At 39.3% G+C, this 121,896-nt stretch overlaps 1 protein-coding gene and 1 long non-coding RNA gene across 3 annotated transcripts in view; both read left to right on the forward strand.

The window, feature by feature from the left end:
- Positions 1 to 1,581, forward strand: part of LOC115484998 (uncharacterized) — a 5,162-nt gene extending 3,581 nt beyond the window's left edge. For both annotated transcript variants that reach the window (XR_007777299.1, XR_003945731.2), the window contains exon 3: positions 181 to 1,581. This is a non-coding gene — a long non-coding RNA (uncharacterized LOC115484998). The remainder of the gene's footprint in view (positions 1 to 180) is intronic.
- A 34,817-nt stretch (positions 1,582 to 36,398) lies between these two features.
- On the forward strand, positions 36,399 to 121,691 carry PREP (prolyl endopeptidase). The gene is made up of 15 exons (XM_009093251.4): positions 36,399 to 36,630; positions 37,945 to 38,019; positions 42,029 to 42,162; positions 44,960 to 45,090; positions 48,588 to 48,797; positions 50,020 to 50,141; positions 58,669 to 58,774; positions 74,385 to 74,576; positions 82,972 to 83,169; positions 86,784 to 86,887; positions 104,590 to 104,726; positions 110,418 to 110,512; positions 113,649 to 113,780; positions 118,023 to 118,179; positions 118,965 to 121,691. Exons 1-15 carry the CDS (start codon positions 36,406 to 36,408, stop codon positions 119,257 to 119,259), a joined length of 2,313 nt encoding a protein of 770 aa, XP_009091499.3. The 5' UTR covers positions 36,399 to 36,405; the 3' UTR covers positions 119,260 to 121,691.
- The last annotated feature ends 205 nt before the right edge of the window (positions 121,692 to 121,896 follow it).

Raw genomic sequence — 121,896 nt, forward strand, 5'->3', positions numbered from 1 at the left:
CAAGGACATGCTTTCTCTCAGGGAAACAACCACTGGCCCAGCCCAGGCCTTGTACCTGATAGGTGGCCACAGGCTTGCCCATGAGTAGGTGTGAACACACACTGTCTGGATTCAGCCAGTGAACTTTGTTCAGGGACTACTGTTTAGCACTCCCAGGCATTTTTTTTTTTTGTACCACAGGCTCATCACTGCCAGAAGAGAGCTGCTGGAGGAAGCTGCTGAGCTGCCATCCTGCTCCAAACCTCCATTCATGCCCTGGGCTGTCCCCTGCCTTCTGTTGGCTTGAGCATCTGGGGGAAACCTAGTTCAGGGAGCCAGAACATGCTGTTGTTGATCTGGCCCACTCTGTTGAACTGGCCCACTGGCTTTATTAACTCAGTTTTTCTGGACAACTCAGCTCTCTGCTCTGGTCCCATGAAAGCCTCCAGGGAGCAGAGACTATTGAGTGGGAAGGAATGACTTGGGCATACACAAGACTAAATTTGTTAGCTGTAGAGTGGTCTCAAAGGATGCGGAGGAGAGATAAAAGAAAAAAACTATTTCCAAGAAATCCAGTTCCAAGGAATCAGTGTGTCATCGGTTCGCCCTTCATGAATTAGAGAATTCACGTGGGAGACAGCAATGGTGAACAAGTGCTTCTCTTGTGTGTAAAGCTTCAAGCAAAGCTCACACCTCAACAGACATCAGAACCCGACCACAAGACACAATTCCCCGCAGACCAGGCTGCACTGGCTCTGCTGTTCACAGACCTACTCATTTCTTTTTACTCTTTGATAAGATCTGGTGGTTCACTGCTGTCTAACCTCTGTGCAGTAGATGAGTGAAAAAGAACCAGGTGATCAGAGTATTTTTTGCTCTTGCATAATGAAGCATGGAACTTCTGCAGAAGTGTCAGGACTGGTAAGCCTACTGATCATGCTGCGCCCCTGCAGTTTAGGAAAGTCCTGATAGGCTTTGTTTTCACCTCTTTCTAACCTGTCTGTATCAGATATGCCATGCTAGTTCCCCTGCTTCCTTTTGAAAAGAAAATGAGATCTTTATGAGAGGAAAACCATGAAGGAAGGAAACAATCAATATTATGTAGGGTTGCCTTGGTGGTATTTGGTCAGATCTAATGAAAATGACTATTTTTTCACCAGTTTTTGTGGGAGACAATTCCACAAGGAACTGTGCATCCTGCTGTAAAGAGATTTTCCTGCAAATTTCTTTCCTTTCTTGGATGTATATATCTGCACTACATAAAGGTCTCAATCATTAGAAAGGGTCTTCTTTTCAAAAATACACTTAACATCTCCTATCTTTTCTCATAAATTAATCCCTTCAAGTGACACATCCTTTTTCTTGCAGTTTAATCCAGTAACAGAATGTGGTTTCAGTGAGCAGAGAGGGGAATTATTTCAATGACATGTCTGTGCCCTACGGCAAAAGTTTGATTTGGTCCTTTCTTGTGACTCTGTTCTTGAAAAATCATGTTTAACATTTTGTCCAAAAATGGTAGGATCCATGGTAATTTTTGGGAAGACATGGTGACTAATTTCTGAGTTTTTGTTCATCCAAGATTAAATTTTCAAAAATAATTGATTTAAGGTTTTCTTTCTGTCATCTCTGTTCCTTTCCATCTCATGCCTTTTTACAGAGAACTGAAAGAGAAGAAAAGTTAGAAAGGGCAGAAAACTTGTTGAATTTCTTGCCCTTTTCTACTCAGTTCAGAGACTATTATTTTCACCCATAGATGTAGTTACTAATCCAAATATATGTTAGCTCTACAGTCTCTTTAAAACTAAATTATTATTCTCTGTGCTCATGGAGAAAATTTTTTACAAGCCCAGACTGTTTTCCACCCTAATTACCAGGATTCTCTCCTCTTGGATCTTCTGGACCTTTATCTTTGCCTGTTTCAAATTACCCAAAATGCATAGACAGAACACATCAAAATATAAATGGGTAACTGAGAATCTAATTTGTAAGTATGCAAAGCTTCCTTAACGCTACCTGGAAATAACTGGCTCCTGTTCCAATCGACAAGAGAGGTGACAGATGTGCTGTTAGGTTGCTAGAAAGGAGAAGCAGGCAGAACTTCTGGCCTGCCACATGAAACAGGCTCAAACTGATGCTGCCTTGAGACCTTCCTTAGTCAGTGGGAGATCTGTACCAATTCAATCAAGCCTCCACTGTGCAGATGAAATACAAATAAGCTATTCACTGGGTATGCTGAGATAAATATACAGATTTGGATTATGTGTCTACTAAAACACCTGTGGAGATTGCCTGTTCTCATTATGTTTTCCAGAATTTAGCTCTGCATACAGGGAATGGACTTAGTTTAGCCCTGCCTCGGTTTTGGTATTTGAGTTGTCAGCCCTGGTCATCCCTGACAGCAAAAGGTACCTAAGAATTTTGTGCAAAACAGAAATCAGCCAAGATTCCCAGCCAGAAGCTTAATTGCTTTGTAAGTATTTCTATTCCTCTTTCTGGTTATTCCTCCTGACCTTTTATTTCAATTATTGACAGAAGGGGGGAGAAACCCAAACCACAAAATCAAAACACCTATTGTCCCCAGAAGAAATGCAGCAGACCACATAAGCACTGCCTGACTCACTACATTATCCACCAGTACCTTCCAGCAAAAGCAGGGGATAGGGAAAAGCACAGGCCAGACAAGAGAGCTCTGGGCCAGCCACCTTCTGCTCCCTTTCCGCAGGGCTGTCTGTGCCTCTGCCCAGCCGCCCACCAGGACACAGCAGCCAGGCTCCACCTACACACGACTGGCCTGTCTGGTTGCCCCCACACAGTGAGAAAGTTTCTCCTCTTTCTTGTCCCCAGACTTCAGGGCAGGAGGCTGGGCACAGGCAGTGCACTGGCGTGGGCTCTCTTCTGTCATCTGAGCGCAGTGGCAATGGCCCCCGCTGGTACTGCACACACCTTGGAGTGACAGGAATTGAGACTCATCTTTTCCCACCTCACCAAGCTGGGAGATGAGATGCAGGTCAGTACTGTGATATAGCTTTCCAACCCAAAAGCAAAGCCTGGTAATACTGCCTGGGATAAAACACAAATGTTCTCCCAAGTAGTGCAATGACCTGGCAGCTTTGGAGCCTGTCCCCATGGGTCAGGACTTTTGTAAGTGATGCTTTGCAGTCCTCCAAGATTCACAAAAAAACTCCAAAAGGGAGAAATTGCCTTCAGTTTCCTGGATCCATGGAGGACAGGCATTTGCAAGAGAAACTGTTCTTCCACACTGCAATGTGCCAACTACATCAACAGCATTTAGTCCTGCACTAGCTCAAGCCAGCCTTCAAATCAGGACTGGCTACTCAGCCAACAGACCTGGGAAAAAGGCATTAGGCAATGCATCTTTGAATAGAAAGACCCTTTTCAAAAAATAGCATCCCAAGCCCTCCCTATGGCCCATGCTGTTGAACCTGCTGCCCTGACTAGCTAAAGCTCCTAGCTCATCAAAGAACTGTGTGCAAAGAAATTCACTTTTCAGGCTGCCTGAGGCAGCTCTGGGAACATCTCAGACACACTGAAAAACAAAGCCAGTAATCATTTAAATTATTACCAGGAAACCCTGAGCACCACTTTTTGCAAATAAAAGAAGCAGTGGTAAAAAGGGTGCAACTCCCAGGGCTGAGGCTCTCACTCTCTAAGACAACTTCCCAAGACATCTCTAAGGATGTCTCCTCAGAGGCATTTCCTCAGAAACCAGAAGAGCATAGAAGTGTGACTCCTTCTCACACACAGCAGCCTGAGTAAGTTAGAGGTCCTGGGAAAGGCCAGAACAGATGAAGGTATTAGTTAGAGGCATCTGGGTATTAGTTAGAGGCATTTTGAAGTCCAGATGAAGGTATTAGTTAGAGGCATTTTGGCTGTAATTTGAAGACGTGGAGGAAGTGGGGGAAAAGGTAAGGCTAGGAAGGGAGCACAAAATAGGTCCAGACCAACTGTTGACAAAGGTCAGAGCACTTCTGGAGGGTATTTCTCAGTCTTTTTAGGATCTCTGATCACCAGGTGTGTGCCCCAGCATGCTAGTCCTGGGGGTTTTAGGAGAAACTGAGCCCAGCCCCATCATGCTGGCAGCAGGAGGCCAGCTGGCTTGTGGTTCACCTCTCTGAGATGAGACTCACACCTAATTAAGCCCCAGCAGGGCCTTTTCAGAAACATCAGCATCACTTTTGCCTCTTCAATACCTTCCAGCCTTGGAAAGGCTGAAGCCAACACTATGACTACCCAGGTGCAAGCAGTGCAAGCCAGGAGCCAGGCCAGCACCCTGCCCCGCTCCTTGGAAGATGTTCTGGCCAGCTCTCTGTCCTCCTGGCCAGCTCTCTGTCTCTCTACAGCACAGACAGGTTCAGAGCCTGCTTTTCCCAAAGCAGTGGAATCTGTCTGAACCAAGACAGCTGGGCTTGGCTGGCTGGTGAAGGACACAGGAGGCAAAAAGTGGAACCTGTGCGTAGGAGTATTTGGCAGGACCTGGGGGAAAAGGATGAGTCCAAAGGTCTCATTAAGGATGAGTCCAAAGGTCCTGTGCTGTCTGGCAAGGAGTGACGGTGTCAGGTTAGGGTGCTCTGGCATGTGTTCATGACAAGTGTCCCCAGGAGCTGGACAGTCAGGCTAAAGCACACAAGTGTGGGCAAAAGTTGTCTCACTCTCCTCCATACCATTCTTGCTGCTGCTCTGGGAGTGAGCTGGAGAGAAGGTAACCGGCATGTCAGAACACCATGTCCCAAAATCCTTACCTCATGGGGAGTATTTTGCATCCAATGAAAAAGCAGACCCTTTTATGTATTTTGCTTGCTGCCTGCTTGCACATGGTGACTGCAGGCAGTGATTTTGCATATTCACAACACCAGCCTGATGGGATCAGCTTCTCCTGGGCCTGAGCAGGGGATGGAGGAGTGTGCTTGACCAGCCCATGCCAGTGGGGCTGCACCAATGCACAGGCACCCTGCAAGAGTCATCCTCATCTCCATCCTCTTGTGGCCAGTGGCTCATCAAACATGGAAGGCCTGGGACTGGTGCAGAAGGGTGTCAGGGAGTCTTTGCAAACCAGGATCCAGGAGGGGAGTGGGCTTGTTGGCTGTGTGGGTCCCACTGAATGCTAGAGGGGCTGAGGAGAGCCCTGCTCCCACGCATGGACTGATTTTGCAACGAAACTGGGGTTCAAGAAGTAAAGTAGGCTGTCAGGGTGATGGTGGTTTCTGGGTTTCTGACAGTGACCCTGGTACACAGCAATGGGGACAAAGTCAATATGGATGAAAGTAGCCAATGGTGGACATGAACTCAATAGCATCTTGCCCATAATTCACAAGAAATAAATCTCCTTTCACTCAGGGAAGAAGCTCTTTTGTTTTAGGCCAGAGAATGAAAATCTATCCATGGCTAAGGCCAAGTAAATATGCACTGACTTTCTGTTTTTTAAAAAGATGTTTCAAAAATTATATTTGAAAGTACCTAAGAACTTGTTCCAAGAAATTTCCACGGGGAAAATATTGCTTCATTCATTATTTTAAATTCTAATAAGAAATGTGCCATAAGTTTAATTTATGAATACAACTGATGAACAACAACACAAGATTATGTGAACTTTGGCACACATCTGCTGGAGAGCTTAAATTTAGCTCCTCACACTAGGGATGAGTGAATGGGTAAAATATTTAGGAATATCCCTTCTTCTTACTTCACACCATTAACTTCTGCCTGGATTACCAGTTTATAGAATATTCTGATTGCTCTGATGACTAGCATTTGAGTAAGGATTTGCCTGTTAGGGGAGAGAGCAGAGGCTGATCTGCTGACTCATGAGGTCCCTTTTCCAGGCAAATATTTGTCTCATTCTCCAGTGACTAATTGCCCACTGACATTAAGTTCTGGAAATAGTAAATTCAAGCGTAACAGCGCTGTTTCATTTGCTTGTGGATGTACTGAAGTTAGGAAAACCACTGTCCATCCACCAGAGCTCCCCACTACCCCTCTAGTGACAGCTGAGTCCAGCCTGCCTTTGACCAGAGATCAAGAAAATGGTTTCCAGCATTCTGGATAAAAAAAGCAAGGCTAAAGTCACAAAATAATTGACCAGCAGTGCTTCTTGTTGACCTTACTCTGATTTGAGCCCTTATAAGGCCTTTTGAACAGCAGTCTGAGCATTTTGATGGCAACAGGGGGGTCCCTGTGAGAGCCCTGAGCAAACCCGCTCTGGGAGGCAGAGGAGGCTGGCCCCACATGCCCCCCTCACTGGCACTGCAGTGGCAGCACCAAGAGGCCAGGCTGGTTGTGTGAGTTCTGCGTGCCAGCCCCAGAGTACCTCGGAGCACGGTCAGAGAGCCCTGCAGGGCGAGCCAGCCAGCCGGGCTCCTTGGGGAACAGGCCCACGTGGGTGGTAGGCAGCTCCTCTGGGGAGGGAAGGGCGTCTGCATGCTGAGCTGCCCTGAGAGCTACGTGGGTGCGTGACACCCACACCTTGGCATTCCGGGGCCAGACATACAGCCTTTAATCATCCCCTGACCTGCGTCTCACCTTGCAGCATGCATTTACCTAAAGAAACTTTGGGTTGATCTGGTAGGACATATTATACATGGCTAAACAATGGCTGTCAAAATAAATGCGACTTCTTCTGAAGGATTTGGTGAAATCAGGGGTGAAATTTGTGGCCAAGCTGTCAAACAGAGAGTAAATACTTGCTTATTTGTAAGTAGCTGGATCAAAGATTTGTTAGTTTAGCCCCCAGGGCTATGTTCCTAACTGTTCTTTCAAAGCTGGGCGAACAAATGTCTGAAGGTAAGAGGAAGAGTGTGGAGAGTTACACAATTTTAAATGACATGAAATTGTACTCTTTGACTTATGTAACCCCACCTTAGTGATCCCTATGACATTTACTTGCTATACTGATGGAGATTTGCTCAAAATCTGCAAGACCAAAATTAAAAAGTTGGGCATATCCAGGGTATGTAAAGCGACCTTAGAAGAAAGAATCAATGAAGGGAAAAAATGTCTCCTATACAGAAGAGGAAATAGTTTCTGTTAAGTAGACTTTGGTTAAAGTGTAGAAGTTCCATCTAGTGTTTAGAATCCTTCTTACTATGCATTGTCAGTCTGAAAAGCCTGGGGTGTTTGTAAAAATGCTATCTTGCTTCATCAGGAAAATAATCTGCTGTTGTCACTAAAAGACTGAATTGTGAGAGCTTTGAAAAATCTTTCCACAGATGAATGAAGTAAATCACAGAGGTAGGCAGGCTGCTGATTTGGATTCGATTTCTTTTATGTGTACATACTCTGGTGGTGGTTATTCAGGAAACCAAACAAGAGAGGAGACACTGTTGAATAACACACCTCATTCAAATTTATATGAATAACCTTCTTTGACCGCTATATATTGAAATGAGATAAATTTGTGAAGCAGACTTTAATACTGGCAGATTAAAAGAACCCCAGCTTTGAAACGTGCCAGGTATGAGGATTATCTGGTCACCAGTGAGCATGAGGGATTCCACCCAAATACTCTGTTTTCCATGTAAAGGGAAATAGGAGCTGCATATACAACATGAAGGTATTTCTAAACATCAAATACACATCAGAAGTGTTGCTGGCACCTTCTAATGCCACCCATTTGTTCATTCCCATACAGCTGAGATCCGTTAAAAATATTGCCTCAGAATAAAACAAACCCCTCTTTCCGCAGATTTAGTTCTTAAAGATGCACTAGGTGAATTTGTCTGACCCATTGACAAAAACTGCTGTAGATCAAATGCATTTATTTAACAGGGTGTTTCACTGAAGAGATCAGCTAATTACCAGAAAGGACATAAGGAACGATGCAGTGTGAACAGGCTTTTAAAATGTTTCTCTTTCAAACTCTGTCAGGAGTGTCTGACACACCACATCATTTTTAAGGTTTACATCTCATATTGGATAGCTGCTGAAAACCTACAAATGTTTTTTAATCTAATGTTGTGCTGGCTATTTTCCTGTAAATGACCTGATTAAGTAAACATATTGCCTGCTGACACAGCCATCCTCCATTTCACTGGAACTCCCTGCAGGGAGAAGACCTCAGGATCTGGGATCTCTTCATCACTAGGAGCATAATTTGCTTTTGCCAATTACTCTCACTCTTTTTTCTCATGACCAGTGACAGGACCTAAGGAAACATCATGAAGCTGAGTCAGAGGAGGTTTAGATTGGATATCAGTAAAAAGTTTTTCACCCAGAGAGTGACTGAGCACCGGAACAGGCTCCCCAGGGAAGTAGTCACAGCACAAGCACAATGATTTGATGGGTCTGAATTTTGCTGAAATGTTCTTGAAAATACTTATCTATGCTATCCACAGGCACACATCCTCACTTTCTACCATGGCCATGGCTCCATGTGGCTACAGCAGCTCTCTTTTACTTAAACCAGAGCAGCTTCCATGTTATCAAGCCCACGCTGCAGCCATTTATGAAGGTGGTTGAAGATTGCCCCACCTAAATTTAGATGCATGCACATGTAATTCCTCTGACTTTAGACACTCACCTATGAAAATGAAAAGAACTGAACTCCAGATGTGCCCATTTCTCTTCACTGCCTCTAGAAAGAGCCTTGAGAACCAATTCAGACATAGATGTCTACATGGTGGACTTCTAACTTTGGACCAGAAGTCCCACTCAATATAGCAATGCAGCTGATTCCTACATGGCTCTGTTCTGAGCTAGCCAGACATACACCAGGTCTACTTTGAAAGTCATCAGGCTGTGCTATCATGGCAGCAAGCCCAGCCTAATAAACCACATTGCTGGAAGAGTATGTGGCAATAATAAAGTGGCTACCTGTCTTCTGGAACACAGTGAGCTAGGTAGGGTGCTGTCTGCTCTAATTATAAACAGAGGGAAAAGGCAGCTGTCTGCACTTGTTTGTGTACCTTTTCTGCATTTTTTATTCTTTATAAAAACTTGTGATTGGCACTGGATCTGTTATGAATGTAAGATTTTGATTTAAGCATCTGAACCAGGCACCTTCTCCAGTGTGCTCATTAGGTAAATTCTACTGTATCATCTCAGTGCAGAGCAAGTCAAGAAGCTTACGCCTTGCCAACTAAAATGTTATCCAGCCTACGACTTAATAACCCTTAAAAGTCTTGCCAGCTTTGTTATGATGTGTGAAAAATTCACCTGAAGCACATAGTCATGCCAAAAGCACTCTAATGTAGATATAATTATATCAACAAAAAAATATCCTTCAGCGAGTGTAGTTTATTTACGACAATAAAAATTATAGTTGCTTATAGGTGTACTTAATATGCATCCTTGTGTACACAGTCTTTTATATAGCGTGCATACATCAGCTGCTGTGGTATAGGTAGGCATACAGCAGACTGTCATTAGTGAACACTAAGGTTCTGCTGGAGGAAGATTCCTGGGTATGCTTTTTGCAATGTTTGAAATGTGAGCATTGTGTCTGTGGAAAGACTGTATGCTTTTCCTATTTTTTCTTAACATAATGTAGGTATAGTATTTCCAGGGCAGGTTTTTAACTTCTTGGGGGCTTTTCATAGAAACTAATTCAGTTAAATTTTCCTAAATGAAGGGATCTAAGTTATTAATAGCTTTTCTAGTAAACGTAGAATGAAAACAAAGTATGGTTTGAGACTCAATATAAAACAATTCAAGTATTTGAGTTTATTGGTTTGTCCTAGACTAATTAGGGCCTGATCCAAAGCCCATTTGAGGACAGTGGGAGTCTTTCCACTGGCATTAGTAGATTTTGGATCAGGCTTGGACGGCTGTAGAAAAAAAAAATGTTGTCACAATTCAGTCAAATAAATGAAAGCATCTGTCACTTATCATGATTTGAAACTAATTGCATGGAAAATTAGATTTATGCCCCTTAAAGATCTGTTTAATCTGGATTCAAGCATTTTCTTGTCGTTTATAATATTTTATTTTCACTTTGTTTGCTCATTTTCAAGAAATTCTCTCCACCCCTTCCTGTAAAAAGAACAGCTTCATCCTATAAGAGCCAAAACCAGAACTGATATTAAAGGTTTTCCAGAAAACAAATTCAATTCCAGCTTTGTTACAGCGATAATTGCAAGCCTGGTTTTGTGTGTGAGGAGAGAGAAGGGAGAGAGCTGAGTAAACAATGGGTGGGGGTGGGCTTTTGCTGCTCCAGCACGCAGTGGCACAGCCCTGGCCCTTCTGGCACCTGTGTCTGAGCCCCTGGCCCCTTGCTGTGCCATGGGCAGGGACCCCTCTGGTCTGGGGACCCCCGCTGTCTGGGAGCCCCCACATCCAGGGTCTGTCGCTGCTGCCTGCAGCCCTGACATGCTGGGGGCACAGGGGAAAGTATCTCCTCCTGGTGTCTCAGACTCCAGCACCCTGGCTTTGCTCATACTGACACTGTTTAAATTACTTTCTAAGTAAATAAAATACATTTTGGACTCAGCTTGGATGTGTTTTTTGAAGACAATGAAGGAATGGCACGTGACTTCCTTGGGCAGCCTTAAGAAATTGTTTATAAAAAGCAAAAGAATGAAAACTGGGGAGCCCTTTTAATTTTATTTTCTAACTCAAGAAAACAAAGCTCTATTTGGTTGTTTGGGATAGATTTTCAACTTGGGCCAAGCAGATTTGCCAACTAGTCTATTCATTACCCTAAAAAATTACTCTACTTAAGCAATCAACAAGACTCATCCTGCCATTTCCATGTGCTCACTATCAAAGAAGGTGAGCTGAAAAACCCTGTATATGAGACGTGTGTGGGGAATCCAGGGTGTCCTTCTAACAAACCATGTTGCAACAGGCTTTTTGGTACCCAGCCACATTCCAGTGTTTCCCTTATGAAAGGGAGGCATGCAGCAGCACATCCTTCTGCACACTAACCCAGGAGGCTACAGCAAGCTGTTCATCAGGGTCCTAAACAAGGGATGGGTGAAATTGTTTTGTCTAATTTCCAACCCACTTGAATGTCATGGGTTTTAAAGTTCACCAGTCTTGAATGGTTATTTGGTTTGCATTCCTCTGAGGTGAGGCTGCAAGGGTGGGGTGAAGCAGAGAGAGGTCCTGGATGAAAAATGGGGCAGAGAAGACAAACAAAAACAGAGAGATAATGAAAACAGGAGAAGAAAAGAGGAAGGAAAACAGTTTAAAAAATGAAGCATAGCCTATAGGTATCCTGTGTATGGCATCTTATTGTATGGGGTTGCTATGTGCTTCAAAAGCAATTGTATTTATGTTTATGAGGCTTGGAGCCTTAGGGGCAGTTAGGGGGTGAGAGGGAGAAAGAAGAGAGGTAAAAGAGATTTAGAATAGAAACAGGGAATAATGGGCTTTCCCCACCTCAACAGATTAGGGGTTTTAGTGTATGTAAACAAACCAGAGATGGGGTAAGGGAAAACTAAAACATAAAACCAGGGAGAGCAATGATTAATGGATTTGGTAGTCTGGTTCTTGGGATAGGGTTTAATTAGGAAGAGATTAGTTACACAGAAAGACAAGGAAGGGAGTGAAATCACAGGAGAAACTCCAAAGGCAAGGGAAAGAATAGGAGGGAATAAGAAGGTAAAAATAGTGAGGGCACCGACTGAAAGTGGATTACCTGGACTGGCAATGAATTGACTGCCAGCTAATTACAGTGTCCCCATTTCTGCAAATTCTACTGTCATGGAATAATTGCTACCAGTTTGGGGGCATCATAAGGACGCCTCCGTGGATGCTTTTTTACTCTATATCTTCTTCCTCATCTTCTGCAGGAGGAATGAAAGTCTATGCTTAATCAGATGAACAAACAAGGTCAATCTGTGCTTGCAGAAATGGTTTCAAATTCTGGGAAAGGAAAGCTCTAAATCAGTCTCCTGAGCAAGCCCAAAGAACTAGCTGCCCATGACTCTTGCTTTTCCACTGCCATGACTGTGATTCTCCAGAAAACAAACAAACAAACAAAAAAAAAACCACTTTGGAATGCAGGCAAATGCCTTTCTCCTGTTTCCAGGGGACTCCGGAGGGCAGAGCCAGGGACTCAGCAGAGCTATCCTGTTGTTGTCTTCACCTTTGGCTTTCCTGCCCTGGAAGAGCCCTGCACTGATTGAGGGACAGGGCTGCAGGGTCTGCAGCCCAGGAGTCACAAGAGGATCCTCACTCTGCTGCCTCCTTCCCCTGAGCTGCCCCAGGGCCAGCAGAGCCCTGCACCGCCCTTGCTGCCAGCCTGTGTTTAAAGAGTACAATGAGTTCCTAGGTGTTAGAGAGGGGTCTGTGGGTGCTGAGTGTGCTCTGGGACACGTGCATCACACTGAATCACTCTCCAGTAGGAGTGCCATTCACAGCTGCATGGGTGCTGTGAGGCAATGAAACACTGACAGAGCACACACTTTTCTGGTAGGACCCGAGCAGGGCTCTTGCATCACCGACAGCACTTGGCTGTGCTGAGAAGGGCGTATCAGGCACCTCTCTGCAGCCTCACCTGCTCCCTGCACTTTTCCCTGGCATGTGAGTGCCCTGACTGACATGCAGCCATCAGCACCTTTCCTCACCTGCAGGAGTGGCCGGTATGCAGAGGTGCTGGAGTTACCAGCTAGTCTGTAGCTTTCTGGTAGGATGCTAATGAGAACTGACAGCAAAGTGGGTGCAGTAACAGAACAAATGTTAATGGGATAATGTCCTGCTTTCATTATCTCCACCTGCTTTCTATATTCCCTTACCTTCAGAGATAATCCCTAGCATTTAATTTAATGAGCTTTTCTGTGTGCATGGTAGGTTTCCATTGTATTTTCAAATCAGAAAAGCAAGCTTATCAGGCAGGATTTTTCAGTCTCTTACAGCTGCAATTAAAATGTTTGCAGAAAAAAAAGAATAACCATGTGGTAAATTTCTGAAGATATAGTTGTGGTCTGCATTGTTTTCTGGATTAAAAAAAAACACCCCTCTCACCTCACATCATAAAACCTGACAGACAAGAAATCTACGCATGATGTCTGCCATACATTCTCCAGAGCAGAGGTTTGAATGCACTTCACTGTTTTTTTTTATTTTATTTAGCCTTTTGAATGAAAGTTTTTTTATTACCTTCACCTACTAAAACCATTTTAGGAGGCACAAAAAAAAAAAAAAAAAAAAAATTTGCTCGAGAAACTCTTATCTTTGTTCCACTAATGAATGGATATTTGGGTAATATATGCGTTGGGCTCTCAGCACTTTCCCTTTCTGACATTCCTGTACATTCAACAAAGACCTTTGGTTTTTAATCATTAACTTTCAATTAGACATCAGAGAGCTTGGCAAAAGTCTGCCACTAAAAATGAAACTGATTATTTTACAGATCTAGGGTTTGATAGGTAAGGTCATTAATTAGCAGTAAGGCAGATGGATGTAAGAGTCTCTCTCTGTTATTGTTATGGCAGTGTGAAACCCAGCATTGATGTGCCACGTGGAATATTAACACCCAATGTGAGACAGTGCCCACCACAAACCTCTTGCAGCTGAATGTATCATTTAAAAGACAAGGAGAAAGCAAGAATTCTAGTCACAGGTGGAAAGCTGAGAATTCCAAGGATGCAGTCAGTGTAATTCTGTATCAACACAAAAACCAGGACAAGTTTTCTAAATTCCCAGTCAGTGCATTTGCCTTAAGGTCATGTCTCTTCTGATCCCCACCGATTAATATTGCTTTAATGACTTGGGGTTATGGCAGCAAGGATACTACCAAGCACTTTGACATCCTAAAAGCAGACCTGGGCAACAGTAAATGTTATCTGACCATGTTTTCTGAAATCCATGATACCTCCTGGAGTTATTTTTTGACCAAAGGTGTTGCCTCAGACAACCCAGAGAGAGGAAAGTGCTCGCTGCTTCTCAAAGGAGCAGATGTCACTTACTGCTGCCCTTTTTGCCTGCTTCCTATTTCTCATAGCAATTGCCGAGGACTGCTCCTGACCTATCAGGATGTGTCTGTGGCAGTGTTCCAGGCAACTAAACAACACTGGACAGTTTGGGAATATCAGACCAGGAAGGGTTTAGAAGCACCATCATAGGCTGTCTCCTTCATTGTGTTAGTGACTGAACCACCCAGTGCTTGTTTCCTCCAAACAGCAGCCCTATAATTGTTTCCTCTTGTCTAGTTCATTTTTAGAACTGTTTTAATTTCGCCTATTGTTGACCCTCCTAGTTTAGTCTATTAAGCTTTACATACACATGGAAAAAAATAACAGCACCTAACTTCCTGCCTTCCACTAGCCTCAAGAGTAACTCTCAGGGTAGCAAACATAAGGAACCAGGAAAGATATATTTTAAGCTGTGACACTGTGGCAGTTTAGAAGATTAAGATGGGCAGGATTTAAGGTATGAAAGGGCAGCTCACCCCATGTGTTGTTGATTTCTGTCACACATTTTGTGGGGCAATCCATCTGGTCTTGGTAGCTGCAGTTTGAGATGGTGCCCAAAGACTGGCTTGATGCAGCATTATACTACAGATTTATCAATCTGCTCTGGTTTTATTTCACACTCCCTTTCCCCCCCCCAAAAAAAATCCAGGCACCTGGTGAAATTCTTGGAAGATGCTGCCTATTTTAAAATGCTATAATATTTAATATTTTATCCAAGCTCTCTGAAAATTTCCTTTAAGATGTATTCTTACCTCTAATGCAGTGTAGTCAAAATATTTTCTTTTGATTTCCCAATAATCTTCTTGTTAGTCTGTTCTAAAGTTTTAACTGTGAAGTGGCTTAATGTTGCTTTTGCATAGCAAGCCTGTGCTGAAGAGTTTTTTTCTGCAGCGAATGGAGTGGCTCCTTCACAGTGAAGACAGCAATATCTGTTTTGACTCCTACAGGCTTTGGGTTGGATTCTGGTTACTGCACATCTGAGATTTTTTTCTTGCAAGAGCTCTGTGTCCAGCTGCATCCATACCTGGAATCATCCATACCTTTCTAGGTGACCTTGTGGTGACCTTCAGCACTTGATGGCACACGTTGTCCCTGACAGAATGAGAATGTACTGAAGCAGCTGGCTCACACCAATGCTGAGTGTCTATTACATAAGAGGAACCTTGTTAAGACCAAGGCACCAGAAGGAATTTCAGCCTTTTAATAACCCACACTACAGGCCAGAGCACCTGGCTGTGGAGGGTGATTTCTGGGTGAGGTATCTTGCAGGCTAACTGGAGAGAGGTAAGCACCCAAGAATTCCTGTCTGAGTGCTCTACTCAGTGTGACAGGACTTTCGAAACAAACTACAATGAGCACTGAAAAAAGAGGTGTCAATAATGTTTTTCTCTTGCTTGTGTATGGTGCCCTTTTGAAACAACTTCAGAGCTTCAAATGATTGTGTTCAGGGAAGAAATGTTATACCTTCTATTTCCTTAAGCTTGGATGAAGAAGAAAGTACCTGTGCTTACATTGTGCATGATGCCATAGTCCCTTCATGCAAGAAGCAGGAAATCTGGCTAGTATCTTCAGCCTCAGAGAGTTTGACTCCAAAATTCCCACATCTCAGAAGAACCCTGTAACCACCAGATCAGTTTTTCTGGGACAGATAAACCTCCACCCTTCCGCTGGAGATGAGCAATGACAGGTCAAGTCAAAAGTCCAAAAGGAGAGCAAATAAGCAAGCACCTGATGCTGTGCTCCCCCTGAGGAGTACATGCACAGGTGAGAGGGGGTTTTCCCATCTGCCAAAGAGCCTTGTGTACAGGGTCCCACAGCACAGAGACCTAGAAGCAGTGGTTCACTGAGAACCTTCTCTGTTCAGAGGACTGATTCCAAAGCAGAAGCATTTCACTTGCAAAAATTGTAGTGGGTTTGGTTTTCTTTCCCTGAGTAAAATCTGTTTCCAGTTAACTTCACATAAAAATCCTAGAAGAAGCTGTAAATTTTAGGGGTTTATTATACTCAAACGAGCAAGCATACAATATATAGACAGAAAGAGCAGGAGATGAAATATGATACATTAATATACTTAGCCCTTTTGTTGACAAAGCAATTTTACCATCAAGAAGAACTCTCATGACTTGTAACCTTAATGACTTTCCTTTTGCATATAATAGGGTGACAAGAAATATACACAAACCCCTGACTTTGGTTTTCTATGCATATTTTTACTTTTATAATTTCATGTCTTTTTGCTTTCCCAAAAACAGAAAGTGAAGTCTCCAGGTCTTTTCCATCCCATTTTCCTGATTCCAATTTAATTTCTAATTTTGCTTTTAAAATGCATCGCAAAAAAAGGGCCATGAATGTATAAAAATAATCAAGGTCAAATTGAGGTGCACTCTATGAGCAAAGGCACGGATGGAAAAGAGGGACATGTCTCTTTTCTGTCTGACACACCCAGTGCTGGAAGCCTGGTTCAGGAGCAGTGGAAAGGAGGCTGAGCACTGTTAGCTGGCAAGAGGAGCAGAGAAAATATTGTGTCACTGCTCTGATTAGGAAATGCAGCAAGTTTCATTCCTGGCTATCTTGGCTACCTAGTGCACTTTGGTTTGCTGCAGCTACAAGAACTTCAGTATTTTCAAAACACAGTTCCAAAAATATTCCTGTGGAAGAAAAAAAGGACACTTCTTTCATGTGTTTCACTGGTATTGATGCCAAGTTCTGATTCAACAGCAATGCAAGCACATTTCTGAGAAATGGAGTCTAGTTTATTTCTATTTCAGGGTGCTACATTAGTTTATCATAAACTATGAATCATATGACACCAGCATTAATTTGAAGTACAAGAACAAATCTAATAGCTCCCAAGTGCATTGAGCTATCTTCTCTGTTTTCTGTGTTTATCTCACCAAATATTGCTAACTACTACTGTATACTTTCTCCACAATTTAGATTTGAATGAAACACAGTACTCAATGTAACAATGAATTCTAAGTCAACTCTGACATATATTTTGCTGTTATTAAACAACATGCCATCTAAACAACATCAGACATCTAAACAACAAAATAAATATATGGAAGCTTTCAAGTGTTTTAAAACTGAATTCATGAGGCCTTATATTAAAATAGGGACATATGATTTCTCTGCTCACTAAGACTGCTTTTACCTTCCTTGTAACTACATAGCTCTGAAGAAATCAGGACCTCTTAAGCTCTTCATAAAGATAGTTTATAATAGGTAAATACTTCATCTGTTTGAAAAATTGTAAGCACTAACTGAACTGCAACTTGTTAGCACTCCTGAAACTCCAGTGCCTTATCTATTAACCTGAACAATGTGAGTGATGTATCAGGTAGAACAGAGTGACAGTGTTTGCTGACATTCCCATTTGTAGAAAGCAAGAGGAAACCTAATCCTAAAAAGATCCTGACAACACTGGCTGCCACACTTCTTAATTTTCAAGGAAGGGAGAGCTAGCAGGTGTTAAATTGCACATGCCTGCACGCTGCTCCTTAGAGAGTAATGCATGGGAGAAAATCCATTTTTCAAGACTCCAGTTGCAGGTTAGTGTGCCCTAAGAAAAAAATACATGATACCATGTCTCTAGTCTCTGTGCCAGTTGGTACAATGGCAATACTGTTTATCCATCTGCACGTGGCTCAGCACGTTATACAGCCCATGCCATGGTATCATAGCTGGTGCTGTGTCACTTGAATGCCATTAGTGCATTAAATGACACAATGAAATGAAGCAGAAAGACTGATGTGGCATTTCTCAATAGGAAGTGTTTATCTCTGTTCCATCAGTGGTTAAATTGACTTGCAAACCACTCAGGACTCTACAAACATTTAGTGAAGAGATCTTTAGCAGACAGTAACACTTTACACTAAAGTGTCTTTAAGTACACTTATTCATAGTACAAATGGTCAATAAATAACATAATTTAGATACACATGCTAGGAATATTAGCAATTACATTTACCTTTGAGTCCCTCTATCTATGTAATTGAAGGAAATTTATGCTTAGCATGCTAAAAATACTTACAGTGTTATACAGTGAAATCTGTTTCTGTGTGCTACTTTCCCGTATTTTATTCTAGTCTGTGATTTAGAGTCCTACAGCTCAATCGCCAGAAGTTTGCAAGTAATTGTCATTAATGCATTAAGTAGCACAGGCAATATTCATCATATATGCACAAAATGTTTTCTTGTCCTCTTCTCCTCAAAGAGGAGAGGCACACTGCATTGATTGGATTTTCTGTTTACAGAATCTGGGACTTTTTTCTTTTTCATATACCGCGGGATCTAAGACTATCACACAGACTGGGGTCCAGACAAAAGGCCTAAAAGGATGCTAAGCACTCATATTCTACATGTCTCCATCTACCACAAGCCATATAATTCCCAGCATACCACAGAAAAAGGATTTGTGAGGATTCTTGCAGGATCATGTAGTGCCACAAGAAGGGAACAGGGGAAATCAAGATCACTGGCAATGTCCTCTTTATATTTGCTGTTTGGTTTGCTCGCAGGGCTGCAGGAATTTATTTATGTGTGCCTCTGTAGAGAAGTGCTCACTAACCTTCCAGACACCTATGGTCCTCACCAACTTGGGCATGAGGGAAAATGTGTTCCTGACCCCAAATCTGGTGGTTACTTTATGCACCCAAGAGAGCAGATAGGACCCCCAGCACATCCTATATGCTATTCTTTCTTACTGTAAGTAGTTCATTGCTGCAGAAAGGAGCAGGAAAAAATTATCTTCAAGCACAAAATAAATTAGGAGTCAAGTTTGATATCAAGAGAAAAAAAATCTTTGGTCTCTTCTAGAGGCCAGCAGAAAAGTAAAGCCTTTCCTTAATGTGACACAATTCATTTCATAAACAGAGATCACATTTATTTTAGTGCTGATCAGAAGCTCCAGACATGAAACTAACAAAGCCTGATGGCTTAAATATTTTACTACAATACCTTCCTTCTAAATAGGCCCTACTCTCTTTTTTACTTAATCATAACTGAATTTCCTGGGAGAGTCTGGTCAAGTATTTCAGCAGGCACTGGGGAACAGTTAATTACAAAGTCTGTTAAATTCTGTGCACTGCTCATCATATTTCTATTAGGTTAAGAATTTTCACTTTGTTTTCTTGCTTTTTTCCTAATGTGAAACATTCTTCAGGCAGGAACATGATTCGGATGCCACACATTTTTCCTTGTGTTTATGCTGCATTGCAGCTAAACAGTTTAGCAATGCAAGGAAGAGAAGAGGTTGCTATTACTCCTCAGTGCCGTCAGTGCTGTGGTGTGACAGCGTGCTTTCTCTGCTGTGTGCACCATCAAGAGAAGGGCCTCAGCCACTCACCAATGTATCTCTGCAGACAGCCATTTAATTTGCACAGGACCAGTGTCTGTGAACAGCAAATCCTGTCTCCCCCTTCCCTGCCAGTCACCAGGCTGGTGCCCCACCTGAGCAGGTGTTTAGGACGCCCTGCTAGTGACAAACACTCCCAGCAGCAAAAGACCCACTGCTGGCACATCTGTGAGAAGCCCGTGGGAAAAGGAGACACGGCTGGCTCTGTAGCCCCAAGCACAGCTATTGCAGCAAGGATGGCTTCTTCATTTCAGAAGAAAATTTCATCAAGACTTTATGACCTAAAAATATATAAGAAATTACTTTTCTACCCAAAGTTTCAGTTTCAGGTTAGTGCAGTTTCTTACTACCTGATCTACCACATAACATAGCATGTTACAGAAGCAGTCCCCTTCTTTCAAATACACAGATCCCTCTGAAATAATTTGCACTGCAAACTTAAATAATTACTTTTTTATTGCTTAAAACATCCTTTTCAACTTTCATTGTCACCAAGGCAAAACAGCTTCAATCAAAAAAATCCCCTTAAAACAAACAAATGAATGAAGGGTCACGAATACTCAAAAATAACAATGCAGGTCTATTTTGGTAATCCACTTGGCAGAGTAATATGGAAGCTTCTCTCCAATGAACTGTTTCCAAGTTTTCAAGGGTACAGATAATAAATAGATTTTTCAGGAAATTCACAAAGTTTAGTTATGATAAGGAGAGAGTAGATAATTAAGAGCAATTTTTGATTTTACCTATGTGAGTAAATAACAGAGAGAGTGGATTCGTTCTGAAACAGGGCACCAGCATGTTTCTTTTTCTTAACCCTTTATGGTGTCTTTTTTCCAAATTAAATCTCCATCCTTCTTAGTGGAGACTTTATCTCCAGAGCCAGAGATAGCCTTTGAGGACACAGTACAATAAAGGACATAGAGGTCTTGGTGATGACAACAGGAAAAGCTCAAGGAAGAAAAGAGAGTGGCGCTGAAGGATGTGTGCCAGAGAAGGCCTGGGGAGGGAAAGGATGCCGGGGCCCGAGAGGGAAGAAGGTGAAGGAGTCCTGGAAGTCGCTGTTATTTCAAGAGATGGCACAGATAGGCAGAAAGCAGACTGCAGAGCGCGGCCGCTGACCTTTCCCGAGCTTCATGTTACAGCAGCCGCGGGCTGCGAGCACTGACGGGGCTGCTCCGTGCCCAGCCCCTCGCTGCCCGGCAGGGACCGCGCTCTCCCTGCAGCGCCAAGCCCGCCCTCTCCATCCAGCCTGTCCCAAACCCCTGCGCACCTCCCGGCTTTCTTGCAGGCTGCGCTCGCTCTGCACAGCGTTGGCGAAAAATTTGAGACTACAGGGTAAGAGGAGGAAAGGACGCTTTTATTTCTTTGCCAAAACATACCAGTTTAGCTTTAATCATTGTCAAAGAAATAAAAATGGATGTCTGAAGGATTTCCAACCTTCCTTTTCTTATCAAGGTGAAAACACACGTAGAAATGGTTCACAGAATAATTTTAAATTGACAAGAATTATTTGGGAATATTGCTTTCTTTTCAAGACTTTTTTTTTCTGCTAAAAAAAAAATCTACAGATTTTTTAAAATAAAAACAAGGGAAATAGGCATTGTTCAACTATTTCTCTATTTTAAATTTCATCTGAGCAAGGAAGGCTAGTTTTATTCTGACTATCTCTCCCTATAGAGGCATATTAAAGAGGGAAAAGACACAACATGATTGGCATTGTAAAGATTTTTTCATTAGTAGTAAAAAGAAAATGGCAGATTCAAACTTGTGATTTTATTAATAAAGAGAAACATTTGGATTAACCAGGTCACTTTCTCCTAAAGGATCCTAAAGCCTTGTAGGAAAAACGCTAAAGGATAAAGGATGTGCTATTGCCAGTCAATCATTCTTCTGCTGAAAGTCAGCACCTTGTTGGCAGCAGTACTACCCAGTTATTTAAGACAGGAAGTGAAATACATTTAATTTAATTGCAGGAATAATGTATGTGGCTAGAACAGTACTTTGATATGGCATTTGGTCACGTCACACATTTAATAGCTGTGTTATTGTGACAACTGCTATGCCATTCTCCACAACCCAAGTGGTCAACATCATTACATCCAAATTAAACAGTATGGCACTACCCTAAACATCAGCTGGGACACTGATTCAGTGCTGACTCATATGCTCACATGCTGAATTACAAACATTGTTCTTCACACAGTGGTTACTTGGACATTTTCTCCTCTAAGCAAAATCTTTGTTTCACATTAGTTATGAGAATTGAAAGGTATTGTAGGGTGTGAAAGCCTTCTTCATAGAGCCAGTTACCACTCATTCTTTGTTTGCTCTTCTCATCTAGGTAGGCTACAAACCAAAACCTGAATAGGGAAACAGTGTAAGTTCTGTGATATTTCAGAAAACTTTTTTTTGAAGTCTGAATATAGCCTCAAAACAACTTTCACTCCATTTTCCAGAAATATTTCAGAGTTTGCTTTCCTTAAAAGTGGGATAAGCAGGAAGTTAAATTCTGCAGCTCAGCTTGTTCAAAATGGTATGCAACTGTTCACGTCAGTAGATTCATACACAGGCACCACAAATAGAGAATATCACATCAAACAAGGGCAATACAGCTTCTTTTCTCAATAGAAAGCCTGCTGCGCTTGTTATTTAGGATCTTTTTGTGTCTTTTGGGTGTCTCCTTGTCCTGGAACTGTTTTCCAGGTATGTGAAGAAGTATGGCCCCTTAGTTACTTCCCCCAGCCCATTTTGTGAGAGTAAGACAAGTTAATTGTGCTTGACGATATGGATGACCCTTTCAAGTCATGTAAAATGATACTGCTCTGCTTATCACAGGTAGATAACCATTTATATTATGTGTACTGTCTATGGGAAGAGAAAGGGTCTTGTTTGTTTTGAATGTTTTCAAAGGTAGGAAACAAAGGGTCCTGTGGGGACACCAGCACACAGCAGACAGTGCAGCTATACAAATCAGAGTTAAAAGACAGGAACCTGCAGTAAGAAACAGGTGAAAGACAAGAATCAAGGCTGTTTCTTTATAATAAGCCTAACCCATTTCACTGAGGTGTATAGCGGTGAAGAAGTAAAATATCATATTTAAGTCATGCAGAACCCCAAACAGGAGCTCACTCCTGGCCAGAAATTATTTTTACTGAATGAATTCCCCATTCTCATTCCTTTTAACTGGGTTCATGTGTGTTATACAAAATTCCTTTAAAAAATGGGCATCTCTCAGAGTATGGTTCAGAAAATACTTTGTCATTTTATTCATAAAAGACCCAAAGAAAAGAGGCTCTAGAGCCTGAAATATTTGCATTATTGATAATTTATCATTACAGGTTAGGAGCACAGGTCACTAAATCTAACTTTGAATCAATTGCCCCAGTACAAGGGTTTCTATGCAAGCATGGGCACCGGTCAGCTTGTATTCAATAGAAGGGCAGTCAGCCAGGTAAGTGATGGGTGCATTTATGAGCTGAATTTTGCCTTAGTGAAATATTAATACTCACAGAACAGAATTTTCAGCTTGATTCAGCCTTCTGAGTCCAGTGGACTTTGGAACTAGCCTTTAAATGGATTGTTTAAAAATACTCCACACCACAACACCCTAAAAAGCCTGAAAGTAAAATGCACCTATTTCTTTATAACTCATAATATGTATTGCACTCTGACATTTTTAAGTCAGTGGAAAATGTCTCATTAGCTTGAGCCGGCTTTGGATCAAGCTCCTGAAGGTTTTCAAAAGACATTGCCAGCATCTGTGGACTTCAGACAGCCTCACTTTTGGAAGCAGAATATAATAGTTTCTGGTGCTATTTTAGAATTGTATCCCATGCACTGCATCATTTATGGTAAAACAATATGATAAGAAAGATCAAGTATATATCTCATTTGACAGTTTTTGTGTTATCTGCAAAACAAGAATGTAAAGTATAGAATTGCTGGGGAGGCAAAGAGCTGATTGAGGAAAGGGATCTCTCAACAGAGCTCAGTGGAAACACCGCATTTCGGAGAATAATGAAGATCCCAGATCCCCAGTGCCTCAGTCTTTTGGAATAATTAGGGGTTCACTTACTAAGGGTCAGATCATCTCGTTGACCTCTAAACTTTCTGATCTTTAAGAAGCTCCTCAAAAGAGGCATAAATCAAACAAGAAAGTACTATCTGCCTTTTAACGTGAGTTTTCAGGAAATCAAAAATCTATTATTTCTCTGAAGTTAATTAAAACATTCTAAAAATTTTGGGGTTTGAAGCCTTTCAAAAAGGCAATTATTGCCACAGCTGACTGAAAACTTAATCTATTTCTTGTATGTTACAGAGAAGAAATGCATTTTTAAATTACTGCAAATGAAAATAACCATTGGTAGTCTTAAAATAAAACTTTTTTAAAGACAAGTTTTTCTTTACATTTTGATATGAAATTTTTTATGGTGGAAAAGCTGTTAATTTTAAATTTCTTGGAAAAACAGAAATTTGGGGGAAAGCAATCAAATTATTGGGGTTGATTTGTTTCCAAAATCCTGCTGAAATATCATAGTATTAGTTAGTAAATTTGAAATAGTAGGCACATATTAAATGTATTATTAATAAAATGCGCCATGTAATGAAAATGGATTAGGATGCTGAAATGGGAGCAAATGGGTGAGTCAAAATATTCAGTACAACTTTCATCTTGGCAATATGGACATTGAAATGCTCTGAATCCTTTTGATTTCAACAAAAATACCTATAATTTCTTTTTACCAATAATAGAAAACCTCAACATCATGGTGAAACACTTTTGTAGCACGTCTGTGAAAAAAGAGACATAAAAAATTATGTGGTTGAAAATTCATGTTTTGCTAATGCTATAAATGCATACAGAAAAACATGGACTAGTTAACAAATGGTATGTGTTCATTTCATTTACATAAGGTTGAAAGAAAAAACTATCACAAAGGATCTAGAGGGTGATAAAATTCAATATTGATACCACTGTGCTGTATCTGAGTGTTAACTTACCATAATGGCTGCATAATTTTAGTTCACTTGTAGCATGAGAGAGTAAGGATTTTAATTAGGAAGATAATAACACCATTATGTGCTTATATATTTTCTTGTGTTTAACAGAACAAATTGATCTTCTAACTTTTATCTGACCCCTGATACTGCCGTGAAGCATCTCTTTAAAACATTGCATAGAAAAAATCTTAACATTGTACTAATTGCTGTAACAACGTGCATATGTTTCTCTGCTGTTAAAACAGAATATTAAACCAGCAACTTCAGACATATTAACAATTTCTCTGCTACTCAGAGAAAATCTCTCACGAAAAGAAGTGTCAAAAGCATCGTGAAAACCCCCTGACCTTGCTACTGCCCTTGATTTTATGTAGAAGGCACTAAGGTTTCAAAGATGCTCATGTACCCAGTCTCTTTGAAATCTTTGAAATACTTGTTGGTTATTTAAACACTTTCAAGCATTTAAGCTTTACATTGTAGTGATAGGCTGTAGTGTGCAATTCTTAGACAAACAGCAGTGCTCTTCCAAATTCAACAGTAATAGGAATAATTGATCACTTTCATGTTCTGAAGTAAAACTTCTCCTTGTAATAGTTTTCATGTAAGGTTTCATTTTATCTACAGGAAAATCCTCAGATATTTTGCTGAACCCTTCAGGAAAGGCTCTTTTGACCTGATGGAAAACAATTTGCAAGAAAACAGTGCAAGCATAAGTTTTAGAGCACTCATAAAACATCATGCATGGGACAAGTGAGGCCATGTTACATAGAAGAACGGACTCTGTCCATAGAGTTATCAGTTAGGTTAGTGGTTAATGTGTAAACTTCAATCTACAAACCCTGAAAAACGAACTCTCTGCACTCCATATCACCTCGAAAAATGTGTGGGTATAGTCACTTTCCATGATCTCATAACTTAATTACTGACTTTCTTAACTTCACACTATTAAGTAGAACTAAAGTTTTCTTACATCTATTTTTCTGCCACAGAGAAAAATTTTCATGCTAAAAACCTACTTTCAAATTCTCCTGATACATGCAGTTCTATTCTAGCATTTTTTACCTAGATAGAGCACTAAAACTATTTTAGGTTTTCCTAAGTTATATGATCCATATAACACATATGTAACACATAGCTATATTAAAAATTAGATGTATTTCAATTACCTTATTCAAGGATTTGATACACCATTTCATATAAGAAATGGTATTTGCCATTCTAATGAAATTGATCAAGCAAGGTGCCACTAATTTTAAGATCTGAGTAATTTTTGTTAGCATCTTTTCAAAAGCTAATCTGTATTATGCCAGCGAAGCTTCTATGACAAACCTGATTTATATGCAGATTTTTTTTACTGCATTTTCTTCTCACAAGCCTCGAGATAGACACATAATGCAGAGTTATGCAGATACCTTTGTGACTGTTTTGTTTGTTGCTGCTTCACACTAGAATTAGAAGTCCTACAGAAATACTTCTAGGTGCTAGGTGAGAATGGATTTGGCTTTGTTATTTTCCTTTAGCATCATCCATACTCAGAGGAAATTTACTCAAATAGAAATGAGATTCAGGAGGACATTGTGTTCTCTAGAATCCCTAAATAAAGACCTTTTCCCTAAATTATGACCCTGTTCCCTAAATAAATAGTCAGCCTTCAGAAGTGACTGAACTTTTATTGAACCCCAAAGTTTTGGCTTATCTCTTAGGCAATGGCTGGGCTGGTTCTTATTTATATCCCTATTTAAAACAAGCTGGTTAATTCTTGGGTTTGCTTTCAAATTTAGTCACACATGGAATGTCTTAATTGTTTGTTAAAGGAACAGCAGGTTGTGGTCAGGGTCAAATGCCCTTGTGCTCAACAGATTTTAACTTTGCATAGTACTAACTCTTGAGACTGTGATAAGCAAACCTAGAGGCAGATCATGCTTTATGTGAGGGAAGTGCTGAGTGTGCAGGTCTGCAAGGGCAGGGGAAAGGAGGAGGGGACCTGACTTCATTGGACTGGGCATTTTTTTACCGCATCAGACAGCATAGTATGTACTGGTAAATGAGATTTCAGAGCATGCTTTTTGGACAGCATTGGATTCTGCAAGATTTGTAGCAAAACAATGCAAGATGTCTCCACTTCACAGTTAAGTTGGATGTTAGCAGAAAGGTTTAGGTATATGGGCTGGAAACATGGTTATGTGTTCAATCCTGCTAGTTACTCATCACCTGCTTTTTACGTACAAACTGGACCACAGACCTGCTGATGGTCCTCCAGTGGTGCCATTCCAGAATTACATCTTCCTAGACCAGGTGGGGTCCTCCCTGAGTCACTCCAGAAGGGTCTTCAAGTAGTTTAATCAACACAGCATAAGGTAACATCAGATTTCTGCTCACATAAGGTGAAGATGTCCTTCGATGTACTCGAGGAAAAGCGAGGACCTGGTGGAATGACAGAAGCATGAGGTTCCATGGAAGACCTGCCTATAACCATGACCCCAACAATTTGACTAGGGCAGCTATGAGCCATGGGCTGGTTGAGTGTTTCTAAGGCAGACTCCCAGGGAGCTGGGCAATCAAGGCTCTCCTCATTTCCTTGCTTTCATTCCAAACATGATCTTGCCCATTTGGGGACAGATTATGAGCGGGATTGGAGGGTTGAATGGCAGTGGGGAAGACACAGATAAATCTTTTCTTAATGTGATTTGTGGAGTGTCAGGCTCAGATGTAATGCTCTGTCTGATCACTGAGTGCCTCTCCTCGCTGGTGAGTAAATCATCCTAAAAAGGAGAAGAGGAGCAGATCAGGGGGAGCTGACCTCCCCTGGCTACGGTCAGCTGTAGGATGTGGAAGGCTCAGCAGGCAAGCCACCTGCTCCAGTCTAGTGGTTGGCACAGTGTCTATTTTGTATATCAGGCTGCCTCCACAGAATAAAAAAGGGTTAACTCAGACAACCATGATTTCAGCTCTGTGCTCTGCAAAAAGAAAAAGGAAGACTGCCCTGGTATTTCCAACCAAGAGACTTCTGTTTGATTTTCCTTGGAGAACACTGCTTGCCAACTTTTCCACACCCTGGAACAAGGGGTCTGGCTGAATTTATTTTCAGCACCCTCCAGGAAATGAGGCTGTTATGTTTATTAACCTGAAACTAGAAGACAAATACAGTTTCTTTAGTAGATGTAGGGGCATGGTTACTAAATTTACTGTGCTTTTTCCAAAGGTTTGAGTCATGGAGCAAGTCTATCTGATCCTCCAATGTGTCTTTGGCTGAAACCCCCCAGCTCAGAGCTGCCAACGTGGGCAAAGATCTTACGTAGGCAGCCACCTTCAGTTAGCTCTGGTAAAAGAGAAATCCTAAGAGCTATGTAGAAATGTGTCTTTCTCCACGTGAGTGATATCAGTAAAAGGGCAGTGAGTGCACAAGTGATTAAGAAGGCTGGTTTACAGCAACATGCCAGACAAAAAGAAAATCCAGGTAGCATTACACAAGAGAAAGGTACATTTCTTTCTCTGATCTCTTTAGTGCTTACAAGATTTAGATAACATGCTTATCATGAAGCAAACGGAGATATTTTGCAAGTTTTACTTGGTGTGGTAACAACTGTTACCCTTTATACCTTTGCAAATACCCTGAAGTTCGCAAGAGTAAGCACATAAATAAAGTGAATAAACACAGCCTAACTCCAAATACCTCTTTGCTTTTCACATACATCATTTAATTAAATGATGAGGATGAATTTTTGTGAGGTTGTAATAAAATAAAATTATTTAAATAAATAACTGACAAAATAGTCACACGGTCAGAATAAATTACCATGATGTTTTTAATTACTAAAGTAAGTTTTGGTAGAAGGGAATGAATATTAAAAGATTTAATTAGTGAATTCAGAGGGATTATTTACAGCACTAACATCAACAACATAACATCTAGCATAATTAGAGATCAAAGAAAGTCTACCAGGCAAGCAAGACCCTTCTTGCAGAAGACGTGTCCTAGTCTTTAATCTTTACTTTTCTCTCATTTAGGTTTCTTTCCCAAGTACTTTTATTTCCTCTAGAATATTTAACTGTAGGTAATTAAATAATTTTTGTAAAGGATCAAATAACCTGTTGCAGTTGTCTGTTGGTTCTACAGAAGCTAAACATCAGAAATGGGTGAAGAATATTGACATGACAATCACACTACATATGAGAGGACAGGGGAGAAGGGGAGCTAAATAACACCACTGTTATTTAGTACAAATGCATGTTTAAATATTTTTCTCAAGATTCATAAAGAGCTCTTCTGACCTTGGTAATTTCAGCAGTGCTCTGGAATAGTTGGTTTATAAAATTATAGGGCAGAGGCCTTGTTTTACCTTGGCCCTGTCCTGTGCATTTTGATGACTCTCAGGCATGTGCGGAGTTTAGAACAGGAGACCTGCCAAGAGGGAAAAATAAATTAGAGTAATTAGATACAATGAATTAGAGAAAAGTTTGTGAGGAATTTTTTGTGGAATTTTTTTCTACTCAGGTGTGTCATACTTATTTCTGCAATTTCTCTGATTTGCTCCATGTTTTCTGGCTGTACTCAGGAACCTGTTCCAGGCACTGAAAAATATCTTCTCTGTCTAGACTGAATGCAAAGGGAGGACATCTAATAAAAATATTCAGAAGAGGAATTTATTTCCATGAAATCTCTCTGAATTTCTCCTCCTTCACATTTTGTTAGAATTTGAAACCATAGGGATAAAAAACCTAAAAGAAAAAAAAAAAGTTTGCAAAAATTGAATTAAAATTTCCAGGTGAAGAAAAATGTTTCACTTGTTCTAGTACACATTGGATCATTGAAATTCCTGTACAATTCTCCAATAGAAGGAAATAACAGAATTCATTAAAGACATTCATTTTCAGTAATATTGCAACTTTACACACTTCTAATTCTTCTACAAAAGTGATTATTTACTATTTATAAATAAATCACATAGGGCTTCTGTACCAGCCCCACACTACATCAGAATGTATCTCTTGAAAAGTTTTGGTTGTATGGTTTGAAATTAGTTATTAAAAGCTCTTCTTATCAACAAATCAGATATTGGAACAGGAGAATAACATACTCTCATTTTTGCCCAGCTCTCTGTGCACCCTAGAGGGCTCTGTCCTTGGTTGGCTTCCCTCCTCCCACTGGAAAGGGCACCTCCTCTCTGGGGAAGGTTGTCTGTACACACACGCCCAACTGCTCACACTGATGACTCAAATCCACCCGTCTGCTCCAGTCTGTCCAAGCTCAAAGCTCAGCCTGCTTCTCTCTGAATGTCTCGCCATCGGCTCAAGCTCAGTATGGCTCACCAGAGCTCTTAATCTGTCTTCTAAACTCTCCTTGCTACCGCTTTTTTCAGTTACTGTGCTTCACATCACCGGCTGTTCTGTTGCTTGGCCCTTGAGCTTGTCCAGCACCTTCAGTCTAGGACTCTCAAGGCAATGTAACTTTTGATACACAAAACTTCAAAGCTTTGACCTTCCTCATACTTCCACGCAGCTAAAATTACCAGTCCAGCTTTCATCCTTTCACCACAAGATGCTTCTCCCTGATTTGGATGGAGCCCATTTCCTGCTCATTCCTCCATGCCCACAGCTGTAAGCAGGCTTCCCCTCTCCTCCCATGTTCCCATCCCATCAACATCAAGCACAACACAATTCTCCTGTGTACAGACTGCAGCCACGCTGCCATCTTGGACAGCCCATCCGTGGCACCATCTGTCATCACACACTCAGGAACCTTTCACATCAGTAATGCCCTCTTGCTGCATTGCTCTACCAGTCAAGGTGAAGCTCTCTGTAAAAACATACAAAACTTTGCCATTATGCACCTTCAACCTTTCACCAGGAGCTTTCATTTTTCACAGTCTACAAAACACCAGATTGTGGGCATGCTGCAAGTGTTACATGCACAATGACCTGTAACATCACAGTATTTTCCTCCATGTCTCTGAATGCAAGCTACCTGTTGTCTTGTATTCTTCACTTTGATTGAAAGTAGTAGATCATAAATGCATGGAGTGTCTACCTGGCTACCATGTGCTACCTGGCCCTGTGTGGAAAATGGCACAGTGACGCCCTGGTCCACATCTGAATTGCACAGAGTCTGCAGAACTAGAAATACGGAGACTTGATATTCAGAATCTTTGGAATTTGTTATTCAGTTTCAGGTCTACTCCCTCAGAGAGGAGGCTAAAGTTATCCCTAAATGTTTAAAAACTGAGTTATATTTATTATGATTATTTAGCATCTACTGAAATCAAGTGCCTTTCTTAAAAAAGCAATTCTGGAATTGGATTTTTTTCATTCTTCTTATTTTTACCTTCATTGTGGAATTGTAGAGGTAATATTTTAAATTACTTGCTATACAGGGTGGCTAAAGCACTACTTTGTGGGATAACCTTGCACACTGTTCAGTTTACTTTGAATTTCAGATTTGGTGATCACTGAATTACATATAGTTTTCTTTCTTTCTTAAGTATTGAGAGGTTCTTCTCAAAGGCATGTGGAAGTCCTTCTTGGAAGCACATTTCTGGTGTTTTGACTCCAAAGTTTATTTTTTCTGCAGGGATCTATAGTTTCTATATTTTTATAACCCAAACCAAATGTTTTCTGAGGCATAACAGAAAGTTTTATTTCTAAGCCATTTGAACACATACATTCAAAACATATTAAACATGGGTAGATAATGACTGCAGAAGATATTTCTAGATGTGGAGTCTTTTAAAAGGAGCTAAAACTGTTTTCCTTTCCAAGAAAAATATATCCAATTCCCTATGTTTAGTGTATTTCAAATTCTGTTATCATGTCATAATCTGTTAACAGGAAGCTGCCTACTGGTTTGCTCACTGCCAAGATTAGGGGTGACATTCCTACACTCTTGAAATCAGTGACAAAACTTCCTTTGACTTTATTAGGCAGAAGATTTCATTCAAAGCAAGAAAATTATTATTCTTACATTTTCAGAATGGAAAAGAATGAAAAGCCTTCTTCCAATTCATATTTATCTCCATTTTCAGATACTGCCATGTAAGAATTATTTATACTGTCATCCTTTTCTATATAAAGATTATCTTAGCTGCTTTTGATACTGAAGGCAGGAGTTAGCATATAAGGTGTTTTTGCAGTATACAGTAACAGCAACAACAAAAGATACTTTGGAAAGGCAAATGCAAACAGTGAAAATTAACACTTATATTTCCATTTTACTAATATGGATTTGCTCCCTTTCCACACAAAAAAAAATGAACACAATTTCTTTAGATAGAAAATTATGTTTGTAAAGATAATTTTGTTTTCGGAGTGATGTTTGGTGGGAGGAGGTGGAGGAAGGTCTGATTCAAGATTCAGTGAAATAGGTGCAGGAAAAAAGTAGACACAAAACCTTCTATTGACTTTGTTGGACTTTATGTCATACCCTAGTCCCCTGTGTGGCAATAAAATACTGTGTAGCAAGAAAAGTTAACTCCTTCTAACTTTTCTTCTGCAAGAGCCTTCTTAAGAAGAATTTGGCAAAATACTTGAGCCATGAGTCCCAGCTGAATTGTATAAGATTAGGATTCATTTCCAGAAATGCTGAAGTAAGTATAATCCAGGTAGCGGGAACATGGTGATTCGGTGCATAAGTAAGCACCAGACCTACAAACCTTGCAAACACTGAAGGTCTCTGTGAAAATTTATTAAACAACCCAAGCACACCACATGCAGTGAGACCTGAGTATTGACTGTCTACCCAAGGACACAGGGCACAGATTTTATTACATGATCCCAGGTTTTTGGAAAATCCTTCTTTTCATGTTAAAATTTAATAATAATAATAAAGAGTCATCAGTCTTGTCTATGATTAGAATTTTGTTTGTTCTTCACCTCAGGTCACTGCACAAGGAAAAGGTGAACCTAAAACATCTTCACTTTAATCTGTCTGGAAAAGTTCCTTCCCAAAAAAGTGATTTTGGATTGGGTGTATTTATACTATGATCCCTGTGTTCATCCTCCTACAACAGTTTAGATATGTTGGTTTAGATTGCCTACCTGATGAAATACCTTTTAATACTACTTTGTAATTGTAATGCCATGTTTTGTGGACATCACTACATCAGTGAACTGACTTCACAGCAGCGTTAGCACATGTAAGCACACCAATGCACATACCCAGGATAAGCCAGAGGATGATTTGGCAGTGTGACACTGACTTCAATGAACTCATCTTTTTTCATGGTGTACAGAGAAGTTTGCCACAATGAAATATTGTTTTGCTTGATAGTACGTTCTAATGTTGACTAGACCTATGACATCTAGACGTTTCTGTGACTGAGATAGTAAAACCATATTTTATTATGTAAGTCACTTCATAATCCAGCTCAAAAACGAGCAATCCTTTAATTACCTATAAACAATACAAAATTATCATAATTAATGTGTAGGCTAGATGAACATAATTTAGGAATCAAAGGATCACTGAAAATCAACAGGACTTAGGCTTTTGAGTCAGTGCTTCCAAAATAGAAAGCCATCAGGGCAGACAATTTGAGAGTCACGTTTCTCCGAAACTGGAGTTATTGGTACACCTCAGCACACGCTCATCGTAGCACAAGACTGAGGTTCTGCTGACACCTGTTGGTAAACGTCTGAACAGCAGAACTGATGTCACACAATCATGTAAATGAAATAAAAAACACGTATAGAAAACAGAAGTAAAGGTACAGACGTGTCTTCATTCTATAACAGAAAAGTTTCCAGTTATTGGTAAGTCATAATGCGAGTGAGACTGGGGAAAGGGCGACAAGGAAAGGTAAAAACAAAATTTGCTGCTAGATTTTTTGTCAGATCTTCCCTGACCAAGATGATGAATTCACTTCCTACTGAGTCAATATGCTACTTGCAGTGAGTCATTGTGGAGATGCTGACTAAGCTCAAAGAGATTTGCTAATGACTGGATGATCAGCAGAATTATAATTAATATCAGCAGAGACCAATATCTGTTTTGCAAATGATCAGAATCATGCTAACATGGGAGTGTGATAACATGACAAACACTACTGAGAGATTTTAAAACTTTTTATTTTATATATGGGAAGACGAAATTTTGCTTGCTCAGCAATTTATCTTCAAAACACTGCAAAATATCAAAGATGAACGTTGTAAGTGTTCATTAGGCCCAAGAAAAGATAAAATATTAGTAGAAATTTATTTTCTGCTACAATACAAACAATTAAGATAGCCTTCAAATTTTCAGTCATAGCCAGTCCTAATGTGAATAACTTTTAATTTTGTGTTAGCCAAACATATCTAAAAAGGCAGAAGAGTGCTACACCTTTCATTGTAAGGATTTCTGTTATCAGACTGTACACTGCACTCATGCAGGGCGTGCATGGTGTCCAGCAAAAAAAAGATATGTTTTGTGCAGTGTTTTAGACACTATGTGAACCTGCATTAACTGCTTTCCTGATAAAAGATCCGACAGTGTAAATTTGCACCTTCTGCTGTTGTTCACTTTCTCCTCCCCCCACTGCCCCCCAAAAGACAAGGGAGAAACTTACAGTACAGAGAAAATTCACTTTCAGTCTCTGGTGCTCGTCTTTGAAAGAAAATTACTGCCTGTAAAATTACAGGTCCAAAGATCTTACCCTGGACCGCTATGTACTTGGGGTTTTTTGCATATTCCCACCTTCATCCGGTATCCAGGATGAATTGAAAGGTATTGTGAGGGGAATTGCTGTGCTTATTGGACGCTTGCCAGCCCATTCAGGAATTACCCTGTTCTGCTCCGAGAGCGCTGCTGGAGCCTGAGGAACTCCGGGCGCTGCCGTGTGGAGCCGCGGAACAGCACCCGTGTGGCCAGGCTGCCCTCTCCCGCCAGCTCTTGGAGCTCCAGCTGTGTGGAAGAAGCACAGCTGTCCAAAACTTCCACTGCAACTCAGACTGACTGCTTTTACCGCATGAAGCTGATCTTCGGAGGCGTTGTGGAAATACCCAGGATATTGAGATGTAGGGCTGTTCAGTCAGATATACGACAGATAACCGTGCCCAAGCTGCTGAACAGTCAGGCATTCTGGATAAACCTAAACACATTCATCCTGGACAATACCTTCAGACTGAAAAAGACATTTTCATGAGGCAAACTGCAGCTCTGAATCAAATGCATGGCCTCTACTGTCTACAAAATAAATTTACACTAAGCTGCCCAAAACTCCCAGACAAACCGTGCACATACAACTTGTTTGTGTAGCAAACTGGCAAGCAGAATGCTTGATAGAGGTATTGAGCTAATAATTCTCCCTATGATGCAAATTTGTGTGCATATAGAATTCTGTCTGAGAAGCTTTAGACAGAAACAGAAAAGCCTTGGCTTGCCAGTATTTACCTAAGCAAGACTCAGACAATTAGCAAGCTTTTATCAGCATCAGGCATGTCAAGGCATTGCCATCAACTTCCTTGCTGGTGGCATGTTCTTGAGCTCCAGAAAAAAGGTGCAGTTGTAGTCAGCAGCTGTCCTGCTGCCTTGCAAACGGAGAATACTAACAAAGAAATAAGGTACGAAGGAAAAATGACCAAAAGAGAAGGGATAAGAGAAAAGAAGCCACATAGCTGTTGTTTAGGATGTAAGCAAAGATGATGAGCACGGTTATGTCACTTAGTGGCCATTGCGGGGCTGGCGTATTTCATATGTACACAACCCTCACCCTCTACACAGGATGTCCAATTAGAGATGGTAACTCTTTCCATTAAGAAAAGGCAATCAAGACACAGGTCTGAGCTGATAACTATAAAGGTTTGATGCCATTTCCAAAATGTTTTGGGTCATTGTCATTCCGGGTGGTTACTTTATTAACAACTATGAGCGCTTTTGGGGTTACCAGACCTTTAAAGGCCACACACAAACCTCCATGTCTCCAGCTGGTGCCATTAACCACACATACACATGAGTTTACCCTGGATGAAGAGCTGCAGTGAAGTCCTCCCCAGGCTGACAGAACAGCTTGGCAAAGGCAGTGGGCAGCTGCTTAATTTGGAAGAAAAGCAGTTCAGCCATGCTGCCAAAGTCTCCTGTCTCCTCCATTGTGCAGGAGGAGTATACCTGGTCTCTCCCTGGAGGAAAAATGTTTGCAGGTTTTCTGACCCAGGAAATCCTATTGTAAAATAATCACCCATGGATGAGCCTGAAGTCATCCATTTGAAACCCCTTTACTGGGTGCCCTTTCATCCAGACTGGCTGCGCAGGCCAGAGTGGGGGCTGGCATGGGACTACACACCTTGACTCTGGGGGTGAGGGTGACAAGCACCAGCCAGCCAGGCTGGTGTTCTGGAGTGGCCATCTTCACTGGGACCAGGTGGCCAACCCGTCCTTTGCTTTTAGGGTGAAGGAGAGTCACTGGAAACTTGTAGAGGTATGTTCGATGGAAATGCACTAGAGGTTTGAATGGACCAAGCCAGGTTTAGCCAGGAGAAGAGAAGGCTTGGGGTGACCTCATCGCTCTCTACAACTCCCCTAAAGGAGGCTCTATCTAGGTGAAGGTTTGTCTCTTCTCCCAGGAAACCAGTGAAAGAACAAGAGCACACAGCCTAAAGCTGCACTAGAGTAGGTTTAGGTTGGACATCAGAAGTAATTTCTTCACAGAAAGGGTGATTAGACATTGGAATGGGGTGCCTAGAGAGATGGTGGAGTCACCATTCCTAAAGTGTTTAAGGAAAGACTGGATATGGCACTTACTGACATGGTTTACTTGACAAGGTAGAGTTCTGTCACAGGTTGATGATTTCAGAAGTCTTTTCCAACCTAATCGATTCTGTGATTCTGTGACCCGGCTTTGAGCTGCTTGACTCACAGAACCAGAATCAAAGAATCAACCCCACCTAGGAATCAGCTCCGATTTCGGGCCAGCGCAGAGGGGAGCTCTGCAAGCCAGACCCGGGCCTCTTCCCTCACCGTGCGCCAAGGCTGGGAAGCCGAGCTGGAAAAAAATGAAAAAAAAATGCAAACGTTTACTATAAGAAGGATGACATCCGGGTGCAGCCGGGTACCCAACCCTGCCGGAGCACGGTGACCGGGAGCGGCGAGCAGACACCAAGGCCGGCGGGGCCGCACGGGCAGCGCCGGCTCCTCAGCGGCCGCCATGGCGCCCTGCCCCGTTGCCGCCCGCGCGGCGGGAGCCGGCAGGGGGCGCTGCGCGGCGCACGGCGCTGGCAGGGGGCGGCCGTATGGCGGCAGCGGCGCTGCGCCTGTGCCGCGCTGCGCGCCTGCTGCCGGCTGCTGCCGCCACGACCCAAAACACGGCCCCAGCCCCGCGGCCGCCTCCGCGCCTCGCCTCCTCCTCCTCCTCCTCCTCCTCTTCCTCCTCCGCCTCCTCTGCTTCCCGGCCCTCTCTGCCGCTGCCCGCCATGCCGGCCTTCCAGTACCCCGAGGTGTACCGCGACGAGACCGCCGTGAGTAGGGCGCTGGCTGGGACAGCACCCGGCGTGCGGCGGCCGCCGGGCCCGGGCGCGGGGCACCCGGTTCGCCATTGCCGGCGAGGCCGCCTCGGGGCGGGGGTGCCGCCTCGGCTCCCCGGGCTTTGTTCGGCTGCGGTCGCGGAACGCCCGGCGTGCTCCGTGCAGAGAGCCCCGTGTTTGTCGCGCCCGCGGGCCGCGGAGGCTGCCCGGGGCTTGTTAGGGCGGGATTCGGGCCCTTGCGCCGGTGCCTCCGGGCACGTCCCGCGTGTGCGGGGCCGGCGGGGTCGGTAGCTAGTGCGGGGCGGGCGGCGGGAGCGGGGATGCGGGAGCAGCGGCCGCATGGTGCATCCCGGAGTTCTGTTACCCTTGCGTGTGTCAGGGAAACCCAGGCCTCCGCCCGGGCTGCTGCAGCGTCAGCAGAGGAACAAATAGTCTATTTATATGGAATGGCACATCTGTAACATAGTCTCATCTCCCTGTGTTTCCACCGTATCTGGATACACAAGGGATTACAGTGTAAGTTTGGCTAAAATGGGTTCGATTTTCTTTCCCTTCCTCAAAGCGCTGTGCATTGTGCACCGGCCAGGAAGGATTTACATTGCATTTAAACCAAACTGTTTGCCGGTATGAGCCAGAACTGGAAAAAAATCCTGAAGTATTTACTTTCCTAGTTGACTGTAAGGCTGATCTGTGCAAGCCCTAGTAGCAGGTATCTAGTCTTTTTTTATGTACTGGAGGAAGGAAGCAGGTAAATTCAACCACGTGGATTAATCTTTTGTGGTTTATTTGTTTTGTTTGTTGTTTTGGGGCTGGGCTTTTGATTTTTTAAATTACGATTTATATATATATATATATATATATACACATTATGCTCATATTTGTGGGCAGCAGTAGTAGGGAGGGCTAAACCAGAGACCGTTTGTGTAACCAGGAACCATACCTTGGGTATATATCCAGTGATTGGGTTTTTTAATTTGGCTTGAAAACCTTAAGGGTCTTGGTTTGGTTGGTGGGGTTTCTTTTTTGCTTACTAATCTATCTTGTGGAAGGAATTTATGTGCAGTTCACCATTTTTCTGGTGCTCTGTATTTTTTTCTGAGAACTACTCTGCTTCTGTGGTACCTTCACCAAAGAATGGTAATACTTGTAACTCACCTGGGAGCAATGTGTTGGTTCTCTTTGCTCCTTAGCACTATATGCTTCTGTGAAATTCCAAATGCCCTTCCTCATGCTGACTATCATTCCTTGATGGATAGAGTTTGCTTGTGTGCATGTCTTTTTTAAAATTACTGTCTTTTATAAATTCAGGTGTCGGATTACCATGGATGTAAAATCAGCGATCCATACTGCTGGCTTGAAGATCCCGATAGTGAGGAGACCAAGGTAACCCTTCTTTGCATAGGAATGGCTGCTTTCACATGCTTTTCTTTTATAGACCAGATGCACTGGTACTCTGCTTTTGGAGAACCTGCCAATATGTTTAGAAAACTTACATAGTGAGAGAAAGTGTAGTTCATGTTGTATCTCATGGCACCAACAGGAATGCCTTTATTTTGTCCTTTTGAGGAAAGGTTGAATGGGGCTTTAAGCAACCTGGTTTACTGGCAAACATCCCAGCATTTGCATTGAATAGAAATTGAACTAAATTATCTTCAAGGTCCTTTCCTACCCAAACCATTCTATGGTTCTGTGAAAGTCTGGAATATGTGGTATAACTTGGATCACAGAATTTTTAAAACTAAACCCATGCTTATGTTGCCCCTGTTTTTCTTAGCGAGTTCAAATGTTCAAGGTGGTGGTGTCATACTGAAGAGAAACATTAACTTTTTTTTTCCCTTTGTGTGCTTGATTGGACCAGTCAAGGGCAACCACACACACAAACCAACTCCTCCAGATATGTAAGGTAACCAAACTCCCTACTCCAGATATGTAAGGTATATAATGTAACAAAAATTAATCCGTGGTCAGGTGGGAAAGTTTCTGTCTCACTTTGGGGAAGGGAAGTGCAGAATGTGAGTTCATGGTCTGCTGCTGTTTGGCTGTTGACTTCTAAGACAGATTGAGGAAACATCCCTGGCATAGCTGAAATGTGCTGCACTGGTTAAACACTTCTGGTAGTGACATAGGCCACAACTGCAGCACCCCACTTTTCACTGTTGTATTGGCTTTGGCTTAGTTGGACTTTCAACTTCTTGGTTTGTTTTAACACTTTGTGGGAAATAAGGTCATTTTTAGACTACAGCAAAGCCTTTTGCTGCTATTTTAGTCATGTACAGTACCTTAACTCACTGACAGTGTAGGCAGTAATGCTGAGCTTGTTCCAGACATGAGGGATGGACAAGTGATGAAAAAGCAGGGATCATGTGGGGTTGGGTTGTACTATTCTGAACATGAGTGTATTTGAATTAGGACTAGAACTGAAACTCTCAAATCTACAATTAAATGGATTTGATAATAGACCAGTGTTTTCATGTTTTGATAAATTTTCCAATTGCCCTTGGAGGTCACAAGAACTCTAATAAATTTTTCTTTGTAATATTTAGGAAAGGTATGTGCTCTCTTGTAGGAGTTGCACTGAGCTACCCTTGGCTGAATATATATATGAGCTGTAAATGCTTTGCAGAGTAATAACAAAGACTGGTCATGTTAAACAGTTTCTGTTCTGAGGCTTTTTCATGGAAAGTATATACTGTCAGTGGAATAATTATGTTGATAGAGTAGCTTAGTAGAATGTAGAAAGGTGATAAGTTGTAGAAAAGCATGGTTAAAAAGAACTTGTGTCATCTGTTTCTTAGATGAAATTTAGTTTGACTGTTGTTTCAGAATGACAGTTGGCCTACTTAATGGCCAGACACTTCAGCCTCAAGTAGACCATGTCTACTGGTAGTACAATGCTTTAAAAATTGTTTTGCTTTTCAAATTACCTTATCTTCCAAAGCAGCCTTAAGAAGTTGCTTTACTTGGACCCTTATTCTGTACTTTCTACTGCTAGCAATGTCTGCCCAGGTTTAAGGCTTATGATACATTGTCAGATGCAGATACCTACAGGCACAATAAAAATCTTTCTCTCTAAATTCATGAAGGCATACAGTTACTGTTAGACCTGTAGCTTGTGTGGCATCTGTTTAGCTCAGCATGGTGGGTGGAGTTGTTTACTGTGAGAGTTTCTGCTGACATATGTTCTTGTACTTTATCTAGAGCAACATTTCAGTTATGTATTGCTTTTTAAACATGAGTGCAACCTCACACTCAAGAGTTTGAATTCAGAAAGTTTCCAAACTGGACTATATTCTTCTCCATAAAACTCTTTGAAAAATCTGTAATTCCTTGCTCCTTTTTCATAAAGCTGTGGCATTCCGTTTACAAATAATCTTGGAATCTTTGGTGCATACTAATTGGAAATAAGAAAAATATATTAAGTTCCTGTAAAAGCAAAATTATGAGTGATACAGTTGTGAGTGTAATAATTAGTCTGTAAGCATGCTCTTGGGCAACAAATGCTTGTAAGGAAAAGTCTGTGCTGCTCAGAATATCACTAATGAAAGCAGATGTGGTAAGATGTATTTATGCAGTTAAAAGTGGGTAATACACAGTTCCAGTATACTCTTGCAGCAATGTTGTCATTTTGGTCATGTCATTGATGGATGAGACAAAGATGTGTGCCAGTTTCTGTTCCCTGCATATAACTGGAAAGTGCTTTTGGCTGTCCAGTACACTGAATGGTCTTACACATGTTTTTATAAGACGCCATTTTTCTGAAAATGTCACAGGACTGGGAGAAGTTAGTTTATTTGTATAGGATCCACAGTCCATATTTTTGTGTATGTAGTCTTTGAAATTCATATGTTTCCATTTAGAGAAACCAATTCAGATAACACATAATTCTTGGGTAGGTTTGATGAAGTTCTTTCACCATCTGATGGGGGGTATGGTTATAGCGGTGCAGTGTGGAGGCTGCATGGCTTACCACTGGGATGTGCTGTGCACGTATTAATTCTTCACCTGAAGAATTAATACATGACTAAACACTGATTGCAGCTGGTAAGTGTGTGCCAGGTACTCTGCCTGTACAGCCACTGGCTTTTCTGAAGATCTCTGAAGCACAAGCTGTGCAATGCGGATTGTAGTCCTGCTGTTCCTGTGGGTCATGCGCTGCAATGAAGGTGTAACTCAGATGTTACAATGCATTGATCTGATTGCCCTGTAACAGATTTAGGACAGGTAGAAACAATAGGCTCCTTCAAACCCTTTCCTGGAAAAGAGCCCCGTGTAAGCAAGGGATGACTGGATGGGATTTTGTGCTGGAGGTGAGAAGCTGGAGGTCGAGGGTGACGCTGCAGCTGCCGCTGTGATATTTGGTTGTGAGTTACAGGCTCCTTCAAACCCTTTCCTGGAAAAGAGCCCCGTGTAAGCAAGGGATGACTGAATGGGATTTTGTGCTGGAGGTGAGAAGCTGGAGGTCGAGGGTGACGCTGCAGCTGCCGCTGCGATATTTGGCTGTGAGTTACAGCCACACACGGTGTCCTGTCTTATCTGCTTTGTGTTAGAGACAGAAAAGCCTTCATGTTAGAGACAGAAAAGCCTGCATGTCTGTTTGTTGCCAGCTGTGATTCACCTTAAGATGCTTAGGTATTAATTTTAGGTTGATGTACTATGCTATTAGTAGGGATGATGAAATACCAAGAGAGCATCAGGTTTTCCCTTCATGCAACGAACAGCTGGAGTGGTAATGGTTTTGATCACTGTCCCTAAGTGTTTCTGATGGGAGCTGGAGTGTTCTAAAGAAACCAGACTTCCCAAAGTTTTCAGAGATTAGTATTTTTTCCCTAAAAACTGATCTGTGAGCAGTACTTTGGGCTTATAATTAAATACTGGCTAGGACTAATTCTGTGTGTTGTGTTAATAGTATGTACAGATAATGCCTATGACATTTTGTGTCCTCTTAAAGCTCTTCCCAGCTCCTGAAATAATAGTGCAGTCTGTGGGCAATACTTGTCATTTAGGCAAATATTTTTTTAAAGGATGGTGTGCTTTTGGAAGTTGTTACCTTAGGTTTTGGAGATTTTTTTTGTGTGTTTGTTTGGATTTTTGTTTGTTTAGGGTTTCTTTGGTTGTTGGGGTTTTGTTTTGGGGTTTTTTAAGGGGAAAGGCAGGACTGTCTTGTCTCTTGGCTGGTTATCCCAGTGTATGCTCTGGAGAGTCATTATTCAAGATGTAAATTGAGTCCTAGTAAAGAATTTTGGCATAATGCAAATAAGCATGTAGGATTCTTCATGTGTGACACTGCATAACCTATATGGGGGAAACATGTCTGTGATGCATTGCTTCTGAAAATGTTTTCTGTAGAAAATAGGCTAAGTTTATTTTTTTTTTTTTTATTGTTTTCTTTCAGGCCTTTGTGGAGGCTCAGAACAAGCTCACAGTACCCTTTCTTGAGCAGTGTCCTGTTAGAGGGCTGTTCAAGGAACGAATGACTGAACTCTATGATTATCCTAAGTACAGCTGCCACTTCAAGAAAGGAAAAAGGTATGTGAGGAATGTTTTTGGAGGTGGTGATGAATGTGAGGCAAGTCAGAAGCAACTATTAATTAGGAAAACAAATTATATTTGTATTTATTTTTTTACAGTTGCAAAGTAAGGAAACTAAGCCAGTGTTAACATGTGTCTCTGGAGAGAGTGAAGCACCATGCAGAGCACAAGGTGCTTCACTCTCTCCAGTTCCCAGCCATATTATCTTCTTTTATTGTCTTTTATAAGAATTTGTCAGTTTATCAGAACTCAGATGATTTTGTAGAATAATTATTGTAAAAGTAAAGCTTCGAGGAGTTCCTTTTAGAAGGGCTTAGTCACTGTCAGTATAGTTAAAGGCATGTTGTCTGAAAACAGCATAAGCCCATCATGTGTGTTCTGTTCCACATATTTGCTAAAACCCCTGCTCTTACGTTGGTCATTCTTTGAACAGCTGGTAGACTTTTTTTGTTTAGTCATGGCCAGTGAAAAGCAGTAGGGATTCCCTTATGGAAAACTGTTCCTGTAGCTGCAGGGTATATGGGAAAAATCATTGGAGGACTTCAAGCAACTGATGGAAAAAAAAAATCTGTTTTCTTAGAAACAAAGAAATCCTGGTGTATTCCAGTGCCTAACCTACTCATATCCCTGTTTTAATTCTGTGGCTAGGTGAAGAAATGGTGTTTCTGTGTCTTATCCGAGATCTGGAGACTGCAGCTGCTACTGAATTTAATGTGACTGCTTTTAGAAACATTATCAAGCTTCTAGAGAGAGGGAGTATAGGGACTTAACTACATCTAAAGATTGTTTTAGCAGTTGAAAAAGAGGTGGTGCAAACACCCAGCCACTCTTAATCATGAGAAACACAGATAATCTTTTTCGATATTTTCAATTTGTTTTATCCTTGTTGAGTGGGCACCCAGGTATGTCACATATGTGTTCACCGTAGTCCACAGATAATGAGAAAGAGAGCATATCTTGTTGCCTTAAGATTTCTACACAGACATTGAGAGGGATTTGTTTTAGTGATCTGTGTTGTGAGAAAGGCACTGATACTTACTCCTAAGGGAAGGAAACTCTGTACTTCGTGGGGTTTGTGGAAGGTATATGGTGGGGAGTGAACCCAAGCTGTTGGTGGATTTAATGTGAATTTTAATTGTCATGGATGTGGCACAACACGTCAGTGTATAGAAGTGTGGGGTTTAAGCCCAGAAGCAGTGGAGCTGTTTAGGACAGTGCTGCATCTGGGGAAGTATGCCTTATTGAGCGAGTCAGGCAAAGCTTGTTAGTTTGTATGTGATGCTCATGCAGATGTAGCAGGTGACCAGGTCTGGTCAGTGACTGCTCTGAATTCTCTGACCCATTCTCCTTGTGCAGGGCAAACAAGTCTGGGTGTTGTTACCTTCAGTGCTATTAAGGCTTAATGTTGCAGAAGGGCTGGCAGTGATAAATACAGTCTCTGCTAACAGATAAAAATTCTTAATTTAATGCAGCTGACTGTCCTCCAGGAAGAACATTTGTGCCAGGAGCTTGATGTGCTTGTAATTCATGACACTTTACTTCGACTTTAATAGATGTCTTTTTAGTCTTTCTGAGTGATACTCTGTTTCTTGGCATGTGCTGGATTTAAATTGGAGCAGTTCGATTATAATACAAATATAATAGAAAAGCCCTATGTTGTGGTGTTTGAGGCAATCAAGAGGCCTCTGCCAAATTAAATAACAGTCAGTAAGGTGTAGGGTAAGGAACTATTCTATTTGAAGAATTTTCTGAACTTCTTATGACATTTAGAAATCTTTAAATGTAACTACCCTGGTTTTCTGATGAAGAATAGCTTCTGGAGGACAGTGTCTGAGGAGTTGTTCTGTAGTCTGCAGAAAGGAAGGGTGCCCAGGGAGGTGCTGTGTCTGTCTCATTGCTTGACCTTTGCTTCCCAGCTTGTTGCCTAGCATTGCAGAAATGAAATGGGCAAAAAAATGGCTGATCAAATAGAAAATTACTTTTCTTTTTCTTCTATTTCTTTTAATCTTTCAGTTTTGCTCTTTCTGAATGTTACTGTTATTACTTGAATGTATTACTAGCTGATATTGTTAACCAAGCCCTTGTGAGTATAATTTCCCCTTCTGGCTTTACCAAGTTCCCATGTTTGTACCCAGGTACTTGTCAGTCTTAGGGAATATAGGAACTTATATTTAGATTTGAATGTTGCTCTGTAAATTTCCCTGTTCCCTCAGGCGAAGCTGTTTTTTTAAGTCATGTTTGTATAGTGAAGTACTATGAAAATGGGTGTTAATTTCTCTGAGTGCTATGGTGTCTTAGGATGTGAAGAGTATCACTCACTAAAGACAGCTCTGTAACTGTCTGTTCCTACCGCTTTTTCAAACACACATTTGTAAGAACATTGAAACAGTTTTGGTTTTATTTGATTTGAACATAAGTCTGTCACCTAGCATGGATTGAAAGCAGCTGTGTGAATGACAAAACTGAGAACGTAAGGGATGGGAACCTGTGCCAGTGCTTGTAACAGAGAAATGCTGCAGCTGCCAGAGTTGTTTAACATAGACAGTTATGTGGAGTTTATAGTATGCTTAGAATTCTTTGAAAGGCACTGTGGCACATGCAACTTTTATTTTTAAAGGATATTTTGGATCCATCCTAGCCCTGACTCCTACTCTGCTGTGAAACTTGTGTTTCCCTAACCTGTTCATCTGTCTTTTATTCACTTCATGACAGCTTCATACAAGTTTTTTTGTGCTTGCCTAACTGAAAATCAGAGTTCTTTCTACTTAATTTTTCCGTCTTGTGTTCTTTTTAGGTATTTTCACTTCTACAATACTGGGCTCCAGAATCAGCGAGTTTTATATGTACAAGATTCCTTGGATGCCGATGCCAAAGTTTTTCTTGATCCAAATAAGCTTTCTGATGATGGCACCGTGGCCTTACGAGGTTAGTGAGACAGCAGAGTAAGTCTCCTGCTAAGTCTCAGTCTTCAGCAGAAGCTGAAAATTTAATCTAAGTGATTACAGTAGCCCTATGTGGATTTATAGAGTGTTTCAGAAGAACATTTCTAAACCTTCATTGTATCCACAATTAACTTGGTTCAGTTTCCCAATGCTTTTTTCCACAATTCTGTAACAGGTTTCCAGTGAAATATGAGCAGCTTTTGAGACTGTCCATAGCAAGGAAAAAAAAGTTTGTTTTTATATTGATTAGTTCTCTTAAAATTGTATTTTTCAGCTTTAACACAAGCGAGCAAGGTAAATTAAGAGACTGTGAAGGAACATAACATTAACTTCTATGACCACAAAACTGTTTGTGTTCACTAGGGCTGTAACTTCTCTTAGCTGTCAATTTTCACACTCCCTACTTGCTCATTTTTAGAAGCAGACTCTTGGACCTAAAAGTCTTCTAAGTCTGTTCAAGGACAGTTAATAAAAACAGCCATCAGAATTAGTGAATGTTTCTCCAAAAGTGACCTAGCAGAAAAGAATCAATATGGCTTTTTTGTGGTGAAGTCCTGTCTTAATCTGTGTATATTGCATTCATATAATCTCTAGAATTTTCTAGAGATTCTTCTAGTATTTCTAGAAGTCTTACGGTGTAGTTTTCTTCCAAATGCATGTAGAAAATCAACAGCTGTGTAACAAGAGGGAAAACTCCCAGTGTTGATTAATAATTGATTTAAGGGCAGGAAAAGGAAGAACAGATGGGCTGTCAAGTCAAGCCCTGTCAGAGACTGTGCTAGGATTTGCAGTGTTCATATGCTGAACATACTAGAAAAAGGAGTGAGCAGTGAGGTAGCAGAGTTTGGTGAGAGTACAAAGTTACTCCTGGTTGAATAATGAAGGAAGACCTTAATAATAATTTAAGTGGGCAGCAAATTAACAGACAAAAGTCTTTGTACAGATAAATTAAGTGATGCACAGGGGACAAACAATCCTAACCTCATTTATGGAGGAATGGATGGAGTGAACTCTTGAGCTCATGATGACCTCTTGGGAATAATGCTTGGAGTGTAACACATAATTCCATGAAAATGTCAACTTGTTTCTTGGTAGAAGCCAAACAAGTACATCAAATACCAATTTATTCATCTGGAAGAAATTTCTGCCTGGAAGCATTAAAGAAAAACTCAGTGTGGCACTTAGTGCTGAGATTTAGTTGACAAGGTGGTGATCAGTGAAATTGAATTCTTGGAGGTCTTTTCCAACCTTCATGATTCTGTGATTCTACGAAACGAAGAACAAAACAAGGACACACCATTACATTAGCAACCCAGGAGTTTATACTGTACCATTGAACACTAAATCAAGTCCCAGTCTCCTTAGCTCAAAAGGGGCTCTGAAATACAGGTTGGAGGAGGGCAATAGGAGCAATCAGAGGAAAACCTGAGTGTGCCTGGATTAATTAGCTTGGAAAAGGGACAATTTAGCAAGGATATTAGAGGTCTGCAGAATAATTTGTGGCATGCAATAGGATGGAGAGAAAGAATAAGGGTTGATTAGTCATTTTTCTATTACAAGAATGAGGGAATATCAAATGAAAGCAGTGGGAGTCAGGTCCTAAGCAAACAGAAGAAGGGGATGGTTTGTGCTGCAAGAAGTAGATCTGTAGAACCCCTTACCAATGGATGGTGGTGGTGGAAAAAAGCAAGCTGGACAAAATCAAGGAGAAGGGAAACATTCAGGAGTATTAGCCAACAACTGCATGGAAAAGAAGCCTGCTAAACTAAATATGGTTGGAGACAGTAAGAATAGTTGAGGGAAATATTACGTGTGTTTGCATTGTTCTTGCATTTATTCCTGTGTTTTGTTCTTGTGCTTGCATTGCACAGTATCAGCACAGGCTGGGGAATGGAGAGATTGAGAGCATCCTTGTTAAAAGGACTTTGGGGTTCTGGTGGATGAGAGGCTGGACATGAGCAAGCAATGTGAGATTGCAGCCCAGAAAGCGATTTAATCCTGGGTTGCATCCAAAGCAGCGTGGCCAGCAGGACAAGGGACAGGATTCTGCCCCTCCGATGGGCTCCTGTGAGACTCTGCCTGGAGCACTGTGTCTAAATCTAGGCCCCCATTCTAGGAAAGACATGGACCTGTTGGAGGGAGTCCAGAAGAGGGCCATGAAAAGATTAGAGGGCTGAAACACCTCACCTATGATGAAGGGCTGAGAGAGTTGTGATTATTCAGCCTGGAAAAGAGAAAGCTGTGGCTTGACCCTATAGTCGCTTTCCTGTACCTCAAGGGGGCCTACAAGAAAGCTGGAGAGGGACTTCTTACAAGGCATGTAGTGATAGGACAAGGTTAGATAGAATGGATAGAATGGTTTTAAACTGAAAGAGAATAGGTTTAGATGAGATATTATGAAAAAAAAATTTACTGTGAAGGTGGTGAGGCACTGAAACAGGTTGCCCAGAGAAATTGTGGATGTCCCATACCTGAAAGTGTTCAAGGCCAGGTTAGACAGAGCTTTGTTTTGTAGGAGGTGTCCCTGTCTACAGCAGGAGGGTAGGAACTAGTTGATTTTTAAGATCCCTTCCAACCAAGCCATTCCATGATTATGTGGTTGTTCTTACTTGTGTAGTTATCACATTGTGGTTACTCCTGAGGACAACTAGGTGGAATTGTGTTCTGAATCGGAATTGCCACTCTTACATTCTTATGGGAGAGAGTACATTGGTGTGGCACAGTGGTGCCTCTCAAAACTGTCATGTCTGCATGACAGTTTTGAGAGAAATGCAGTTTTTTCTTAGGTTGTTTTTTGGTAGATACTTTCAGGTCTGTACAGCCTTGTGGTAATTCAGTCTCTTCGCTTGACTTGATTTGCAAGCATGAATTTGATCTTCATCAACTAAAATGGAAGCTCTTTATTGTCTTATTGTCTTATCACTGTTTGGATAAAGTGAAATATATATCACAGGTTTCAGCTGAGAATACAGGTAATTAACCATTTGCATGCTAGTGGCAAAGTTTTCCAGTTACTTCAGTTTTCTGGGTTTTAAAGGATCTAGTTTTCAATGACTCCATTTTTTAAAGTGGTATTTACACTATTTCAGATACACAGCTTGCATCTTTGTTAGCTTCTTTGGTACTGATTCTCTCTTAAAATTTCACTCAAGTTCTCTACCTATCTTCATTTTCTAGCTCTTCCTGCGAAGCTCAGGGCAGACATTAGAAGAAATATGATTCAAACCATAATTGGTTTGGCATAAGTTGTGTTACTGAATATGGATACACTTTCTGAGTATCTGTGCCTAAACTTGGATCTGTGAATTAGTTGAGAAGTCCACAGAGACTGGAAAAGTGGTGTGACTCCTAAGTGATAGCAGATGTAGTATCTTGCAGTGTTTTTAGAAAATAAACCGTCTCTTAGTGTTTGGGGAACAGTTTCTTTAAGTAGTATCCCAGTTTAATCTCTTTTCATGTTGCTTGTTTCTGATTTCCTAGGTTATGCATTCAGTGAAGATGGTGAATACTTTGCATATGGCCTGAGTTCTAGTGGCTCTGATTGGATTACTATCAAGTTTATGAAAGTAGAAGGTCCTGAGGATCTCCCAGATACACTGGAGAGAGTTAAATTCAGTTGCATGGCATGGACCCATGATGGAAAAGGCATGTTCTATAACTGCTACCCGAAACAAGATGGGAAAAGTGATGGTAGGTATAACAACTCTAATTGCATGCTATGTGGAAGCAAAATCACTTTTGCAGTTAATTGGTGCAACAATTAGCTCTACAAATCTATATTTAAATAAGTGGCTGTATTGGTTGTGCAGTTAGAGATCAAATTATGTCTTGTATTGCCAAAGCCTATGTTCAGTTAGTGTGAGTCATTTGTTGTCTGCCTGCCCCTCTTTTTCTCAAAGTTTGCTGTTCCCGTTCTTTTTCCCTGGGATGATTTACTTATGTTCCATATTGTTGGTGGTGTTGACTAGAATTTGATGCCTGGTGGAAACTTACTTAGATCTTTCCCCTAATGCATTTGTGTGGGCATAGATAAACTGCTTTGGGAGATTGACCTGATGAATAACAATGTGAGGCATAAGGTTTTTGTTGTCCAACCAAAGTCATGTGTGGTTCACAGCAAAGCAAAACAAAATGTTTATGCTAGCAAAATTCAAGGGGCACCGCACTAAGTGGAATAAATTGCGGAGGAGATTCAGGAGGGAAGGAATTTAGCAGTTTTTATTGTAAGGCAGAGCTACTGAAAAGTTTCTTCTGGAGATGTGCTCTTCATTAAACTGGAGAGAATTTTGTCTCTGTATTTGCTGTTGAAGGCTATAATTTTGCCAGACTGGCAAGATAGATACCAACCTTGTTTTGTTGAGGTTTTTTTTACCTCCTGTTTGTAGTTCAAAAGCTGAAGTGTTGGAAAATGTTGCAAGAATGAAATTTAAAAAAAAAAAATCAAGTGGCACCTCATACAGTGCTTTAAAATACATCACTTTTATATTTTCAGCAAATGGATGTATGAAGGTTTCTAGGAATGTAATTAGCAGAAAATCTCCCCTTAATTGCACTGGGTGAAATGGAAATGAAAATGTCATTAGGGAGTGGTGGGGATTCTTGGTTTTCTTTGCTTTGCTTGCTTTTATTTCTAGAAAGCAAAGCTTGAAATGATACCTTCTTCAAATGTGAAAATTTATTATCAACAATAAAAGGAAAGGGTTACTTTTGAAGCAGGTTTTCAGCATGAAGTTTTATCTTGTTTAGTAGGACAGTGTTTGTTTGGAGGGGAATGGTTGTAGCTTGGAACCATTCCTAGTTCTCTTCTGAATTTCTCTTTCATATACAAAGGGATACACAAGTTTTTAAGGGTTTCATGAGATTGTTGCATTTCTTTGAGAACTTACTGGTTTAAATATCTGCATTTCACTAGGCACTGAGACCTCCACTAATCTGCATCAAAAGCTGTATTATCACATATTAGGAACTAACCAGTCAGAAGATATCCTATGTGCTGAATTTCCTGATGAACCAAAATGGATGGGTGGAGCTGAGGTATGGTAAATGTCATGCACCTTACCATTATCATGTTCTGTTTTTCAGATTCTAACAACTGATAGTGGATATTAATTTGAAAACATTTTGTTAAAAGAACGCTTTTTATTTGTGTTGTAGAGTTGACAATTGAACTAAGAATCACTGATTAAAAATTCCTGAAAATACGACTGCCTAATTTGCTTTAAATCACTCCTCCAGCCTGCAATGACACAATCATATACCCTTTTTCTTCACTGAGGTCATTCTGCCTGATACACATTCCAAGACAGAGAAGATCATTTGATGGACAATGTGTCCCTGTTCTTGTTTCTTCTTGGTCAGTGTTTATCCCCAGCTTGTACTTCCTGCACAAAAAGCTTATTCTAATATCCTGTGTCTGGATATTCCTTGCCATATATTTATTTGGTTATATGTAATTTTGCAATGTCTTCCCTGAAAAATAAATATATCTGTTCTGCTTAATTGAGGAATGGAGATATACTAGTCAAAATCTGTTAGTATTCTGTGTATAATTGAGAACTCTTAAGTTTCCTTACAAGTTTTATCAGCACACATATGTTAGAGACTGTGTTATTGGAAGTGGAATTGATTTCCTAAGCTTCTTTTGTTGAACTACTGCTATATAGTGCAAAATCCCAGTAAACCTTTTGCAATTATAATGTGTTTTATTCCCCATATTAGATTTAGCAATGTGTAGTTGAGTGCACTTTTTTGAAGTGCTGCTGGAATGCAGTGATAGTTATTCTATTTATCAGGGAACTGGCATTTTCCCTGTGGATGAATACTTGTAATAATCTGTACTCTCCTGCCTACTATGTTTGATGAGTACATTTTGTTTCTATATTGGTCTCTTTTTTGTCTGATGCTTTTGATGAATATGAAGTGGTTTTAGCCTAGTTTGGAGTACTCAGTTCCTGCAAATGCTTTCCTCTGCAAGAATCTCTTTTGAAAAATTTTGTGTCACTTTTCAACACATTAACCCATGGAAATGTTAGGGCTGTCTTTACTGTAGGCTGACAGAAAACAAAGGTACTTTTAATGGTCAGGAGAAAAATATTCTGCAATGAAAAAAAACCCAAACAACAAAACCCAAACCAAAACAGTGGAGTTGCAAAACATGATTTCATCCTTGTGCAATGGGTCAAAAATCTTCTTTTCAGGCCATTCCAACAAGTCTTCCAGTCAGTTTTTCTAAGAAAGCGGAAGACCACAAAGTAGTAGGGGAAAAGTTAAAACATCATTAGTCAAAAGCAAATGATATGACAGTCAGGTGCTGTCCTGACTATACTTCCTTGGTGCTAAGATGCTGCTATAGGTTTCAAAATACAACTTTGCACAGCATAGCATATTATAAAATGCATGCTTTCATATGATTCTGTCACATAAATAAAAAATGGTTTTATTTTACCAGCTTTGCTAGTCCTGATAACTAGAGACATTATGTTTTTACATAAGCTTCCTTGAAAACAGTTGTTTTGTAGTGTGGGTGTTCTAGTGTTAAGCACCAAACTTTTCTCTGTGGTGGGGGGGGAGAGTTGAACTTTCATACCTAGGTTTGAGCAGAATTTGCAGGTCTTGCAAACAAGGTCAAGGAAGAGGAATACCTCACTTGAAAGTTAAAAGCACCTGACAAGGAGATCCTTCAGAGATTGCAAAATTAATAATGCTGCCATGATACCTCGGAAAAAATAATCTCAGGTGTGCTCTAGGGAGTCAGAGTGGTGTGTATCCTCAATGGAGATAGGAAACTAGGTCATTCATAAGGACAAAAGAGGGGTGTATAAAATTTTGTCAGCTTAATATATTTACAAGACAATATGCAAGCAAATAGCTTCAGGGTGCTTTTCCTTAATATACACTCAACACCAACCCCAAGTATGTTTGATTTAAACAAAAATCTGTGGTGCTGAAAATGGTGTTGGCAGAGAAATACAGATGCATTTCCAGCTCTTCACTTGAATGGATTGTTTCTCAGGAAAAAAAATCTGTTTTTTTTTAGTCAGATATGTAAGTTTTGAAAAATAAAATCTTTTCATTAGTCTAGACAAAGCTTAAGCATTTCTGGTACAGATTCTAGAATGGTGGGAGAGTTGTGAAGAGCAGGGATAGAATTTAATTGAATAACAGCCCAGCAGAGGGCAGTCTGGTATGAAGATTTTTAAAACCTTGGCAATGTCATAGGTACTCTGGGAAAACAGGAGCTTCCCATGCTTTTCTGTTTAAGTGGCATTTTCTTGCTTCTTCTCCAGACTGACTGAACATATCTCTCTTTCACAGACAGGCTGTTATTCTCAAAGTTAAACAATAAGTTATATAACAGTCTTTCACAGTTGGTAGTGCGAGAAGTCCCTGTGGTACCAGCAGGAAAGTAAACAGAACAGATAGGAGTGGGTGAGAGGAACCCTCCTATCCCAATTCTGCCAGCAGTAAAATAAGTGCAATTTTTCATGTTTTCTAACAAACACTGTCTACTGTCTCTGAATTGACAGTTATTTTTTTTTAATTCTTCATTTTATATTTAGAGCTGTCAGTTAACTTCAGTGGTTCTAAACCAGGGAGGTGATCTTGCACATTAAATTCAGAGTAGTGAGGAGTAGGCTGTGCCAGATGTGTGCTGCCTGTAGTGGTTGCACTGCAGCAGCATAGAAGCATCCACTGGGGAAGAGTGAGCAGCATGGAGGGCTGAAAACATTGCCAGTTCACTCAAGTGAGACACACTGCTGGGTAAAACAGGGCTGTGGGAATTTTTCTAAAGCCTTACACTGTCTTAGTCAAGGATGAATATTGAATAGAAGACTAGTATGAATATCTTCCTACAGCCCTGGCAGTAGGCTCAGAGAATTTTACTCGTAGGAAACAGGCAGGTAATCATGGCTGCACGTGGGACTATGGGAGCAGATATTTTTTTTCATTGCTTAAAAGCAAGCTGAAAGCTGCAGTAAAAATTGTGATGTTTGTCACCCCAAAAGGCTACTGATAGTGTTCTGTGCTAGGCTTAGGAAAGAGAATGCATGTAAATATGTGTGTGCATATTGCTATGTTCCTCTTCAGAACAAGGCTGCTTGGTGTTCTGTTGGAATTGTAATAGTCATAAGCACCATGACCTAGGGTCAAAATCCCTCTTCTCTGACATTGGTGTGGCTCATTTAACCCCAAAGTTGGCAGAGGCTCAAAATACGGTCAGAATAGAAGTGCTCTATATACCAGCACATTGTATCTAAAATCCAAGAATAAAAACCCAGCTGGAATAAGAGATTGGAATTAAGGCCCAGAGCAAATTTTCTAACCTGGGGAGTGGGTGGATAGACGATATCAGAATGTTGTTTGCATATAACCGTGTCCACGTCCTTCATAAAGTGTCAGACCTGTGCCTCAGAATGTAGGAAGGCGATTCTGTTGGACCTCATCCTGAAATTTTGCATTGCTGTGATCACCCATCATTAGGGCTTCTGAAATCTGGTTGATTCTGAAACCGGTACTGTGCAAAGAGAAAACAAAGCAGCGCCTTTACACCCTGAGAGTAGCAGCTTCAGGTGGCTTGGATTGTGCTGGCAGTCCCAAGAGGTTGCTTTGTGAGAGGGAGTTTGTGCCCCAATCCTCAATGTCTTAAAAGACTGCAGAACATAAAATGTGTTAGAAGCTATTTGCAAGCTTCAGTGACTTTCTGGCACCACTGCAAAGATAATATCAGAACATAGCTGTACGTTCCCTTCCCTTAAAAAAACAACAAACCAGTACAATACCCCACAACCCCCATAAAAACCCCACAATCCTTTACAAAGGAGTTTCCTATTCTAGGAAAGAAAATACCTTTGAGTTTTCTAATAAATGTGAGATAATAAAAGTGGAATTTGAAAGGCTAAGAGACTACTGTGGGAGTTCTTTGTCATCATGCAGGCAGATCTTTGCAGCACAGGCGCATGTGCACATCTGTGATGGTAGAACACTTGAGGCTGTTCAGACAGTGTAATTGCTCTTTACTTGCCAAATCTTTCAGCAAATTTTACAGTCATTTTTTTCTCTCTGTAGAACTGACGTGCTTTGTGGATTTTTGTGCTTAATATTTTCAATTGTTCATCTGATAAAAAGCTTGAAAATTCTCATAAATAACAAAGAGGTCATTTCTGCAGCAAGTGAAAGGTTTCTTGCATGTAAATTCTTAGTGGAGTCATATTCAGGGTCAGTAGCGTTATGCAAAAGTCTTTATGCAGCATATATCTAAAGTTAAGGAAGTAACTGCTGTCATTAATCTGTTTTATTGTGGTGACTGGGGACATTCCTAAATGGATATTTTTTAAAAAATCTATTCAGTCTCTCTGGGTGGCTTTAAGCTGTTACATCCACAGCATATAGTGAAAATTGTAACAGTGTTAAAGCCCAGCTTATTCATGCAGTGAGTTTTTAGTTCCACGCGTTGCAAGGTTGCATCTTTATAGCCACGTATCTTTCTTTTTCTGGATGATCTGATCTTTCATGGCTGGATACATTACAGTTAGTAATTTGACCTTTTAGCTGTGCTGGAAAGCTTTGATTCTCTCTGTGATTTTTTTTGAACTTTGCTTTATTTTTTTGTATATGATTCATTTGCTGTGCTTCACTGGAAATGCATTAGATAGCAGTGACAATTGTTCAGTTTCATTTGCAAAGGGCACCAGTGCATAAGGAGTGGTAGCTTGTGAAATAACTACAGATGCAGATCAGGTTGTAGATTACCATAGTTAATGCCTGCAGTTAAGAAGAGTGTTTATTTTTTTCTCAACACAGGCATAGGATCTAATAACTGAATTTTATTTATTTTATTTTTCTTACCTTGCCACACAGAAACAAATTACGCTGTGTTTAGGTAATTTTTCCACCTTGGTAATAAAAAAGGGCAAAGGTAGTAAAACTTTTAATTTAATATCTATTAAGGAATGATGTGTATATATAGTTGCCTTAATAGAATACGACATACTCTAAGAGCCCCTATTTGTGAACTGAATATAGAGAGCTCTTCTTTATCCTGAACCTGGCAATTGTGACTGTCCAGGTGGTGTTCACAGAGCTTTCATTAATATTCACTGTTGGTATGCACATGACTTAAAAGTAGAGCACTCTAATATCTCTCATATTGACATTTTAGTTCAGTAATATATAAAGCCAGGAGGTCTTAAAAACCCAACAGCTTTCTCATGTTCATTCTTTTTTGTTGTTGTTTGCTCAATTATGTATGAGTTTTTGGTCTGAAATTGGCTGCTGCTGCTAGACAAAATATTTCACTTTGTTTTTGCTGTGGATCCTGATAACCCTTTGCAGTTCCTTATTTGGCTTGTATAATGAATTAGTTCTAACAAAGATGAAATTTGAGTGGTTAGAAGATTATTTTTACTGATTAGACTTCATATAATTTTTTCTTATTTTGGTGTTCATGGATATATTGAAGTTACAGGTTCTTCTCTTAGTGTTTGTCTTAGCAGTGGTTACTGTTCATCAAAATGGAGAGAACAGGTAGCATTGAAATCGCTAGGCAGAAATCAGCCCAGAGAAAACACTCCACTATAAACCAGAACTCTACTATAAAGGAGGATTTAAAGGTTTTGATTCTTGAAAGACTAGATAAAATAGTACTTAGGAGTACAGCTATCTTAGTGATACTGTTGTTTATGTTTGTATGGTATAATGATGGTCACAACAAATATTTAAGAAATAGTAGGTCTAACAAACTCAAAATTGCCAACCAACTGAATGACAGTAGTAGTGAAACTAAAAGCTACATACCAACATCAGTTCTTTGAAACAATCCTTCCTTTACTGGTGCTGAGTTCAGGATTAGTGCTGCGTTATGCCAGTAAAATCATTGTTGTGCTGAAGGTTTTTAAAAGCTCCAGTTGAAAGGCTGCAGGATTTCTTCTGTCCTGTTTAGACAGATAGTAAAGGTTGTTTTAAGAGGGTGCAATTGTTTATAGCCTGCTTACCTTTTACCAGTGGGTGTTCTTTGAAATGACAGTAATTACTTTAATGAGAGAAATGTTCACTGACTGGCATTCCACATCTCTCTCAGAAATTTTTGAGATATGTTTCCTTTTCATCTTAAATGTGGGAAATCAGGTCTGCCATTGCAGCTGTCCCCCTTATGCTGAACCATGAATGAATACTGAGATTTGAGTGAGGTACAAGAATGAAATTTCAGTTCATAAATTTGTGAGCCAAGAGCAGGGATTGCGGCTCAGCTCATGAAGATGATGTAGCAGTGTAAGAATAATTCAAATGATAGTTGGTAAATCCTATTTCCTTTTGCCATCCCAAAACGAGACTCTTGTCTGTTTACAGTGTAGGGTCAGTGGCATTTGGGCTGTGATTACACATTCATCAGTGCTGCAATCTGAGCTGCCTTAAGCAATCTCTACCCCTGTTATTCATGTTTCCAGCTGTTTGGTGCTGTGTGTTAGCTATGCCATTTGTGCAACTGAACAGTGAACTGATTGAGATACTGATCTGGTAGAGGGGCTTCTTTTATTATTCTTTGTTTTTTATTGTGGATTGTTTAAGTATTTTTCCTTTTTCTTTCTCCTTCCCCTCCTGGATTCTTTGTTTTGTTTGTTTGGGTGTTTTGTTCTTCTGAATTCTTTCTTCTTTTTTGGTTCTTGGAGGTTTAAATTTTTTTGTTGTTGTTGAACATGCCATTTTTTTCAGTTGGATCAGTTCCCTGAACTGGTGTACTTCACAAATGGTGGATGCTTGTAGTGGTATGATGGTATGACATGTGGAATGAACTTACATGGACACAAGCAATGATAGCAGTAGGAAGAGCTGGAGGTTGAGACTGCATAAGATGATGCTGCTGCCAAGATTGCTCATCAAACTGTAACTTTACAATGTAGATGTCTAAATCTGCAGTATGGTACTGAACATTTTAGCATGCTGCAGTCAACCATCTTGTCCTGTTTCTGTCAAAATCCTTTGGGGTGTAGAACTCACTGATATAAGAATAGCTTTAGTGATAGAGACACACTTAATTGGTATCCCACCAGCAAGATGCTTTGGGAGTTCTTACTTCAAATTAAACATAAACTGCTATCAAATCTTAACTAGTCCAGCTGGGAATATGGAAGGAAAAATTAGATGTACTCAGATTTGCTGTCATCAGAGATCCTGAATTGCCCTTGCAACAACAGAAATTTGCACATCTCTGTTCTTTCTTGGGTAAAATTACCAGTCTTCTCTTAACTGTTTTACTCACAGAATCAAAGAACAAATGTATGTGGGTTCTGACTGTGACTAAAAGAGTTTCGTGTGTCATATTCTTGAGTATAACTGAAATCTGTATTTTTATATATAACTTAAAACTATTTGCTGTGTTTTTCCAGTTGGTCAGGAAGTGAAGGGAACTTGGTGCTTTCACAAGTATGGACAGATGTTTAAGGAGCATATTGCATTTTCTTAATTAAAATTTGCACCTGCAGTTATTGCTTACCTAAAACCACTGAAGATGTATCTTTCAAGAAAGATCACCTAATCTTGGTTTGCATTCCTGGATATATTTATTTCTAGGTGCAGAGTACCCTGTTAAAGATGTCTTTGCTGTTTCATATAATGGAGTGGGTTTTTGTCTACAGTAGGAATCTTAGGTGTTCTATTCTATTTGTCTTGTGAGCTTTTGGCTATATGGACTTCTTTTGTGGTATAATTAGATCATAACAAAATGCCTGTAAAAATATGAATTGGGGATTGTTTTTGTTTCAAGGAGTGTTTGGTTTTTTTTTTTTTTTTTTTTTAATTAACTTTCATACACTGAGATTTGTTTCTGTTCTACTAGGTCCCTTTATTGTGTCCTTAAAATTGTGGATCTGTTGGAATAGCAGGATAATTAGAACTTAATTCTCCTGAAATTTATTTTGCACAGCTCATTCTACAGATATTTTGCATAACAAATGTTACAGATATAAACTGAAATATATCTAAGAAGTAATTACAATATAAGAATTGTTTTGAAGCTGTGTATAGTGCCAAGTGGAAAATTTCCAGAACCCAGATTGTGGCTGGCTACTTTAAATTTCCATTAGATATGGCCAGATAAGAATGTGAACAGTAAACAGCCTTCTCGATCAGCTCTGTTAATAAAACATCAAAAATTGGTAATTTTGGAATATGCTCAAAACAGCTCAGTCAGGAGAAGGAGACTTTAAGACTTCTTGTTACTTTCTGCCTTTCCTTGTTGGATTTGCACTTTCAAAAGCTTTGTCAAGAAATGTAGTGTGTTTGCAAAGCCTGAGTAGCAAGAAGGATTAATTGATGACTTTCTGTAGTAGCAGAAAGCTCTTGAAGATGATGTAGCAATTTTTTTCAGAAATTCTGTTATGTGTGTACATACATGTGCAAAAGCAAACTGAGAAACTTCATCAGATAATTTATAATGTGGTTGTATATTGTAATGTTCTTTAAACAGCAGCACGAGATTTTTCTGCATATGTGAATTCACTTTTCAAGTTGGAATTCTCTTTTTCAGAGGGTGAATTGTCTTTGATTTTTCTGTTACTTCTTACAGGTGTCAGATGATGGTCGATATGTCTTGCTGTCTATCAGAGAAGGCTGTGATCCAGTGAACAGACTCTGGTACTGTGATCTACAGAAGGAGTCTCAGGGTATATCAGGTATGTGTTGCTTTGTAAGCTTGCTTCCTTTTAAGGCAATATAAAATTTGAAATACCTAATGTTTGAATGAAAATATAGATATATATATTGAAATACATATGTATATTCAAATACATGTATTGCTTAACCACCTTCATGCAGAAATTAGGTAAAATAAGCACTACTAGCATTCCATTTTCTATTATGTATCAGTAGACAAAAAACTCCATTCTTCTTTCTGTAGTTTGTTTAAAAGGTCACAAGGAAAAGTTGGTATAGTATAAGCAGTTGTACCAGTGTATGTTCAATTTAATTCTAAACCACTAATACTTTTCCATGTTAAAACTTTTTTCCTGTTTTAAAAATTTCATGTATCTCCCTTCAAGCACTGGTAATGCTTTTTTACAAAAAGTGACTATCTCATAAATAACATTTTTTTTTCTATGTATAGTGCTAGGAAATAAAAATCCTCCAGCATTATTTGGTAGCACCATTGTTGTTACAGTAGAAGTATCAACTCATATTTCAAATGCACTCTCCTGAAGTGCTCCTTTCTTGCCTTCTTGTTGGAGTAGCCTTTGGCTTTTGTGTATTAGGCTTTGTAGCCGCAATGGTATGAGCTGAAAGTATGGGACTTCACACTATATGGCTGTTGTTAATTGTTGGCATAGTTAGCTGGTTTACTGATTGGTAGTTTTGTATTTCCAGAGTATTGGATTGTTGAAAGGTATTCCTCAATATGTGTTTTGCACAGAACAAAACTTAGCTTTTTTGATTCTTGCAGCTTCCCTCTTCAGAAACTTCAGAAACAGAATTAATACTGCAGCAGCTCTTTGGTGAATATTGGATCTCAAGAAACTTGTTCTCTTGTTTATGAACAGCATATTTCAGGCTAAGGACGGGACACTACGACTGACTTGTCTACAACCAAACTTCAGCCAAGGCTGCCAGCAGCTTCCATATGCACATCCAATTCTTCCTTATTTGTACATACCAGGTCAGGCAGGGCACTTTTCTTTCTTTGGCGTCATGATCACTTTGGGAACTTATCATCAAGGCCCTGTAGAATTCTAGATTGCTTGAGCCCTAGATTACATTGTCCTTCCACAAAGAAGGCGTCACAGTGGCTAGAATTTCCACTCTAAGGAGTATGGCCTGTGAACATGAATCATCTTCCAGTTGTCTGAAGAAGGCATCATCTACTTCTTCCTACTTAGGAAGTCCATAGCGACTACTGCTGTGTGCTCTGTAGCACACAGTAGTATATACTACTACAGTAGTACCCATGCTGGTCTGCCTGTTCATCTTAACCTATGAGCTATTTTACCATCTCCTGAACTGTCCCAAGGCAGAACTCCACAAACTCCAGCTTTTCTTTCACATAAAACACAACTCACCTCCTCACCTTGACAACCTGTCCTTACTAAACAACCTTTACCTATCCATGGTAGCACAGCATTCCTGTGAGCTATCCCACCATGTCTCCATAATCCCATTGAGGTCATAGTCCAGAAGCTGCATGCGGACTTCTAACTCCTCCTGTTTGTTTCCATGTTGTGTGCATCAGTGTAGAGACAGTTCAGGCAGGCACCCAAGTGTGCTGATTTCTCAGTACGGTTTGAGAGCTTTCTCCGTGAGACTGTTCTGCAGGCACTTCCTTCTTCATATGCCTATGCTTGCAGAGACTCCACTTCAGCTCTGTTTTGTGGATTGCTGTGTCTCTTTCATTCTTACCACCCAGGCCCTTGGCTTGCCTACCCCATCCACATCTTTGTTACTTGTCAAGGAATCACTTTCTCCTGTTTTTTCTGGTTTAAAGCTCTGCTTACTGGGTTGTCTAACCTGCAAGGATCCTTTTGCCTTGCTTATTTCAGTGGACAGCAGTGCAGCAATAGTACAGAATGGGGTAACCTAGAATTGCTGCCAAATCATTGATTTTTCTCTTGGATGTGTATGGATGAATGTCTCCTATTCCTTATTTGCAGCCTGCTTTCTATGGAAATAAGAGATGCTTAATCCCACTTTGCTTTTGGAAGCATTGGCTCCCAAATGCAATCAGTGGTAATAGAAAAGCAGTAGTCCCAGTGGTCCAACCCTCACAAGAATGTGGGGAAGGTCAGCTGGCCAGGCAGACATGAGACCATAACCTTGTGACATAAATTTAGTCTTGTTATACCTTGAAGACTCATTTAAATGGACACCCTTATGGATTCCTGAGATGTGGAGAATGCTTTGGAAGAAATTTTTATCATCTTAGACTTGATCCACTTTCAGTCAAAGTTCTCTCCCTTGTGGATTCTCAGAGATATGAAAGTCAATGAAAATTTGTCTTCCAACTTTGATATTCGTAACCGCTCTCTCCTGTGTGAATTCTTGGATGACACTCTTTTTATGCTGAATCTTAATATAATTAAGTTAGAATGTCAAATGACCTTATACAAACCCATGCACTACTAGGCCCCGCTGTTTCCAGTATTGGAAACAGAGACTTGGGTCTCTTCATTGCATACAAGACTCTGTCTGTGTATTGTACTCACTTAAGAGGACTTTTAAGATGCATCCTTCCTGTACATCTGTTTATTTGGATCATTGTGGTGTTCATTTGTCATCACTGAGAGGTTGTGGTGACCTGAGATGATGAAGTTTCAGAACCCATCTGTGGATTAGGAGGAACAGTTATAAGCCTTGCTACATTTCTGTAGAGTTCCTTAAACAACCTGTTTTTTATTCTGATTTTTCTCAGAAGTGCCATCTGTAAGTCATAGATCAATTTATAGTGTGTTAGACAAGTGTGCTCTCAGCGTTGAAATAAATTCTAATAGGGAAGACTGTTAAATAAATGGGGAAATGCCTTGTAATATTGTAAGCAAGTCATAGTGGCTGATAGGGAGGTGTACCATTTAAAGGGCCCATAGGGTGGACAAGTGGAGTAATTCTGTTTGGTTTTAAATTTGCAAGCCCATCTCCTTGAATGAGCTGAGTTGGGTATGTAATAACAAGGCTAAGTTACTCTAAGCCACATGTTCATCCAGTTGCTGCTCATGTTCATCCAATAGTGCATCATTAACTGCTTTGAGATCCAAAGTGGATGAGATGATTAATGATTTTTTTACCTTGTGCTGTAATGAAGGACTCTCTGCTTGCTGCCAAATTCTGTGTTGGAGGTAAAGTGAGAATCACCTCCAGACTTGTAGGTGTGATAAGATGATGGACTGAATGTAACTATTTAGACCATTAGCTGAGGCTTCTGCTTTCCTGTGTTCTCTCAGGATGATTCAGTCCATGTGAAATATAAGTATCTCTCTGGACAGATTTGGACTCCTGTGCTGATTGCAAAAAGTGGCTTGTAGCTCACATGCTTCTAAGATTAAAGGGAGAAAAAGAAAAGAGAAATACCTGAAAACTGAAAGCAACTTGAAAAAATTAAAGCAGGAAATCTGAAAAAAGTACAAAGTTGAGGGGAGAGAGAAAATTAACTGATTAAGACACAGATGTTTGTGAAGAAGCTGTCAAAAAAAAAAGAGAACTAGCTTCAGGACTCTCTGAGTGGATATTAGTTATTTCAGAAATTGTACTGACTGGCAAAGGGGAAATGGGGGAAGCTGAAAAATGAAAGAAAATGGATGATATTATAGGTAGTCTAGGATCTAGCAGATAACACATCTGATATAGATGCTGTTTTAAGAACAGAGTGATTTTACAGTGAAGCTTCAATTTAGAGAAGAGGTGAAATAATAGTGGAGAGGCTCTGTTTAATTCAGTCAAAAACGCTTTTGCATCCTAGAGATGCTTGCTGAAGACAGAGGTGCAAATAAGTCTGATTTTGCAACTGAAAGCTGGAAATGACCATTGAATTCTTAGTTACTTTTGTTTTTAACACCTTATTAAAGTGATATTGACTAAACTGCTTCCTGGATTGTTGAAATTAATTGACCATGGAAAAGTTCTTTTAAGAGACAGGACTATGGTTTTGTAATGAAGAGGGAAGAAGTAACAGAGCTAGAAATCAAAGGAAATTACCTAATATATGGAATGCACCTCAGAACTGAAGGGACACAACTGGTATTACAAATAATCTTGTAGTAATTTTGTACTTAGGTTGTTCTGTCGCCCTCTTCTTTTTTATCCTTCCTTCTGTAATAGACCTCTTATATCCAAGCTCCTTATATCACTTCCAGTGTTTGGACCTGTCCTTGAAAATCCCACAGAGGCTGGTTATAGAAGTGTCCTTTATACTGTTTAATTTCTATGAGATACATCAGAATTTAAGTCCTGTTTGAGCAGCAGGTCAAGATAAATGCACATGTGTGTATTTATGGCCTAAAGGCACACTATGGTCATAGAAGCTCCTGTGCTCAATGTACTGACTGTGTCACCCTGCAGCAGCATCCTGGATGTAGCAGCAAGGATGAATAGGCAGACCTGACTTCCCTTGTCTGGATGGAGCAAAACAAAGGTTAGGACTTCCCTCAACTATGAAGGAATCACAGTAATAAACTATTCCTATATAGGTATTTTTTAGGCTAGTTACCTGTTGCTAGCTCTTCTTGTACTGGATAGCAATATTGTGGTTTCTAGGTTGAGGCTCTTGGGTTCAGTGAAAGCCATTTGTGTTTCCATTAAGTGATTCATAGTTTGGATCCTTTTGGTAGTTTGATATACAGCTTATTTAGAAAGAGTGATTGTTTTTATAATTTTCTCATTTCACCACGAGTGAGGAAAAAGATTTTGAAAACTTCATGCAATCTGGCAATATTGCACTGGTTATATAGAGGTTGGTATGTGGCAGATTTCGTTTAAGTCTTCTCTTTCATGTATAGACTTTATTGATAAAGTTTTTCATTATTTTCATTTTTGGGGACTTGTTTGATTTAGCTGAACTAGTCTATTTCTGCACACAGCTGGACAAATGAAATTATATGCTCACTAAATATTTCAATATTTCAAGTTTCAACAACTTTCTCATACTTCTGAATTTATTTATATTGTAAGGTGATAGTTTAGAAAGAGTAAACATGCTCTACTTAAAGGTTGTTAGAATTAGGTTGGCTAGCTGATTTGTGGGCTTTGTTTCTAACTCACTGTAGCTTAGAAATGTGCACAATTTTTAAAAAATATTTTTACTTATATGTAAGGAGACCTTCTTGTTCAAAATAAAGTTCATTTTGTCTGTCTGAGAGACAAAAAAGGCCTTTTCCCCCAAAGAGCACAGTAACTGGTTGAATTATTTTGCTTAAATTTGCAGGGTGGAGTGGGGAAGCAGAGTGAAAAGGGAGGGTATCCATCTTGGGAAAAGAAAGAAGAAACAGGAGTGCAAAATTAAACAGTGTGTTTCATGTGTGGAAATAAAAAATGCTTAATAAATATCTGCCTGATAGAACTTGGAAGATGGCTGTGAATTCAGGCATAAGTCAGCTACTGTGGGAATCATCAAACAACACAATAGAGCCCATAATAAGCTTACAGGAGCTCAGATATTTCTTTCCCCAGTAGGTGAAAGGAATGTGTAGTCTTCCATTTTACTCTTACTTATATGTGGCATGGTTTTTTTAGCAAGAAAATATTTCCTTTCTAAATTTCAAATTAAACTCAACAGTTTGTGGCTGTTTTGAAAATATTAATCCAACCAGATAAGCTCATTCAGTTGAAAAAACAAAGCTGTAAAACCCTTTTTTGCCTTCTGAAATTGTGAACTTGTCCTATATTTATGCTCAATTACATGCCTGTCCCATTTTTGCTGTCTGTCTAGACAATACAAGTAAAAAAGTAAATTTGCACCTTTTCAATCCGAGACACTGAAAGCAAAGGTCCACATTGTTCCACAAGAATAATCAAGAAATGGAACAGAATGATTTTGCTAACAGTGTAAAGTAAATTGCTTTGAGGAAGAAGAAACCTCTGGTTTAGCTTTCTCACAAGTTATCTTTTTATGAAATATGGTTTTTCCAATATTTGCCACTTAATTGTTGCTTTAGTAATCTTGAGGTAATGCATTTCATTAGCTTCCTGCACAGCATGAGTTGTTGCTTCTTTTTGCATATACTGCCTTTAAATAATAAGTGAGATGATAATGATGTCATCAAAGACTCTCTGGAAGAGAGAACACTGTATTAGTTCTGTTGTACTGAAGGAAATTGTGTCCTGTGCATTCATAGATTGTTCATGTATTTCTCAGGCTGTGAATCAGTGGATGTTAACTTGTCCTCTTTTGAGTGGGAAATCATCTTAGTCACTGAATGGAGATCACATCTAATAAATGGGAGTAGACAATTTCTAAATGTTCAGGAGACTTAAAAGGATTTAACTTGTCTATTTCTGCATCTGAAAATTTAGGTGTGTCAATAATCTTCCCCCTTTACTATGTCATGATATTTTTGTCAACAGCTGTAGATTAATCAGTTTGGCTGTGCAGTCTCCTGTGATATTCCTTGTCAGATTGTTTTCCTCAGAAGATAACCTACACAGCAGTGTTTCTGTTTCTTTCCATGAATGGTACAGGGAGCATTTGATCATGTTTTCTGCCTCCCAGATTAGCTAAAATGTTCTTCATGCTTTCCTTCTCCCCTTCAACTGGGTTTCTGCTGTATACAGACTGAGTCATTTTCCTCTTGAAATGTTCAGGTTGCTTGTTAGGTTTTTAAGCAGGCCACTGTAAGCTACTTGTGCCAAGAGTGCTCCTTTTTAGAACAGAAAATCACTGTGCTAAGTAACCTATGACAAATATGTAATAGTTTCATTTTAATGGAGATTTTAAATTAGTCTGAAAAGGTAAGAGATTTGGGGAGATATTGTTTCCCTTCCTCCCCTACTACCACAGGAGTTTTGTGAATTCCCCCCAGATTATCCTAGTTTGAGGCATAGTTTTTGTGACAAAACTCTTTGTGTTAGAAATGACCAGGTTTACCAAGTGGAATTTTATGTTTACAACTTACTTAACCAAACACACCCTTAAAAAGGTTTTTATATCATATCAGTATTTTACAAATACTCCATTTCTCAAGACCTGAGGTCATAATTCACAGTATTGTGGCAAGACAATGCTGTGAGAAGACCCTCTGGGAGAAGACAGCTGGCTGTTCTTTAAGTTTTTGGGGTAACTCCCTTGCTGTACTCTCTTTCAAGTAACTTGGGATATGGGACCTCTTCCCTTTGTGCTTTTTTCTTCCTCTTTAGTTCCTTGTGGGCTGAGGTTTAGAAAGATCAGGGACAAAATTATGGGATTCTTGTCCAGATTTGGCCACTCTGTCAGCCAACTGATAAGGGTTAGTTTTGCCTTACGAATCAGTAGCAGGAGTGCAGTGCCTGTTGGGTCAGGAAGGACAGCACTGTGGGTTCATGACCAGAAAATTATTCTCTCATTCAGTACTCCAGATTTCCCTACTTATCTTGCTAAGCTGCTCGTAAGCTTTTCAACTCTTGGCTCCTGTAACAAACATTTAAAAGTGATCTAATGCTAAGGATTTCTTTAAAACACCACATATTTACCCAATAGCTGAGCACTGTAAGGCACAATTTTTGGTAGCTGTTTTATCAAACTTTGCTTCCACAAGGCAGACACAACTCAGGTTTGCTGGTTTGTTCAACCAGTCAAACAAGAAAACTTCTTTCATTAATCGCTTTGCTTAACTGTTCGTGGTATACCTGGAAATGCCTCATGATAGCCAAACAGCTGGATACACATTAATCAAGCAATTGTTTATTAGCAAACCTTGTTGTACACCTTACCAAAAAAAACCTCCAAAAACCAAAAGAACCCAACCAACCAAAAAAAAAAAAAAAAAAAAAAAAACCAAACCACAAAAACAGTGGGGTTTTTTTATGTAGCATGTCTCTTCATGTTTCTGTGCCTGGTAATAATTTTGTTTTTCCCTTTTCTTGAGAAATGAGATTGTTTCTTTTTTATTAGATTGTCAGCCTTGACTGTTTACTCTTTTGAATATGTGATTTGGTGCTCAGAAGAAGAAATTTAGCACCAATCTGTTGGTGTGCAACAAGAAATAAATGAAAGCTGTTTAATCACCCTTGGCTATGAACGTAGATCAGCATGACATGGCCTATTGGTCTTGTTGAAGTTGTCCTTAGTATTGACCTTTTTCTTTATTTTGTATTGTGGTAGCAGCTGGGAAACCTAATGAAAAAATCAGGATCCTCTTGTGAACACTATAGAACTGTTTTATGAGTAACTAACTCAGAGCTTTGAGCCAAGCCCCACTTCAATCTTCCTGGGGGACCTGAAGCATGAGAGCAGAGGGGAAAAAAGAAGGGATATAAACCAGCATGGGGAGCAGAAGAGGTGGCTCTTGTTATAACCTTTGGGTGTGTAGAAACATAGCCTTAATGAAAAGCTGCAGTGATTTCTGGAGTGCAGTAAGCTGAGAGGGTTGGCTGATTGGAAAGCACACCTGAGTTGTTGGATTGGAAAGGAAGCTAAACACTTGTTTTAAATAGGAGGTAGAGGAACTTTCTGGAGAAAGAACAGTGATAGGGGCTCTTATGCTTGGGTACTGGGCTGCTTGAAGGTTTATGTCTGGTGGGAACAATGTGAGCTGGAGGGAGGACACATGCAGGGGAATAGGAGTGAAAAATACTTGAGAACCACTGGCTTGAAAAGATGTGATAAAAATGGAGCAAACACAGAAGTTCACAGCTTAGTCATTTTCAGCTGGAATTGCTTAGTCATTGTCATCTGGAATTGCTTTGTATTAGACTGGCAGGGAAAAGTTGCAAGGAAGAATTTAAGAGCAAGGCTATCAGTCAGAGTTTTTTAAAATTTTGTTTCTATGTTTAGAATTTTGGGGTTTTTTCCTTACACTAAAAAAGCATGTATGTGACTTGAGGGCAGGTGGAAAAAGTTAATGTTTGTCCACTTCAGTGTTGAAAATAGGATTGTTTGGCCTTTTGTGTTTTAGTTTAGCCTTGCAATTTATCAGGCTCTCTTAATAAATAAATAAGCAATGAACAGTGCTATATACAGTAACATCAATGGGATGAGTCAGCATGTGCTGTGTAGCCTGAAATAGTGGATCAAAACCTTTGTAATGAAAATGAACAAGAGACAGTGAGGCAACAGTAGGCATTGGCTATAAAGTGGAATGTAGTGAGAGGGAGAATACTCTTCCATGTTTGAAAAACTTCTGTTGTTGAAGTAACTTCTAAAAAAAAGTTTCAAAAATGGATATCAGAACAATGCCCTTGTATCATAACAAATGGGGAGAAAAAAATTAGTTGTCTTGAAAAATATGTGGAAGGATCAACAATAGAGTGTTTAAGAAAAATGTTTCATATCCCTTAAATGTCAATTTCAGAGTTTTGCTTTCACTGTATTTTTTTATTTATTATGCATAAATATAAGTATAAATACATACTTTATATGTATTTATTTTTGAAGGGAAATTATTAGCAGTAAAAATAAATAAAATTAGTGACAGAAAAAGCCCTATGGGGTGTCACCTATTTGAATTTCTCTAAGACCTTTGACGTGATCCTCTACAATATCCATCTCTCCAAACTGGAGAGTTGGGAATTTGATGAGCGGATTTTTGGGTGGATGATGTATTGGTGGATGATCGCATCCACAGGGTAGTGGTCAACAGCTCAGTGTCCCAATGGACACAGGTGATGAGAGTCCGTGGTCCAGTGGGACCATAGGTACTCAGGGGTCCCGTCCTGGGAGCAGTGCTGGCTAGGCAGTGGGATGGAGTGCACCTTCAGCAAGCCTGCAGACATCACCAAGCTGAGTTGTGCTTCATACCTGAAGGACAGGGTACCATATAAGATGGACATGGACAAGCTGAAGGAATGGACCCACGGGAACCTCATGAAGTTCCATACGGTCAAGGTGCTGCCTCTGTGTTGGGGTAACCCCCTTTATCAATGCAAGCTGCAGGATGAAGGGATTGAGAGCAGCCCTGCTGGGTCTGAGAAGGACTTGGCATTGGTGGATGAGATGCTGGACATGACCCAGCAATGTGCACTCACAGCCCAGATAGCCAATTGTATCCTAGGCTGCATCCAAAGCAGCATGGGCAGCAGGATGAGGGAGGGGATTCTGTGCCTCTGCCATGCTCTCATGAGACCCCATCTGGAACACTGCATCCAGCTCTGGGGACCCCAGCACAGAGAGGACATTGACCTGTTGGAGTGGGCCAGAGGAGGACCAGGATGAAGATCAGCAGACTGGAGCGCCTCTCCTATGAGGAAAGGCTGAAAGAGCTGTGGTTGTTCAGCCTAGAGGAGAGAAGCTTCAGGGAGACCTTGCTGCTGCCTCACAACTTCAAGGGAGTCTGTAAGAAGGGTGGGGACAAACTTTTTAGCAGGCCTTGTTCCCATAGAAAAAACAGTAATGGTTTTAAACTTTAGGAAGGGTAGGTTTAGGTTAGACAGAAGGACGAAGATTTTTACAAGAAATGTGTTAAAACATTTTAACAGGTTGCCACATCACAAAGAGATGATGGATGCCCCATTCCTGAAAACATTTAAATTCAGGTGGGATGGGGCTTTGAGCAACTGAGTCTAGTTGAAGATGTCTCTGTACATTGCACTGGGATTGGGATAGATAACCTTTAAAGGTACTTTCAAATGCAAACTATTCTATGAAATTAAATAGCTTGCTGTTAATTTGAGCAAGGACATCTTCATGCTCCTACTCTCTTACTGGACGTTACATTCATAAATCACAGAACCATAGAATGTTGAGGGGTTGGAATGGACCTTAAAGATCATCCAGTCCCAACCCTGCCTGCCATGGGCAGGGACACCTCCCTTTAGACCAGGTTACTCAAAGCCTTATTCAAGCTGGCTGTGAACACCACCAGGTAAATAGTATTCATAATGAAGTTATTTTTTAGATGAGGTATTTGTGCTTTCATCTGTTTGTATTAGAGAAAGTGTGGTGTGAGGGAGAGAGATTAGCCTGGATGCCTGCTTTTCAGTTGCTATGTTCTGCTGTCTGAGGGCATGAGCTATTACTCTCTTAAAATGAATCATATATATTCTCTTCTCCTGTCTTTTGAGTGATTATCCCAGTGGAAGTAAAATTGGAGCCTTGAAACTGATTGAGAAATGTCTGTTCATAAAAGTGCTTGATTTCTTTCTTCTGGATTAATCTTTGAATATATCTTGACATGTCTGAACTTTTTAACTCAAAGGAATGAAGATTGCTTCCTTCCATTTATTTATATTTTAGATGGCAAATACATTAACTTTCCACGATCATCGAGTAGCTGCCAACCATCATCTGCAAGATGAGTTGTACCCTCTCAAATACAAATACAAAAGTTACATTTCTTTTAAGAACATCCTAATATCTCCTTTACAGTATTTCCTCCCTCAGATGTTTATAAGTGAAGTCAGGTCCCAAGACATAGAGAGATCTTGCTTTTAAGGAAGTCCAAATTGTTTGAAAACATCTCTTGCCTTTGGAGATCAGAGTGAGACAATTAAATATTTGTTTCTTTGAAGAAAAAAGAGGGAAAAATCCCTGAGTTCTTTTCCCTAGGTGCCTTGCTCAGAGCAGGAGCTTGGGAGCAAGATGAATATTGCATGATTCAAGCAGAAATTAGATTCTGATGTGGAAGTAGATGTCTGAGTGAAGGACTCTGCCATTCAGTTTCCAGAATATGTAATGAACATGCCACAGGGGCCCTGAAATAGTCTCTCCTAATGTGATGTATGCTGTATGAGGTTCTGTCTTCTATTAAATGTAAAACCTACTGTGGATTAGCACTGTGTAACACTGTAAAAGGCTGCCTAGAGAGGTGGATGCACCATCCCTGGAAGTGTTCAAATCTGGGTTGGACAGGGCTTTAAGCACCTGGTCTAGTGGAACGTGACCCTGTCCCCATGGCAGGATGGTTGGAACTAGTTGGCTTTTAAGCTCCCTTCCAACCCAAATCATTCTTGATTCTATGCAAATCTGGGAGTTAAAAAATCATGATCTTTTCTTAGGTAGAAGTTTATTTACTTAATGTGGGTACTGAAATAAAATGTGGCATCATTCTTTGGGTTAGAAAATCTGTCCTGTTATGAGCCAGGCCTCCTGGTTTATTTCCTGAGCTTTCTGAGCACTGCCCCATTTGTAGAAAAGCTGTCTTGCAAAAAATGACGAGACAGAATGGAATTTATGGAGATGAGCATTTATATCTTCGCCTGATAATTTTGACTGTTAGAGCACTTGAAAAAAGCCAAATGCAAGTGTTTGCCTTTTGAAAACTTCTTTTCCCAGTGTCTGATAAGCCTACTGTTAAACCCTGTCTCTCCAGGACACAGACAAGAGGTTATTTGCCATTAAATGATTGTTTGGCCTTTCCATGAAACATGAAATATGGAAGTATCAAGAGCATTTTGTGAAGTGATTAACATGACTCTCAGCCACTCTATTCTTTCTGTATAAAGAGGGTTGGTAACAAGACCTTGTAATAATTCATGCTCTTACCAATTTGTTCAAATTAACTTTTCCTTCTCCTGTAGTCATTCACAGACCTGCTTCATCACCCAGACCTCTCAGCAGACCATGGGATATTTTACTATGTTCAAAGGCCAGTACAAGATTGAGGGCTTATTCTGTGATGCTTACTGAAACAGTTCCTCTTCTGATCTTCTATGGATCTAAAAACTTTGTTTAAAAATTCTGTCTGTAACACTGAATGTTGCTTTTGCTATTTGCAGAAGCCTAGCTCTGTAGGATTATGATTTTCTGTTGTGTGATGTGGATTTATTGTCCACTGAATTTTACCTGCAGTTCCTATTGTAATGCAGTTATGTGGTGATGAATAACTGATTGGTATAAAACATACAGGCAAAACCATCTCTATCTTTTAACAAATTTATTAGAATTTATTTATTGTATTTTAATAGAAGGACTGGCAGGGGAAAAGATTAGGGTATAGCCACGGTATACAGGAAACTGTCATGCTTTTCCTGTATATAATCTATCTCATTGTGTGCTTATGTGGATTAAACTGAAGTCTTCAGCATTTCAGGTGTTAAGAGTAGCCTTAGATTGTCCAAATGCCACTTCGCCATGCTAGTGAGCTCTATGGGCCTGTCCCTTCCTTGTGTTGCCACTGGCATGATCTGGGGAGAAATGATGTCTGTCCCCATCACTTTTCAGCCATATTAGTGCCTGTGTTTGTCATCAGGTTGTTATTTCTAGCCCAAAGGAGAAGGCTAAGCAGGAGCATCTGAAGCAATGCAAGAATATCCCTTTCAGTCACAGCCACAACTAGGTCACCTGCAACCAAGCATAAAGAAGCATCCTCTTATGGCTGATACCTGTGTCATTGCAAAGGATTTGTTCCTCTCACTGGAGAACTGCAGCACATACCCTGGGCAGCAATGATGGGTCTGATGTAGGGGCTGCCTGTAGTTGCCTCTGATCCTGGATTAGATGTTGGTGTATTTAACCACTTCAGTAAGACACTGGTTTCGAGGTAATTCAACTGCAATATTTGTCTTCTAAGGACTACATAAAAGCCACTTTAATAAGATGGATGCTCTTGTTTTTGTATAATAACAACTAAGCGTACCCCTGCAGAACATCAACCCTCTCACTTATTTACTAGCTTCTCATTTGGGAGTGGATGAATGAGTTGCAAGGAAGCAATGTAAATCCCTAGTGTCACATTATTGTCCTTTTTCTTCATGGAATCCAAGTTCTGTTGCACTCATGGAGACTACAACTATTGTGCACATTTGCCATTAAAAAAATATGTTTTTTCCAACAGTCTGGCAATTTCTTTTTATGAAGTCTTGTACTTCAGTATGATGGTTTCATTCTGTCAGATACCAGTATTGTTATGGTGTTACTCTGCAGTTAAAGTCTTTATTTGCTAAAATAAAATGCTGTGTGACTTGGGATCTTGAAACGGTTTCATGGTTTTTATTAGGGTTTGCTGTAGGATGGATTTGCTTTGTTTTTACTGGGCATCAAAGCAGGTTTTTTTCTGTGGAACTCACAGCAACTGGAGTGACTTAGCAGGATTTTTCTTCAGCATGAAATCTCTCAGGGCGCAACTCTGGATCTCTGGAAAAATAAAATTTAAGGGGCAGTGTATTCACTGAGGATACTAAATTGACTGGATTGTGTGGAAAGTTCATACTACAACAGTACACAAAGTGGAATTCAATCACTTTGCATGAAGAGACAGGGAAGTTTTCTTTGAACCAAAATGGCAATTAAGAGATACTAACTTTATGAATGTACCAGGCCTGACTATACGCTGTTATTACATCTAATGGGTTTAAAATTACCTTAGTCATCTCACTGCTTCCTCAATTATTCTTTTCTTTTTTTAAATTTACAGTAATTACAGCTTGGCTATGATCTACTTGCATTATTCTTCTCAGTTTTTAATATTATAGAATAAGCTGAAATGCTTTTTTATTGATACAAACATTGCATTATAAGGTTTCACAAACAGATTTGTGAACAGTTTATTTGTTTGTACTTAAAAGCAAAGACCCAACATGTAGCTTTAGAAAAGGGGCAGACAATGCACTAAATGTTTTAAGATATAAGTTTCAGATGTCAATAAGGATTCTGATTTTTGAGCATAGCTAATGTATGATGCTTGCAATAGTAAGTTTGGGTGATAGGTTGGGTTGTACGTATAACAAGTATATCACATATCTTATCTAGCCTTGCTGCTTTTTCTTTGTACTAACATCTTAACCTATTGCAAAACAGGAAAATGTGAATAAAAAGCAGTGGAGTCTTAAAATCCCATCTTCAGGTTGAGTCAATACTACCCACTCTCAGTACCACAGTCTGAAACTGAGGCAATTCATTTTTGAGAGAAGTCTGCTTCTTTTACTGAGTGATATTCTAAGAGATTGATAGGCAAAATGCAGTTTCTTTCTTCAGAAACCCAGATGTTTTTGCTAACTGTAGTTGTTCTTTGATGGTGACAAATTTCTGCAGAACAGCATTTCAGGAATGTTGTTTCGGAGTTGAAAGAGAAATTCCTCATCTTGAAGTTTATTGTACTCATTCCAATAGCATCGTTTCTGTTCTTTGGGAAGTTCTGGGCTTTTAAGGAGAATGGAAAACTTACCATTCAAAGTAAAATTTTTGCTGGAACTAAAATCCCCAAACATTTCTTTATAATTAAATAGTAATTTTAGAAAAGTTGTTAAAAATAAAATAAATGAAATTGCACTTGAAAGCTTAGTGCAGTCTTTCAACTTAGCTGCAGCCCTTCATTTTAAGTCTGTAGAAGGGGGCACTTGTGAGCTCCCTTGACAAGAACCTGATGTGCTCAGTGGCCTTGGCTTCTCAGCAGCCACTGTGGCAGGAGCATTACTGTGGCAAGCATTTGAACTCTCCAGAAGCCCCTTAGGTAAGCTGGTGAAACACAAGCCATACCTCTGTCAGTATTTTGCTAGAAATTCCTCCAAACCAGTCATCTTAACACGTCTGCGAACTGGCATTTTTCCACTGCAGCCTATTGATCTGTGGCAGTCTTTGGAAGTTCTTAATACCTGGTGCACATTCTGGCCTTTCCCTAACTGTACTGCTTTGCTCACCACCATTGCTCAAGAAAGAGCCTGCAGCAGTTGGCAGGAAGGCCTTGCCCTCAGTTGTTGGAAGGTTTGGTTTGAGAAATTGACTTTCTGTGTTTGATCTTACAGGAATTCTTCAGTGGGTGAAGCTGATAGATAACTTTGAGGCTGAGTACGAGTATGTCACCAATGAAGGAACAGTGTTCACTTTCAAGACAAACCGCCATTCTCCAAATTATCGGTTAATCAACATTGACTTCAGTGATCCAGAGGAATCCAAGTGGAAAGTTCTCGTCCCTGAACATGAAAAAGATGTTCTAGGTAAGAGTTCATGTCATGTTAAAGACATTAGGTTCTGCTTTTTCCAAATTAATTCAGTAATTAGTCTGTTGAATGATCTTTTACAGACCTTCTTGCTTTTTTCCTGTGTTTAAACTTTGGCTAGGGTTTGCAATTTAAAAGATTTGCTGAGATATAAGTGATTCAGAACATCTCTTTTTCTCTCTCTCCAGCATCCTGTGTGGCCCTGGTGAAGTTGCTTCATCTGTCCTTTTTTTAATTCAGTGTTTGTAGGAAATGAGGGGAAAGTGTTTTCCTGCTTCATGTCAGTGAAATAAATGTTTACTAGACAGACAGTGATTACAACAAGAGGGACTTTGTAAGCACAAGGAAGGGAAAGAGCAAATCTGGCAGTACTGCAACATGCTTTGAACTGAATTGGTCAGAATTTGAGACAGGATTTCTTTTGTTCCTAGAATAAGAGGAGTAAACAATACTTGAAAAAAAAAAAGCCTTAGGAAAGTGTAAGGGCATGGAATTCTTAAAGTATAGAAGCATGTTCAAAACATAAACATTTGGTTTGATATAATTAAAATAAAGGTGTCTTTTTTAATCCTATCATTTTGCAGAAAGTTCTGTGAAAGCTTAGCATTCGTTTCAGATAATACAGAAGAACCACCTTTGAGCTGTTTTTTTGACAGATGCCTCATGTACATTTATGTAGTTTGCTCTCCATACAGTACAAGGTATAATTATGATTTATCTGACTAGCATAATTAGTTATTCAAAAATCTCTGAATTTTTAATTAATCAATTTTTATACAAATTCCTTCATGTAAAAAAATCTTTATTTCTGTCTGCAGTTCACAATGTGTCCTGTGTGATTTCTGCTCCAACCTAGATGTCCCCAGTGTGACATAAATGTTTATTCTAAACATATCCAGAATTGTAATGATGTTGCAAATGACTGGGGTCTAGAACATTGAGAGAATTTTAGTGAATGGAAATGTAGCAAATTAGAGTTTGGTTAGGCACAAATCTTTTCTTAAGATTGGAAACTATTTTAATCAGGAGCAACCTGCATCTTAAATGAAGTATGTTTCAAGTCCTAAGCAGAGAATTAGTAATATATATAAGTGAAAAATTGCTTCCAAGCCTTAATTTTGGTCATGTGCAAATTCACTGGCATTGTTAAGCTGTGCTTAAGTTATGAGGGTCAGCAGTTTGTAAGGTAGGACCAAACTGGAGAATTGACTTGGACGTGGTGGGTGTATAAACAGAATGGGACAGAAACCTGTGGCTGACATGAAATGTGGTTGCCATGTGTGGATTTACATGGAGAGTGGTCTAGGCAGCCATAGGAACTTTGACCAGTGGCTCTGTAAGCCCTAATTACCTATTCCTTCCTAGTAAGATAAATGCCAGGTCTGCTCTTCCCTACACTGTGGTATTTAGCTCAGCTCCATTTTGTTTTCATTCTAAAGACAAAGTCGTGATGAGTTCATGTTCGTGCACAAACAAAAAAAAAATTATGCATGCAGCATTCATTTAAATGGCTTAGACATGACAGCCGTGACAGTACAGACTTAACAAGAACTGCACTAAAAAAGCTGAAAGCTCAGATAAATGGGTTTGCTGAGGACACTGGCCTTTAGACTGTAACCCCAACAGGCATAAGAGTTTAAAAGTGTTCAGCTCTTAAACACTTGAAAGCAAACATAATCTGTCTTATAAAACCATCAGGGTGACTTTCAGGAACATGTTGTGTGTCATTAATCTTTTACTGTACTTGAATGTGAAGCCAGAACAGGCAATCATATGTCTACTTCTCTCTATAGCTTTTTGGAGTCATATGTAAAGAAATTGGATTGAACTAACAAATGAAAAAGTCTCCATAAGGAGATGAGTTTTAAGTAGATCTTAATAAATCTGTAGTAAATCTTACGGAAAAGTAAATTTAAATTCTTCAGTTGCTTCTTTGTTACGGACAAAGATTGGAGATTAATGTTGTATCTTAGCATCAAGATATGGGAGTTCTGTCATGTTCAGGAAGTTGTAGTCCTGAATAAATAAAAAACCTCACTCCTTCACTTGATGTAGCCAGCAAGCAAGACAGTCTCCATGTCAGGCTCTTTTAATATTTGCAAGTTTCGTTAAGGAAGACATAATTATAGCGATGACAGTTAATAATTCGTTCTTGAAAACCTTGGAGTCAAGTGAATTTGCTTTGGGTGATAAAGAAATGACAGTGTAATGAAGCTCCTTCTGACAAAGCTAAGACAGCAGAGATTCAGAGGGTAAATGGGTATTACTGCTTTTTACTTACGCGTGGGAGTGACTTTAACAAGATGTAATTTAGCTGTATTAGTATTCCTTCACAAGCATTATAGTTAGTGGTACCCTAGGTCACAGATGTGTTTTATTGGGATACATGGATCCTCTGGTATGACCTACGTGGAAGACATAGCCTGTTCATTTCTGTGTCTTAACTTAGATTCAATTTCATAAAAGCTGCAGTTACAAAAGTAGATTTATTTACAAATAATAAATTCATGATTGAGAATTAAGAATCTCTACCAGTGTCCATCACTGGCATAAAGAAATGTTCCACAAAGTATCATTGTAGTCTTAGAAAGATGCTACAGCTAATACAATCTAACCAAGAAATAAACACACATGCTTACATGATGATGTGAATGTCATTTGGTTTCCTCAACATATTCTTTAAGATAGACTTTTCTATTGGCTTTGACCCTTTCTTTTTCAGGAACTGTTTATAAGTGAGATAATTTGGGAAATAAGAGGGGAAATCAAGCATATTCCTGCAGTGAAGCTGTACACTAACTTCAATTTACAACTGTCAGTGGGGATTTTACACAGGGATGAGGTAAATTTAGGGAAGAAATAAATGACAGCTGTTTTAAAAGGAAATTGAAGAGGGTGCCTCAGAGCATATTGTAATGTAATGAGGCTAATTTCCTTCCCTTTGGGGTTTGTTTATCAAGTGTTAGTTTTAATTTTCAGGGAGTCTAAAATAAAACCGCAGGAGTGATTCACATCTGACATTGAACTTGTGCTTTAAATGACCACACAGCTGCAAGAAGCCTGCTGAATGAAAGGCAGCTATGAGACTGTAACTGCAGACTGACCATAACAGACCTGCAATCCTAGTTCTTAAGGCACAGGATAAACCTGCTGGGTTTAGAAGGTTACATGATTTATTTTGAGAATTGTTACACCCCGCATTGCACCCAGAGTGCTCAGTACTGGTAGAGCAGGGCATCTGGAGAGCAGCAGTTAGTATCCAGCCCTTTCCTTGTGGCAATGAAAAGCAGATCTCCTGCATAAGGGGAACTGAGGAGTAAGACAAATTCCTGAATGCGTTGTAGATGAGATGGGGATCTTGAACAGTTCCTTGAATCTCAGTTGGCCATTTAACAAGCAGAGGCAAAGCTAGCAGTGCTCCCTGTACCTTGTACACATCTGCACACCTAAACTCAATGCATGTAAAATGCTTCCCTTCCCTCAGCTACACTTCCCAAGTGGAAAATAGTATTTTTCTTTATACCTTTAACCTGGTAACTAATTCATAAATGTGTGGGAGATGGGGAGGTGAGTTACTGCAGCTGAAATTTGTGGTTTGGTGCCATAGTGAAGCCAGGAGGGAAAGTCTGGAAGGAGCACCAAATCCTTGACTTGTTGAAATGGTTGAAGTGGCAGGCTGCCACTGAGAATGGGGTCTCAGTGAGAAGATAGATGCTTTATATGGTGAGGTCTTGTCAACATTTACTCACACATTTCAGAATATTCATGTTTTATTCTGTAAATTGCCCATGCTTTACCTGCAAGTCTACTCATAAGTATCCTTGAGTGATGGTTACAGGTCATTCTAGTTGAGATCAGCATTGGTACCTCTTAATCTGCAGAGATTTTGAAGTTTATGGTCACTGTCTGTGATGAACAAAAAGACTGCCATGACCTTCCAGGTCTGTCTTGCAGCTACAGCTTTGGTGTCCATTGAAATCCATTAATTATTCTCACTCAACAAAACGTGTGTTGAGTAGACACAGAAGCACAGTGCACATCAAGTAACTCAGCAGTTCCTGCTGAAGCTCTGTGCCTGCTTGGCTCCTCTAGTGTGGTGTGTTCTCCATCAGCATTTCAGCCTGCCTCTGTCAAAGCACGTTTGTTCATTCAGACACTTAACATGCTGTAGTTAGTGCTGCAGAAAGGAAAGGTCAAAACTGTTTTAAGTCATTAAGGTTAGCAGCACAGATGTTTAGTGTGAGGATTCAACCCTGTTTTTCACTGAAACTGTTTCAAAAAGTTGTTCGTAGCAACATTGCAGGTGCCAAGTTAGCAGCTTTGTGACTAATGACAGCTGTCAAAATAAAAAAAATGGTTTTTGGAAAGTAGCAGTACCTGAATTTCTGGAAGGTTGAACTAGAAGTTCTCGACACAGTTGAGCTCAGTTTTCTAGGCCTTGTTAAAAATTGCATCTCCTCTAGCCCAATTTAGCTATTGAAGAATTGTGTGTAACCTACTGTCGTCACCAGAGTGGTCACTGTAGTCTTCAGAGAGAGCAGTACCAAGGATAACTCTTCACTCCTGCTTTCACTACTTAGGACTGCCTCCAAGTGTGTTCATCTCTCTCTGATGCCTGAAGCAAGAAGCTCAGGTTGGAGAAGGCAACCTCTTAGTGTTTATTGTATATTAATATAAATCCTGTGCCTGATGGATGTTGGAAGTAGGTAGGTTGATAAATTTAGATGTATCCCAGAGAGTAACTGCTCTGTTCATTGGTATTAAAATAAATTGAAAATAAATTGACCTATATATTGGAGAGGTTTTGGATAGTTAGCTTTTTAAAAACAATCACTTGTGTATATGCAAGTGCTCAGCAAGCAATTCACGGTATCCCAGAATGGGGTGTCCAAAATAAATGGTTCATTTGCACTCTAAAGTTGCTTATTTCTTCTCCCCATTTGTCTATAAAGGGTGCCTACAGCAATGGTGTCACGCTTAGACAAGAGATTTGAAATCACAGAGTCTTACAAGTTCCTCTGTAGGAAATACAGAGGCATGCAGGATGCATCCTTTACTGCACGAGCAAAACCAAAAGGTTGTCTGCTAATGCTGCACACCCAACAGTATCTGTGGTTCTCAGTGCTGAGCATGGGAATAACAGAGACTCAAAGCTTGAAGTCAAAAATAGCTCTTGTTAATAATTCAGCATCGTTTTAGCTTGCTGTGTATATGTGTTGGCTCTTAGTGTCTTCTTTTACTTCCGTTCTTTCAAGTCTGCTTCGGTGTTTTGCTCTATTTTGATTTTTGCATTTCTTTGTAGCTGCCATTACTGTAAGTTTTGGAGGCAGTTAGCAATGCACCCAACCCAGTTATAATACAGGTACTGTACACAGAAACTGTGTTCCTAAATTTCATGGAATGTTTTAAAAACGTCTTGCATTGGCTTCTCATCTGTTATCTCCACCTGAGAGCATCTAATTTGTAAACCAAAGAAGTGATGGAGAGTTGATATTGCTGCTTCCTAGGCAAGTTCCTTAGTAGCTCAAATTCCCACATAAGCCAACAGCCTTTCTCCTGCGCAATTGAATCTTTCTAATAAAAAGAGTAATACCTCTTCATAAATATATAAGTCAAAGTAATAATGAACATCAGCTCTTAAAGAAAAAATCCATTGAACTGAATTGTTTATTCAAATAATTAGTGAGGAATTAAAGCATCACGACAATGCAATTTTAAAGTAAAAATCCCTTAATTTTCTTTGTTGAGGCAAAGTTATATACATTTGAGGTTGATCTGAGAGTGTTTATAATCCATTTTGTGACATTTTTTTCAAGAAATTTTGAGAGTTAAGCTGGACATTTTAATTATAGATGTGGTTAAGAATACCAGAGGAGTTCATGGGATCTCCTGCTCACTGCAGAGGCAGTAATTCTGCATGTAAAAAAAGGTGTGTTGCTGTTGGGATGCTAACTTTTAAATTCATATTTTGTATGAATTTCATAAACCACATAAAAATGTTGGAAAATTTGTGCAGTGACAATGTAAAAAGTATTTTAAATTACTACATATTCTCCTTGTGTATACAGCCAAGAGTGATTCTCTATTTCAAAATATGTAATTGAATAGAACTACTAACTTAGGTTTATTATGTTCTCCAGCCTCACTTGAGAAATTTTAGCCACCCTAGACCTAAAATTACTCATCTATTATTACACTAATTTATAAACAGTGTTATTTTATGCTGTACCTTACTAATTCAGGTCATGGCTAAAATTTCAGTTAGTGTTCTCCAGGGCTTTGGTTAGAAAATTCCCAGATTTAGACCAGAAGCTCATGAGGGTGTTGGAAAGTTTGAGGGTAAAAAAGTGTGAATGGTGGTGTTTGAGAAGAGAGGAGTAGTAAAGCTTTATTTAGGTGTTTATGAAACATGATTTCACATGTCTAGAAAGGCAAGTGTTACTTGTCTTTCTAGACCTGTGAAGGACCAGTATATTTCACTGGTCCTTCAGAAACAAGCTAAAAGTATTTGAAGGTCTTTGAGCTCTAGGGGATCATGACAGACCTGAACTGCTTTCAGAATAAGAAGTTTTGACCTTCAATGCCTAAAACTTGTTGCCCTTTATGAAAGGGGCACCACAAACAACTCAGGACTTTTATTCTGGAAGTTGAATATGCAAAGATGGATTTATAAGACTGTCTTCTTTACAGCTCTGTGAATCCAAATTATTTAGTTTTATAGGACTTGGAGGAAACTAGAAAGAGCTGTTAAGATATGAATAACATAAAATGGCATAAAACAGAAATTCCGTCAATTTTTATATGCTTATACTCTGGGTTTTTTTCCTCCAATGTTGTAACATTAAACTCTCCATCTCACAGTGCTGCTTTGGCATTACAGTGTACCCCTGTCTGTCCTACCTAAAATTTCTTGCTCATTTGGTTCATCTCCTAATTCTTTGCTTCCAGCAGAAAAAAAGCAATTTTCCAACACTGGTATTTTGCCCATGATTTAGATTTTCAGTCTGCATTGTCAGAGAAGAAGTTGTATAAATGTAGATGGAAGAGAATTAGAATCACCTCCTCATCTAGTCTTACAAACAAATAAAAATGTCCCACATTACCTCCTTCAGGATACTTTCTTTGATTTTTAACTTTGCTTGTATTTTGTCTTGCTTATATTCAATTTGTGAATAAATGAGAAGTTAAAATACTTTTGTTGCAAAATAATTTCTTAAATGACAGAAATATTGAGCAAGATTAAGATGTTTTAATCTTTCTCCTGTCTGTATGAGTAAATAAATAGACTTGTCTCTAGAGATCCAAAGCCAATGACACAGGAGACAGGAGAGAATATGTTACATTAAATATCATGGGTGAACTGAGCTCCAACGAGTTTCTGCACTTTATAGGCTATAGAGATGGAGATTGAAGTGAGATAGTCAGTAGAACCACAGAGATTTTTAGAAATGACAGCCCAGTTATTTTATTTTAATTGGTTTTAGTTTTTTTTAAGTCCAATTGAAAAATTAGCATGCCATGAAATAAAGGTTCACATATGTCTAGTAGTTATTCCAAGGAACGAACTCAGGATGGGAGAAGTTCTGTAGAGCAGAAGCTCTCATTCCTGCACAGCTGCACAGACACAGTGGGACTAGAACTAGGACTGCCAGGAGAGACATAAAGGCAGTGAACCTCTGCAGAGGGATTTGTTCCTGGATCCTTCTGCTGGATTGAGTTCACTGTGCTGCATCCTGCTCCTGTTACCTTACAGTCTCAAGAATGCTGTTTAGCAACATTAGCATCTTGAATAAGCACGTGGGCTTTTTTTAATGGCATGATGAGATTATCACCCCAGAATAACCCTTTTTTACCCAGTAGGGCTTGCTTGCAAAAATACTCTCCTGATTACTTCAGCAATAGAACCAAGAGAAATAATAACATCTAGGTTCTATACCTCAATGTGCATTACAGGACCATGTCTTTTTTCCTTACGAGTTTAGTTTGAGTATAAATCATAATGATTGTTTTGATTTTCATGACTTTCCATAAGTATTGCTGGCAAAGATAAATGTTTTGCTTGGGTTATGCATTGAAATCTGTGATATTTAAGAGCAGTATTGATCTATAAATATCCTAAATGCATAAGCATATTGATTAAGCAATTCTTTATTCCTGTGTCTGCATAAATTAACTTTAAGCAGCATGGTTAATGCATTTCCAGAGAACGTCAGACTTTAGTTTGGGTTCATTTACAAAGATTTAAGAGTTAAAGACAGTGTGTGTCAGAAATTTTGCTGCATGCATTTAGGTATGCTAAATGCACAGGTTCAGAGTATGTCTGATTGTTTTCTTTCTTACTTTTTTAAATTGTATTTTCTGTGGCTTTGTTTTTCTTTTCCATGCTGTGCAGAATGGGTTGCTTGTGTGAGGTCCAATTTCCTGGTTTTGTGCTACCTGCATGATGTGAAGAATATCCTGCAGCTTCATGACCTAGCCACTGGTGCACACCTCAAGACTTTTCCCCTAGAAGTTGGTAGTATTGTGGGATATAGTGGCCAAAAGAAGGACACTGAAATATTCTACCAGTTTACTTCCTTTTTATCTCCAGGTAAGATTTTTTTTTGTCTCATGTTATTGTTCCTTTTCCCAAAAACAGTGTCTTTCTCGTTTTCTGTAGTTTAGTAGTTATTTGGCATATTGGTATGAAACTGCTTCCACCCATGTTAACAGTGTCTCTGCACATAAAACTGTATCAGTCTGTGATCCATCAAGCCTAAATTATGTGCCTGTCTCAAGTATTTGAGATGCCTGCATTAAGACCTAAGAGCGACTTGTACTGGAGATAAAATTGTAGCATTCTCACAGTTCTTGCTTCATACAGCAGGACAGAAGGTGAAAAATTCAGTAAAAGTTAATTGTTAATGTGTTTAATGTGATTTTTAATCACAGTTTTAAAGAACTGTGATTAAAGACTTTTTAAAAGTCACAGAAATTGTTCTCTGATAGTTTTATCATTCATTTATGCATGGCCTTATTTGAGCATCCTTACTGTCTGTCCTTAGAGTATTTGGTGTTGTTGGATTGCTGTAGGAATCATCTTTGTACAGTCCTGCAAAGCTGGAGCTGTCCAAAGCATTACATAATACAGGTGTGGCAAAACAGTAAATATTCTAGGATTTTGCATAGGAAGGGAGTTTCACAGTACACAGTTGTCAATCTAGTATATGACAAGAAAATACTATTCACTCTTTTTTTTTTTCTTTCTGTATGGCCCAGACAATCTTTACCTAATGCAAGACAGGATTCAAATATGAAGGGTCAGATAGGTTTCAGCATCTTTATCTTCTTCCATGGTTTTGCATCATAAGGGGGTAAAAAATGTGCTTATAGCATCTGACCTATGTTTTTGCTTGTTTCAGTTAGAGCACAGCAACATTACATTGCTAAATCACTGTAAAGTACTTTAGATAGGTTTGCTGGTTTTGCTAGAAAGGAGTATGTCAAATTATCAAAATTAGGTTTCAATCTTAGCAGATAAGAAATGTGATGAATTGTCTATTGTCTTACTGTTTGCATTAGCAGAAATATGATCTATTTGATATGATCTATTTGATACGCTCTATTTTCAGTTCTTCTTTTAAACAACATCCAGATTGTTGCAGCCATTGGAGCTGGAGGAGAGCTTGAGCACACTCATGCATTTATCTCTAATTTTGTCCAGCTTGATGGTTCATAGTTGACTTGCCCACACTGTGGGCCAGAAGTTGCCAGTTTTACAGGCTTGCACCATTCATCTCAGCTGATCCAAGAGAGTCTCTGCAGCTGCTAAAAATGTATAGGGGAAGAGCCCAGATCTGTTTTAGTCTATGGCTTTCCAGCTGGCCAGCAATAGCTTCTCTCACTGCCTGGTGGTTGCTTAGGCAGATTATTTTTCTCCTTCTCATTGATTCCTGTAGCATCTACAAAGAATTCACTATGGCATAGCTCTGTTAACTGGGGCAGAGTAACCTGGAATAAAAAGGGGAGGTAAGAAATGTGGGTAGATTGTATGAGGATAAGGAAGGAATGAGAAAAGCAGACCAGAGAGGTAATTTTTAGGTTGGTTTATTTTAGTTTGTGTGCAACCTCTGTTCACCTCATCAGTGGAATAATCATACAAAAGGTATGGGGCTGATCCTTGGTTAACCTAAATATTCCTGCTTTACTATCAATATAATTTGCACCTGTATTATGTTGGGCTATTCTTTTTTTTCTATTGAAAAACAAATTAACATACTCGTGTTTAATACCTACAACAAAAGTAATAATAACGATGTATATGACATAATGAGTAAAGGAGTTCTAAACCCATTTATGCTGACACAATAAAATAATTACTGTTATTCCCTGAAAAATATGGTTATCCCTGCTGTCCACTCTGGTCGGATGCCTAGGTGACCACTGGCATTTTGCATTTATTTAGTACCTAGCAAAACAGTTAAAAATGCTACAGTTTTTTTATATTAACTGCTGTGACATTAAAAATACAACAGAACAAGAGATGCAGTAGCAGGAGTTGAATTGCATATTAGTGTAACATTAGGTTGATTTGCTCTGGAAATGCAGTCTGTGACTGTGCTTGTTCTTCATCATTGTGGTTTGCTAAGATGTGGGAATTCTGCTCTGTGTGCAGTGTTTGCCAGTACATTGCCCAGCTTGGGCAGCTGCCTGTGTGTCAAACAGCTGCTCTGCTGTTGCTGCCTGGAGGGCTTTACACTGAACTTCCACATCATTTTCTGGATCCCGATCTTTAAGGGAAATGCTGCCTTAATGCTGGTTTGGACCTATGAACCTGATTAGGTTTGCTGTGTCATTTTGTGATAAATAAAAAATAATCCCAGCAAACTAGGGTAGTCCTACTTTTAGCCCCCTGTTAATTCACTGTTATGGAAAAAGGCTTTATCAATCGCTAGAAATGTTTGTTTACATCTGCATTTGTTTACCAATCTCTGTCTTCTGATTTTCCAGTCTATAAAACTAACTTAAAGAGGCAATTCCCTGGTATCAGATAAGTTTCCTCATTATTTCATGTTTTAGTCAGTATGAATTTTATAGTTATGATCTCTGTAGTAATTATTTTTATTTCCTGAATGTATCTATAATGCACACAATACGTCAGGATTTCAATCAAGACCTGTCCACCTTGGTTAACTTTATTATATTGAGGATCCCAGTAGAGTGCTTACTGCCATACCTTTTGCTGTTCTTTTCCCTCATATATGTTCCAAATTTTGCAGGGACCAGCTTGTTTTAAAGGAGAAAAACAAAGAGTAATTAACACTCAAGTTAGTTTATGTATCACATGTATCTGTAGTACAGGCATGAATATTAGGATTTTATAGTATGTAACCAGTGTGCAAACATAGTCATCTTGTATGACACATACTCAAATGTTTTTAGGGTTGAATGACAGGAAATATGTTTTATAGTTTAAATGCAAAATTATTCTTGGTTAATTGCACATCTGTGTAGTGTCTAAATAGCTGCATTCCCTGAGATTCAGCTTCTGCTGCAACCTAGAAGTTCTATACTATTTATAGACATAAGTTTTCTCATGAGCACAATACTTTGGAAATCATACATACAACTCAAGTGAAGTTGTCTTCAAACTTGCAGGATCAAGATGTAAGAAAAGCTACTCAAGACCAGATTTTATTCAGTTCCATAGGTAACCTGTGCTAGTCTGCCGCAAGTTCAAGTGGATGTTTAGGTCTTTCTGTTATCCAGCAGGGGCCATTTGAATTTTAATTTCAAATATTTTATCATAAGGAGAAAATTGTTGACCTGAGTGAAATTCTTGATGTATTTACTCTCAGTCTGGTGTAAAAGGGATGTTTTAAATTTGACTTTATATTTCTTTCTTCTAACATTATTGTTTTTAATAAGTCCTTCCTAATTTGATGTGAATGGGTTTTTTCCCCTATTTTGCTTAGCCCCCCTGGCTTTGTGTGAGTGGTGAGAATTATTTTTCTGCACAGAAAGCCTTTGCACCCTCCTTAGATGAAATGCATACACGTAAATGTTAAATTGTATAACAAATGAAAAAATGTGTCAAAAACTACTGATAAACCCTGCTGAATTACCTTTCCCAGTCATGACTCCATCACAGTGCCTAAACTGGCATCTTTTTAATGATGGCTGTATACTAAGCTAACAAGCTTGCATTTGTATTCTATATTTTAGGTATTATATATCACTGTGATCTGACCAAAGAGGAACTGGAGCCAAGAGTTTTCCGAGAAGTGACTGTTAAAGGATTTGATCCTTCAGTTTACCAGACAATTCAGGTAATAAACATGAACCCTGCTGTCTTGCTCTAATCACCTATACAAGAGCTCAAGACAACTGAGCTATTGGTGAGGAGGCTTGCTTTAGAACTATGCTTTGGTTTTGAGCTGGCTGCTACTGTAGGTGCTCCAAAGGCTCAGACCAGTATCTTAGTGTGGTAGCATGGAGACTCCTTTGGAGGTGCCTGTTACACATAGTGAAGGTAATAAGAATTAGCTAAATTTAAGGTTTATAAAGTTAAGATAAATTACTTTAGTGGAAAACAGGGTAAGCTACAGTTTAACAGGGTTCTTCATAGACAACTGCTTTGACCTCATAACAAGTGTTGTTACTAAAAAGACTATACAAAATACACATTTTAAGTAGTAAATGATCTTTCTACTACAGCTTACAGGTTTGGTAAGACCCTGATAAAGTACTAGGCCCTGGTCAGGACTTCTAAGACAGGTATGGAACTTGTAGGGAGAGTTCATGGAAATTTGTTGAAATCATAGAATCATTTAAAAAGACATTTTAAGAGCAAATCCAACCATAAACCTAATATTGCCAAGTCATCACAAAATGTGTCACTAAGTGCCCATGTATTTGTCTTTTAAAAACATCCAGCATTAGTGACTCAACTGAAATCATTAGGAGTCTAGAAAAACAGTCAGTATATTGGGATGCTTAGCATATTTAAGACCTGCAATTTATAGAACAAATATTGGAGGGTGGATTCATTTTTTTATATGTAGGTTGTTTCCATCTTCTGACTAAGAGTAAGAATAGAATAGAGGCTTTTTCTTTCTATAGACAAAGGCATAACAAAATCTAGTGCCAAAAGTGGAACTTAAATAAGCTTAGCCTGCAAAAATGTGAAATTATGTATAAGGTAAGCAACATAAAGCCATGTGACAGCACAGCTTGGAGTCTTTGAAAAGAGATTAGATACTTCTTTTAATATCTTATTTTTAATTTTGCCTCTGACACATGCCACAGCACATTCTCTAAAAGCGTAAAGGCAGTACTATGTGTACATGAGGTGGTTGTAAACAGTCCCATCTGTTTGTCTCTGCATCTCCAGACAGTGGTAGAGAACAATTTGCTGGAAATGTTCTCACAGAGAATGCATTTTTGCTGCTTCACTCAAATTCATTAAAGGTCTTCCTCAGGATAACTTTAGGGCAGAGTGAGCTGGATCAAAAAAAGAAAACTGCATTCTCTTTAGGAAAGAACTTGTTACAATTGTAATGCTGCCATCAAACCCAGAAGGATAATAATGAAACACAAATACCCGTGTAATTAAAAAGAGTATAGAAGAGGTTGCTGTAAATTAGAGATAATGTATTTTTCTAGTAAATCAAATTGTATAAAATAAATGTCTGGAAAAATAAAATCTCGTTTTACACTTAAATCAATTGCATGCTAAATTAAGATACAGTAGAACAGTAGTAGAAATAATTTCGAGGCAGAAGCATGCTGTTGCTATTCCCTTGGAAACCTTCACTTTGTAAAGCAGTGGCAGAGGTTCCCTGCTAGGCTGTAATGTGGTGGAAGTCAGTATCACTGTTTCTGGTTTTCTCCTTTCTCAGCTTCTGCTCAGTTCCAGCTCTAGGGAAATGTGACCTGTGTACTTACACTGGGATCAGTGCTTATAAAGAGCACTCTTGGCTCACCAGTCATCCAGTTTTGCCTTATACCAACAAATTATCTCAGTATGGCAACCTCTTGGAATGATATCTTTCATTCAGATCCATGGAGAAATCTCAGCTGAGCTGTGAAAAAAGCTGTTTGTCAAGGCCAGGGCTGGGACTGCCTGCTCAAGTTTGTAGTAACTGAGCCTGTCAGTGCTGCATAGGTCATATGGACTTCAGTCTTTGTTTCCATTTGTGTAGTCACACTTAGAGCCTTGATGATGCTTCTGCTTGGAGGAGGGAAAGGGGATGGAACGGTATCAAAGCAGGGTGTAAAAGGCTGTCAACCTAAATGAATACATAGCCATTTCAAAATACAGCCAGCACTGCAGAGAGCTTTGAAAAAAAATCAAAATAAGAATGCAAGAAATATACTGAAAGTAGGCAAACCCTGATTATTATAGGAGAATGAACAATGCTGCAGAATCTATTTAATAATTTTAATTTCTATCAGAATTACGAAGCAGTAAAGGATAATGCTGATGACTGTCCTAATCCATGTCTTTAATGAAGGGCAGGTCTCCTGCCAAGGTTCTTTCTTTATTCTCATATACCTGAAGAAATACCTACTAATACTAACAATCTTCCCAGCTTTGCTGTGTAGCATATATGAAACTGTAATGAGTTGTTCTTTAAAAGTCTTTGAAAGAAGGGTCAAGATTTGAACTGGAATGTAAGGTGTCACGTGTATATGAAACCTGAATTAATGGCAATTGGAAAATTGCCACAATCTGGTTTTGGTCTTTCAGATCCAATCTACAGTATTTGGTATATGTTGCAAAGTGCAAGGGTAGACTAGTAATAAAGTTTACTACACTAAGAAAATTTGTGGTAGAGCTGCTGCTTTTTTTGTACCTAGGGTTAAGATCTTATCCTTTTACAGCCCAAACTAAGAGCAAATTAGCCTACTTGCATCGAAGGGAGAGCTGTGTCAACACACCTGTATTTTGCACCAGGGTGGGAGAATGTTTGTAAGTTATTGGCTCCATGTGACACCCTGCAAGTACAGTGTAGTTTATTGTGCTGCAGCTGATACTTATGTCCTTACCTTGAAAGACTCTGTGACCTTCATGAAAAAGTCAAACAGTTTAAAATGCTTCCTACACATAAAAGAATTTATCCTGGCTGCTTTTGTTAAATGACACATTAAATTGTATTAATTACTCTTCCTCTGCCAACCACTTCTTGAAATTTGTTTTTTCTTCCCTGCGTACTTCCATCTATCACAATGACAGACTTTTCAGGAAATAGCCTGGGATGGGCTTTACAGAAGGAAAAAACACTTTTACATGAACTTAAAGGCAGCACTTGCCCTAAGATGTTTGCTGTGTTAGTAACTCAACTGTTGCTTTAAATAAAAGCATTTTATTTAAATAAAAGTATTTTATCTCTGTAAAGTTGCCAACTATGTTCTTATATGCCTCTCCATGTTAGCACCTCACAGTGACACTTAATCATGGATAAACAGTCTTCTGGTGTGGCTCACAGCACACCTACTTTTAGGCTGATGTGTAGGCTTTTAAGTATTAAAATTGCAACAATAAAAATGCTGATTGGCTCCTTTTACCATTCTTTGAATACCCTCCATTATTTAAAATACTTTGAGATGGACCAAAAATAGATGTTGCTATTGACAGACGCACTTTGGATTAGCTCTTGCAAAAGGTGAAATTCATAACACAACTTGGTTTTTCAACTTAGTTTGATTAAAAAAGCAGCTGCTGTTTAGGTATTGCAGCACAGATGCAAGAAGCAGAGGTCTTAAAAAAGATATTTTTCTTTGTCCTGGAATGAACTTCCACCTTTCTTTTGCAGAAATTACTTTTGCAGGAGAAGTAATTTTCATGAGAATTTTATTCTTTTCTTGCTCACTTTCACTTCCATCACCAAGCTGTTGCAGTACTGATTTCAAGTTATGAGGCATTGGTAGGGAAAATTTGTCTACAGTCATACTCATTCCAAGTGGAACTTTATACCATACAGTTTGGCACAGTGATTAATCTCTGCTTCAGGAAAATACAACACTGAGAGAAGATGAGTCAGGCTTGAGATTGACTGGCAGAGAAACTTGTGCACAGCACCTGCCCATGCTATTCCTGGATCTTGCTGTTGCTGGTGGTATCATTCCATGAGCATTAGATTCCCTCATTAATATAAAAATAACAGAGGAAAACAGTGTCCTCTGAATACTGTAGTAAGCTCAACCTGCTAAGCAATACAAGAGCTGATACTATAATTAATCTCTCTTTTTTTCAGTGTGGTTATAGAGATGATCTTAACATAGTTTTTTTTCCCTTACCCACATTTATATCATAGAATCAAAGAATGGTTTGAGTTGAAAGGATTTCAAAGATGATCTAGTTCCAACCCCACTGCCGTGGGCAGAGACATCTTTGGCTAGACCAGGTTGCTCAAAGTTCTATCCATCCTGGCATTGAACACTTGCAAGGATCATGCATCCACATCTTCTCTGGGCAATCTGTTCCAGTGTCTCACTGCCCTCACAGTAAAGAATTTATTCATAATTCCTTATCTAGACTTTCTGTCCTGCAGTTTAAGCCCATTTCCTTTTTTCTATTTCAATATGCCCTTGTAAAAAGTTCCTCTCCACTTCTTTTATAGGACCCTCTTAGGTACTGGAAATCCACAATTAGGCTACCCCAGAGCCTTCTCCTGAGCAACCCCAACTTTCTCAGCCTGTCTTCATAGGAGAGGTGCTCCAGCCCTCTGATCATCTTCTTGTGTCCCCTTGGGCCTGCTCTGACATGTCAGTGTCCTGCATATGTTGGGCACCCCAGAGCTGGTTGGGCACCCCACTCCAGGTGGGGCCTCACCAGAGTGGGGACCTGCTGGCCATGCTTCTTTGGATGCAGCCCTGGACACAGTTGGCTTTCTGAGCTGTGAGTGCACATTGGCTGGGACACATTGAGTGTCTGGTCTGCCAACACCCCAAGTTTCTCTGCAGGGCTGCTCTCAGTCCGCTTCCACCCAGCCTGTATTTGTGCTTGGGATTGTGTCAATCCAAGTGCAGGAATTTACACTTGGCCTTGTTGAACTTCATGAAGTTCACACAGTCCCACCTCTCAAGCCTGCCATGGTCCCTCTAGTTAACGTCCCTTCCCTCCGGCATGTCCACTGCACTGCACAGCTTACTGCCAACAAACTTGCTGAGGATACTCTCAATCCACTGTCCATTTTGCTGACAAAGGTGTTGCTAACCCCATTGACCAGAACTTGTGTGTGACTTTCTATATTAATAGATCATTGTAAGTTGTAAGATCATTTAAATCTATCTGCTGAGACAAAGCACTCTCATACCAGAGAGCTGAAGGCATGTACTTGGAACTGATTCTGAGCAGAGACAAGTAGTTTTCCCCTTTTCTACAGAGGAGTAAGTAATTTTGGCATAATTTTCATCCCTCTCCTAAGAATCCATCACAACCAAAAAGGGATTGATTTGGAAGAGTTGAATGACTTCATTTCTTCTCACAGTATTTGGGGTTTGAATCCTGCCTTGATCTCATGGGATGGGAGGATAGAATTAATGCTTGGGGGAAACAAGTGTCTTGTTGTTGTTTGTTTCTATTTTATCCCTTTTATTTCCTTGAGGTTTTGTATTGCAGTAAGGAAGAAAATGAGTTCAAAAAGCTTTGGACAATACTTTCAGGCACGTGGTGTGACTCTTGGGGGTGGTCCTCTGCAGGGCTAGGAGTTGGACTCAATGATGCTTGTGGGTCCCTTCCAACTAAGCATATTCTGTGATTCTGTGAAACATTGGTGGGAAGAAGGAATGTGACAAACACCACAGTTTTAGTGCTTGCCACAGTATGGCAGACACCTGCTCTCTTGCAGAGGTGAAATAAGCTTTGAGCCACTTCTTTCAGAGCTCCCAGGAAGGAGTTTGAAAGCTTTGGCTCTGATCTCACCTAGTGCTTTGGCACCAAGGCACCAGTCTCACTCTGGAGGACATCAACAAAATCACAGTGACAACTGTGACAGCATTGGCAGGTTGCCTGTGGAATATAGTATCTTACACCTTTGGCATGTGATTGTTACAAACACCACATCAGTCTGCCATTACCTCTTCTGATTCGAGGTCAGTGAAGAAACACTGAAACACTGAAAATGTAGTGCTCTAGTTTAAAAGCCCTTCTAGTTCTTGAAAGCCAAGAGATTGTATATTAATTATGTTAAATATTTGCAGCCACATTACACTCATTTTTAAGTGAGGAAATTGTCAGAATCAAGAACTTTACATCTAGATAGAGTATCAAGAGATGGATTTCCTATGATGACCTTAAATGCTCTTGAACTTTGAAATCCATATGCCCGAGTAGCAGAATAGTAGTTGGCTCTACATCCATTATAATTTAAGTAGCCCCATCCAATGCAATTCAGATATTCCTTAGGTATCTAGAGTAGGAACCAATCTATTACATATAAGAGGATGAAGTGATAGACTTTGCATTGCTTTCTTCACCAATCCAGTTCAAATCCTGTTTTAAGGTCTAAATGTCTGGATTTGTTCTATCCCCTTCTTATATACCCTGGGGATTGATGCATAGTTTAGGAAGTTGGGAGCTTTTGTTTAGCAGAATGCAGAACAATGGAAATGTGGTTTGGGATGCAAGGGAGTGAAAAACTTCTCTTAGGAAAAGTTAGCACACTACTGACAACACAATGTGGGAACTAATACTAAAATATTTTTTAAAAATATCCTCTGAGTTCATTTGTATTGTCATATGGGTTTTGAGATTAGGTAGTTCCACAGTTTTAATAGTAAATTGTTTATTTTTCTGTTGAGTGTGTAGGGAGCTGGAGAGCTTCTTAAAATGGAAGCGTCTGTAGAACCTTCATGCTCTAGACTTTATAAAAACCTTCATTTGTTTCAAGCATGCAAGAGAAGTGATTGCTTAGTAGTTTAACTAAAGCTCATTATTAAATACTTTTCCTGCACCTTACTCAATAGAACTTTTGCTTGAACTTGCAGTGGTTTGTTTTCCACTAGTTTTCTAGTTTCTAGGTTTGTTTTCTAGCGAAGGGAGATGTTAGTTGGCTTACTTAATCCCAAGCTGCATTCGACACTCTCTCAGAATTCCTTAAAACACAAGGTGAAATAGCACGGACTGAAACAGACCTGTAAGCGTTAAACGTAGTGTTTATAGTGAATTGAATTCCTCTTTGCACCCAGGAATTTTAAATAAGAGCTTAAGGAATTGTAGTGGAGCTTAAAGGATTGCCTCACATGTCTTAAATGATTGCATTGTTGATTGTAAATAAAAAATAATTTTGATTTTTATAGTAAATGGGAAGATGCCTTTTGCTATCAAAAAGATTTAAAAAATCTTTCACTCAGGCATGTTAAATAAACACACATGTTGAAGTCTTCAGGAATCTCAATAGGTAGATTCCTTGCTGATATAGAGATATTAAAATGATAATGTTGTAGTAAAAATACTTGGGGTTTGTCTTCTTTCTAAAAAGTCACTGAAGAATTTCTTCCCTTCTGCTTTTCCTGGAACTTTCATATTCACTCCTCTGATTGAACTCACCTCCACTAATTAATCATGAACACATTGCTATTTTAATTAACTCTCTTACTCACAGGGTAAGTAAGAATTCTGTTTAATGTTCCTCAGTGGGAATCTACTTCCAACTTTTCTTCTCCCATTTGTATAGGCTTATCAGTGTTATTTCTCAAAGGTAGTGAATATTATTAACTTCATTCTACAGGAACAGAAACATTCAGGATGAAATTTGTTCATGGCTTCACATTGATGAGGTGTTGCTCTGGGGATATGGTTTGCTGTTCTAATGGCAGTGGTTTGCTGATCCTCAGAGTTGAGTTTTCAGATGTGGATTGAAAACGTAATCAAGATGGTTATTAAAATCTTACCCAAATAGTTCAGAGAACTTCAGCATCAATAAAATGATGATATGTCTAATAGTAATAAAGGCTGACAGCACAGTCTTTTGATCATTATAGTGTTTGTGTGTCTTGTATAGTGGAGATTGAAAGGCCAATACTATACATGATAGAGGATCAAACACAGAAGGCTCCACAGAAAAAAAATGCTCTAAAGCCTCTTTGTAGCTGTTTAATTCTTGCTTAAACCAAGTAGTCCTAAAAATGGGAAATTTCAGCATAGTCCTCTACAGAAAGAAAAAAGTGATAGCTGCCCCTTTTCTCACTAAGAGGATAAATGTCAAACTTAGGCATGCCAGCATTGTTCAGAATGAGAATGCTCCTCTTCAGAATGGGAATATTTCTGTCCATCTGCCCACCCATCATTTTGCCTCATGGAGCCTGGCTGGTGGGGTGGGGTTTAATTGTGATGATAATGCTGTATTGAGGACAGATTGCTTTGGGACCACAATCATAAGTTTGATTCAGCTGGCAAAAGATCATTAGATGACTGCAGTTGTCAGTCATCACTGGTGTAGGCCAGCATTCGAGTCACTGACCTAGCAGGGAGACACACTGACTGCCTTTACTAGGCCTCCAAGAAAACCAGACTTTTCTGGTTGTATTTTTCAGTACTGTACTAGCAGTGTCATCTAAGTGCATTTAATAGACATTAGGTTTCCTAGGAAGGGGATTTACTCTTAGGAAGAGTTATATACCCAGGTATGTAGCTGTCTGTGCCATAGGACAGTGTTTAAATTCAAACAAATTTCCAGAACAGTAGCAATTATAGTAGTTTATTTGTTAGTGAGGCTCATCTTGAAAATAAAATGTTGTGCACTCTGTTAATAGGTGTTTTCACATCTGTGTTATGCATATGGGCAAGTTTTAAAAATGTTTTCTTTGGTTTTAACATGTAAATGTTTAATACTTAAATTTTTAAAAAATTTTCTCAAGCTTAACTAATACAGATCTGTAATGCAAGTAGTGGATTTTTGAATATATCTCTGTTCTCACCAGCTGTTCCTGTCCATTTTGTTAAGTGTATAAACTCCCTGGATGGCCTTCACATTTCTCAGTTTCATGGTTTTATGAAAGGCAAAAGGCTGTGAGAAGGGAGGCGCTTGTTCTGTTTTTAAGTCTGTCTTCTTCACTTTTGCTTTTGAAGCTTCTCTTCTTGAAATCATATAAAATCTGTATAAGAACAATCTCAGAAGCTCATCTTATCTATTTGAGTCCCAGGATACTGGCTTTTCCTTCGAGAAGAGAGGAACCAGCTTCTGCTGCCCAGCAGGTGCCTGCAGCTGTGAACAGAAAAACCTGTAGCAGAGCTGCTGTAATAAACAAGGGGCAAAAAGACTGGGAAAAAGAAGAAAGTATCATGGCAGAATGTGTTTGGATGTGGTGGTGACATGGGCATGACTGAGCAGGTGTGGGCACTATGGCAGGTCACTTCTGCCTGTACCCATTCCTGCCTGGTTTCTGTCTGCCTTGTGTTTAAAAGCCTTCACACTCCCTAGGCTATCTGTCCCAGGTTCTCACTGAGTTTCCTGTTAAAAAGCTTTTGCAGGGTATAAGGATACACCACCTAAAGGTCTCGCCTGAATTCCCTTCTTGAGTTTGAAATGCATTTCTTTGTGTCCCTCACTGCCATGAACGGCTCATGCAATTGCTTCTCTTTAGGTTACAGCCAACTTCTGCAGATTTAAAGACTGACACTGTGTGTCCCTCCATTTTATTTTCCTTTTGACTAAAAACAATCAAAACAAAAGAAAAATCTGCACTCTGTTCAGTTTCTCTATTGGATTGTATTTCCTGGCCTCTTATCACCCTGCATCCTCTTCCTGGAATCCGTTTAGATGCTCAGCATATGGTATGCCATGTTTTCAGCTGAACACAACACTCCAGCTGAGGCTTTGCAAATGTGAATGCAACAGGAGGGGTTACTTCATAACACACTGTGGGTGAGAATTTGGTTTATATGTCCTCATGGAGGGTTTGCCTTTTCCCTAACAATTCATTGTTCAAGTTCAGTTTGGCATGTGTACATCTCCAAGATACTTTTCTAAATTTTTAGTGAGTTGTTCGCTGTTCTATATGTGATTGCATCTGTCAGGTTATATAGTATACTATATTTATATAGTATATATAGTTATATATATATACTATGTTTATAGTATATCCTTGCTGGATTGCATTTTACTATTTCAGGTAGTTTTGGCTTCTCTTTGTTACTCCTTCCAAAAAGGACTCCCTTGTCCCCTCTTTTCTGCAGTGTCTCCATGTTTCCTGGTAGCAATTAAGCTTCACCACAACTCCATACTCCCATTTAAATACTTAACAGTGGATGCATGTCTCATTCTGAATAGTGTCTCTGTAGGCAGCTGGGGAACTGGAGTGTTTTCAGAATAGCCATGGCTCTGGCAGAGCTGGGAAGTTTGTATTTCAGACTTGCAGGCCCCTGGGCACACACAAGTTCATGACTAGTTTATGCAGTTATTTATTAGGTTTGGCGTGCAGCTGTTACAAAGAGGTTTAAGGAGGTGAGGGCAGCTGGCAGAGAACAAATTAGAAGGTTGTTTTCATTTACTTGCTTGGTTACTGCAGGACTTCAGAGTCTTAATCATGGGCCACATTCAGCAGTGTGCTGGACAGCATGGAAATGCAGACCATCACAGTGCCCTTACCAACCACAGCTTGAAGCAGAACAGAGAAATAAATTACATTTGGAAGATTGATAATGATAGCTATGCATTAACTACCTAAAGGAGACAAAACCAAATTAGAACTGCTAAAAAAATGCAGATAAACTCTTGATATATACATACACATGTAATCACTGCAGCCCAATAAAATTATACTTGCTGTCTTCATCCAGAGTCAAAACTGCTTGGTGGATTAGGGTTTTTCTTGTTGTTAATTAACATTCATCGTCATGGTGGAAAGCAGATTAACAGAGTTGAGAGTGGAAAACAACAGTTTCAGGTGTTGGTGAGATCTTACATATATATATGGAAGATGAAAACCTCTGAAAAATGATTTTGGGTACCCAACTTGACATCTGTAAACATGGTATGATTCTTTAAGGAAGAGAGAGCAGAGCCCTCTGAAGTTTCCTGGCCTTTGAGAGTCATGAACAAAGCTTCTTGGCCATGTAAGCAAATGCATGGATCCTCTTGAGGCTTTGGCACAAGCTGACACTTTACATCCCCATTGTCAAAACTGAATTTTCTCTGTGCAGGAATTTTTGGGGATGAGCTTACAGGTGAATATTGAGCACCCTGAACTGTGTAGATGCCCCTACATTAGGGAGAAAATCCAACAGTAGTTGTGTCATTTTCCTGAAGCTTGTAAACACTCAGCCCTGAGGCTATGTTGAGATGACCAAGAAAGTTTGAAGCAAGATGGAGTCAAAACCACGGAAGGTGAATTAGCTAGTTACTAGTGAATGTTAGTTAGCTAGTAACTAGCTAGTTTGAGTGAATGCATCTCTATCATCTCTCAGCATGTTGGATTAGGTGTGTGCATCTACCACATCATAAAACTGTAAATAAGAAGTTATTGTGAAGTAGCTTGCAAAAAAGTAAGTTCTTCCTCTTGCTTACCCCATGGTAAGTTACATCTATGTTTTTGTTCTTAGTGTGTTTCTCATTACAATTTGAACTGATTTCCAGCATGGTAAAAATGAATAGTGTTTATTTTCTAATGCCTACACACTACTGCAGTGAGTTGTCTCTTGTCAGAGCACTTTACTCGGAAAGCTACAGTTTACAAGGAAAGCTTGATTTAATGAAAGAAAATGGACTAGCCAGCAGCTGTTATTTATGATTTTATTCATAATGGTGTGCTACTTCCATCAAGACACCCCTTTGTTTGTCTCATGCTATATTGCTTCACAGTAGTACATTTCCTGAATGTATAAACATAGAGGTAATTCAGAAAAGAGACTGAACTTAAAAAGGCCCCTGGGACATTTTTCTGTTTAACATGACTACAGTGGATATTTAAATGAAAAGGTAAATTTATCTGTCTCATATCTGTCTGTCTCTACACTGTACACTAAGTCATCTTCAAGGCAAATTGATGAAAGAAGAGGAATAACTGTACTTGGCAGATTCTAATTATTCTGCTGCAGGAAGCTCTGAGATTGCACTGAAAGGGGAAAAGGATAAACAGAAGAGGCAAGAAGCCTCTCTCCGGAACTAGATGGTGTGTGGGGATCTCATTGAATCCCATTTACCACTACTGCTTTATATAAGGGGGATGATACCTTTTAACTTACATCGAAAAGAGTGATTTAAAAGCAGTTTCTGCCATGCCAGTCTTGCACGATTTCTCATCTTTCACCTGTATTTTTCTCTTGTCTTCCCCTGCATCCTCCCACCACCCTGTGAGATACCTCCTTGCAGTTAGGCAGCTGAACCTAGTAGCAAGGAGACATTTCCTCTAAAAGACTATCTCCTGGCATTTTGCCTCTGTCAGCATGAGTCTGCTTTTTGTGCCGGTGGGTGGGTGGGTGGTGAAACAATTCCTCTGAGTGGTTTCTTGATTATTTTCATAGTGCTTTTGCAAATGTCTGTGGTGGGTGTCCTTCTTTCTGGGTTTTACCTGCATGAATTTTTACTGTACTGAGTTACTTTGGCCCCTCTCCAGCTCAGTGTTAAGCAAGCATTGCAGCCCACACAGAATTGCTTTGAAGCTAATTTAAGAGGCTTAAAGAAGATTGATGAGGATTCCCCTCTGAAGAAAGGAAACCTCAGATCCTGTGGATTTGCTCTGTAGTGGTAACAGTTCTCTGTTATTTTTCCTGACTTCTGATTCATGTTCTATATAAGAATACAAAAGCTGGTGTTTAGTAAGAGCTGCTCTTACGTGTGGTCATTGGCTGGCTGCCAGAGCTGCCTATGGGGCTACTGCAGATCTTGCACTTGGGTCCATGCCACTGCTGCAATAATGGGGAGTTTTGCTTGTGATGTACTATGGTCTTTAACCCCAGACTTGTGTCTGTTTTGTAAGATCAGAGGTGATGAGGGATGGAATGGGCTATGGACCGATGGTGTGGAAGGCAGCACATGGTTCTGTTTGAATCAGTGAGTTTTCTGCCCTGGCATCTCAAGAGAGGTGCCTGCCAGCACTGCATGTTCAGACTTGATTGTGTGAGGGCAGGGTCTTTGTGACCTGCCTTCCTGAAACACCGAGTGTTAGGACTTGTCAGTAGGAGATGTTGCTATGTGGCATTGTTCTGGCACTGTTATCTCTGTACCTAAACATAGGTTTGAAAACTTTGATGCCACCATCTGTGAAGCAAGATTTCTCTAGGGACTATTCCTTTAAGTTTACTCTTTCAGTCACCTTTCAAAGACACTGGTGTTGGATTTTTAAAACAGTAAACATTTAATAAAGCATTTGTGACATTTGGCAAAATGTGAGCAATGTTGTATGATTTACTATGAATTCCTTATACTTTTCTTCCCTAAATCTCAAATGTTGGCGTCTGATGAGAAATCTTCACTTAACAAGGGGAATACTTTATGTGAAACTGGATGTTTGAAACTCAGTTCCAAGTAGTCATTCCCTGTAGCCCCTGTGCCAGGGGTTGCTGGGACTGAGCAGTGTGTTTTGCCTCCCCAGTGCTGTATGTAACTTTGTGGTGGCTGCAGCAGTGTGTGAGGGCAGCTGCTCTAACATAGAAGTAGCAAAAATTGCTAAATCCCACAAAACTGCTAAATCCTGTGTTGGTTTAAAATGAAAAGGAATTATCTCAGAAAAACTGTAAAGGACATATTGGAAAAAAATTATTTTAAAGGCATTGTTGTGGTGTTAATAAACCTAAATGATTGAACATGAATTTTTAAAAAGGAGCATTCCAGCTTGATTTATATGCCATTTTAGTTGCTCTTTGTAAAATTTTTTGGCATTTCACACAATGGATGTCAGTTAAGTGTGATTCTTACCTGGCTTTGATCAAGCACACACAGACATGGAAACAATTGCTCTTTCTGGTATGTAATAACTAATCTTGAAAGAGAATTTGGGAGAGATATTATTAAAATAACTAATGGCTTCCTATGAATAATTAGCCTGCTGTGACTTAGGGGGTGTTTTCAAGTCTCAAAAATTAAAGTTTCTACTCGTGTATAAAATTCATGTTTTATCTACAGGACATCGCTCTTTCTTGACAAGACAAATTAATCACTTTTTAACTGGATTTTAGTGCTTTGCCATTAATGAGCAAGTCAGGCAAATGATAAAGGATACTGTTCACAGATACTGTTCACAGTTCAAAACATTAGACTGAAATGGACGAGAGTATTCTGAATTTGTGTTTTTCAGCTGCATTTCAAAACCTGTGTTGAATCTTACCTTAGAAGTGTAATTTTAAATATGTGAAGGTTTGGGGCTGGTTTTTGTGTAGAAGGATTTTAGGTTTTGTAAAAGCAAGATGATTTCAGGTGCGCTTTTCTTATCCAAACAATTATAATTACATACATCTTTTAATCTCTCCATTATATAAATAGATAAAATAGTTCTGAAAGGGAGAAAAAGTAAAACTAAATACTCAAAAGTTGCTGGGGTTTTTAATTTTTAAAAATTGAAGTTTCTATTCAATGTCAGTAATTTTAGGTATTTTTAGTTATGTGGCAGAATGTGAGTATGCAGACAGATTAGTTTTATTTATTTATTGGCATGATGGTGTCACTTTCTTTAAAATTCTAAGGTACTGATTTCATATTTACAAGAGAAATGCATATTGGATGATTGCCAAAATTTTTAGTTCTGTGTGTAAGTATTGATGTCTGGCTATGTTATCTCTGTAGATAAATGAAAGAAAAACTTTATCTGCAGCCTCTGTTTTTCAGACCTTTTAGTTTTTGAAAATAATTAGTTTTGCCTCCAGGTGACTTGAGATGGAGAGGATGCTTCTTGTCATTGCAGAGGCAGAGTGGATAAATATAGAGCCTTTCTGAATTTAGGTCTGTGTCTACAATGCCTGCTGATAGTTCCCCTCTTCCCTAAGTGAAGATTCACCTAATATAAATACTGCACATTTAAAGCAGATGATAATTAGGAGGACAAAGACCTCCCCAGGAATGAATGTTTTGATCTTTTTTATCCTGCTTAACCCCTTAGTAAATTTACAAGCCAGAGGCCAGAGCTATTAACTACATTTGATTGTAAAACTTACTCTGTGAACTGTCTTTGACTAAACATCCATTGACTTTTTCTGGTGAAAATGAAGTCTAAATTGATTTCAAATGCTAAGTTTAAAAATCAAAAGAAAGTAACACACCACTCTGTAAATCCATATGTATGCACTAAAGAAGAATGATTAAGACTGGCCTCTATTTCACTTATATAGCTTAATTTTAATGTAATTTGTAGCAATGAGTAACTGTGCAAACAGTGTTGCTTTCTCCTTCCCTCACGATAAGTAGAATAGAAGCTATAAATGTATACTTCAGGCTCTGCCATCTGAATTTGAAGGTGTTTCTGGCACTGAGACCCCACTGCCATGTGACACAGGGACATTAGTGTGAGACTGATAGTTACAACTATTCCAGGGCTGCTCTACAGCTCCAGCACTGTGGTCCTAGAATAGCATCAAGGCCTGCACGCAGCAGGAGTGCCCTGTCAACCACACAGCATTGCTCTTGCATTCCTAAAGCTGAAGATACTTATTTTTAGCATGTCCCCATTTAAATGGTGAGTTTCAGCATTCATAATAATATTTCTGAAGTGTTTTTCTCCATCCTTTTCCCTTGAAATTAATTTTCCTAACTTGTCCTCTTCTTATATATGCTGACCTTAGTGACTTAAGACCTTATTGGAAATTAAATGAACAATGATTAATATAATGTGATTGGCACAAGTGGATCTCTCCTATCTGTGATAACACAGGAAAAGGTAGTACCCTTTTATGAGCATTTAGCACTGTAAAAGCTGACAGCATCTAAAGTTAGGCATGAAACACCATCTTGGGAAATCCTTTTTAGGGCTTGCCCTTTGCAGTTTACCTTAATCTTTGAGATAGAAGCACGTCCCTTTATTGGTTACATGAATAAACCATTGGTCTTGCTTCAGAGATAACAGCTAATTTAAAGGTGAGATTGAATCAGTTGTTGAATATAGTCTATTTGGAGAAGCTTAAATGGCTTCACATATCTTAGTGTCTCACTGAATTAATTTCTACCCCCTCTCTCTTGTGTTCATGGAGGGAGAGGTAAGAATTATTTTAGCAAAGATAGGACAGAAGACCCTTAAATTGCAAATTTTAGCAATGACATGCAGCTTGACATGTGTCCTTTTTTTCTGTTGAGATTTCATTTAATGGTATGTTATTTTATCTTAACTGATGACAACTAAAGCCCTACAGAAGTCAGTTTTCAGGGAGTTGTTATATAAAAGATAAAGTCCTCATTCAAAAACCAGCAGTAAGATTAGTAGCATCCTTTAATCATCAAGAAAGAACTGGCCAAGGCAGTAAGTTTCTGGAAATGTAGAAAGGCCAGGTGCTGGCTTCCTGAGAATTTCCAGCAACAGCTGGAGCTGACAGATGACGTTTTAGGGAAGAGTCTCTGGAAATCTTCATCATCAGCCTTAGCAGTTCTTTTGTTCATCAGTTATTTTATTTGTTTATAGTGTTCAAGTAACTATTTAAAGTAAAAATCCATTATACTCTACCGTTCTGACAAGCACTTTGTCAGTTAAGATACAGTTATGGCAGTTGGAAACAGTGATTTTATCAGTGTAGAAACACCCTTAGGCTTTTGGGTTTAGTTGGTTTTTTCATCCACTGTGGGTGCTGTGAAATACTGAATTTTTATCTGTAATATGTCTAGAGGTTTTGGTAAAGCCTTTGGAGGTAGATGTGATTTCATTTGAAATTTCTCACATTTCCTTAGCAATGATTAAACTGAAATTAAATGTGATTACTTTGTTTTCAGCCATGTGGATTTACATGTTTCACATTACAGGCAATGCTCAGAATAAATGTGTACCATAGGTTCATATTACTGATGAGGTTCATGTGTTGTAAAAATAGAACCTGTTGATCATGTGCTTTACAAATCACTGTAGGACTATTTCCTTTAAAAGCAGAGATTGTAAACATGCAACTAAATTATAAAGAATGTGTCATTCTTCATTTACTACATTTTAGTTCTAATTAGAGTCAAAGCTGCAATGATGTTAAAGCAAGGCAGTGAAAAGGAATCAGCCAGAATTTTAGGGCAAGAAATAAACTGCATTCACATCCATGTGTTTTTCTTGATTTGCAAAATATAACACAGTGGATCCCAAATTAGAATATGCAGGCAGAGACATGCATCAAAACAAGAAGATGTGGGAACTGTGTTAAATAATTACATCTATGTTTGCGTACATGGAGTTCAGCTTTCAACTTCACACAGTGCTGTGGCAACAACAGAAAGATGTATGAAAGCATGTGCTGTGTGGATACTTTGTGTTTTGGGAGCTAATGTCCTTTCAGGAAGAAAGCCAGTGAGCAGTTCAATTGTCTTACTTGATGGACTGGGGATTCTGTAAGGTTCTAGTTCTACATTCAGTAATGTCTGAAAATGCACCAAAGTGCTACAAAAGTTTCTGTTGTGCCTTGTGTTACCACCCTGCTGAGGTTGAAGTGTCCCTGAGAAAACCTGAAAGACTGGGCAATGCTTAGTCCACTTCTGCTGGATACAGACTTGGTTTGGTGAATTCATCTGTGCAGGAAATCTGGGTTTAGTTCTGTTTGTTCTCTGTGCCAGCTCCTTGCACATGTGATGGACCATGCAGCCCTTGTGTTTTGACAGTCATCCCTTGAAGAGAACTGTATTCTTTTTGTAACATTTTGTTAAACCCTCTTGTGTGTAGAATTGAAGAATAAGATATCTAAAGGTGATACCATCATACCCTTTGTATTGTCTCTTTTTGATATATTTTCTAAAGCTGCTATGCAAACAAGCAAGTGGTGCCCTGAACCTGACCTAGGCAATTGGTGCAAGTTGCTAGGAAGGTTTTACCCATCAGACCCCATAGAAATGGTCACCTCTGATTCTTGTTTAACAGTACTTGTGGAAAGTTACAGCACTAAGAGCATTTTATATTTCTTTTTATCTTATTTTAGGTTTTCTACCCTAGCAAAGATGGTACTAAGATCCCAATGTTTATTATTCACAAGAAAGGAATTAAATTAGATGGTTCTCATCCTGCCTTCTTGTATGGATATGGAGGCTTCAACATATCAATTACACCGAGCTACAGGTAAGCAGGGTGATTCACACCTTTTTCTGAAGTATCTGGTATTAGCAGCTGTCACCATGAATCTGACAGGATGCATTTCAGGTTCCTGAGAAGCAAGATGAGGACCGTAAGGGCTGTCCAGGCATCATTTGTCTGCTTTGTTAGTTCTGAATTCAGAAGTTTTACCCAGGCTCACAGAAGAAATTGTGTCAAAGCAGAGAAGTGCTGTGCTCTGCTGAGGTTTACAACAGTCACCCTGCCCCTTAGGATTACACCTCAACCTGTTGTTGCTCTGTCACTGAGTTCAACAGAAAAATGTGGACAAATATATTAAGGAAATATTTGAGCCCATTGCTGAACTAATAACATAGGAAATTTTCTTTTTTCCAAGTTAAACAACTTCCTATGTCTAAAAATTATAGAAAATCAAATGTTTGACTAACTCAATGTAAAAAATTAAAATTTGGCTGCATTTTCATATTATACTTTTGAGATTACATCAGAAACAAAATCCTTCTGTGTCCATTATGATCAGCAAAGAGGATTGTGTCTTGAGACACAAATGATACTGTCCTCACAAATGCTAAGCAGCACACTGAAAACCAAAAATGCTGTGTTCAGAACAGGCATTGTAGCTCTCAAAAGCCATAAGCTTTATTGCATAGATGATCTCTTTAAAGAAAAGGCTTATTTCTTAAGCAAGGCAATTTGAATAGACTTGCTAAGAGGCAGTGCTTGAATACCTAAGAAATGCTCCTAGGTGAGGCAGAGGAAAGCAGAAATGGAAAGGGCTGAATAGAGAATAGTTTTCAGGAAGCAGAAGAGCAGCTCATTGCAGAAAAATAATCTATTACGAAACAATCCTATTAAGTTTAGGTGCTACCAGTCTTGATTTAGAGTTAGCACTCAAGAAATCCTTTATAGTGCTTGCCTTTCTTATTTGCAATGATTGTATTTCTGAATAGCATTTACAGCTTCTTGTCCTTTTTAGCAAATACCTTGTCTAACAATGGACTTCCCAGCTTGTACTCTGTGATTATTTGTAAGCTTTTTGTCTGCCTCATAAAGCTACACTTGTAATTTCCTGTGGTTCTTGAGAGACACAATTATATAACTAGCATAGTTTTAAAATTCTTTTTTACTTAGGTTCAACCACTGATTTATTACAGTTTATTGTAGTTGCTGAAAACTGTGATAAAACTTACCATGTTTTCATTTTTAAAGAATGTAAAATGAATACTACATATCTGTTGATTTAAGGTAAAATTTCACATACTGCAGAGCTGGTTGCTGGCAGAAGGAGACGGTATTCACAGTCCCTACTTCCACCTCCCATCCATTGGCCCTGGTGCTTGCTGGAGCCTTTGCTAAGCTGATTTACCTCACAAGAATGACAGAAAACTATCCCAGCAAAACGGAGTGGGCGGTTTTCTGCCATTTTGGCTAGCTAAAAATTGATTCTCGTAGGAGTCCAGCAAACAGCAGCAAAAGGGTGCAGCTGACATTTAGAAGAGAGGGAGATGGGAGGTAGGAGCAGTGACCTATATTTGCCTGAACCCTGTGATACCTTCATTGTACAGTTCATAAATTAGGAATATGAATCTGTAACAATCCCTTAAAAGTAAATGCACAGAGAACTATCAGTGACCTCCAGATCAAAATATATTATCCCACTGACAATGTAAATAAAACATAATTGGCCACACCTCCCTCCTTACTCTCTCCCTGTAATACCAAGATATGATTTCTCAGCTTTCTCTTTCTAAAAGAAAAAAAAAATAAAAGCCAAAGCCTTCAAATACGTGTTTATGACTAATAACCTGAGAATTGAGTACTTGGTGAGGGAATTTGGTGTTCCAAAAGTAGGCAGGCAAAATCAGGGAAAGGAAATTGCAAGAGGGAATTTATGTCAGAAAGGCAGGATGTCCAGTTGACCCTTTACCTGGCAGATTCCACTAATATTATACTCCATCTCTGTTACTGCATTCTGCAGTACTCCAAAGGAGTTCCCAAATCCAAGTGCTGTTCCATCCACAGCCCAACATCACAATTTGGTGGTGGAGTTTTTGGTTTGTTTTTTTTTTTTCTGGTTGGTTGATTGGTTGGTTGGTTTTTGTTTTATTTTATGACTACAGGCAAGAGTGCTAGAAAGCAGCTACAGGATGGCCAAGGCTGAGGCTTGCTACATCCCTCACCTGATTCTGGGCTGAGATGTAGCCATGGAAATGTAACCAGTAGGAGCCAGCTTACCTTTAAAAAATACAAACAAAAATTCCTGGCTAAATACTCCTAGGATTTTTTTTCTTAAACTTAAGACTCTTAAAACTTTCCACAAAGCATTCCATCTTCTCCTTTCCAGTGGTTCAATTCTGTCCTGTATGTCTTCCAGCCTGTACAGTATTTTCTTATTGGTATTTCACACCCATTAGTGTAAACAAGCTCTCTGGTCTGGCGAGCTTATTTCTGCTTAATTCACAAACTGATGTTCCTTTTCTCATCAAAAATGAAAAAAAATCCTTTTTACTGAAAGCAATAGAAACAAACCAACAGGTTACAGGATCCAGAAATAACTGCAAGAATGATAGGCCAAAGTCATTAAGTCAGTTACAGTAGTGGTTTATTTTTGAATGCAAGCATCCATTTTTCATATGCTCTTCTGGACTGGGGAGCTTCTTTTGGTGGCATTTTGAGATGGTGCTTGCTAGAGCACTGCCATTAATTATACAGCCCACATAGCAAGTGCAAGTGAAGGCTGATGGAGCTAATAGCAGTGGCTTGGCAGAGCTGCTGGGGAAATGCCATCACAAACCCACCACTAATGCCACAGATTTGGCTAACTACACTGTAGGAACCAGCATGTTTTCCTTCACTGTTCTGTGTGTGCCTGCGTGGGTACAGGAGAAGCAATTTCTAAGTCATCCTGGAATGCAGCTGGTTGTGCAGCAGCCTGTGAAATTGCATATCACTGCCATGTTGTTCCCAGCCCTTAAGCAAAGAGGTGGTGCAGGGAAGAGAGTCTATGAGCCTGGAGAAAGGTCAGCCCTCAGTGCAGAGTGGAGGATTACTCCTTTTGCTTATTCTGTTACTGCTCTCTTCAGCTCCACAAAAGCTTAAAAAGCAACCAAGTCCAGTGGCTCAGGACTGTTTCCCCATCACCCGTGCACTAGCCTGCATTTTTCTGTCAACTCTTAATACCTCACAGCAGATCAGTAATTCTGGGAAGGTGTTCTTGGTCTGTGAAGCACAGCTCCTCACATTGTTCTCTACTGTAAAAAACAATATCTGATTTATTATTTCTTGTTTTATGCTCCTTAAGAGTGATTAGAGGGTCTGGAAGGAGCTCTCCATGGTGGGAACTATCTTCTGATCCCTCCACTGACTCCATCTTGACTCTGTTGCCCTTTCATTTACCCTGCTTCCAGGAGAGAAGGAAGAGCAGAGCTAATCAGCAAAAGGCTACAGAAACTGTTGGGAAGAGCGGGGAGCCAGACTTTGTTTTGCAGAATGAGACATTTCATAGCCATGCAGGTTGACTGGGCAGTTTGCTGTGACTCAGACACCAAGCTGACTTCAAATCAAATCTGGAAGCAAGAATCCACATGGAAAAACACAGGAGGCAGTAATAGGGTGTTGTGTGAAACTTGAGCTTTGTGCTGTCTGATTACTTGGAAATTTTTTTTTTCACTTTTTAAAAAATAATAAGTTCTGAATTTGTATTTATAAAACCTGGTTCCTTGAACTTAAGTAAAGTTTAAGAGAAAAACTTAGAGAAAGTTTGTTACAAATATTCAAAATATTGGTCAAGTTAGGGTCCTGACTCACCATGATCCTTCAGATGGGCACAGTTTCTTTCAGCAGATGGAAGAGGATAGACTCTGTTGTGGAATAATTATTTTTCTTTTTAAGTATTTTCAGGGAGTATGTTTGGGAAGCAAGCTCTTACCTTACCTGAAGTTCTTACTTGCTACTTCTGGTTATTAGGGAATCAAGTAACTTTGGACCAAGAGGTCCAAAGTTTGAGGTAGACAGGGAAAGGAAGTGCAGAATATTTTGGGAGGTTTTGTGACTCTACATAACAAAAATTAAGAAGCCACAGTCTCATGAAGCAACCTACTGTCAGGTTACTCCACATTAGCTGTGTAGCAGCCTGTTGAAATTAAGAGTCCTGGAGTTTGACAGAGTAATAATACTCTCTGACCTTTGCACAATGTGCTTCTAGAATATCAATCTTGCATCTGATTAGCATTTCACAGCAGTCTAAGGAAAATGTAATTCACAGTGATGGTCTTAAGAATTCATTTTAGAGAAGCTGAGAGAATTCCTGGCTCCTGAGCCATCTGATGGGCCAGATAAGCAGCCTAGGTGGAAGCTTTTCCTTTGATGGTTATGAAAACGCAGAAATCTCTTACCAGTTATCCTTGTGCTTTCCTTTTCATTTCCTTAGTCCTTGATATATACTCTCAAAAACATGTGCCAGTACATAGGTAATTGCTTTGGGAGGTATGAAAACTTTACCTGTTGTGATACACTACATCCACAGGAGACACACTGTAAGACTGCCATTTTTCAAGCCATTTCTAATAAGCAGCAGTGGGACTTAAAGGTAAAAAGACACAACCCTTGCCCTTGTGGTTGAACAAATTTATTTTCTGCAGACAGTGGTTTCGGGGTAAGCAAAGAATTCAAGTAAATAAGAAATTTAAACCTACTAGAGGTGAAAAAAAAGACTTGTTAAATGTTAATATTTTACTTGTCTCCTTTGCATATGTGTGGTTGGCCTTCTGCAGCTTCGACTATGTTAAGCTACTGCCTCAACAGATCAACAGTTAACATTTTTTAATTGTTAAATTTAATTTTGATTACTTCATTCCGTTAAAAAAAAGATAGTAATATCTTTGATACTTTTGCAATTTGGCACTTAAAAAAATATGCTATTTTAGCTTTCACATAGTTTCAGGAGATAGTAGGGGAGGCAGAGCCTGTAATTTTATGTTATATTATTTGTTTTGTGTTTAGCAATGTGAAAGGAAAATGAATAAGAATGGGATTGGCCACCTGATGACTTGACTGCTGACCATGGCACAGAAGAATGGTAGATACAGAGTTTTTCTTTGCAAACACATTATTGCAAAGGTCCAAAATAAGTATATTAAGCAGAAGTTAGGTTGAAAATAGCTGCTCATAAACAAAAATCAAGTGCTGATCTTAAGTCTTAATTCTTTGATTTCTTCCTTTGGGCTAAATCTTCCTTTCCTCTCTGAAGAAGTGAAGGTCCCATGACAGAGGAACAATTCAGAAAGCTATGGAGGTCCAGTGGTACTGCATAACTCTAGTCTGCAGACTAGACTAGACTAGACTTCAGGCTTTGAAGATAATTTTTGTAAATGGTGACACATTCTGAGTGATCATCTGCTAGGACAAACTGCTAGGAAATGAAACTCCCACTGGCCACTCTCCTGTGAAGGGCAGAACTGAGGGAGGAAGAACAGACCAGCATGGTTCCTTCCTCTCCTAAAGCTGCTGGGAGTTTAATTTCCATGGATAACCATCAAAAAAAGCCTGACTACTCAGGTTTATTTTCAAGACGGACTTAATTCGCAATTTCATCATTGACTTTGGGAGAGATCTTTCCCTCAAAGTATTTTTGCAGAAGTGGTATGTGTATAAAAATTGGAAAATAAAAATAATCCTCTTATCTGTTTGCTTTTTCAGTGTGTCAAGACTTATTTTTGTGCGACACCTGGGAGGTGTTCTAGCGGTGGCGAACATCAGGGGCGGGGGAGAATATGGAGAGACCTGGCACAAAGGTAAGTCAGTCAAAGCACAGGAACAAAACTGCAGGCTTAGCAATGCAAATTGCAACATTTTCTTTTCACTCCTTCTCCCATGCTCACATCTCCTTTTGCATTTTACTTATTCTGCAAAAAAGTAGGTTTCTTTCCATACTTGCATGTTAGATTTGTACATTGTCCAGTGTTAATTTGATGGTTTTCATTAGATTATTTTCATTTTTGCAGCCTACCTAAAAACAATTTTGTACAAATTCAGTATTTTCCAACAAAATCATTGGGGTTTTTTAAGCAATATCAAGTTCCCTGGAGTTAAACACAGGAATATGCAGCTATTTATATTGAACTGATCTTACAAAAAATGTCTGCCTATTGCAAAAGATCTGGCTTGCTTTCACATACCTCTTTCATTATTGCAGGTTCCCAATTCTAAATCCCCAAGACAACAACACTGACTATTTAGACTCTCTTGGTATCAAACACATGCACAAAAAAAACAATAAAAAATTGCAGAACTTTATGGAAGGTGTGAACTCTTGAGTTCAGAGTATAAACTCTTCTATATTGTTTTTGCATCATTTATGAATAGACCTTTTTTTCCTAAATATTTGATGAATGTGACTTGAAAAATGTCTTCACCAAAAGGATTTTCAAGCAGTAGAACAGGCTGTCCATGGAAGTGGTTGAGTCACCATCCCTGGAGGTATTTAAAAGACACACAGAAGTGTCTTAGGGACATGGCAGTGCTGAGTTAACAGTTGAACTTGATGATCCATCCTAAAGGTCTTTTCCAACATAAATGATTCTGTGATTGAAGTTCATATGAAAACCGTCAGCTTCAGAAGTGCATTCTCATCACCCCCTCCACACTCTTGGGGGATCCAACTTGTGGGCAACCATTTGACCTTTTAGGGTTTTTTTTAAGCTGCCATGACACAGGGAAACTCAGTCAAACTCTGAAAAGCTGTCAATCTCTTTTCCCCTTTTCTGAACACTTTTGATGTATTTCTGTCCATGTTTTTCCCATCTTGCCTTAATCATTGAATTGTCTTTATCCATTTGCCTTATTGTTGACAACTGTCCACATTCCTGCACCAGGGAAAAAAGCTTGAAAAAGTCCTTTTTATCTCAGGAACATACCTATCCTTATTTAATGGTGACACTTTACTCATATTCCAAGAATCTGGTGCATAAGTTGCTGGGAATGTTGTCAGCAAGGCAAATGTACCAAAACAGTGGTGCTTATGATCTAGCAATTTGCCATGGCAGTAATCCATAATATCTTTTTATCAGACAAAATGGTATTTCCATATCATTGCATCTTGATTTTACTATTTCATCTGTGGTAACTATTTGTCTGGGTCATTTCCTCACAATTGAGTTAATTATGTAATAGTTTCATAAATAGAAGCTGTATGTGCTTGCAGATACATGATATTATTGCTAAAGATGAAGTATCCTTCATTAATTTTAATTTGCAGATTGATTTTTAGTAGATTTTAATAAAATTTATCTTAATATGATAATGCTGCTTTGATCTACCTATTTCCTGCTTGATTTTGACCCAAGTCTTTTATTGCAGTTGGAAATAAAATATGTATCTGTTCTTTTTTAATTCCAGAAGCAATTACAGAATGTTTTTTCGCTTAGGTTTAATTTTATAAATAGGATTCTGACCTTACACCAGCCTGGTGTTTTGAACAAGGAGTAAGATTTATTTCTCCTTTATTGCCACATACTTAAAGACTTTTTGGTTGTCCCAGTATGTTTGTCTTCAACGGTCTTGTTAATACAAGAATGATGTGTATTTGTTTAAAAAAAAAAACAAACACAAAAACTTACAAATGTTCTGGTTCCAATTCTACAAGATCTTATGACTAAATGTCAGATTTATCTTGCTAAACTTCTGTAACATAGAAACAAAGGTTTTACAAAACCGTTGTAAACTGGTTGTCTAAGGATCACTTGATGGAGAATGGAAGTAAAGAGACACCTCAAGACTGTTGCTCATTTAACTTAATTTAGAGTAAAATTAATTGTCCTGGAGGTTCCTGGACCATAGGGGGAACCATAGACAATCAGCTTGGAATAAACATCCATCTTTTAAAGAAAGTAGAAGGAACTGGTCTTCCATTTCTGCATCCTGTAAGACCCGCTTGCCTGGCTGGGCCACTGCCTTTGCTACAGGAATGCAAGGATTTTCTCCCTAGTTCCCATTTCTTACTAGCATTTAATTGGCTGGGATTACCATAGTCTTTAGGAATGATAACGTTTGAGGAGGATCTAGTTTTAGTCTCTTGCCAAACAAGCACGGTTTGGACAACTGTGAATTCTCTAAGCTGATACTCTTCTATTAAAATAATTGAAAGATTGTAGGGAAAACCCTACAATCCTTCAATCCTTTTCCTTCCTTATCCCACCCTGGTCTAAAAAAATTTTTTTTTCAGACCTGGAAGTCTTATCAATGATGTCATCAGAACCAACATTTTCTGTCATTATTTGTTCCCTTATACATCTGATGACATTTGGAATTTCATTCAACATGATGGCAGTATTTTAAGCATTTCCATATTGAAAGATAATTTATAAGATTTCAAAGCAAGATGGAACTCTGAAGTCCCTTTTTGACCATAGCTTTATATCATCTGGTTTGAAAACAACTAATAGGGGGAAAAAAATAAATTACCAGCCACATATTATATATCCAGGAAATTAGAAGTGCTTATTTTATATAGCTGATTTTATAAGCTGAATCTTTATTGCCTTAAGAAACTGTCACTGAGTTTAATGATGTTAAAGTCCCATTAGCTTAAACCTCAAGTGTGTTCCATGTGGTCATTTTGTGTATATTTTGCTGTGCAAAGCTTTTAGCTTTCCTTTCACTGGTTAGGAACATTACCTGGCCCTCACTCCACAGTATGGCTATCTATTATTCAGAGTTTCTGAAAGCATCAGAGGTATTGACAGAACCATCTTATAGCCTCTCTGTGTTGACAGAATCTTTCATTTTTGCTGTTTTTCTGAGCAGCATCAATTATTAAAATGTTCATGAAACTGGAATTGTTCCCAGGTATTTTTGGACACATGTTTTTCTGAAGAGATGGTATCAAAAGGGTTTTATGGTATCAACTGATTTGTTTTGTTTCCGTGCTAGGTGGTATCTTGGCCAACAAACAAAATTGCTTTGATGACTTTCAGTGTGCTGCCAAATACCTCATCAAGGAAGGCTACACATCCCCAAAGAAGCTGACTATTAATGGAGGCTCAAATGGGGGCCTCTTAGTTGGTAAGAACTGCTTATCTATTTCCCAGGTTTGGTGCTGGGCTTATTAAAGTAATCAGACAAAAAATTGATGAGATCTTCTTGTCAAGAGTTGTCAGAGTGTCAATGCATTAATGTATACCAGGTGTTAAATATGTACAGTAGTACTTAATTTGCTGTTTGCACAGGACATGGGAATTCTGCAGTCTCTGGCAAAGGCTGACTCTTAAAAGTCCCACAGTTTTGTGTGGTAAGAGCTAACCCTGTGGTAGAATCACACAGAAAGTAAGAATGGTTTAAAAAACATGGTTTTTTTTTTTTATCTTTCCTTCTTCAGGTTAACCATTACAAAATAACAGCTGAACTATTAATTTATGTAGCACTGGGAAACTGTGTGTGGTCTGTTACAAATGCATCTTGTTCACTTAAAATTCACTGCTGTGTTCTTAAATTCAAGAAAATTAATAGTCTCCTCTTAAACAGAAGTCTTGTCACAGAAAGATCTCATATTCTGAGCAGTCTAAGAGCTACAAAATCTATTTCTGATGAGATCCCTATCTGAAAGTAACAGGAGAAAAAAGAAGGTGATTTTTTGTGCAATTTTGAAAGGAAAATGAGACACAAAGTAATAGTATCAGAGTCTGTTTGCCTTTTTCTAAGCAGTGAAAGGTGACCCTATGACAGATCTGAGCTACTTATGTGAGAAGGAGGTAAAAAACGTTCATAAACCACTGAATTGTAGAAAATGAGCAGTTTTCCTAGACCCACTCTGCTTGCTCTTCTCTTTGTATTTATTAGCTGCTGTATACTGACTCTATTGATTTTATTCTAGTTTTCATTGAATTAACATCCAGCATGAGAAACAGAATTTGGAATTATATGGATCTTTGGTCTAAGCCATCTTGGCTAGACCTGCATTATTATTTTTAAAAAGCAATTGTTTTAAAGATCGATTAACAAGTACTTGTAAAGCTGTATTTTGGTTTTTGCTTATATGCTTCTTAATAACAGGTGGCAGAAGGAGTTTGTGCATTTAAAATAGAAATGGGTGAATATAGTAAAGGATTAAAGGCTTCTTACTCCATTTGGGAATGCAGGTATTGCACAAGTCAGTTTTATGTTGGGCCGAAATATACAGTTGGAAGTGTAGTTAAACTTTGACTATATTGCATAGCTTCTGAAAATACTTCTTTGTCCTTATGTGGACTTCAGCTTCAGTCAGGATGAGATTCATCTTACCCAGCTTCAGTAATAAAACTCCCTGGGTTACTGGCTGAACTATTCAGCCAGGCTCCTTGTGTCAATAAGGGGAAACAAGTGACAACTACAGGAAATACATCATTCTGGTAGGAGACAGGTGTTAGACCTCCCTGCTCTAAAAAAATCTTGTTAGAATCCTTTCCTTGAATTTACTGCCAGATTACAGTCAAGCAGGATTTCCATGCTCTTGATGAGCCAGATAGGGATTTTCCTTGACTGAGTAGAATTAGCTGAATTCAGGAAATTCTTATAAGGTCTTTCTTATCAAAGCAAAATAAATTTTGCAATAGTTTTTTATGCAACATTAGAGATCAGAACTCATCCTGTAGGTTCAAAGACCCACTGCCAGATTTTCTTTGTTCTTATTTATTGAAGAAAAAGCTGACAAGGAAGAGTATTGTCACTTTTCCAAAATACTGTTTCCTTTCAGTCAGACTAACAGGAGGTGACCCTGAGGACTGCAGAGCCCTGAGCTCTTCTTGCCCCATTCAACTGCAAAACAAGACTTCCTTGTCCTGCAGTGTGATCCCCAAGCTGAGCAGAGCAGCACAGCTGTGAGCTGAAAACCTCCCTGCAAATGCAGTGTTTGACCTCTCATGTTTGCCTAGACAAAACCAGTTCTGACATTTTGAAGGCTTATTTTCATACTGAATTTCAAAGCTCAAAGTTATGTACAGGGGCATAAAATTCACAAATAAATTATTGTTCCAGATTACACTTTATTAATGCATATAATTATTATGGCTAATTGAAAAGGTGTAGCGTGCATAGATGAGTGTCTCCATCGGTGATTTTTCACTGAGGTAACTACTTAAGGAACGAGCAAGGAGCAGTTTCTTCCAAAATCCTGAGCAACAGACAGTGCTTCAAGAGACACTCTGAAATAAAGAGTATTAAAATAAAATGTTATGCTAGTTGTTTTGGCTTTTGTACCTACCACAATACAATTTATGTTCATAAAAGAAAATAGCTTGAAGAGGAGGGATCTGATCTTTAGGTTAAAACCTAAAGATCTTTTACATAACATCTCTTTAAGGCACTGTATGTACCTTATAGAAATTACTCATAAATAAAAAAGAGCTAGCATAGTTACATATCAGAGATGACCAGAGGTAAAATTTCATTTTTCAGAAAGTGAAAATCATGTTTAAATGAAGAAAATAGGGTGTAGTGTAAAATCTTGGCAGGGACAGACAGACCACAGGAGACTGATGAGCAAATTGCTTCCAATATTAAGATTAGCAATGACATTTTTTATGCTCATCAGGGGCAGGAAGCTGGCCAGACGATCTGTGGGACTTGCAGGTTAGTGAGATGTAAAAGGAGCATTAAAGGAAATTAATTGCAAAGCAGAACAACTAAATGGTCTGTTTGTTTTGATGTTCCCTCCTGAGGAGAGGGTGGGGGGTTTCCTGCACGGGTCTGTCTTCATGGGGAATATTCTGGGGAGCTGACTCCAGCTGAAGCATCAGCAGGAGAGGTTCTGGAATGAATCAGTCCAATGAAAAGTAGGGTGTTGCCAGGACCATATGGTGCACATGCAGGATCCTAAGTGAACTCTGATATGAAATTGGAGACTACTAAGCCTGAATATCTGAGGAACAGAAGGGGGCAAGTGTAATGCCAAGTTTTAAATGGTTCATAGTGATCCACAAGCTGCAGATGAGTAAATCTGACTTCTCTAATGGGCAAGCTAGTTGAAACCAATAAATAATAGCTGACACAAAAGAAAGAATTCTGTAGGCTGAAGTTGCAGCTTTCAAATGTATTAGAGCTATCTGAAGGAGTCGGGCTGCATATGGGGCTTGTAACAGTGATCTAGGTGAGGAGCTATTCTTGGATTTTCAAAAGCTGTGAAAGAAAGTCCTTGCTGAGCTGGAAGCAAAGTCATGTCATAGCAATGTCATGGTTGGCAGGAGGCAAAGAGTGGTGATAATCAATCCATTTTCACAATGGACAGAAACGAGGAGATAAGAATAATTTGGGAAAGATTATGCCTACATGTGGATGCACAGTGAATAGTTCTGAATTAATTAAGGAATTCTGGGATCCATTGTAGTAGTGAAAATTTCAGTGCTCTCATTTCTTAAAATTCAAAAAAGGCAGGGGAATTTGTAAAATCACCAGGGAAAAGTTTAAATCAAGAAACAGGAATTGGAATTGAAGAACTTACTTACAGGCTATGATAATGAATGAAGGCTACTGAATGAATAAACAGTAAGAGAGAAAACAGTTGTATTTACAGGGGATGTGTGTTTTTTATAGGATGGCTGAAGATAACTCCAGCTCGGAGAAAACTGAAATAACTAGTTCATCAGATAATACTTTACAGGAGGGGTCTCCCACTTGCCAGTCTTATACCTTGAACACTCAGCTTGATGGGCCTATTGAGGTTGTTTTTAAAATATGTGAGGCAAGCATTATTCTTAAAGAAAGTGTCCCTTCCAGTTGTAGGAAGATAGAAATCGTAAAACAAGAAAATACAGCAGCAATTCACTTCGTTAATTTGAAATAATTCCACTGATTTTGTAACTGTCTGCTTTTATCAAAACTCTTTTCTTATGGGTTAACATAGTAATTATGGAAGACAACTTCCATCAGTAAATGGAGGGCTTTTGATCCTTAATGCCCTTTTTTTCCTTGAAACTAATATTAAAAGTTTAAACAGCGAATGGTTTAGGTACCTTCAGTTCAGTAGTTCAAAGTCTCATGTGCTTTAAAAGTTTATTTCTCCTTCAGTCCTAATTTGGTGGTTTGAAAGGCAGTTTTCTTAGAGCAGTTTTGGTGTCTGAAGAGCACAGAAATGGCTCTTAAGTTCTTTTGAACGTACCATTTTTCAGAGTTACGTTTTTTATCCATTTGTGTATTTGCTTAGTTTTGCTTGAAACTCTATTTGACTTCATATTCACTGACAGCCTACTCCCAGTATGACTTGGTAGTGAACCTTTTACTATTAACTTAATTCTTTAATACCTGAATATTAATGGAATTGTTCTCCTGCTGAAGCTGCCTGTGCCAATCAGCGCCCTGACCTGTTTGGTTGTGCTATTGCCCAAGTGGGAGTGATGGACATGCTCAAATTCCACAAGTACACCATCGGCCATGCTTGGACCACTGACTATGGTTGCTCCGACTGTAAGGAGCAGTTCGAATGGCTGCGCAAGTAAGTGCCTTTAAATCCTTTCTGTGGTTCTTAAAACACATAGTCTGCTCAACAGTTTCCAGTTGTCATGATCAATATCTATTCTAGTGATTACTTCATTTCCCACACAGAATTTGGGGAGCTCAGCATTTCCTTACAAGTCAGTTTTGCATCAAAGACTATCTTCAAAGTCCTGTTGAATTAAGTGGTCCTGTTTTCAAAGACCTTGTTCTCCTGGCAGCTTTTAACAGTTCCTAAGGTTTTCTTTCTGAATAATGACTCTTTTAGGCTATTACAACAGAATATTCTCAAGTGGACCACTACATAAATTGGTTTTTTTACCATGAGGGAGAGACAGTCGCCATTGTGAATTATATTATACCATGTGGGTTGGATTTATTTGTAGGAATTGAATGGCACTAGACCATAATGGGATCTTAATTAATTTCTCATCTTCTGTTGAGAGTCTCAATTTCCCTGTTTCCAGCAGGATGGATCCTGCTATGGACTTGACAGGTTTTGCTGCAGTTTCCCTGCTGGCTTCTCCTGATATTTTGGACATTCCTGCAAGATGTACACATATGTCTCTCTTGAAAATAAAGAAATGTACTTGCTTCACGTTTCAGAGCCAGAGATCTGTGGCCACTATTGCATGTCAGTTGCCATTAGCACAATTCTGGTTAATGCAACTGAGAACTATTCTATTCTGAGTGCTAACAAACGCTACTGTAATGGTTTCAGTAGGAGAGGACCTTCTTGTTGGTCTTGAGGAAAAAGACATGGAAACATTTGTGTGTTTTTCTCAGGTACTCTCCACTTCACAATGTCAAACTACCAGAAGAAGATGGCATCCAGTATCCTTCCACGCTGCTTCTCACAGCAGACCACGATGACCGTGTGGTCCCTCTGCATTCTCTGAAGTTCATCGCTACCCTGCAGTACATTGTGGGCCGAAGCAGTAAACAAACCAATCCACTTCTCATCCATGTTGACACCAAGGCTGGGCATGGAGCAGGAAAGCCAACTGCTAAAGTTATAGAAGAAGTGTCAGATATGTTCGCTTTTGTAGCACGGTGTCTAAATCTTGAGTGGATTGAGTAGGAAAAATGCTTATTACTGTCTCCTTTAGAAAACAAGGGCTTTAACATTTAAGAACAGCCACACTACAACATGGTGTAGTACTTACATTTAAGAACTACAGTTTAATATTTTACTGATCCAACCTGCTATGGAGTTTTCATCTTCTGTGCTTCCCTCTTTTTGGCATTTCTTTGATTTTTTTTTTTTTCTACTGCATTCCAAATTCCATTTTGAAAAGCATGTTCAAAAAAATAGCTGAGCTACTCTCAGTACTGTTGTGAAAATTTAGATTTCAAAATTAGTGCTATTTGAACTTATTTCCTGTAAACAGTTTTAATGTATTTCACCTATAAACATATCCAGATCATTTGTAATTAAATGTAAGTACTGTTCACATACAAGATCTCTGAGCATATTTTATTTACACAGTAATTTATTTAAGAATGTAAATTGAAGGTGTTCAGTGATAACCATGAAAAACTGAAGAGACAGTAATCCAGTTGCATCAAATATTATTAAAAAGCTTATATTACATTCTGTTCATAAATGTGTTACAGTCTGTAATAATGATTTTGCTAAATCGTTCGTTCCTTCCAAGGAGACTTCAAAATGTCACCAGTCTTCTCTTCTGCCATTTATTCCCAACAGAAGAGAAGACTGGAGGCTGAAAAACTTGATGATATCTTATATTCTTACTGTAATCTCAGTCAAGCTATACAGATACTCACCAACAACCCATGTGAAATTATTTCTTTAACAGTTTCTGAAGAGTAGACCAGGCACTGATTTAAATAAATGAACAAAATATAAACTAACACAAAACAAAATAAAAAACCCCACTCCAACCCAAAGCCACAGCTTTGTCCAGATTATTCAGATTCATTTTTTTCCTGATGCTTCTCACAGGACATTCTCTAACAAGGCAAAATCTGAACATGCATATATAACCTAGTTTTGGGTGCAAAACAGCAAGAGCTCCTAGTCAGACTCCCCTGTGATTTGACACAGGCACTTTATTTGAACTGCCATTTTCCCATCTAGGCTGTAGAGCTGTAAAGCAGATGTGAGTATTTGCCTACTGTTTAATCTCAGCTGCACTGCAGGAATTACAGTTTGATTTTGCAGAGAAAAAAAGTATTCTATCCACTATTATTAGTCTTGCTGCCCCTCCACAAAACACAAGTGTTTCTCATTTTTGGATGAACTGATGTAATCTTCCAGAATCATGCTTGTCATTGCATTCATACTTAGACCCTAGGGACAGTATTTTTACTCTGGGCTCAGGAGTTTTACCTCTAAACAAACAATGTCTTGGTGCAGGAAGAGGAAGAAGTATTTAAAAGAGAGGGCGATGCTCTGAAGAGCAGCAAAATTAAAATAAATTTGTACCAGAGTCACTCTGTGTTTCCCTCATGATCTGGACTTCTTTTGATTCTCTCTGGAGTCCATGAAAGGTCATCCTCTCCAGGCCCTTATTAAGTATGGCTAATTTGATTTTAGGAGAAAATAAAAATTTATTTCTGCTTTCATATGAAATACCACACCTAAAACACGTATGTGATCTGGGGTTTATTTGGGATCCACGGGCATTAGAGTTGTTTACAAAATACTCTCTAAGCTTTTGCATTCTGATCACAGCATTGAATTAAACAATCAGAGATCAGAGTAGAGGGAGGGAGGGTTATTTTTTTTCCTTCCAGGCTGTGAAAACAGGGTACAGATTCAGCACCCCCTTTTCCCAAAGGTGTATTAATTGCTTTCTTTGATCATCTAGAAATTTGCAACAGCATTCCCATGTGGCAGAAACAAAGCACATAAAGCTGTGCCATCTCCATTTGAAATATTCATAGCTGTGGCATGTAGCCTTCTATTGAATGTATGGTTTCTGTCAAGGGGGCAGTACCCAGTTCACCTCTGATAGAGAGCTTTGCAGGATAGGGTGTGTGGAAACATGGTCCTCAGACGTTCGAGAAATAGAGCTGAACTGTGTCGGTGCATTGAATGGCGAATGCCTGAGTACAGCTCAGTCATCTCTAGGTCTGTTCCTAAAAATGCTTTTCCTTGTTCTCCCATTGCTCAAGCACAGAACTTCTGGCACAGGTTAAAAGTAACTCCTTTTCCTTCTGAAGCTTTCTGTTGAAGCTGAGTTCCCTGAATGATTCAGTGTCATGACAGATGACCCATGATGTGAAGACTTTGGAAACAAACATTTCTCTGACTGGCAGTCAGTGGTACCGAAAGTGGAGCTACTTGCTGGAGACACCACTCACAAAGTAAACGTTCCAAAGTATTGGAAAGGCATTGTGTTTCTGTAACAATGGGGTCATCATGTCAACATTTATTTGATCTTAATCAGCTGTGCCACATTCAGGATTCAGGTGCCAAAAAAGATGTTGCAAAGCTGTCCTGTTATCTGAGTTGCTGCTTTTGAGGCAGACAGGGTCATACTCCAACTGGAATCTGTAATTAAGTCTGAGCGAGTAATGCTCTTGTAATATAGTGGGATTTAAACCTTCGGGGTTTTGATTAAATAGACCTGGAGTCAAACCATTCCTGCTATATAAAACATAATGAAATTTCTTTTAGTCTAGTTTCAAGGTTATTTTCTCTATAGTGGAAAAGCTATTTTATGAAGAGAAGATACTCTTGTATCTTGTT

Source organism: Serinus canaria, chromosome 3, assembly GCF_022539315.1.
Source record: "Serinus canaria isolate serCan28SL12 chromosome 3, serCan2020, whole genome shotgun sequence".
Taxonomy (NCBI): Eukaryota; Metazoa; Chordata; class Aves; order Passeriformes; family Fringillidae; genus Serinus; species Serinus canaria.

Bases quoted from the DNA above. Each gene is read 5' to 3' on its own strand.
- PREP (XM_009093251.4), top strand. From the start codon at position 36,406: ATGGCGGCAGCGGCGCTGCGCCTGTGCCGCGCTGCGCGCCTGCTGCCG. The intron at 38,020-42,028 runs GTAACCCTTCTT...GTTTTCTTTCAG, and splicing joins CCGATAGTGAGGAGACCAAG to GCCTTTGTGGAGGCTCAGAA. The intron at 118,180-118,964 runs GTAAGTGCCTTT...TGTTTTTCTCAG, and splicing joins CAGTTCGAATGGCTGCGCAA to GTACTCTCCACTTCACAATG.